The sequence below is a fragment of the Eptesicus fuscus genome, chromosome 7, assembly GCF_027574615.1.
Source record: "Eptesicus fuscus isolate TK198812 chromosome 7, DD_ASM_mEF_20220401, whole genome shotgun sequence".
NCBI classification, from domain to species: Eukaryota; Metazoa; Chordata; class Mammalia; order Chiroptera; family Vespertilionidae; genus Eptesicus; species Eptesicus fuscus.
The window spans coordinates 21889805-22033983 of NC_072479.1; the positions used below are offsets into that span (position 1 = coordinate 21889805).

Sequence of the window (144179 nt, forward strand, 5' to 3'; positions counted from 1 at the left end):
TTGATTAATGGCCCTATCTGATTTGGCTCAGTGGATAGAGTGACAGCCTGTGGACTGGAGGGTCCTGGGTTCAATTCTGGTCAAGGGTACATGCCTGATTTGCTGGTCGATCCCCAGTGGGGGGCATGCAAGAGGCAGCCGATCAATAATTCTCTTTCATAATTGATGTTTCTATCTCTCTCCCTCTCCCTTACTCTCTGAAATCAATAAAAAATATATTTTTTAAAAATCTTGATTAGTTCCACCCAAATCCATTCTTCCTGCAGTCTATCTCAATAAATGGGAACTCCATCCTTCTAGTTGCTCAGGTCAAAATTCTTGGCATTATCCTTGACTATTTCCTTCATACCCCACCTTTTAATTTGCCCTTTAAAATATATTCAGAACCGACAACTCTTAACACCTCCTCTCTTATCATCCTGGACAGCACTCATCACCTGGGTTATTACAGTAGCCTCTTATCAGGTCTCTCTGCTTTTATTCTTGACTTCCTATATTCTATCCTACACACAGCTGTCAGAACAATCCTATTAAAATGTAAGGCAGGTTGTATCTCTCTTCTGCTCTCTGCCTTCAATGGTTTCCAATCTTATTCAGAATAAAAATCAAAGTCTTTTCCATGGCCTACAAGGCCCTACAAAATCTTGCTCACAGCTGCTTCTCTGATCTCACTCCCCACTCATTCATTTTACTTATCACACTGGCCTCCTATCACTTCCTCCAATATACCAAAAATGCTCTGCCTCGGGCACTTTGCACTTGCTGTTCCCTCTACCTGAAATGTTTTCCCAACCCTGAATATCCACATAGATTGAACTCCTTTATTTTCATCTCTGCTTCTGTAACCTCATCAAAGTGGCCTTCCTTGATCACTCTACTTAAAATAGCATCCTCATCCCCTTACCGTGCATTGTTTTTCTTCATCCTAATTCCACATGGCATGTGTACTTTTGCTACTTATTTATTGTCTATTTGCTTCCACTAGAATCTAAATTCTATCACAGTAAAAAAATGATATCTGTTTTTTTAACTGTTGCAGCTCTAGATCCTAACATAATATCTGGCACATAATAGTCTTCTAATAAAAAATGAATTTTTATGAATTAATTTAGTTAAGCTGGGAGAAAAAGACAAAGGCTCCCAGGCAGAAGAGACCAATACCTACAAAGGAATATATTTGGTTTATCAAAAACAGGATTTGGCATACTACAGCCTATGGACCAAATCAATCCCATCAGTTTTATGTATATACTAGAGGCCCGGTGCACGAAATTCGTGCACGGATGGGGGTTGTCCCTCAGCCCAGCCTGTACCCTCTCCAATCTGGGATCCCTCTCACAATCCAGGACTGCTGGCTCCCAACTGCTTGCCTGCCTGCCTTCCTGATTGCCCCTAACCGCTTCTGCCTGCCAGCCTGATCACCCCCTAACCACTCTGCTGCCAGCCTGATTGATGCCTTACTGCTCCCCTGCCAGCCTGTTTGCCCCCAACTTCCCTCCTCTGCCGGCCTGGTTACCCCTAACTGCCCTCTCCTGCAGGGTTGATCACCTCCAACTGCCCTCCCTTGCAGGCCTGGTCCCTCCCAACTGCCCTTCCTTGCAGGCCTGGTCCCTCCCAACTGCCCTCTCCTGCTGGCCATCTTGTGGTGGCCATCTTGTGTCCACATGGGGGCAGGATCTTTGACCACATGGGGGCAGCTATATTGTGTGTTGCAGTGATGATCAGTCTGCATAGTACTCTTTTATTAGATAGGATAGAGGCCTGGTACAGGGGTGGTGGCCAGCTGGTTTGCCCTGAAGGGTGTCCCTGATCAGGGTGGGGTTCCCTTGGGGCGTGGGGCGGCCTGAGCGAGGGGTCTGTGGTGGTTTGCAGGCCGGACACGCCCCCTGGCAATGCAAGCGGAGGCCCTGGTATCTGGAATTTATTTTCCTTCTACAATTGAAACTTTGTAGCCTGGAGCAGAGCCAAGCCTGGGGCTCCCTCTGAGGCCCGAAGCCATTTGTGTTGGGGTTATAATTGAAACTTTGTTGCCTTAAGCAGGTGGGCCTGGCCAGGGTGTGTGGAAAGCTTTGCTTCCCCTGTTGTCGGCGGCAACCCTGGCCTGCTCTCTCAAGCTCCATTCTGCCACCATTTGTTTGAATTTGTTTACCTTCTATAATTGAAACTTTGTAGCTTGAGTGGAGGCTTAGGCCTGCAATGGCTGGCAGAAAGCTTGGCTTCCTCTGTTACCTAGGAAACCTTGCTCTCTGTGGCTGTAGCCATCTTGGTTTGGGTTAATTTGCATGCTCACTCTGATTGGATGGTGGGCGTGGCTTGTGGGCGTGGCTTGTGGGTGTGTCGGAGGTATGGTCAATTTGCATATTTGTCTATTATAAGGTAGACTATTATAAGGTAGAATATATACACACACACACACACACACACACACACACACACACACACTAAGGGCCCAGTGCAAGAATTCATGCACCTTGAAAGGAACTGTGGGCCACAAGGCTGTGGTGGGCACAGGGGTGGGTCTCGGCCCACCCTGCCTGCTGTGGCCCCAGGCCCCTGTCTTCCGGCAGCCCCGCTCCTGCCACCGCTGCTCCCACTTGCTGACCATGCAGAGTAATTGGGGCCAGCACCAGCAGCTGGTGCAAGCGTTGGCTGCTGCCCCAATTGCCCCCCCGGGAGCAGGGGGAGGTGAAGAAGCTCTCAGGGGCGATTGGGGCCGGCAGCTGCCGATTGTACCTGCTGATGGCACCAAGCAATCAGGACCGGCCCCTGGTGCCAGCAGAGGTGTAAGCGGCGGGCTTCGGTACTGGCTGCGGTTGAGAGTGGGACCAGCGCCGCCAGCAGCAGGTGCAAGTGCTGGGTGGGACTGCGGCACATGGGAGCAAAGAATTTTCAGTCACCACCAGAGGCTCACCCTGATGACAGCGACCAGCACCCCACCTTGGTCTGGCGCCCCCTGCTCACCTGCTCCACCATCCCACCTTGGCCGATGCCCACCATGTTCTGTGCTCTGCGCTCTGCCACCTGCTGTTGGCGCCCGCCAGGTTCCTCACGCGTCCCCTGGTGGTCAGTGCACATCATAGTGAAGGTTGTTCGGTTGTTCCGCCGTTTGGTCTATTTGCATATTATCCTTTTATTATATAGGAGATATATATGTATATATATGTAATATATATTTATTGATTTCACAGAGGAAGGGAGAGGGAGAGAGAAACAGAAACATCAGTGATGAGAAGGAATCATTAATCGGTTGCCTCCTGCGTGTCCCACACTGGGGATCGAGCCTGCAAACCTGGGCATGTGCCCTGACCTAGAATCATAGATCAACACTCAACCACTGAGCCATGCTGGCCGGGCCCACCAGTTTTTTTGTTTGTTTGTTCTTTTAGTAAAGTTTTATCGACATATAGCCATGCACATTCATTTGTGCTATTATTTATAACAGCCTTTGTTCTACAACAGCAGAGTTGAATAGTCGTGACAGAGATCCTATGGCCTAAAATATTTACTATATGGCTCTTTACAGAAAAGGTTTCTAGAGGGTAGAATGCACGGGAGAGATGGTGAGAACATGGAACAGTAGGTGGGGGCAAGCTGGAAGAAATTTATATAAGTTTGGATGTCATTTGAAAGCTGAGAGAATGAGAAAGGAAGTCCCTGAAAGGCAGAAACTATTTCTAATTTGTGCATAAAAGAGATAAAAGAGTGCTTGCTATTTAAACGAGTCACCCCAGTGGCAGCTGCTGCTGGGTCCCCAGCCTTAATGTCACTGCCATGTCTGGCATTAGTTTTTGATATAGGAATCGCACCCCCGCCCCCCCCCCCAAAGTGTTGAAAAGCCATTTGCCTCTCCCACCCTGCTCCATGCGATGTTGGTTTGGAAGTGACCTTTCTCTTGTGGTGAGTGGTGACACTGCTCCAACAGACTCCGTTAGAGCCTCTGGTGTCTGGCCTGGGCTCATCTCAAGAGTCCCTGAAACATGAGGCTGGTTCTAGGGTCACCCCGAGACTGTGTCTCCTCAGACTTGTTGGTCCTGCTTTAGGAAGCTTCTGGGATGTAAGAAACTTTGGAATCATTTTTACGCAGGATGAAAAGCAAAACTCCAACTTTCCAGTGATTTGACAGCTCACCAGGTCTTTTCCAAGTTCTCTACACCGTGTGGATCAGTTAGACTTCACCACCAGGTAAAGTTAAAGACGGCGGATCTGTGTGGCTTTGACTCAGGTTAGATTTCACAATAAAGCAGCCTTTCCTCTACTGTCTTTGGCTCTTAGGGTTTTCGTTCTAGCAAGACCTTAAGTAAGGGCAGGAGGAAATTTTGAAGGAGGGGATAGAAAAAGAAAAAAAAAGGAGAACAAATGTGTTCTGAATTTCACAGAACAAAGTGGAGCTCTGGCTTGTGGTTGAGCTTGGAAGGAAGGCCCCCGCCCCTCGGCCCTCTGAGAACGCAGTGGTGAGGTCTGGCCTGCTCCAGCGAGGCTGCGGCATTTGGGTTTAATTTGATAGATCCCACCGTGCCTACTTTGGTTTTGGGACTCAGCTCTGGCCTGACATATTTTGCCCCTTGTTCATGTGTGTATAAGCAAGGGAGGCCAAGTCCCCCCTTGTACATACTGAGTCATTCAACCAGCAGTCTGTTGCCCTTCCAACAGGTCATGCTGTTTACGGGCTCTGCCTTTAAAAATTCAAAGTATGGGTTAACTGAAAATTGATAGATTATCATTTGAAGAAAGAAGTGGAAAGTTCCAAACAGACAACAGTCTAGCCCTAAGCAAAAGAAGCAAAACTTTGATTTCTACTGTAGCCTCTGGGACCCACCCTTTCTCGTGGCTTTACAACAGATCAGAAGGACTTTTTCTTTTTTTTTTTTTTTTTTCATAATTTAATACTTCAGCTTTCAGGAAGGAGCCAGATCAAACTTTTTAGGCATTATCTGCCAGGGACGTGCTGAATTAATTGCAGGCTTCATTTTGTAGGCATCAGTATCAATGGATGGGGTGCTAGCTCAGCCCTTTTGAAAGTAACAGACGGAGGTGGCTCCAATAATTACATTAAGACCGTGGATACACACTTGCCTTGGGGATTTGGAGTTGGGCTTAATCAAATCTGGATTTGACATTTCACAGCCCACATCAAGGATTTCTACAAAGGAACCTCAGAGCATTGCCAGCTATGCTCTTGCTCTCAGTGCCTCCTCCTGAGCAACTGAACAGGCCTTGTGCTAATCTTGTTGATGCTTTGGCTGAGTTTCTGCTCTGCCGCACAGCCCTCGGAGCTTCTGTAAGCCATAGCGCCTTTCAGCCAGTGAAAAGGCACTTATTTAGGGTCTAGTGTGGCCCAGGGCCCTGGACTAGGATCAGTGATAGACACAGTGGTGAACAAGACTGAGTCCTGAGCTGCCTTCATAAGTGTTACCTATAGTAGGAGCTATAGAAGCCCAACCAGTGACTCAAAAACAATTAGTTGTTTTTATTAATTCATTATGAACCATGGACTAATAGATAATGCCTGTCCTTGAGGAGTTTAAAGTTCAGTGCCGTCGTTTTTAAACTTGAGTCACCTACACCTATTTAAAACTAGAGGCCCAGTGCACAAAATTCATGCACAGGTAGGGTCTCTAGTGGCTGCCGGCTGCCAGCCAGGGCCTCCCTTCCCTCAGCTGCCTGCTGCCGCCACCGGCTGGGGCCTTCCTTCGCACCCACCTTGGCCTGGCGCCACCCACTCATCTGCTCTACCATCCCGTCGTGGTCCCGCTTTTGTTGGGGCCCATCAGGGCTGGCAGCACCTCCACTGCCACCTGTTGCCAGTGCCACGTTGCCAACGCCCGCCATGTTCCGCGATGCCCCCTGGTGGTCAGCGCACATCTAACTCCTGGTTAGTTGAACTCCCACCCATAGGGACAATTTGCATATTAGCCTTTTATTATATAGGGTGGGATCAAGGCATCATCAACACTCTTCATGGGAAAATATTTTTGAAGCAATTGTTCTTTGGACCACATTTTAAGAAATACTGATAACAGTAGCAGTGATGTGAACAAACAGTTGCTAAAATAGCATAACAAATGCTGTACCTGTCACAGTGGAGGCTCGAAGTTGCAAGAGCTCAGCTCTGTTTGGGAGGCTAGAGAGGGCTTCCAAGATGAAGATGTAGTCCTACAAAAGATATAGGGTTTCACCAGGCAGACAATACCGAGGGTGGAATGGTTGAGGGGGAGAGAGGATTCCAGGCAGAGAGGAGAGTGGGTAAAGGACACCCAGTGGAGAGAGCACAGCAGTTTAGGTGCCCTATGAGTATAGAGCTGAGAGAGAGCAGGAGGGAATACAATGCTGGAAATTGAAAATGTAGGCTGGAGGAAGGTCACCTAGGATCTTGAAAGCTAATGTAGGACTGAGCAACCATGGGCGAAAAACCATTTTATAGCAGGGAAATAATGTGATCAAATTTGCATTTAAACAGACTATTCAGGTGTCTGTGTGTTGTTAAATAGAAAAAAACAATATAGAATGCAAGAGCAGTTGGGGGTTTCTCTGCTAGTGTTGTTAATCCTATATAATAAAAGCCTAATATGCTAAGTGTCTGGTCATCCAGTCATCCGTTCAACCTATCAAAGCGTAATATGCTAATGATATGCTAAGGCTGCTCAACTGCTCATTATGACATGCACTGACCACCAGGGGCAGACAGTAGACTGGTCAACCAGTCGCTATGACGCGTACTGACCACCAGAGGACAGACACTCCTACTGGTAGGTTAGCTTGCTGCTGGGGCCCGACTGATCAGGACTGAGTGAGATGGGCCAGACATGCCCTGGAGCCCTCCTGCGGTCCCTCCCCACGTCCCTCTCCCACGTCCCTCTCCGGTCCCGATCATGCACCAGTGGGGCCCCTGGGCTTGGCCTGCACCCTCTCGCAATCCGGGACCCCTCGGGGGATGTCAGAGAGCTGGTTTCGGCCCGATCTCGCAAACCAGGCCCAGGGACCCCACTGGTGCATGAATTCATGCACCAGGCATCTAGTACTAAAATAATAGGTTTGTTATCAGGATATATATGCATAGTATTTCTTGGTTGTAAAAACTATGTGTAAAGAAAGCTGAGCCACCACCCACACAGAGAACAGGAGTCCCAGAGGAGCCAGCTGCCAGAGCTTCACTTGGGAGCTCTCTCATTGCACCTGCTTCTCACCTTTCTCTTCATTCATTCATCTTCCTCATACATTCTTCCAAATCAAATTTTCTACTCCCTCAGGAATATTTAAAAGGAAAGGTGCAGCTTGAACACATGCAACATGACAGAGTAAGTATAGGAGGCATCTCCTCCAGCCTGCCCCTTCAGTGACAGGGTGGCTTGGACAGGCCTTTTGCACAATAGTGATCCATTCGTTAGTGAATCCTGAATTTATTTATTCAATGACAGTCATTGGCCATGTTTTTAAAAAATTATCTTCTGTTTCTAATGGAAAGGCCTCAAAGTGTTGAATGAGTGCCAAGGAATTGATTTTATGAGCCATAGCTAAAAGGAGTGTGAGGATGCATAAATGTAGGCTCTTTATGTCTCTAGCAAAATTTCATCAATTCAGGATGATTGGGAGAGAACAATTACCAGAATAAATATATGAATATTCTGAGTTATAGACAATTATAAAGCACTCAGTCTTGTTTTCAAGTATAAAAATTCAAACTTTATTCCTATGACAATTACATCCTTGAGGCCTGCTTAAATAAATTATTAAAGTGATGTGTAATGAACATATTAATTTCTTTTTATGTAAACAGTCATTCTGCATTCTTTAAAATGGCATATTATTCTACACAATATTAATGTTCTCCTTGCAAAAGGTTAATGCACTATTTATTTCTTTTGAAAACCCATTGTCCTGTGAAGTGAATAAGAAATTTAAAACTATGTAGCATCAACTGTCACGAATTAAAAAATCTGTCTCACGATCTTAAGTTGAGAAGAGCATATTTTGGAACCAAAATTCATAAAAGTCAGGACAAGTAAGGTTTTTCTGTGTAAGCCACAGCTTCTTTCCATGGGTCATTATCTTTGTCTCCAAGGGTCTAGGTCAGGCTTAGAATCGAGTTTCAAAAGCCTTTAGTTCTGCAAACATCCAAGAGTCATGAAAAAGTCTCATTAGCCCATTGGCAGCGTTCCTGGTAAACAGCAGCTTCCACTCCTTCCCACAACACTGGGCTGAGAGGGCTCAGGGAGCTTTCTGCAGAAGTATATCCGCAGCACACTCATTATACACACGTTTCCATGAAAAACAAGCAACAAAGGGCAGGCCGGAAAGGGTTGGATGTCTATCCATCATTCCTGGAGCTTCTTTGGCCCTTTTCTGATTTCTTAGATGCTAGTGCTGATTTGTAGGCATTGAAAGAAATTTGTTATGATGGTTTTTGTCAGTTAGCAGGAGGTCAAGCCTCCCTCTCCTGGCTGCTCTACATGGAGCTGGTTGCCCTGTGGTTCTGGGTGTTTTCTCCCTCGTAGCTTCTGAGATGGTGAGCCTAGTCTCTGTGCAGCTGATGTGGACGCAGAGGGAGGTGTAAGCAGGACAAGCTTCATGGGAGAATCCATTCCTGTGATGTGTATTAGTTTGAGTGAATAAATTCTTATCCTTCAGGACTTTATAAACTTTGATCATAGTTCCTCTTAATGTGAATCTCTTTTAAGACCTAAAAGTCTTGATTATTCTGTTCTGCGCTCACAGGGGTATCTCTTAATCCACTCCATCGATTTATCAGTCCTTTCCTAGACTTTACACCTCTGTCCTGTCTCTTTTGAGAATTCAATTGAGAGAGCAATACTGTATAATGGGTAACCTCGTGGTCTTTGGAGTTTGCAATTCCAGAAATCAAGCAAAGGCTCTGCTATGGAATTGCTCTGTGACCTGGGACAGGGTGCTTAACTTCACTGAGGCTATTTCCTCATTAGTAAAATCTGAAAAGCAACACCACACTCTTTTTTTTTTTTTCAATTACAGTTCATATACAATGTTATATTCGTTTCAGGTATACAACATAGTGATTAGACATTTATATATCCTACAAAGTGATTACCCCAATAATCTAGTACCCACCTGACACCATACATAGGTAATATAATACTATCAATTGCATTTCCTATACTATACTTTACATCCCTATAACTGTTTTTATAACTGGCAATTTGCATATCTTAATCCTTCCCCCTTTTCACCCATCCCCCCAACATTTCGCCCATCTGGCAATGATCAAAATGCTCTCTTTTTTAATGAGTTGGTTGCTGTTTCGTTTGTTTGTTTGTTTTTTAGATTCCACATGTAAGTGAAATCATATGGTATTTGTCTTTTGCTGCCTGACTTATTTCACACAGTATATTACCCTTTTACATCCATTCATGTATTGCAGAGGAAAGATTTCATGTCGCTGAATAATATTACATTGCATATATGTACCATCTCTTCTGCATCCATTTGTCTATTGATGGACACTTCATTTGCTTTCATAGTTTGGCTATTGTAAACAATGCTGCAATAACCATAGAGATGCATATGTCTTTTTGAATTAGTGTTTTGGTTTCCTTCAGAGAGATATATATATATCTCCAGAAGTGCAATTGCTGTATAATTCTTTTCTCTTGTTTTAAAGTCTACTTTGTCTAAAACATATATTGCTATTCCACCTTTTTTGGGTTTTCCTTTGCATGAAATAACTTTTTGCATATCTTTACTTTGAATGTGTGTGTGTCTTTCTATCTGAAGTGGGTCTCTTGTAGGCAGTGTACATATACATTTTATTTTCTTATCCATTCAGCTACCCTATGTCTTTTGATTGGAGCATTTAACTTATTTTTCTTTAAAGTAATTATTAATAGATATGTAGTTATTGCCATTTTCTTATACATATTTTTTTTTGCTTTTCTTATTCTTTTTAAAGAAGACTCTTCAACATTTCTTGTGATGTTAGTTTTGTTGATTAAGTTTTTTTAGTCTGGGAAGCTCTTTATCTGTATTTTGATTGTAAATAATAGCCTTACTGGATAGACTGATCTTGGTTGTAGGTCCTTGCTTTTCATCACTTTAAATATTTTATGCCATTTCCTTCTGGCTTGCAAAGTTTCTGTTGAGAAATCAGCTGACAATCTTATGGAAGCTTCCTTGTAGGTAACTAACAGCTTTTCTTTTACTGCTTTTGAGATTCTCTTTTTGTCTTTAACTTTCAGCATTTTAATTATGATGTGTCTTGGTTTGGACCTCTTTGGGTTAATCTTGTTTGGGATTCTCTGAACTTCCTGGAGTTATATGTCTATTTTCTTCACCAAGTTAAGGAAGTTTTCTATCATTATTTCTTAAATAGTTTTTCAATTCCTTGCTCTCTTTCTTCTCCTTCTGGCACCTCCATGATGCAAATATTGCTACACTTGAAGTTGTCCCAGAGGCCCCTTAAACTATCCTAAATTTTTTAATTCTTTTTTTCCTTTTGCTGTTCTCATTGGGTGTTTTCTATTACCTTGTTTTTCAAATCACTGATTTGATCTTCTGCTTCATCTATTCTACTATTGATTCCCTCTAATGTATTCTTCATTTTAGTTATTGTAGTTTTCATTTCTGACTTTTTAAATGTTTTCTATCTCCTTTTTTATGTTTTACATCTCTTTTCTTTGTTAAACCTCTCACTGAGTTCTTTGAGCATATTTATAACCAGTGTTTTGAACTCCACATCTGGTAGATTGCTTGTCTCCATTTTGCTTAGTTCTTTTTTCTAGAGTTTTGTCCTATTCTTTCATTTGAGACATGTTCCTTTATCTCCTCATTTTCGCTGCCCCCCTTTGTTTGTTTCTATGTATTATGTCAAGCTGCTATATTTCCTGGTTTTGGAAGAGTGGCCTTATGTAATAGGTGTCCTGTGGGGTCCAGTGACACAGTCTTCCTGGTAACCTGTGCTGGGTGCTCTAGGTATGTCCCGTGTGTGGATCTGGTGTGCCCTCCCACTGTAGTTGAGTCTTCATTGCTAGTGACATGTCAATGGAAGATATGGACCCAAAGGCTGATTGGCTTTGAGGACTGGCCATGATTACAGGTGAGGAGCTGTTATTCAGGGGCTGACCCTGGAACAGGATTCACTTTCGTAGGGCTCTAGTGCCTCCTGAGTCCACACTTTGGGTGTGTCATTTGTGAAGGTGGTTAAGTGGTGCTCTGATGTGGTCTGAAGCTGGCCACCAGGTGTGTTGATCTGGGGCTACTTCTGAGAGGTGCTGGTGTAGGCCAAGGTTAGCCATTGCCTTTGCTCTGCTTGTGGACACCTGGTATGAACTACAAAGTGATTTGCAGATGGTTTCCTCTTGAAGGTGCCTGGGAGAGGCTAAGCTGTGAACTGAGTCTGGCTGCCACTAGTGCCAGGAGTGGGGCTGCTTAGCAAGAGGTACAGGGTACATAGGGGCCAGATGTTGCTTTTTTGGGGATTTTTGAACCTTTGAGAGATTTTAGGAAAGTCAGCAGCATGAGGTCAGACAGGCCATTAGTATGGAAAAGTCACTGTAAAGGTGGGTGGGGTGGGGTCTCAAAGAATCACCAGGGCGGGGTGAACAGTGTTAACCAGGTTGATGAAAACTCACATGTGGTGCCTGTGTGGGCCTGCAAAAGGAGGGCTCAGCAAAGAAACAATGGCTCTGCCAGCACGTCTGTTTGGGAGAAAGCTGCCCCTCAAGCCCTCGCCCTGAGGCCAGACAATTCACCTCCTCCTCAGGTCCCTCACAGTTTTTCAGCTGCAATCTCCACTGTTTTGTTTTGGTTTTTAATGTTTTTATTGATTTTAGAGAGAGGAAGTGAGAGGGAGAGAGAAAGAGAGAGAGAGAGAGAGAGAAGTGAGAGAGAGAGACATCGATTGGCTGCCTCCTGCATTCCCCCTACTGGGGATCAAGCCCCCAATCGAGGCATGTGCCCTGACTGGGAATTGAACTGGTGACCTTTTGGTACATGGGACGATGCTCAATCCACTGACCCATATGGGTCGGGCTCCCCGCTGGTTTTCACAGTAAGAAGTTATGGGGAATTTTTTTTCCAGTACTGGAACCCTGGGCTGGGGAGCCCGGTGTGGGGCTGGGACCCCTCAATCCTCAGGGTGGGTCTCCCTGTTTTTAACTGCCACATAGGAGTGTGGGACCAGCCCGTTCCATGTCTCTGCTCCTCTTACATCTCCATGTAGCTTCTTCTGTATATTCTTAGTTACAGGAATTCTGTTCAGCTAGAGTTCAGGCAGTTCTCAATGTTGGTTGTTCTATAGTTTAGTTGCAATTTTGATGTGGTTGTGGAAGAAGGTGAGTACAGTGTTTACCTGCTCTCACAAGAGCCCACTCTTTATCAGGTTGTTATAAGGATTAAAAATATTAACATGTGTACCCATGAGAACAGCACCTGGCCATACAAACATAAGCAATATCATCTGGAAACACAAACATAACAAAGAAAAACATAATAGATGACTGAATTTTTCCCTGTTTGGCAAACTACAATCCATGCATTTGAAAGAAATATAATCCCAGAATTTTTTGACCCTAAATAAAGTGCAGTTGATCCCATCTAGCCTTAAAGTGGTAGCTGCTCTAACAGTGTTGACTTTGCACATACCACGTACAGGACCACACTATGCATCTTACTGAAAGCCACATTCATTGTTTTATCATTTGTTCAGTGCCGACTCTTATCCAGGCACTGTGTTAGGATAAGAATTTGTCCTTAGAAACCTTAGAATGCTGCTCACAGTATGTCCACAGTTGCTGAATGCCTTATCCCTCTGTATTAGTCAGTGTTTAAGAACTGTAAGAAATAGTCCCAATGTCTCGGTGTCTCAATAAAGGTTTATTCATTATTCACACTGTATTAGTTATCTATTGCTTTTAGCAAATGACCCCAAAACTTAGCAGTTTAAAACAAGCAACATTTAATATCTCACACAATTATTTTTTGAGACTCAAGAATCCAGGAGCAGCGTGGTTCTAGCTCAGTGTCTCTCACAAAGTTGTATTCAAAGTATTTGCTGGAGTTGCCGTCATTTGAAGGATCAACTGAGTCTGGGGAATTCTTTTCCAAGCTCACTCACCTGATGATCGGCAGGCCTCAACTCCTTGCTGGCTGTTTGAGGAAGGTCTCCATTCCTTACCATCTAGGCATCTCCACAGGCTGCCTAAGTAACCCCAAGATGAATTTCCCCAGAAAGGTTGGAGAGAGAGAGAGAGAAAGAGGTAGAGAGAGAAAATAAGTGAGAGAGCACCCAAGACAGAAGGTACAGTCTTTTATAACCTAATCTCAGAAGTGACATATGCCATTGGTCCCAGACCAACCTTGGTACCGTGGAGGAGGTGACACATGGGTATGAATGCCAGGGGATACACCCACTGGAGGCTGGCCACCACACAATAAACATGTGTCATAGTCTATTGTAAGCCATTGTTAGGGTAGATGGGCAGGTTTTATTCCAGGACCCAACCTCCTTCCATTTTGAGGCTCCTCCTTATGCCCTTGGCCTTCTCCACTTGACCCTCTGCATCTTGCCAGGAGGTCAGGAGCAAGGGAAAGGAGGTGGCCCAGTAGATGCTAGTGGCCAGACTTGGACATTGTGTAAATTACTTTGGCCCATATTCCACTAACCAGAAATCACCTAATTGCAGGGGAGGCTGGAAACTGTGTTTTGTCTGTGACCCTGGATTAAAAGGGAATGGGACTTGGTGAGTTCATAGCAGGAACTCTTCCACATGCTCTATTTGAAAAGAGATTGTACACTTAAACATCTTAATGTTTTTAAAAGCAGTCTGTTTGGTTTTAATACAACAAAAACATAGGATTGCCTGCCACTCAGCAACAAAGCAACTGATTGATTGCATATTTTCACCTTTTCAATGCATTGTAAATGCAGCCCCTGTATGCAGATGGTGGAGAGCAGTTCCTGAACCATTAAGTTTGCTGCTTTTTCAGGAATACTATTAGGATGCTGGCAGAAACAAGTCTTGCCTTGTTTCACAAGTGGGGGAAGAAGAAAGTCATTGTTCACAAGCAAATGAAAATACAAGTCACAGGACTAAAATTATGAATGCAAAACATTATATTAAAATGTGGCTTGTATGTTGTATTTGCATGCATTTTAATACGCATCTGTCATACCTTTTGTTAAATTTAGTAGGCACTGACAATTTTAAACAACTGAGTACAGTTAATAATTCAAGGAATTGTTTTGAAATATATTTTAACCCATTTATGTTCCTATTGCCCAATCTGTCTTTAAGGGGTCTGAGATGCCAACTCATATCATTTTATTGGTCAGATCTGGGATCTCTGTGACCTAAGAACAATTAACAGAAATATTTTTCATAAACCAATTTTAAAGCACTCAAATGATTGAAACATGACTAAAACCACTTATGGAATAAAAAAATACAATCCAAATTTTTAAACTGGAAAAGGCTTTAGGGATCCTTTGGATTAGATGTTCTTACCTCTCCTACTCATTCTGAAGTCTGGCCACATTTACAGCCAAAGCATCCATGAGAAATTCAAGACCACATTTTCTAAAACCCCAATTTGCTGAGCTTCTGCTCCTTTGAAACTGATGTTTTCAGAGTTGGCTTTTTCTTTTTCTAGGGTTTGTTTATGTGGTTTTCTATTTGAGCAAACCCCCAAAAGAGAAGTCCCTTTTAGGGCAGTAACAAAAATGAACCAAATTTCAACCACACTTAGAATCCTTGCTGTCTGCACATGGAGGCTTACTGACCAGAGAAGAAGAATATATTTCATGAGAACCCAGCTCTAAGTCATAAACTAGAAATACATCAAGCTCTTTGTTGTTAATTGGCACTTACCTCACCTGAAGGCTTTTGCCAAGAAGAGCAGAGGAGTTTAATGAGGAAGGAAGAAAGGAAAGGGCCTGGAGCTCTGGAAAACAGTCCCAGCCACATGTGATTTTTAGTTGGGGGGCGGGGGGATTCCCACCCCCCAATATGCTAGAGTAACAAAGTGGCCTATGTACATTCCCAAACCTCGGCTGTTTATTTGGGGGGTAAGGCTCAGACTGGGGCCTGAGTGATAACTGCTTCGTGTAATTACGAAGACAGCTTGAAAACTATGCCCCTCTTTGTTTCGGCCTCCAGATGACGGCTGTCTAACTGCTGTTTGTGCCAGTTTTATTTCAAAGCGCTTTTCTTTCCATATTTCAAAGGTCAGTGTGTTTACTGGTGGCCAAAAGGAGCCTGTGTGTAAGAGAAAGAAACACATGTGGTTGAGTGGCAGGAGGAGGAGGAGTCAGGAGAACTGGATTGAGTCCTAGATTGGCTTCTAGATGCGTGAGAGAATGGAGATTAGCTGACCTTTCCTTCATCACCATAGAAAGTAGAGGAAGAAAATGGTCTCTTTTATGTTAAAAAAATTTCTAGAAGTTTCTTTCCTTCAGGAAGAAGAAATGGAGGTATTTCCAGTAAGGGAACATTATCAAAAATGCAGCCAAGAAAACGTCCACTTCATCTCTCTCATAATAGAAATATTTTCCCCTTCACAGAAAGCAGACTGGATAGGCTCGCCATCCTTAGAAACCTCGAGATTGTTTTTAGTGAAGGGATATTAGCACAGGGAAATAAAGCAAACCTCAAACACTTTATCAGGAGTCTCGGTTGGCCTTCTGGCATCACTACTTAGAACATCAAGGCCAATCAGACTGCTTTACCTGTCCATATATAAAACATTAGTGTTTCTGTTATGAATATTTGAAAACAGCATCACATTTCAATTACATAAGCTCAATACCTATTTCAAATGTCCTTCATGATTTATTTTCTTCTAATCTGTGTTTTCCCATTTATCTTCCCTCGATTTTCCATATATTGAGCTCCTGGGGAAAGGAAATGAATAAACTGCTGAAATGCTAAAGAACATGTGGCATTCTGAAACTAGCTTTGCCCGGGTTTAAGTCTTAGTACTGCCACATGTTAGCTGTGTGACCGTGCATAATTTACTTAACCTTCCTGTGCCTCAGTTTCCTTTTCTACTAATATAACTACTCACTTCCTGGTGTTGTGAGGATAAATTAGATTGACATGTGTAATACTGACTAGGCAGAATAGTAGTGCTTGGCACAGAGCAAGCATTTCAATGTTAGCTAATCATGAAGCACACTCTCCCTTTCAAAATGAATTGTACACTTGGGAAAATCTCTTTTGCGCTACCACTATTTTTCTTTTGTAATCAATCCACATATATCCCTAGAAATTTTAAAAAGAAAATTTGTATTATATTAAACATTATATTAAAATGTGGCTTGTATGTCGTATTTGCATGCATTTTAATAAGCATCTGTCATTCCTTTTGCTAAATTCAGTAGGTACTGACAATACTAAACAACTGAGTACAGTTAATAATTCAAGAAATTGTTTTGAAATAAATTTTAACCCACTTATGTTCCTATTGACCTCCCTCGGGTGCTGGGCACCCATGCGTGCGCAGAACATCCCAGCCCACCTTGGTGGCAGCATACCCACTGGGTGAACTCCCTATTGTTGCACGGATGGCAATGTCCACACAATGCAGAGGAGAGTCTGTTTCACAGAGCGATGGCAGGCAGGTTAAGGGAATAGTGCCTGTATTGTAAAGTGGGGGGAGAAATTAAGAGGAAAAGAGACTAAATGAAATGTCTACAACTTAATCTTCCAGTTCCAGTGAATTTCAGCCACCTGTAAGTAAGGGTACTCTCTGCCTTGGGTTCGCATAAGACAAACAGAATTCTTACTACCTGACCAGGGACAGGCATGGCAGCTCTTGGCCATGACTCAAGAAGGAGAGGTAAGGGGGAGGGGAGCACAGGAAAGAGGAACTGGAGTGTATTGGAGGCCTCAGCTATGCCTTGCATTTTCATCACACTGAATCCATTATTTGGATATTATTACCTCCACTAGAGGCCTGGTGCATGAAAATTCATGCACTCTGGAGGGGAGGGGGTCCCTCAGCCCGGCCTGCACCCTCTCGCAGTCTGGGAGCCCTCGGGGGATGTCCGACTGATGGCTTAGGTGGGACATCCTTTGCCATCCTAAGCCATCAGTGGGACATCCTTTTCACTGCTGTGGAGGCGGGAGAGGTTCCCGGCTTATGGCTGAGTGGTGCTGCTCTATGGGAGCTCACTGACCGCCAGGGTGCAGCTCCAGCCCTGCCCCCCATTGCCCCACTGCGGGCGCCCATGGCCTCCCTCTGTGGGAGGCGACTGGTGGACCAATTGATTGGGGGATGGTACTGGCTGGCAAACAGCTGGCCCCGGCCCCCACTGCCACTCTGCCTCTGCTGGTTGCCACCCCCCAATCGCCATCCCCTCCCTCTGCCCACTGGCACCTTCCTTGGCTGGCCTGGCGCTGCCCGCTTGCCAGCTCCGCCCCCTGCCGACTGGTCATTCTGCCGTTTAGTCAATTTGCATATTAGGCTTTTATTATATAAAATTGTACAATCAAAGAAATACATATTCAGGGAAGTGAAGTGCCTTTTCAAAGTCTATTCAGCCAGTCATAGGGTGGCTGGGATTTAAACCCACTTCTTTTGGATGCCAAGACCCATACTTATATCTCCTTTACACATCAACTTTTCAGGGAGGTCCCAGCTAGGGTGGGGTTCTAAGTGGCTACCAGGAGAATAGGCTGAACCTAGACTCCAGATCATCCGTGACTACATGCACAATATTAGCGGAAGGCACTTGCATTTCTTCTAAGCCATTTCTACCCCTCTTCACGCGAAGTAGATTCATGGGGAGGGTGACTTTTTGCAAACCTTGCAATTTAGGCATCAAGAAAAGGGAAACTTTGGAAAGTAACTTTCTTTCACTGTTATAATCAGAACTTCCTCTTCTGTCGCAGCCCTTTCAGCAGTGGCCTGCTCTTCCTCTCAGTCTCTTCAGGGTCCCTGCAGAAGTAGAGACAGGCATGACCTCCCTCTGGTGCTCGGCACCCACGCATGCGCAGAACTTCCCAGCCTCGCGTGGATGGCGTCAGGCCCACTGGGTGAGCTCCCTATTGTTGCACAGGAGGGCAATGTGCACACAGTGCAGAGGGAGTCTGAGTTACACAGAGAGATGGCTGGCAGGTTAATGTAAGGCATCTTGAGAGGCTGGTGCTCAGAGTCTCAGCTCCCAGGAGGCTGCCTGGAACTGGTTTGTGAAGGTTCCAGGAGTGAGGCGTCAGCAGTGGGAGTGGCTCCAGTGGCAGCAGCAAACCTCAGCACAGCTCGCTGGCCCGTGTTCCTGGACGACATGGCATTGACATCAGTGTGGTTTTCAGGGGCAGCAATGGCAGGAGCTGGCGCAGAAGCTCCTCCCAGGTTTCTTCAGATTGATGATGTAGACGCCATCCCTCTTCCTGTTGCAGCTGTACTGCTCCATTTCCAAGTCAAGGTCGGTGCCACCTAAGAGTGCTCCTGCTGCAAGGAATTTGAGGACCGCCTCCTCCTTTATAGGACATCAAGGGCTCTGGGCATTGTGAAAGTGTCTATTTAAATTATAGATGCTGCATGGCCCCTCTTTGAGTTGCTCAGGAAGCCACACTTTCATAAAGATAAAGAGATCTTGAGCATATGAATTCCTTTTGGTCATGACCTTAAACCTCACCACCACACCTTTCATTGCTTTAACTGTAGAGGTGGGGACCTTTTTTTCTGCCAAGGGCCATTTGGGTATTTATAACATCATTTGAGGGCCATACGAAATTATCAACTTAAAAATTAGCCTGCTCTATTTGGTCAAACATTTCATTAACTCACCCCTAATGCCTTGGCAGGGCCAGACCAAATGATTTCGAGGGCCTTATACGGCCCTCGGGCCAGAGGTTCCCCACCCCTGCCTTAGAGCAAGTACAGACCACATTGGAAAGAATCTGGCAAGAAGACCAGGTTATTTTCTTCATACCTAATTATTGCATTGACTTCAGCAAGGTTTTTTAAACCTGTTTGTGTGTGTTTAGGCAAATGGTGTGAGTAATTTGTAAGCATTTACCTTATCCAAATTCCTTTTAAGAAAGATGTCAGGACCTCATTCTCAGTTCTGTTACTGAAGCTGTGATTTTCCCATTTATAGAGCTGAGATGCTATAACTAAATAGGAATATGGATTTCACTTTCAATAAAATCATTGGCTGGTAAAAAAAACAACAACACCAAATTAAAACAGAGCTTTGGAAATCAAGCTGTCTTTCTCTATTAGAACTAACAAGAGCTGTTTCATTTTCCACATCACAAGTTCTGGATACTGAAATTCTATTTGCAGAAAATGCTCGGGATTATTAAAAAAATCAGATAGTTGTCATAAGATGGCATGTTTTCTTGTGCTTGCCAGGATGCCTTAATGACAAAACTAAGGACAGGTGCACATCACATGTCAATATTTTAATCAAAGAATAAAGAACAGGGACAAGACATGAAATGCTCCAAAGCATCTGGGAAAGATAGTGCTTCCTCTTGAGACTCAGCAGTGACCTCATTGTTGGAAGAGAAGTTGCCTGTTTAACACATCTCTTTCCTAACCATCACTACTTCCCCACTGATGTTTCTCCTCTGTCTCTAGTTCTCCATTTCAAAATAACAACACACACTGACACCACCACCACCACCACCACCACCACCAACAACAACAACAACTTTGTTTGGCTTGGTGCCTCCTTTTGTCCCTATCTAAAAACGAGATTCTTAAACTGGGCTCCATACAAAACTTTATAGGTATGTACCTAATGGTATTTTTTTTCTGGGAATAAGGTCCATAACTTTCATAAACATGCAAAAAAACTTACAACCCTGCAAAAAAAAAATTAACCACTACAATAAACACAGGAGAAATGTATGGCACACTTTTAGTTCACTTTCTTATGCTGCCATTTTGTTTCAGCTGGGCTTCTAATAAAGCTAATGATGTCACTTAAAGGCTCAATGCTCTGGTCAGAGTGGATATGGTGTTGCCCATCACTTTGGATATTGTAAAGAGATGGACTCACTCAGATATGCTGCCATCCAATTCAGTTCAAACTCGTCTTCCCTCCAAAACCATTTGCCTCCCACTATGATGCCAAGACCTCCCCATTATCTCAGGCGCATTTGCTCGAGATCTAAGTTATTTTGGAGTCTTTCCTGACCTTTATCTCTCCTGTCTAATCAATTGGCAATCTTCTCAAGTCACTTTCAGAAGTGTCTTGCATACAACTCTTCCTTTTCATTGTTAAAAACCAGCATCGCCTGCCACTGGTGGTTCTCGCCACTGGCTGAATGTTACATTGGGAGTTTTTTTACATTATATTGAAGCTTCGAGCCAAACCCAGAACGTTCCATACACCTTTTTCCGGGACAGAATGTGGGTATCTGTGTTTCTGTAAAGCTCCTTAGAGTGCAGCCAGGGTTGAGAGTCACTTCCTACCCTGATCTTATTTGACTTTATATATTTCTTTCTATCAAAGCCTTCCTACCTTATTCCATATTACTTTCCTCTCACCCCCATTAGTCTTTTATATCTCAATTTCCTCTTGGCTTTCTTTAATCAGGAAACTCTGTTGCTTTAATCAGGACCTCTCCCTAATTTTGCAATAGGACCCTCCCAGATAAAGTGACTTGAGTTGTTTAAAGACAGCATCAGTTAGTAGTGGAGATGATTTAGAACTCAAATGCCCTTACCCTTGACCCCTTTTCCTAATTCAGAAGGCTTCCTATGCCAGGGCTACAGTAATTGGTGATGGACGTCAAAGCTGGGTCTCTGCCACTGTCTCATTTGCTAGCTCCATGCTGCAGCCTTGGCTTTCCTCTGTTTGGAACATCTTCAGCTGGTATCTCTGTGCCTTTAGGAAGATCAAATGTGACTGGGAACCTTGGCCTGTCCAATTTGTCATAACTCGTTGACAGCAGCCCTGGGAACTGTGGGACCAGGAACTGGGGTCTGGATGCCATGTTTGTCATCCTATAATGATGTGTTTAAGCACCTTGCATTCTACTTTAGCTTCAAAGTCATCTGTGATGCTTCATATTAAACAGTTAACTCTAGGACAAGCTCTGTGAATTACCAAAAGAGCAGCTTATCTGTGATTCAGGGAAAACCAAATGTTCCACCTGCCCCCTGATGTCATTACCCACCACTCACATTACCTGAAGTTCTCAGTTTTGGTCATTCCTCCTGGTAATAAGGCAATCTTCATTTTGTGAAATGCACATGTGATATCCCAAAAGCCTAACATTCACTTATCAGTATTCATTAATACCTTAAGCCAGATTTTATTTTATTAGTAGTATTAGTAGTAGTAGTAGTAGTAGTAGTAGTAGTATCAAAGGGCTCAGAGCAATGTCCTAAAGGCATGGAACTAATGTGGGTAAAGTTGACTGATGAAGGTGCAATGGAAAGGAGCAGAGAAAAATATCCAGAGCTTGGGTGCAGTGTTACAGAAGGGAGCTGGACACTAACAGGAAAAAGAACCTGGAGAGAAGGTGTAAAAGGATAAGTTTTGCCTAATTCCCCATTTTGCTGACTTTAGCATTTTCTCTAGAGTTCTCTTTGGTTAGCTCCATTTCTTTATTGATTTTTGCCTGGCATTTGGCTGAAAATTTGGAAAGAATCATAGCAATCACTGTCGCTAACATTTATTGAACATTTACTACGTGCCAGATATTGCTTGAAGAATTTTACATGCATCAACTTATTTTATCCTCCCCCAACATTTGGAGATTAGGTGCCATTAATATCCCCATTTCACAGATGATAAAACTGAGGCTCAGATGTTTGAAGAACTTCTCTAAGATCATCCAGAGAGTAAATGGTAGAATCATGTTTTCAACACAAGCAATCTGGCTCCAAAGACTGTATTTTATTTTTTTTAATCCTCACCCAAGGATGTTGTTTTTTACTGATTTTTATAGAGAGAGGAAGAGAGAGAGAGAGAGAGAGAGAGAGAGAGAGAGAGAGAGAGAGAGACACATTGATATGAGAGAGAAATACTGATTGGTTGCCTCCCATAAGTGCTCAAACTGGGGATCAATCCCAAAACCTAGGTGTGTGCCCTGACCGAGAATCAAACCCACACCTTTTGGTGTATGGGACGATGCTCCAACCAACAGAGCCACCTGACCAGGACCAAAGCCTGTATTCTTAACCACTGTGACCCACTGTCTCTCAAAATCACAGCATTTACAAACAAATTATACAGTTAATCTTCAAATCCAGGCAGTCTGGTTCCAGTTCATCCCACTATAAGGCTTCCTGGGCTAGAATGAATCGTTCAATTGCATCAGAGAGCCTGTAGCGGTCCAGAAAAGGTTTCTTGGTTTTGAATATTCCTAATGTTGTAGCAGTCTGGTGTTTTGTTTTGTTTTGTTTTAATCCTAACCCGAGGATATATTTAGAGAGGGGAAAGGAGAGACAGAGAAACATCAGTTGCCTCCCACATGTGTCCCAATCAGGTATTGAACCCAAAACCTAGGTATGTGTCCTGACTGGAATAGAACCTGCAACCTTTTGGTGTACAGACAACACTCCAACCAACTGCGCCACCCAGCCAGGGCTAGCACACTGGCGTCTTAATAACAGTGCTCTATTGATTTACTATAAAATGCCAATCTGACAAAAGGGGTTGAGCATAAACTCCACAACGTGCTGGGCAAAATCCCTGCCCAGCTGTTATTGTCCCGTACTGAAATGGAGAATTCAAACAAAATTACTTCTTGTCTCTGTAAAAGGTCAGCTGAAATAAAAATTGTTTAATATTTCTTCCTCCATATAACCGAACACTGCTAGTGTTCCGGGAACATCAAAGATAAATCTGAAGTCTGGGATGTAGGAAGTCACTGCCCCCTTTAGTTGTGTCTTGTGATGCCCTCTGAAGTGCTTTTGGAATGTTATCTAATGAATCCTCACAGACATTCAGCCAGGCTTTTACCTCTTGGAGTGCCACCTTCCTGCTAAGAATTTCCCTGGAATTAAAACAGATAGCAGGGGTTGGGTAATATAAAAATGTGGCTGCAGTTTGGAGAAAGGCTTGCTCATCTCCTCCCCCCTAATGATGGAACAAATTCTGGTAAGATGGTCCATTTGGGGCTGGAGGGAAGGATAAAATGTCTTCTATGCCATTGTTACCGGAACTCAGCTTCTTGATGACTTGCTGGGAGCAGAAAAGATGGAGAGGGAATTGCTGAAGGAGGGGGAATGGGAAAGGCCAGGGAAGGAGGGGCAGTACCACAGGAGGCGGAAACTACGGGGCCTCCATCTTCGAAATCTTCTTCTCTTTTCTTCTTCTTCTATGACTTGACTTTCATACCCCAATTAAATTTTGTCTTCCTATTGTTCCGTAAACAAATGTGAAACAATCCAAATAAAACAAACAAAAAGATACTCTTGTTTTGTCGGAAAAGGTTCTTTTCTGTTATTGCCCAGTGTGCAGGAGGAAAATGCCTCACCCATCCCTCAATAGAGTTTACCTAGCTTTGCTGTCGAACATCTTTTCTTCTCAAGAGCCTTAAGGAAACAAATACCTCGCAGCAGGGATTCCCAATCTTTTTGTCAAGAGAATCTGCTTTTCATTTCCCTGAAGCATTAAGGTCAAGGGGTTGGGGTGGGGAGATTCCAGCCCACGTTTCATTCCTCCTTGGGGAAGCTGTCAACTGCAGGCCACTGACCTGAGCACTATCAGACCAGATCTAGGTCCGGATCTGTCAGAAGAGCCTGCCAACTGGTTGATTATTCATGTGCAAGGATTCTTCTATTCATGAAAAAGGGGAAAACTCTTAAAAAAATAAGAGCAATTACTCCATGTTTCACTTCCCTCACAACCATTGTGAGCACCGAGCTAAACTCATTTGCCACCACAGTGGATCAAAACAGTGAAGGTAACATAGTGGAACCTCCGGAATTCTTTCTTTTTAGCATTACACCACCCTTGTATACATCCCAGACCAAGTTTCCCGTAAATGCCCTTGCTGTCCAGAGTAGTTTCCAGGCTTGCTGTCCTGAATGAATGGGACATTCCACCAGACTTTAAACCCAGGCCTCATTTTCTGTATCCTCTATATGCTGCTTGATATACTGGCCCCCGCCCAATCTATCTTAGACATTGGTGGGTGGTGATGAATTTTTATGGTGATAGTTACCATAATTACAAACTTCAAAGCTATATACAAATTGCCTTGGTCACCACTGTAATAAAGAGAGAGAGAAGAAAAAGGACAGATGGTTGGGGGTAGATTGTGGAGTTCCCATTTAGTGTCTGTCTTTGCAATAACCAAATAGTATCTGGAGTTCTAGATATAGAGTTGAGTTATAGATTCTGCATTTGAACTATGAATTTTGAATGACTGCAGACAGAGACCAAGAATGCTCTGCAATTGATATAAAAATACCCATTCCCACACAGACAAATGTGGGAAAAGGAGCCGTATGAAACCTGAGAAGGAATGGCCATATTTTAGAGAACCAAATGAATACAAGGGAAGGATACAAGTAGGACCAGATACAGATATATGTTTGTTAGCCTCAAGTAGCTAGTACTCTCTTAATGCTTTGTAGAAAGAAGTTGACGTCTGTTTCAGATGAACATTATCATCTAATACTATTGTAAATGTATGTCATTTAGTATTATTGTGATTTTGCTTTTATATAATTATACTGTATTCAAGATCTATTGCTGTGTAACAAATTACCTCAAGATTTAGAGCTTAAAACAACAAAACAACAAACATTTGTTGTCTCACTGTTTCTGAGAGTCAGAAATCCCAGAGTGACTTAGCTGGGTGGTTCTGGCTCAGGGTTCTTCATGAGGTTACAGTCAAGGGCTGGCTGCATCATCTGAAGACCTAGCTGGGCCTAGAGCATCTGCGTCCAAGATAGCTCAGTCAATGGCGTCATCCATTCCTCCTTAGCATTGTCCAGAAGTTTCAGTTCCTTACCTGGTATCAAATCCCCATAGAGCTTCCTGGGTGGCCTCAAGGCATGGTGGCTGGCTTCTCCCAGACACAGAGAGAGACAGCATTCAACATAGCTATTGCAGTCACTCTCTCTCTTTTTTTATGCATGCTTTATTTTTTAAAATATATTTTTATTGATTTCAGAGTGGAAGGGAGAGGGAGAGATAGAAACATCAATGATGAGAGAGAATCATTGATCGGCTGCCTCTTGCACTCCCTCCACTGGGGATCGAGCCTGCAACCCGGGCATGTGCCCGTGACTGGAATCGAACCTGGGACCCTTGAGTCCACAGGTTGACACTCTATCCTCTGAGCCAAACCAGCTAGGGCTGCAGTCTCGTTCATGGAGGTAATTCTTTTATATATATATATAATATCTTTTTAACACATTAAGTGCCCAGTCAGTTACTGGTGACTGACACTATACTTTCCGTCCGGAAGACAAAACAGACTGGGTGCTTAACGTGTTAACCATTTTAAGTGTACAATTAAGTGGCATTAAATACATTTACATTGTTGTGCAACTATTGCCACCATCCATTTCCAGACCTTTTCATCATCACAAACAGCTCTGTACTCGCTAATCAATAACTATCCTCCACCAACCTACTCCCAACTCTGATAAGCTCTATTCTACTTCCTGTCTCTAAGAATTTGCCTATCCTAGGTGCCTTCATATAAGTGGAATCACATAATATTTGTCCTTTTGTGTCTAGCTTATTTTACTAGACACAATGTTTACTTGGAACTATGTTTTCAAGATTCATCCATGTTATAGCATGTATCAGAATTTCATTTCTTTTTATGGCTGAATAATAGTCCATTGCATGTATAGACATACTTTGTTTATCCATTCATCTGTTGCTGGACATTTGGGTTATTTCTGCCTTTGCTGTGGTCTTTTTATTTATTTATTCTTTTATCCTCAGCTGAGGGTAGTTTTCTTATTGATATTTTTTAGAAAGAGAGGAAAGGAGAGAGATAGAAACATCAATGAAACACTGATTGGTTGCCTCCCCTGTGCACCCTGACTGGGGATCAAACCCAAAACTTAGGTACATGCCCTGACAAGGAATTCAACCTGCAATTTGTTGATGTATGAGATGATGCTCCAAAGAACTGAGCTTCCCTGCCAGGGCTTGCTGTTGTCTTTTTATAACCTAATCTGAAGTGACACACCATCACTTTGGCTGCAACCTCTTCACTAGAAGCAAGTCACTAAACCAAGCCCACAGTCAAGGGAAGGGGAAGGAAAAAAAATAGCCGAGTTTGTGGACATATTTCTAAAAAATATAAAAGTTACTTAAGTTAATGTTACTAAGTGCACATGATATTTTGCCATGGGACTTGGTCGTTGTCCTTATTTCTCCTGGGGACTGCACCCATAGTAGTCCCAACCACAGCATAGTGTTGAAAATGGGCAAACCAGGAAAATGATATGCCTTATCAATATTTCCCTAACAAGGCTTATTACAGTACACTAGAGGCCCAGTGCACGAAATCGCGTGAGACCCAGACCCGCCACACTGGCAGGACCCCAGACTCGCCTTGCGTGAGTAGCTTACCACCATGAGCCACTGCGTCGCACAAGCCGAAAGCCCCGCCTTGCTATGCGAGCTGCGAGCCGAAAGCCCCACCTCACCATGTAAGCCCCTCTGGGCCGCATAAGCCCCTCCGCACAGCCCCTTCACACGAGCAGGCTAAAGGGAGGGACCGAGAGCCTCCATGCACCTCCTGGTGACCGGTCTTTTGGGCATTACAGCATGACAGCATTACAGCCACTGGCCTTTTATAATATAGATGGGGCATCACAGTACAAACCCAGTTTCTATGCTGCTCTCAAGCTTGGATTTACCAGCAGGAGAAATGGAAGTAGGCCTGCCTGTTGTGGTGGGCGCCACTTCAGTGAGGTGGTGGCTACACATATGTGTTTAGAGCATATTGAGAGTCATTCCTATCAGAGTCTATCTTTGCATGTAGTTGAAAGAAGGCTTAGTCTGCAATGACAAAAAATAACAACAAAAATGCCCCACTATTAGCCTTTTCATTAATCTTATAAATGTTCTTATTTCCTTCTAAGACTGGGACCACAAAGCTGAGGTCTTTTGCCTTTTAATTTATTACACCACTTCAGTTTTCTATTTTGTGACGAATATAAGAAATTGGGAAGTAGTTTGCAAAGCTAAAGGCCGGGAGAATTAAAAAAAAAAAAAAAAAAAAAAAAGCAATTACCTCCTGCCAATTACACCAGGAAACAGTGGAGGAAGGATTCCTGCAGCATTTCTGTCCATTTTTCTTCATTACTGAAATGGTGGCCATTCTCCTCATTACCCGACACATTTCTCTTCATTACCAGCTGTGGTGATAAGGGTGATGATGAGTGCTATTTACAGCTGGAATTCTGTGAAAGGCCCAGCAGATGAATAATAATTACTCAAACAGATATGAGGAGACCAAGAAAGGCAAGTAGTTAAAGTGAGGCTATTGTGTCCCAGAAAAGCAGGAAGGTCATTTCTTTTGAAGTGAGGGGTAGAATTGGGGGGCGGGGGTTCCCATGTTCCTGAGTCAGGGACTTCCCAGCACTGTGGGTTGGAATGGCTTGTCTAAGGTACTCAGTGGGTTCTTATAAAAACTGGACAGATAATAATAATTTATTTAAACCATAAAACAAATACCTAGGCCCATTGTAACCCTAATTTCATCTGTGGAAGAAGACTGAGGACTTTCCTGAATTCTACACTCAAAAAATAACTCACCACAAACCCTTCATTCCCACACTTCCACCCCTGTATTCAGCTTTCCATTTACCTAGTTGGGGCAATCTTCTTATGGCAATGTTTATAAGGCATATTAACTATCATCTATCTATCTATCTATCTATCTATCTATCTATCTATCTAGTCAGTTCTCCAAAGACACAGACAACAGTACAAGTGTCTAGATCAAGAGCAGGAGAAAGAGATTTATTTTGAAAAATTGGCTCATGTGATTATGGAGGTTTGAAGTCTAAAATTTTATGAAGTAAGCCAGCAGACTAGAAACTCAGGGAAGAATTTCAATTCAAGTTCAAAGGAAGTCTGCTGCAAGAATTCCTCCTTGTTCAGGGGAGGTTAGTCTTTGTTCTATTAAGGTCTTCAACTGATTAGATGAGGCCCACACACATTATGGAAGGTAATCTGGTTTATTCAGTCTACAGATTGAAATGCTAATGTCATCCAAAAAAGAATACCTTCACAGAAACATCCAGAATGACGTTTGGCCGAATATCTGGTCACTGTGGCCAGCCAAGTTGACACATAAAATTAATTATTTCTCTCTCTCTTCACCCTTATCTGTAAATCTAGATCAACAGTTTACAAAGCATTTGTGACCCACAAATTAAGGTGCCAAGTTGGGTTTTTACCTAAGGACTCCAATCTTTGAATTAGGCTATTGAGATTCTTTTGGAGATATGGCCAGTAGTTGGAAAATCGAGAATCATTCCATTCAGCTTCCTTCCAGACACTTGATATGAGGGGGAAAAAATTGCTCCCAGGGCAGGAGGGGATCTTTAAATGAGTTTGGAGGAGAGGCACAGTATAAATATGACCGGGAACTGTGGTAAATAGTTTATTAAAGAACATCTTTCAGTTTAATCACCTAATTGCTACTCTTGCTTTGACTTTCTCACTAGCAATGGCCTTCACAGTTATGCCATAGCAACTTCGCCAAACTTAAAAAGGTGTTGAAACAGGCTGCAGAAGTTTCAAGCAGAGCAAGTAGGAGCAAGTCAGCTTCCCTGAAATGGGCTCACCAGCAGGACTCCAGTTAACCCCTGCTGGCCTGGAGCATTTGGGGAGGAGGCCCTGGGAAAAGATTTCCTCTAGAAGGATATTGCCATTTTCCCAACTCTGACGGTGTGTGCATCCTGTTAAGAATGATAGAAGCAGTGTTCCAGCACAGCAGGCTTTCAGTATGAGACAGAGAGATGAAAGGAGTACAATATGAAAACAGCAGGTGACAATGAATGTATCACACAGGGGAAAGATGTTAGAAGAATATTGAAGTATATTAATTCTCCCCAGGTCCCCTCAAATTCAGTAGCTTCAGTGAAAGCAAAGATATGTTCTTGAATTAGGCCCAGGCTCCTAACAAATGCCACAGTACCATCTGCTTAGTAGCAAAAGGCATACGAGGTAGGAAAGACAGATCTGCATGCTGACTGCTGATGTTTTCTTCAATATCCCCTATTTCCTCAGGGGCCCTCACAAGCTGTCATGTGTGGACAAACTCGGGAAATTTGATGTCTCCCAAGTGGCACTTCTCCATAGAGTTAGGCTACTTCTGAGGGCAAGATGCCATTTGTCCAGTGGCTTTTGGGATAATTTTTATTTTTCTAAGGTCTTGAAACAAGTAGCAGAAGCAACAACCCTTAACAACTGCAAAGTCCTTCCTAATGATCTGGGTCTGGGAAGTGTTTTCTACTGTCTATGGGCCAATTGTCAGACCCGTCCATGACCAAGTGTCCACCATTGAGAAAGAGCATACCTTCACACCTACATCATTCAAACTTCAATGAAACAGGACAAATGAGAGGTAAATACCCTGTAGGGATGAGAATCAGCTATATCCCTGAGAGACAGAGCTCAGGGATTTCCATAAAATAACTAGCTTCAGTCTTTTGGCTTAGATATTTTGATTTATTTACCTTAGTGTTTGAGCAACTTGTCATTTCCTGAGTCCCTGAGCAGGGAACATGTTGTGACAATTTTCCCTATCTAAACCCAACTAGCTGGAACCCATCATGACCTTGCCTTAACTTGCTACCAGCCATCATTTGGAAAATTTGGGTGAGCTAATTTCACCTTGCCTCTCCCCATTGTACTTGGGTAACCTTCTCCAGTCTCAATGAATTCAACTACCACCTATAGTCTAATGACCTCCAAATCCATCTCTTTTCTGAACCCCAAACTGTCTTCTGAGCTTCAGCCTGGACTTCTCCACCCGAGTGTAAGATGGACACCTCAAACAACACATCCCAAACTGAACTCAACCAAACTTGGTCTTTTCTCTTATTTCCTAGCTCTGTTAGTGCACTGCACTTCTACAACCAGTTACCTTTTACTTCTCTGTCTCCACCCACCTCACATACATCTGATTTTATATTCTGAAGAGATTTTTTAAATGTAAATTAAAAAAAAATTCTACTACTATTGTCATAATCCAATCTCTCAGAATCATCCTGATTTGTTTATAACTTGTTCAGTGTTTCCTGCCTTTACTCATTTAATACTGTACACAAGAGCTTGAATAATCTGTCTAAAATAGTTACAATCATTTAAAACTCCCATCATTCACAGAACTCAACACTGAACTACTGATCTAGGCCCTCTTTGACTTCCCTCTTACTGTTATATCCACTCTTGTAATAACCTTTTAATTCCCCATATGTGCCATGCTGCTTCCAGCTCCATACCTCTGTGGGAGTTATTTCTTCAATCCATAAAACCTATTCCACCCTTCTTCACAGGCTAATTATGTTCTGACTCATCTTTAATAGTCAACTAAAGCATTATTTCTTCCAGGAAACCTCTTGTGAACTAGAATAAAACAAACACTGTTCCTCTCTGTTACTGCCTGTAACATTCTGTAGATATCTCTGTTATTACCTCCTATGTCCATTTCTCTCACTAGATTTTTAAGACCTTTTCATAAAACTTTTACTCTCAAAGTTTCTAGAATAGAACCACAGTGGCACTAAAATTTTTTACATTGCACTGAATTCCTATATCTTTGTATTTTAAGACCCCCATCCATGAAATATTATTAATTCTACCAACAAATTTCTTTGATTCACTAAGACGTTTATAATAATAAAAGTATAATATGCAAATCGACCAAATGACCAAACAGCAGAATAACCATCCGGATGACCATGCTATGACACGCACTGGCACCAGGCCAGCCAAGGTGGGTGCGATGTGATTGGTTGGTGGGCCCCGCCATCACCCCATGATCGCCCCGCAGAGGGAGGCCCAGGCCATCGACTGGCAGGTGGGTGGGGCCTCCCTCTGTGGGGTGATGGATCATGGGGCTCCTGCACTGCGGGCGGGCACAAGCTGGGCTGAGGGACACCCCCCAAGTGCATGAATTTCATGCACCAGGCCTCTAGTCCTATATAATAAAAGGGTAATATGCAAATTGACCCTAACAGCAGAATGACCAGTCACTATGATACACACTGACCACCAGTGGGCTGACACTCAACACAGGAGTTGCCCCCTGGTGGTTAGTGCACTGGCCAGCACAGCGGTGGTGGCAGCAGCCTCTCCTGCCTCCATAGCAGTGCTAAGGATGTTCAACTAATGGACAGATATCCCCCGAGGGATCCCTGGCTGTCATAGGGATGTTTGACTGCCAGCTTAGGCCCGATCCCCAAGGGCTCCCAGACTGCGAGAGGGTGCAGGCTGGGCTGAGAGACACCCCTGCCCCCCCCCCCTGAGTGCATAAATTTTTATGCACTGGGCCTCTAGTTAAAATATAAACATCTATAGAATGTACAACATTAAGAGTGAATCCTAATGTAAACTGTGAATGTTGGGTGATAATAATGTGTCAATGTAGGTTCATCAATTCTAACAAATGTATCACTCTGATGGGCACTGTGGATAATGGGGGAGGTGCCCTAGCCAATTTGGCTCAGTGGGTAGAGCATTAGCCTGTGGATTGAAGGATCCTGGGTTCTATTCTGGTCAAGGGAATGTACCTCTATTGTAAGCATGATCCAGGGGTGCATGCAGGAGGCAAACCAATTGATGTGTCTCTCTCACATTGATGTTTCTCTCTCCCTGTTTCTCCCCCTCCCTTCCACTCTCTCTAAAGATTAATGGAAAATTATCCTTGGGTAAGGATTAACAACAACAAAAATTATAATGGGGGGTGGGGGTTGTGCATATGCAGGTCCAGTGGGTATATGGAAATTCTCTGTATTTTCTGCTTAAATTTTCTGTAAAACTAAAATTGCCTTAAATAATAAGGTCTGTTAATTACAAAAAATAGACATAGCTATCAATAGAGTCTGATTTCCTTGTCTAATCCTCAGACAGTCTGTGATATCAATTTCAGATGAAAAATTATATAAGGGTTCTCAACAGTGACAGCATCATCCTACCTAATAATAGATAAATATGCAAATTGACCATACCTCTGACATACCCACAAGCCACACCCACAAGACACACCCACTATCCAATCAGAGTGAGCCTGTAAATTAACCCAACCAAGATGGCTACAGCCACAGAGAGCAAGGTTTTCTAGGTAACAGTGGAAGCCAAGCTTTCCGCCTGCCCTGGCCAGGCCTAAGCCTCCACTCAAGCTACAAAGTTTCAATTATAGAAGGTAAACAAATTCAAACAGAAATGGCGGCAGAATGGAGCTTGAGAGAGCAAGCCAGGGTTGCCCCTGGCAACAGGGGAAGCAAAGCTTTCCACACACCCTGGCCAGGCCCACCTGCTTAAGGCAACAAAGTTTAAATCATAACCCCAACAGAAATGGCTGCCGGCCACAGAGGGAGCCCCAGGCTTGGCTCCGCTCCAGGCTACAAAGTTTCAATTGTAGAAGGAAAATAAATTCCAGATACCAGGGCCTCTGCTTGGGTTTCCAGGGGGCATGGCCGGCCTGAAAACCACCACAGGCCCCTCGCTCAGGCCGCCCCACACCCCAAGGGAACCCCCACCCTGATCCAGGACACCCTTCAGGACAAACCAGCTGACCCCCACTCCTGTACCAGGCCTCTATGCTATCTAATAAAAGAGTACTATGCAGATTGATCATCACTGCAACACACAATATAGCTGCCCCCGTGTGGTCAAAGATCCTGCCCCCATGTGGACACAAGATGGCCACCACAAGATGGCCAGCAGGAGAGGGCAGTTGGGAGGCACCCGGCCTGCAAGGGAGGGCAGTTGAGAAGGACCAGGCCTGCAAGGGAGGGCAGTTGGAGGTGATCAACCCTGCAGAAGAGGGCAGTTAAGGGTGACCAGGCCTGCAGAGGAGGGAAGTTGGGGGCAAACAGGCTGGCAGTGGAGTGGTTAGGGGTGATTAGGCTGGCAGGCAGAAGCGGTTAGGGGCAATCAGGAAGGCAGGCAGGCAAACAGTTGGGAGCCAGCAGTCCTGGATTGTGAGAGGGATGTCTGACTGCTCGTTTAGGCCCTAAACGAGCAGTCGGACATCCCTGGGATCGGGTCTAAACGAGCAGTCGGACATCCCTGGGATCGGGCCTAAACGAGCAGTCGGACATCCCTGGGATCGGGTCTAAACGAGCAGTCGGACATCCCTGGGATCGGGCCTAAACGAGCAGTCGGACATCCCTTGAGGGGTCCCAGATTGGAGAGGGTACAGGCTGGGCTGAGGGACAACCCCCCTCCATGCACGGATTTCGTGCACCGGGCCTCTAGTTTGTATAATAACAATAGGTAACATTTATTGAGCATTCCATATCTGTAGACACTTTTCAAAATGCTTCACATGTATTAACTCATTAATTTCTGGTGACAACTCTGTGGATAGGGACTATCATTACCCACATTTCACAGGTGAGGAAACAAAAGCTCAGAGTTTAATCACACTGCTAAAGATTGTAAAGTTAATAAGACATAGCACAAGTTTCACACCCTCGCAGTATAACCTAGATTTCAAGCATTTAATCACTATGCTATACTGATGCTTAATCCAAGTAACATTTCAAACCAAAGACTTTGAAAGACTAATGTAACTGACCTTATAATTGGATCATAAACTAGGATGTGTTTGGCTGCAAGTTATAGAATGCCAAACTTATGTTGGACAACAATATGCAGACATGCATTGTACCACCTAAAAAGAAGTCCAGAACAGGCAGTTCCGGATTTTTTTCAGTGGCCCTAGGTTGGCATCTCTGAGATCTTTGGCCTTCCTCTCATGGTTGCAGGATGGCTGAGCAATCCCAAGCACCACTTCTTACACACAGTGTACAAAGAATTGTTCTTCCTTTAATGATGGGCAGTATTTCCCAGAGGCTCAACTGTTTCACCCCGCCACCCAGAGCTACAAGAAGAGTCAGGAAAGCCAGTAGCTGGCAAAGGAGACCACCATCTGGAGCTGGCTGGGTAGCCTCTTTAATACATCAGGGTTAATAATAAAGATGAGGGATAGTGTTTGAGGTGGGCATCGTGTCAGCCACAATGTGCTTATGAAAATCAGTGCTACTTTACCTTAGTATTTTGTGTAAGAGCACAAGAATGGTTTCTTTGGATGCCTTATTTCTCCACTTTTTATTCACCCTAACATGTCAAGGGATATGACATACTCCCATTGATAACAGTGCCTCTGTCCAAATCCCCGAGTTGAGGACTTCAGAAGAGAGAAAAAAATATTGACCTATACAATAGGCCCCACTCTCAAAGATATACCTGGGATGGGGCCAGAAAATCATATAGCTGTGTATGTGTACATTTGTGTGTGTTTGCTTGCGCTTTATTTCTCAAGTGATTCTGGTACTCAAATGTAAGACTCATAGCTTTATGTGAAATATAGTCAATAATGTTATAATAACTATGGTACCAGATGGATACTAAACTTAGAGGGGTGATCACTTCATCTAATCTAATAATAGACAAATATGCAAATTGACTGCACCTTCGCTACACCTAAGCCACGCCCACCAGCCAATAAGGACGAGTATGCAAATTACCCCAACAAAGATGGCGGCTAATTTGCATATCAAGACAGCATCAAAAGAAGCCAAGAGCTGCAGAAGGGAGTAAAGCTTCGAAGAAGCAAGCAAGCCGGGGCGGGGAGAAGGGAGGAGCAAAGTCAGGGCCGGGGGCGGAGGGAAAAGCAGGCGGGGTGAAGGAGAAGGCGGGGTGGGTGACAAGGGCGGTGGGGAGGCGGGGTAGAGTGCAGCAGGAAATCCTATTGCAGGATTTTTCCTGCAACGGGAACGCTAGTAAGTTATATAAATGTCTAACCACTATACTGTACCCCTGAAACTAATCTAATATTGTGTGTCAAGTGTAATTTTTTTAAAAAGATTGCTTTAGTCTTTCCATGCAGCTTAAAACTCCATTAGAATTTTGAAAACCATTATATGTTGTCTCCAATTGGTCACAAAGTTAACTTACATCTACCTCTTTCCTATAAATTCAGCTAAACCAGATCTCTCTCAATCCATTCTGGACCTATGGGACTTTATAGTTTTAAGTTCAGAACTTGGTGTTTAAGGAAAATTTCCAGGGTGATGAGATGCCCTTGATTGGAGTTATGGTTACATGAATATAGTTATTAGTCAAAACTTATTGAACTAGGCATTAAAATAAGTGCAGTTTATGTTATATAAATTATGTTAATGAAGTTTAGATTGATTTATAAAAAAAACCAATTTGGTGTTTATATCCTTTTACATTTCATCTACTGATTTTAGAAGCTACCTCTAGACTGTTAGAACTTAGCTAATCTGTGTGTACAAATTTAGTATTAAAATCTCTTATCTCTGCAGAGTTCTCATCTAAATTTCTGATAAAAATTAATAGAACTGAATCAAGAACAGAGTTCTGCTTCTCCCCATTGTAAGACATTTCCCCATGTGACAATCTATGTGACCTTTGAAAATCATAAATCAGATGACATCATGCTCCAAATTAAAATGCCCACGTGCATTCTCTTACATTCTCTGTGGCCTTTAAGACTACTCTGGTCTGGCCTCATCTGCCTCTTCACTGTTCCTCCAGCATGACACACCCCATCCCAGGCCTTCCTGTACCATTTAGTCTCTTGGTCTAGAACGCTCTGACATCAGATCCCCTCATGGCTGCTTCCCTTTTAATAGTCAGATCTCAGGTCAAATGTCAACACCTTCTCCCTCCGGCTAATGTGCATGCTTTATTTCCATTTAACACCTCTAATGCTCTTTATTTGTTTAGTTTTATGAGAGCAGAGTATTGTTTTGTTCAGCAGTGTATCCCAAGCACCTAGAAGAACATTGGATTACAGCAGGTGTTCAATAAACACTTTTTGAATGAATGAAAGTATGGAACCTTGTTGCTTATTGACAATGATCCACTTATCAGCCCCCTTTGGACATAGTTGTTCAGCTAGCTGCCAATTCTACTTACATGTTCATGTTGTCCATAGGCATATCAAGAAAGACTTTACCAAAATTCATTCTTGATGCTGACATTCATGAGTAATATACCTGTGGTATTTTCCTGTGTGTACCTATGGGTAGATCCCAAAAAGAAATCATGTTAATTTGACAGAATGTTTTCTTAGTAAATCCATATGGTTCCTTGTGATTATCTTTTGGCTCTGTACTCTACAGTTTGCCAGGAATTTATGTCACTTACATTGATTTTTAGTCTCTTGAGTTCTCCTCCCTCAAACATTCTTTTTGAAAACCATGGTATTTATTCATCACCACTCTCCTTTTTACCTTCTCATACTTAATGATTCCTAAAAGGTAATACACAGGTTCCGGCATTTGTATTCCTTAGTCTTTATTAATAGAAGGTAGCAAAGGCCCATCTAGAGCAGTGCGCCTTAAACTGCACTGTGTATAAGAATGGCCTGGAGATCAAATTAAAATGCAGAGTCTGATGCCATAAGTCTCAGATTCCACTTTTCTAGCACACATGCACTGACTGGAAGGGTCTAGAGTCAGACTGTCTGGGCTCAAATCCCAGGGACAAGCTATTTAATCTTTCTGGGCCTCAGTTTTCCATCTGGAGAGTGGGGATAATGACAATACCTACCTTCTAGGTTTTTGTGAGCAAGGGGATATATATCAAGCACTCAGAACCGTACCCTGAATATAATGATCAGCATTTGCCATGATCATCACTACCTTAAAATGGAAATCATCCAGAATCAAGCTCATATAACTGTTACATGCTTTCTTATCATCCACTGACCTGTCTTGGGTTTTAATTCTCTCTTTTAAACTGAATTTATTTTTTCCATATTTTCCACTTCACTGCTTTTTTATGGTAAAGATGAAAACACAAAGCAATGGAGAACTTTTACTTATTTTTATCACAAATTAACCTTGTACTTTCTACTCCAAGTTGTCATCTTATCCTTTTCATGCTTTTCTTCCTATTCCAAGAATATTTTGAAATATTCTATTTAATGTTCTTGGCATTTTGGTAAACTTCAATTCATTCTCACACTATTAAATGTCAGGGGTCTAATAACAGTAACAGAATCATTGTACAATACACATTGCAAGTACCTAAGTAGTTTATTCAAATCAGTTTGTGTGGCCTAAATGAGCAAGAGCTTCTCACACTCAGGTTCCTGCTCCCCAGGGGAGAAGGCCAGAAAATTATAGGTAAGCCTTTAATCACTGCTGATGTGGGACAGATAAGAAGGGTTGTGTAGTGTATGATCATTTCCCCAAGAACTCACCACACCCTTGTTTAAAGACAATTTAGAAAATTGGGGTGGTAATGAATGGGATCATTGCTGGCACAAATTATAACAATTTTTACAAAGTTGTTGGCAAATCCCAGTTTATTTGGGTAAAAACCAACTTAGAGTTGTAATGTAGCTAACATGCCTGGTAAATAGTGGCTATGCTAAGCACTGTAAAAATTAAAGTGACAAGTCTGCAGTTCTCACCAGGAGGCAGTCATTAGATGAAGAGATAAATTAGAAAGCATCCACACCGAGGCCAGAGGCTGAGAGCAGGCAGAGCCCAGGGCAAACTATTGTGTGAATTCTAAATAATGACAACTTGATTTGCAGTCCACTCAAGAGATTATAAAATCTTTCCACATACATTATTTTATCTCAACCTCTGAATGGAATCTCAAGTAATTCCACAGAAACACTGTGTGTGTGTGTGTGTGTGTGTGTGTGTGTGTGTGTGTGTGTGTACACGCGCGCGCGAGCGCTTGCGCACCACTTACGGAGTGGTAGTCAATAGTTTGTGCTCTTAAATCAGGTTACCTCTTTGTGTTAGTTCGGGTCCTCCAGCAATGCCCAAATTGGATTAAACATGCAAGGATTTTCTTAAGGGAAATGCCTCTGTTGGAGAAAATGGGAGAGGGAGCTGGACTAGGCTGGGCAAACCATCTTGAATGCTGCTCCTCTAAGCCTCAGTGAAGGAGAGAGGGAAGGTGTGGAAGCATCCTAAACTGCTGTGAAGTCCAAGCGAGACTTGGCCAGGATCTTGAGAGGTTCTTAAGACAAAGTGAGGGGCAGGAGAACCTTATATCATTCAGGAATGGGCCTATCACAGCATACCTGCAATGATTTCAGTGAGTCACAGCTGGGCACGTTAGTTAGTAATGCACCCTGTATTTGGAGATCATAAGTGACCCATGGTTCAAATCCTAGCTCCACCATTAATCAGCTGTGTTATTTTAGCAAATTATTTTGCCTCTCTCAAAGCCCCATCTTACTCATTTATAAAACAGTAATAATGGTGGTGCCTCCTCTGTCCTGTGGGTTAAATGATATAATGAATATGTTATTATTTTTCTCTGAGGCTCTTGACCCCTCACTGTACCAACTGCTTCCATAAAATTGGGACTCTAAGCCCATCCTGCTGATTGGATTGTGATAAGGCTGAAATTCATATACATCCTGAACTAAAGGGTTTTCTAATTTCATTCATCAGGAAGCATTTGAAATATTTTACCTTTTGAATTTGAATATCCTTCTTTTTTAAAAATGAAAAAAATAAATACATAAAGAACAAATATATAAAGAACAAATAAATATATAAGGAACAAAATGAACAGAGCCTCAGGAACATTTAACACCAAAAGGTCTAATATTGGGTCTTTGAAGACCTTAAAGGGGAGGGAAAAGATATGGGGCTGAAGAAGTGCTCAAATGCAATGGCTGGAAACTTCTCAAGTTTTGCAAAAGACATAACCTATAAATTCAAGAAGCTGCGCTAACCCCAAACAGGATAAGCCTAAAGAAATAATACTATCTATTAATTATTAAAGACAAAGAAAAAATCTTGAGAGCAGTGAGAACACCTTACCTATAAGGGAAAAACAACTTGAACGACAATGGATTTCTCACCAGAAATCATGACAAAAGGGAGTAGTATAACAGTTTTCAAGTGCTGGAAGAAAAACTGTCAGTGCAGAATCCTATATCCAGTGAAAATATCTTTCAGAAATGAAAGGGAAACCAAGAAATTCTCCGATGAATTAAAACTAGGAGAATTTGTCATTAGTGGAACTTCCCTAAGAGAATGTTTAGTGGAAGTGATCTAAACAGAAAGGTAATGATAAAAAAATGGACCTTGGGATGTTAGAAAGGAAGAAAGACAATGATAAGAAAAAATAAGTTTAAATACAATGAATTTTACTTCTCTTGAGTTTTCTACATTATGTTTGATGTTTGAAGCAAAACTTGTACTCTCTCATGTGCTTTTAAATGCATATTGAGGAAATATTTAAGCTAATTACATTTTTAAATAGGTAATAAAGGACATGCAGATCAGAAATGAAGAAATGAAATCCCCTATTTCCAGATGACATGATTTTCTACAAAGAAAAACAACCCTCCTAGAACTACTGGGTGAGTTTAACAAGACTTCAGGATACAAAAAGCATACCAAAAAAATCAAGTGTATTTTTATATATTAGCAATGAACACATAAACACCAAGGTAAAAAAATATATACAATACTATTTATAATCAATAAAACAATAATGTACATAGATATAAATCTAACAAAGTGTCTGACAACTTATGTGCTAACAGCTATATTCATGCATTAACATAAGAAATATTTGACATAAGAAAGATGTCAATTCTCCCCAAATTGATATATAGGATAAATCCAATCCTTACTAATATTTCAGCAAGAGTTTTGTAGATATAGATATTTTTAAGTTTCTTTTTATATGAAACAGCACAGAAACTAAGATAGATAACCAAGAAGAAGAATAAAGTGGGAGGAACCATCTACATGATTTCAAGACTTACCATAAAGCTTCAATAATCAAGAGGGTAAGGTATTGGCAGAGAGATGGGCACATACATCAATGGAAAAAAGTAGAAAACAAACTCAGAAGTAAATCCACACACCATGCCCAACTGATGTTTTTAAAAAGTGCAAATGCAATTTCATAAAGAAAAGATAACATTTTTGCCCAGCCAGCATGGCTTAGTGCATGAGCGTTGACCTATGAACCAGGAGGTTATGGTTTGATTCCTGGTCAGAGCACACGCCTGGGTTGTGGGCTCGATCCCCAGTGTGGGGCATGCTGGAGGCAGTCAATCAATGATTCTCTCTCATCCTTGATGTTTCTATCTCTCTCTCCCTCTCCTCTCCTCTCTCTCTGAAATCAATAAAAAAAAAATAAAAAGAAAAAATAACATTTTTAACAAATGGTGCTGGAACAATTGGATATCTGTGGGCAAAAATTGAAACTTAAGTCTTACACATTATACAAAAAAATGAACCCAAAATGGATCATAGACTTAAATGTAAAACATAAAACTTAAAAACTTTTGAAAAACACCTAAGAAAATCTTCAAGATGTAGAGATAAGCAAATAATTCTTAGATTTTACATCAAAAGTAAAATAAAAAAAGAAACGAAAATAGATAAATTAAATTTAGACTTACATATCTTTTGCTCTGAAAAATCCTGGTAAAAGGACACAAAGACTGGCAGACTGGCAGAAAATATTTGCAAACCACCTATCCAAAGGACTAGTATCTACAATATATAAAAAACTTTCAAAACTCAATAGTAAAAAACAAACAATCTAGTTAGAAAATGGACAAACAACATAAAGGGACATTTCATAGAAAAAGTATATAGACAGCAAGCACATAAAAAAATGTTCAACATCATCAGCCTTTAAATGAAATTAAAACCACACTTATCTCCTCATGTGTCATATGTAAACTTTTAGCTTAATATAAAGACCAAAGCATAGAACATTTGTAAAATATATAGACTACTATAAAAGACAAGTGCATGGCCCATCCCTGGGCACCATAATACTTGCCAGATACTTTTATGTGCATTGTCATATTATACTCTTATAACCTTTTGCAGCAGTAATTTAAAATATATATATAATCAATATTTTCTGGTTAAATTATTAAATTGTTGGGTTATCGAATAATTGAGTGAATAAAAAATGAATGGATGGATGAATGGTGTAATAGACTGAATGCTTGTGTCCCCTCCCCATATTTATATGTTAAAAACTAATCCCCAGTGTGATGATATTTGGAGGTAAGCCTTTGGGAGAAGCTTAGGTCATGAGGATGGAGTCCTCATGAATGAGATTAGTGCCCATATAAAAGAGACCACAGAGAGCTCCCTCAAGCCTTCCACTATGTGAGGACACATCAAGAGAACAGTTGTCTATGAACCAGGAAATGGGCCCTTGATCTTAGACTCCCTAGCCTCCAGAACTGTGAAATAAATGTCTGCTATGGCATTCTATTATATACTACAGGCCCGGTGCACAAAATTCATGCACTCTGGGAGGGGGCGGGTACCTCAGCCCAGATTGCAAGAGGGCACAGGTCAGGCAGAGTGACCCCACCAGTGCAGGATCAGGGCCAGGGAGGGATGCAGGAGGTTGGCCAGCCAGAGAGGGACCACAGGAGGGCTCCAGGGTGTGTCCGGCCCGTCTTGCTTAGTCCCAATCTGTCGGACCCCAGAAGCAAGGTAACCTACCAGTTGGAGTGTCTGCCCCTTGGTGGTCAGTGCACATCATAGTGAGTGGTTGAGTGGCCTTAGCATATCATTAGCATATTACGCTTTGATTGGTTGAATGGCCAACTGGACGACCAGTCACTTATCATATTAGGTTTTATTATATGGGACTAGAGGCCCGATGCATGAAAATTCATGCAAGAGTAGACCTGCCTTCCCCCGGCTGCCAGCACTGGGTTCCCTCTGGCACCCGGGACCCAGGCTGCTTCCCTCCTCTGGCTGCCCGCAGACACCTGGGACCTGAGCTGGCTTCCCTTGGGCCGCCCACAGGCACCCAGGATCTGGGCTGGCTTCCCTCCAGCCCAGGCTTCGTCAGAAAGGACGTCTGGTCTAATTAGCATATTACCCTTTTATTATTATAGACTAGAGGCCCGTTTCAGGAAGATTCCGGCAAGGATAGGGCTTCCTGCGGCCTGAGTGAAGCAGAGAAGGGAGCGAAGCCCGCCAAGGCAGGCTTCCCTCCCATCACTGCCGCCCCGTGCTTTCCCTGCTGCCGCCACTGCTGCCCCGCGCTTTCCCTCCTGCCGCCGCCGCCACCCCGCTTTCTGCTTTCTCTCCCTCTTCCTTCTACACTGTCTTCAGTCTTCGCTCTGTGCCTGCGTATGCAAATTAACCACCATCTTTGTTGGGTTAGTTTACATACTCACTCTGATTGGCTGGTGGGTGTAGTGGAGTGATGGTCAATTTGCATGTTTCTCCTTTATTAGTATAGATTCTATTATCATGGTCCAAATGGACTAAGGTGGACACTTGGATGGATGTTTGAAATCAGTGAAGTGTGGAACAATGTAAAACATGGAAGGCATACAACATTTATAAGCATGAGGTTAAAGAGCTTCTTTTAAGTGAATTCTGGGCACTGTACCATTTTAAAGCCACAGAGCTATGAGCAAAAAGGTTCAGGAGCTCAAAGGAAATTAGAAAAATGAGTCACCTTTAATTTGTAAAGAACAGCTCCATAAGTGGTAGGCATTTTTGGAAATACCACATACCTTCTTGGGATATGTCCATGATAAGATGTCCTATTTATATGTTTTCCTATTAAGTGCCGCATAACCTGTTCATTTGCTGGGCTGAGTATCTTTGATCTCTCAGGCTTCTGGCTGCCCACACCTAGAATATCAGCTGTTTGTGTTCAGCGTGGCAGGAAACACAATGGCAAGCTTTCTCACCAGGAAGGCCTCTAATGGAGCAACATGTGTGCTGGATGATCACTTACTTGCCTGCCTTTGACCCTTGACAGGACTTGACCTCCAGTTTCTGAGTATTCTGTTTCCTAGCGTTGGATCAGAGGTCACCACACTTGACCTCTGGCCTCTGTGTGATCTCTGACTCCCAACTGCCAACCCCCAACTGGCTTTGATTATCCAGCACAGTCTGCAGCCCCCCAGGGTCCAGAGGGCTCTTCCACTGTTCGCACCAGCTGTTGCTGCCTTTGTTCCCTCTCCCTCCGGGTGCTGGCCAGCTGAAACCTACAGCCCTAACAACGGTGAGGCCCCTCCAAGTGGCCTCCTCCACTGACTTTGATTGAATGCTAACAATGATTATCAGGAGTGCCCATTTTTTGAAATGCTAACTGTGTTGCTACATCCGTCATCTCATTTAATTTCTATCATGAGGAGGATATCATTTATCCCTATCTTTTGAGGTCAGGAACTGAGGCTCAGCAAAATCGAATGCGATCGCCCAAGTTCACACTGCCAGAAAGTGTCAGATTTAGGACCTATTATTTTCACTCCAAAGCGATTTTCCATGCTTAGTATTTATTAAAGATTCTGCATAGAGCATCCCAGTGTTGGTCTGGGTGCTAAATGCACACAATGTGAAAAGGGTTTGTTTTAGTTTTCAAAGATGTTATACTAATATTTTTCACTATACCAGACCACTCTGGTGCAAAATTTAACTCCTTTCAATCCTACCTATTATCTAGCCACAGCTGCAATAGCTAGATCCATGAAGCACTGACCAGCTTAGCAGTTGCAAGCTGTCACTACCTCACCTCAACCCTCTGACTCAGCTTAGAACATTCATGGGAAATCATGCCACTCATGCTTGCACAATCCAGAAGCACTCGGGAGCTAAGGCCCATGAGTTCACCCTTGACAAACGTGGGGTAGGAGCCAATGAGCCACTTCCCCCTGACATCACCCAGCAAGAGCTCCCAAAGGCATCTGCTAAACCTCCTCCAAAGATCCTGTAGCAACAAGCACCAGTTAACCACAGCGATAGTGAGCTGGAAAAGCCATCTTTGTTTCAGGTTCCCGCCCTCCTTGTTTCACTACCCAACACACAAGACTGATTCTGGCTTTGCTTTTTGGGAAACCCACGCTGACTCTTCCTATCAGTGAGTCTGAATTAGTGAATCCTGATTTTTTAAAATAGGCAAATCATAGTTGTACATCTTACAGGTCTGCATGATTGTGGGAAATGATTAATCAAGTTCATTTGATTTCTTAATCAGTTGATGTTATAACAATGCAGGCAGACACCCCTCTGGAATGTATCACCAACATATATTTGTGAAGCTTATTTGTTTTGCATTCATAAGGGAACTTCCATTAACTGCTAAGCAAAATGACTCCAATTGGTTCAGAAGTTCCCGGAGTGGCTATGAATGGTTCTTATGTAAATGGTAAGTAAAACCTTTGTTTAATGATAAAGAATCTACCAAATTCACAGCTATTCCTCTACATTCCTGAACTTTCTTTCTGCCCCCTGCAAACACTATCCATGACAGGATGTGAATTGTTTATATCAGAATGGCTTGAGCCTATGCTGGCTTTAGAATATACTCACTGGTCCTTTGAGCTCATCTGACCACTGCTTCTCCAACTGATTGAGGTGAGGAGGAAGGTAAACAGGACAGACACTTTAGAAATGCTTTCTGTTGATTTTGATACTCACCTCTGACCTTTCTGTTTACCTTCTGCCCCCTCACACCTCACAGCACCTCACACCTGTGGTGCAGGGCAAGCCCAGATGCAAACAAAGCAAAGGTCCAATAAAATCGCTTCTGTAGAGCACTGCCTTTGCAATCTCTGTGGAGGGAAAGGAAAACCCGATGAATGAGGTTGATGGAGGGAACAAAACTGAAAATCTAATGCCTTCCTTTCATTTTATAGAGATCTTATAAGATCTCTTAAGCTAAGTTGCTTTCCATGAAATCTCCTTAGCAAGTAAATTTGGATAAAAGCAGATAAGCTTCGAAATCCTCACATCCTTCAGGGAATCAAATTCCAGGTAATTATAATCTGAGAAACTGGGGAAGCGATGGTTGTGTATTTTTCTGAATGTCAATCAATAAAAAATATAGGACTAGAGATCATATATAGGTTACACCACCTCGGCTGCATTTTTAATAGTTTTTCTTTACATTGACAAGCAGTCATCTAAGCTGTGTAAGTTAGCTATTACGGTCAGCACAGAGCTGCGTTCTTTGACCAAACATCAAGGTTAGTCACATCCAAACAGTATTTGAAAGAAAGATTCCATTAGCTGCTTTACTGTCTTTGGTGTTTGAAACAGAGCCTAACATCCGTGTTCAGGGGGGAGTCAAATCAGTGAGTGCCAAGCTTCAAGAGAGATTTTCTAATTTATCCAATGTAAAAAGTACATTAGAAAATGGGAAAATATAGACATAGACATAGACATAGACATAGACATAGACATAGACATAGACATAGACATAGACATAGACATAGACATAGACATACATGCAGGTGCACATACATGAAGGAATAGAAATCTGATTCGTGGTAGTGGAATCTACTTTTTTATCTTTACCAAAAGCATTAATAAACACTAGCAGCCCTGCACACGAATCTGTGCGCCAGTAGGTCGCTGCCTCCCTCCTGTAGCTCTCCGCCAGCTGCCCTGCCCTCCTGTAGCTCCCCTGCCCTTCCTTCATAGCTTGCTGTTCTGCCCCCTTCCGTAGCTCTCCACCACTCACTTGTAGTTCACTGCCCCAACCTCCTGCAGATCTGTGATCTGGTCATTATGTGGTTGGTCGTTACTCCTCTCGGCATAACGGATAATTAGCAGATTCCTCTCTTATATAGGATTAGCCTTTATGTGACACTTTTCAGTCTGAAGATTTCTTCTTCCCATACTTTGTTCCAGTCTCTGCTATAGCGTTGGTGACATTTTATTATATAGCTTGTTGCATATCCTCTATCTTCTCAACCAGACTGCAAGGGCAAGAGAAGACAGAGGCCCTCTCAGCCAGCTCCACTGTGCATGTGGCACACAATGGACAGTATTGAAATGTTTTATTTAGTGAATGATTAAAAATTATCCGAAAGCTGAATCTAAACTAGTGATATCCAAGCTTTCTCTTTGGTTTCTGGACACACCTTGGCTCTCCTCGGGAAGGCTGAGGTTCTGTGTATATTGTGGCATGTAAACTATTAGCTTCAAATATAGTCAAACTATGGAAAATGTTATCAAATACATAGCATACCATAAAAGACAAATATCTGGGCCATCCCTGGGCCCTGTATTGAGCGTATATTAGTCACCAGGCCCGTTTGCATCCATTTTCTTGTCCCCTCACAACACTTTGAGGCAATCCTGCCCTTTATTTTCAGATCGGGAAATGGAGATTCAGAAACCTCAAGTAATTTGCTCAGAGAGACAAGGCAAGGCACAGAACCCAGGTTTCCAGAATCCAAGGGAGGGCTTCTTTTAATGGAGTTTAGCTGCTTTCTCTCTTTAAAAGTATTTGTTCAGACAAATATTTTAAGGGGGGTGGGAATGTGCAAACTAACAGCCTGGTATTGTTCAATTTAACAGGAAACAACCTGTTGATGAGCTGAATTACTCACTCTTCACTTGATTATGTTGTCATCTTGTACACACAAGCATATTCTGCTTAAAAATGAAAAATGTCTTTCATAAGACAGTCGTTCAGCTCTGCCCCTGGCATGTTCTGTTCAGTACAGTGTTGTTGTTATTTTTCTTTTAAATCTTCAGGCTTCTTATTCCAAATGCAGAAGTAACCCAGGCTCCTTTGTGTTTTCATGCTGTAATTTAATCTCACAGTTAGTCCTCATGTTTTATTGACAATTTTTAGGTTTTGCTTTTAAAATACATTTGTGATGCATATATAAGTTTTAATATAATGGGATCTGTATTTTTCTCCTGAAAAACATACATTTAACTGTATAGATGTCAATAAAACTACTATACTTTGCTATATAGAAATTCACCTTATAGTCAACTTTTTAAAAACATAGCTGTTCTACAAAATGCAACCCTTGTTCAGACTGAGAGACATAAAGGAACAAAGACATAAGAATTCATTTTGTAGCACCATGAATTCTTTGATCGGCTGTCTCTCTTCTTATAGCTATTTTTCTCCATTACTACATTTCTAAAACTCCAAATGGGGAATTATAATTCGGTAAGGCGATGGAATGAGCTGAGCCTCGCAGATGCTGAGGCAGCTAGTTTACTATTAGATTTCAAAGGCAACAATCCCAAAGTGATGCCTGAGGAGATTTGTTTTTATTTGGAAAACAGAGAAGTCTAGATGAATACAATGGCAGCTTTACAAATGCTATTCAGAGCAGCTATGTAAATAAGTAGCTTCCACAGCCAGAAGTATAGATGAGCAAAGGAACACGCCAAGTGACATTCAGATTTTCTTGCATTAATGTAATCTTCCTGAGTATGGGGCAAAATAATTTATATAAATGTGTACAAAGGCATAGAAAAACAAACCACCAAATACACATTTTGGACAATTGATCATGCAACAATATAATCCTTGATTATAAATGCGAACAATACCTGATTCTTTCTGCAATGTTTCACTCGTTTCTTTTATTTGAGCAACTAGAGATCTCTAATGACCTCCTCACTGCATCAGACGTGGTGGGACTAACCTCATTCAACACAAACAATTGTTCATAATAGGGTTTTGTGAACTGTGCTTAGTATCAGGAGCTTTCTGTTGAAAGTGTCTTCTGCATGATTCTCCGCCAGTCCCATCTATTTCAGTTTTTCATTTCTTCTGGTAATGTGGTCATGCTCCTTGCTTCACAATCACTACAATGTGAAAAACAGAGTGTTGCCATTATTATATATAAGTACGTGTCTCAATTCTGGTCTGTACTGAGATGCAGAGATTAAAATGGCCTCCCTAGCTAAGAATTAGTGTTTGTGCATTTAAATGACATCAAAGAGTCCAGTTATTATTTAAAGCAGTTGATCCCAAGTACTGGTCCCTCACTGATTCCACTCTGTGATCAAATTCTTACCCATTATGAAGATTAAGGTCAGAAGGTTTTAATAAAGCTATTTTGTTTTAATTTTGAAATTCTACTTTTTCAAAAGTAGAATTAGTATGTCATTAGTATGAAATGATGAAGGTAATTGATGGTAATATTTGGTTTTTAAGTCCCTACTTGGATAAACTAAAGGTTGACAACTATATGTCAGTAACACAATTATTTAGACTTTTCTGGTCTGTAAAATCTAAATTTTACTATCAAAAATTTTATTCAAAAATATATTGAAGTTAGCCCTGATCGGTTTGGCTCAGTGGATAGAGCGTTGGCCTGCGGACTGAAGGGTCCCAGGTTCGATTCCAGTCAAGGGCATGTACCTTGGTTGCGGGCACATCCCCAGTAGGGGGTGTGCAAGAGGCAGCTGGTCAATGTTTCTCTCTCATCAATGTTTCTAACTCTCTCTCCCTCTCCCTTCCTCTCTGTAAAAAATCAATAAAATATATATTTTTAAAAAATATATTGAAGTTATTTATTTATTTATTTATTTTTTTTTTTGCATAAAAAGAAGAAAGTCGCCGAAACCGGTTTGGCTCAGTGGATAGAGCGTCGGCCTGCAGGCTCAAGGGTCCCAGGTTCGATTCCGGTCAAGGGCATGTACCTTGGTTGCGGGCACATCCCCAGTAGGGGGTGTGCAAGAGGCAACTGATAGATGTTTCTCTCTCATTGATGTTTCTAACTCTCTATCCCTCTCTCTTCCTCTCTGTAAAAAATCAATAAAATATATTTTTAAAAAAATAAAAATAAAAAGTAGTAGTAATAATAGAATTGGGCAAAATGGAAGGGGTTAACAAGAAAAAACATTTAAAAAGAAGAAAGCCATCTAACAAAGTTTCAGGGATATTTTTCAGATAAATCTTAGATTGAGTAAATATCTAATTTTAAAAGGCAAAAGAATAATAACAATTGTAAAAAAATAAATAGGAAAATATTACCATCAGTCTGGGGAAAACTAAGCAAGACAGGGAATCCAGAAGCCATAATAAGGAAACGTTATAAAGATTTGACCTTAAGGGTCCCAGTTCCCAGAGTATTCATTTTCCAAGTCCCTTAAGTCATCGAAGCCTAAATGGTCATAATACAAAAATTAACCAGTAATAAATACTAACACCTCTATTCCTTCCATGATTAATACTATACATATTTCTACCCATTGTGTCAATGAATTAATGATTATCTAATGTTTCAAATAGTAAGTAAACAATTCAAATTCAATATTAATTAATTGCTAACTGAAATTACAAACCTATAAACATTTCAGGATTTTGTGAAGTTGATTACAGAATTGTTTGAATCATAAGCAAAGTCACTGACAAATGAGGATCCAGAAGAGCTGGACTAATTAAGAACTACTATAGTTGTTCTGAGGCAAAAGAAAAAAAGACCTCTAATATTTTTGCAAAATAGGTCCTGTTTATGATCAACCACACTAGGAAAGCACCAATATTCTGAAAGGCTTCTTAAAATACTAGAATACAAATTTGACTTGCATCTTACCCACTATCAAAATAAAATAAGTGTGTTTGCATGTTTTAAAAATTGCCTAATTTTTAAAATTAAACTTAATATAACATAAAATCAACTTATTTATTTACTTTCATTTTATTTAAAAAATAAAAACTAAATCAATCTAAAAATATTTACTGTAACATTTTGTTGTGTTAGGTGGAATCACTTAAAGTAGACTTTTTATGTCAGCTTTCTTTGGATAATTGAGACCACCTGTCCATAAACATAGATGATAGATAGATAGATGATAGGTAGGTAGATAGATAGATATATAGATGGATCTAGAGCTAGATAGATAAGCAAAAACTGAAAAAGTTATTTGCAGCACCAGTACCACTTTATAAAAAAAAAACAAAAACTTTTAATAAAAGGCATCTTTTATATTTTTAATATAAAACATTTATAAAATTAGTATGTAAAATATAAGCCCAGAATGAAATTCTAGTGAAGATTATGAATTTAGAGCTAAGATTATAGACAGGTTATGACTTCAGAGGAAATATAGGTGGACAATAAAGCTATGAAGAGATGCCTAACTTCACTAGTATTTAAGGAACAGTGAACAAGCTAAAGCAGTAAGCTAACAGTTTCACCCATCAAATTGGCAAAAATTAAATATAAATATATAGTTATTAAAATTAGAATTTAAAAATTAGCATATTCCTTGATCAGACAATTTGACATCTAGGACCCATTTTATACAAACTAGCAAGGACATATAGAAATATGTATACAGGGTATTCATTGTAGTATTATTTGTAATGACAAATAAAAGAGCTTACTAGAAAAATGTCAAGAAATGTGGGGCATTCATACAATGAAATATCAGTTATTTAAAAATGAAATGTGATCTAAAAAAAGCCCAAAATCTAGTATTATGTGAAAAAAAAAGCTAGGAAAAAAATCAAACAAATTTGTTCAATATAATTTCATTCCTGTAAGTATATATGTTTGGCACACACACACACACAACACACACACACACACACACACATTAAAAAAGCAGGCATGATATTCACCAAATTCTTAAGTGATTATCTTTGGGAGGTAGAATTGATAGGAAAGGCAGTGATTCTTACTTCTTGCTTTATAGATGAAATAATGAGTGAACTTTGTTCTTTGTGATTTTCAATATTTTTAAATACAAAAAGAAAAGAAAGAAAAAGAGAAGAAAATCAGCAGCTAATAAAAGGCCTGGGATCTTATTTGAGGCTACAGATGCTCTCCAAGGTGAGTACCATGGACAAGAAGGAACTTAGAGCCAAGATTCATTCATTCCTAACACATGGTCTCTCTTGGAGCCTGGTTCAGGCCCTTTCACCTGGGCCCCAGAGACCCACAAATATCTGTGTATAGATTTCAGGGGTTCTGTAAGTTTGAAAGGGCAACAAATTACATCTGCATTTTTATTAACCTCAAATTAAAATTTAGCAGTTTCTAAAATTAAGAATATAGACAACAATCCCCAGAAGTGTTAGGAGTAACTGTGACTTTGTCACCAACAGAAACCAGATATTTTTATACCTCATTACAATTGTTACAGACATATCAAAATATTGCTATGACCTTCTCTGCCCTGAAAAGAAGTCATTTTAGACCTTCCAATAGCTCAACATAGTAATAAAGAAACATGTCTATTACTATATCACAGATTTAGGAATATATTTAAAGTTTCTAAGCATTTTGATAACCGTATATTAGAATCACTGGCTTCCTTTGTAATTCTTTTTTTAAATTTTGTGAATTTAAACGTTATTTGGAAAAGGAGTCCATCAGATTCACTGCTCCTCCCCACCCCCCTGCCAGAGGTGTTGTGGCACAAACATAACAAGGTTAAGAAAACAACATTAAAAATCCTTTTAAATACATTGGGCTCTTTAAGAGAGACATTGGGATGTAGTAAACATGGTACTAGATTGTACAGTAGGTCCTTGAGTTACGTCAGAGATCCATTCCTATGGCGCAACGTAACTCGATTTTCTCCATAAGTCAGAACCCACCTACATAAGCACTTATATCACTCACATGGAGCACATACACAACAGTAATGAAGTGAAACAGTAAAAAAAATTTTAAAAGAAATATAACAATTTCTGACCTTTACTTGTGGTAAATAAATAATAAAAACATAAAGCACATATGTACATACGTCAAAATGATGGAACTGTTTTTTATAAACTAGAGGCCTGGTGCACGAAATTTGTGCAGAGAATTGGGTCCCCTCAGCCCAGCCTGCACCCTCTCCAATTTAGGACCCCTTGGGGGATGTCCGACTGCCGGTTTAGGCCCCGGGATCGGGCCTAAACTGGCAATCAGACATCCCTCTCACAATCCAGGACCGCTGGCTCCTAACTACTTAACTGCCTGCCTGCCTGATTGCCCCTAACTGCCCGCCCTGCCAGCCTGATCACCCCTAACTGCCTCTGCCTGCCGGCCTGATCACCCCTAACTGCCCCCCCTGCTGGCTTGGTAGCCCCCAACTGCCCCTCCTCCCAGCCTGGTCACCCCACGCAGCCTGCTGTTCAGGTCATTTGGTCATCCCTCACTAACCCCCCTGCCAGCCTTGTCGCCCCACACAGCCTGCCAGCCTGCTGTTCAGTCGTTACTGTTATGTGATGGCATCCCAGACAATTTTCATATTCCTCTATTATTAGTATAAATGGGAGATGGTGATGTAACCACGAAACGACGTAAGTTGAGTTTGACATAACCCGAGGACTGCCTGTAATTTAACAGTTTGCAACCTACTCTTTACATATAGCCCAAAGATGGCCTTGAAGCCTTTTGAAACCTCTAATCCGTATGAGGCATGTTTCCAGGTGCTGAGAAGACCATGTTCAATGAGCAATTCTAGAGAAATAGGGTGGGGAGAGGGCAGATAGAAAATAAACAGGGGATCAAATAATTACTGTATTTTCTGGTGTATAAAACAACTGGGCGTATAGAAGATTTTCCTGGGTTAAAAAGTCATCTTATATGCTGGAAAATATGGTAATTACAGATAGAATTAAATTCTATGAAGATAATAAAAGGCCATGAATAGGCATTTGGATTATTTTCTAAGTGCATCTGAAGCTATTGGCTATCTTAAGCAGGGTAGAAAATTGATTGCAGGAGGAAAATAGATAATGGCAGTTTGGAATACAGAGATGGAGAAGTGAAAATGGAGAAAAGTAGAAGGAAATGGACTATGTGTGGTTGCTGATCAATAGTTTGCATCATTCCACTTAAAGAATAGAAAATCCATTCTAGAAATTATAAAACCAATCCTCCCAAATCACTAGTGAGTTATGTAGATTAGACTACATAATACCTGAACAATTCCATTAAAACATGAATCAAACTAGTTTTTGACATGATATAGAGGCAATAGTATGGCTGGATATAAGCGTAGGCTGATAATAAGAAGTCCTACAGAAGACTGAGCTCTATCTTGTTTACAGATTCAAGGAAAGCAAAGTCAGATTCTGTGAAAACAGCATGTTGACAAAGCATGCCATTCCAACTCACCAGAAAAAAAAAAAAAAAAAAATGAGTCTTATCATATCCAGAAGATTAAGGACAAAATGTTCTATGATAGTGTTTTCAACATGAGATAGCCACGCTTGCAAGATAGAAGCTGCTAGCCAGTTCCTAGCAACCCTGAGGATCTTTCATAACAAGGAGCCTCTCTACTCAATGACATGCAGATCTCATCAGCAACAGCTGTGTGATCATTGTTAAGGCCTGGCAGCATCAACAGCTGTGGCAAAGAGCCTTGGTAATAATATCGCCAGAAGTGTCCATCAGGGATATGATACAACACAATTATGTCGCCGCTTCTGATGTTGCTGTTGTCATTAGTACAGTCACCATTTGCTGAGTGCCTACTCTGTGCCTTGCCATTTATTTACTAGGACTTTACGTTTATATCTTATTAAATCCTCAGACAAGCCCATGGGTTACGTGCTACTTCCTATGACGAGTTTAATGTATTTATTGTATGTCAGGTATGCATTGTATAATGAGTAATTATGTCAGGTATGCATTGTATGATGAGTAAAAATCTGTTAGACATCTTCATTACTGTAGAAAGTTCTGTTTGACAGCACTGGGCTAAATGCTTGAGCAGATGTTCTGGTCAATCCATTCAGTAACCACTAGCCACATTAGTTATTGAACTCCTGAAATGTGGCAATAGCAAATGAAGAATTAAACTTTAAATTTTACTTATTCAAATTTTATTTAAATTTTTTAAAAATATTTTTTCATTGATTTTAGAGGGGAAGGGAGAGGGAGAGAGAGAAACATCAATGATGAGAGAGAATTATTTTTTAATGTATTTTATTGATTTTTTACAGAGAGGAAGGGAGAGGGATAGAGAGTTAGAAACATCGATGAGAGAGAAACATTCATCAGCTGCCTCCTGCACACCCCCTACTGGGGATGTTCCCACAACCAAGGTACATGCCCTTGACCAGAATCGAACCTGGGACCTTTCAGTCCACAGGCTGACGCTCTATCCACTGAGCCAAACCTGTTAGGGCATGACGAGAGAGAATTATTGATTAGCTGCCTCCTCTAGTTGGCTACCATATTGGACAGTACAGATCTAAGACCAAGTTTAATGGCTAGCAAGTACCAGAAGTGGGGATTCAATCCTGAGATTATCTGACTCCAAAGTCATGCTTTAAAAACTTAGTACTAGTTGGGACACCATAAAGGATGCTGACATATCTGTACATTAGAGCTTTTTAGTTACTGCTTACAGCTACTTTCTTGTCTGTGACCTAGAAGAGCCCAAAATGCCGGCTCCCCGAGCAATCTGCCACTGAAAATCCTACGGCAGGGCCATCTACTATGGGCACTTTGGTGTTACGACTCCCTGATTATGTTTAGCAAGCTCAATGTGGATGCTAAAGTAAGAGAGAAATCATTGGTGCCAGATATTTTTTACTTGTCCCCAGAGATCTGCTATTCACTGTTCCCCACGCTGCTGTGGTCTCAGGAACCTGACAATCTATGGCCCTCTTAGCAGGGCTTCCTTGTTCTCAGCTTCTGGTTGGCTCCAGACAATGGAAGTCCCTGGTTGGAACTTGAAAGATAGGAGGAGAGTGAGGTCAGGTTTTCATTCCTCCCAGCTCTCTCTGCCAGGCTATCATTTAGCAGTGGTTACATAATTCTGTTTGAGAACACAGTCCTGGTGAGTGGCCCTCTTCTCAGCTGAACGTCTCACCAGGCTCCAATAACTGTTTCTTCCCTTTCCCCTTCAGCCAGGACTGATAACAGCTCCCCACTCGGGCCAGTCCTGGGTGCTTCATTGCCTCTTGTTGGTTTCCCTTAAACCTGCCCACACTTTCCTTCTGCCATCCTTTTTGAATGTCTCATTTGTTTCTTTCTGGGGACTCTGATGGAAGCACTATTTCATGAAGTAAAGAATAAGAATTTTTATCTTACTTATGAATAATAAATATTATTTCAGAAAGTGGTTATCACATATTCTTAGCCACAAAAATACAGCTTTATCAGAAAAGCAATGTCTGATGGCCTGAATTTTATTTTGATACCAAAAGGATCCAATATATATATATATATATATATATATATATATATATATATATGCAATACCATTCACTGCACTATTTTTTCTTTATTAAAAAGAACAAAATCACATATCCATAAGGAGAGGAATGATTACATTTTAATGTTTGGTCCATAATAAAAACTATGTAGTCATTAAAAAGGATAAGGAATATCTTTAAATATCAAAATAGAAATATATCTGTGACATGTTTTAGTGGGGAAAAGGTTGTACAACTGTACATATAATCGATTATAATATTTCTAAAAATAAATGTGAATTCATTTATTCAACAATATATATTGAGTACCTATTATGTGTCAGGCATTGTTCTATGCTCTAGGGATTCAGCAGGAATAAAAACAGACAAAAATGCCTGCCCCATGGAGCTTGCATTTCTTTGGAGGTAGGCAGGAAATAAAATTATTCAAATCTATAGTATGTTAATAGGTGAAATATGCAGGAAGAAGGGTAGAGAATATTGGACATGAGGCACAGTGTTGGATAGAATTATCAGAGAAAGTCTCACTGAGAAAGTGATATTTTTAGTAAAGTCCTGAAGGAGGTGAGGGGGCAAGCTATGAGTATAACTAGGAAAATAAAATTTTAGGCAGAGACAGTAAGATGTGCAAAGGCTGAAATGTGCCTGACGTGTGGAAGAACGGGGAAAGAGCAGCGTGGCAGGAACATAGTGAGTGAGGAGGAGAGTCCTGGGAGAAGAGCTTGGAGAGGTATTTAATTGCACATGCTTGTATGTGGATTTTAAATAGTCTAGAAAAATACCCATCACACTCCTAATAGTGATGCTCCTGAGAAATGGAAAACATTCCTTCTTTTTAAATAAATAGTTTTAATTTTATGCACTGATATATTGTTTGAATTAGGTGGATATGGCTTTTAACATTTTAAACTGTTAAAAGCATGAGGACCTTGTATTTCAGAGAAAAATCAGAAAACAAAAGACCTCATAGAAGTCTCCAAAAATAAATCTCCAAAATCACCAGTATTTTCATAGAAAGTGACTCAAGAAACGTTTGATCAAAATTGCATATTGATGTGACCTGATTGTTCTGAGTGTTAAAACTAATCATGAGGACCTTGGTGTAATGAGTTCCATTTAAATGCTTGTTCTAACAATGACAGCCCCACACTGATTATTTATGTCATGTCTTGCTAGATTCTAGAGCCTCTGACAGTGGATTTGCCTTTACTTCTATTACATTTAGGGAATTTGTATATGAGAATATTATGAGATGTCACCATTGTGATTCATTAAGCAAACTATCAGCCTTAATAGAAGCTAAGGATGGCCCGAAGCAAATTGTTAGAAGAAATTGGCTAATACAACTTGTTAGATTCTTCAATCAGTGTGTAATTGCATATTCAACAAAAATCCTGGGCTGCCACTGAGACACACTCAAAGATGACTTCAACTGACATCTGTGAGATTTCTTTCTGTCTATCACACTCTTTGCTTATTTTTATTAGAATAGTTATTCTTTTCAAAAACTATGGGACCTCTTTCTTTCCCCCTCTGCCACATGAGTTGTACACTTAGAGCTTATATTTCATTGGAGGGAGACAGGAAATATGAAATAATTTAAATCCATGCAGAAAGGGGGATAGAGAGTGTTGGACAGGGCATAATGTTGAATAGGATTGTCTGAGAAAGCCTCTGCCACATAAAGTTTTATATGTCTCTTCTCTCTTCCAATTCCATTTCTCTCACCTTTGGTTTCTCTTTTGGTGCCCTGTTTTCTTTTTCCCATGTACACTAGTTCCCCTTAACAGCAAGGGATGCCTTCCCAAACAACGCGGATTCGTGGAACCATGGATAGTACTGAACCCTATACAGCTAACCCTTGAACAACACAGGTTTGAACTATGTAGATCCACTTACACACAGATTTTTTTTCGATAAATGCAAATGCTGTTTTAGATCCATGGTTGGTTGAATTCATGGATGTGAAGGGTTGACTACAAAGTCAAAACTTATATGCAGATTTCTTATTTCTTGGTGTTAGTGCCCCTTACACCTTCCCCATTGTTTAAGGATCGACTGTATATATTATGTTTTTTCATATATATATATATATATATATATATACATATATATATATGTATATATATATATGTGTATTAATGATAAAGTTTAATTTATAAATTCAGCCAGTAAGAGATTAATAATAACTACTAATAAAATAAAAGAATTATAGCAATATACTATAATAAAATTATGTGAATGTGATCTCTCAAAATATTTTATTGCACTATACTTTTCACTTAAAGGAAGCACTTTATGGCTTCTCCTTGGCATAGTTAATTACCAGGATCACTACTCTTGTGCTTTGGGGCCATTATTAAGTAAACTAAGGGTTACTTGAACACAAGCACTGTGATACCTGGACAGCGGATCTGATAACAGAGACAGCTAAGTGATTAACGGGTAGGGAGTGTACGCAGCATGGAGACGCTGGACAAAGGGATGATTCACGTCAGGGCGGGATGGAGTGGGATGACAGGAGATTTCATCACATTAGTCAGAACTGTGCACAATTTGAAACTTATGAATTGTTTATTCTGGAATTTTCCATTTAGTATTTTTGAACCACGGGTAACTGAAACCATGGAAAGCAAAACTGCAGCTAAGGGAGTGACTACTCAAGCTCCTTTTCTAATTGATATCAAGCGTTCATAACATGAAGTTGAAATATATTTTAATAGGCTTAACTTTTTTACCTTCTTTCTTTACAAAGAAAAATATTGGGAAAACACTGTAAACATATAAATAAATTAAAATGCTTTTCACTTATTTCTTAAAGAAAAACAACAACACAATTGGCAAGGTGTGCACCATACAGTCCTGGTGACCAACAGGAGGCATGAATTAAAGGAAAACTAGGAGAAGAAGAATGATATGTCTGTCTGTAATGCCAGTCTCCACTCTTGGGCCCAAAACAGACATCGACAACCAATCACAACCCAGCCCCCCGCATTCTGTTGCCACTTCAGGATCCTTCTCAACACAGGCCGCCACTCCATTGGCATTCAGGGTGACACTTCTATTAACCACCCTGCCTTGAAAGCATCTGTCATGGAGGCTGGGCTAGACCATTCTCCAGGAGGACAAGGTAAAAACAGAAATAGTAGGTCTCCTTAGGCTTAAGACAGTCCCTCAGAGCTATAACTTGGATGAAGTGGTCAAGGCTTTTCCCTAAGGCACCAAAATTTAAGGACCAAAATTGTAATAATTTCTGACAGTTCTGTAACTTTTCCACAGGCATCACTTTCTCTCCAGAGACAGGGGACAGATTCCTCAGGCCAGATGGAGACCCTTCTGTAGCTGATGCACTTTATGGAAGTATCCCCGAAGCAGAGGTCAAGAGCAGATGCCCATGGTCCAGGCCCATGTCTCCCCTTCTGCTTCTCTCGCCCACCCCACTGTCTGCCTTGTCACACTCCTACTAACTCAAGACTGCATTTTGTGTGTGTTGCCCCAGATCCCAATTATTGCTCAGTGTAACTTCAGAGTTATTTAATCCTTTTATGCTGGATAATGGGACCAGTCTCACTACATTGTGCCTTCTTTTCAGGGTGAACCGGGTAAGTCTTAGAGCTAAAGCACAATTTAAAAATATGGGTCGGAAGCCTTAAAAATACCGTCTCCTTTAAAATACACTAACCGTTTTTGTTCATTTTAATGGGAATTTCCTTTCCATTGGTGATTATAGGGAGTGGGGAAGAGTGCTGAGAGTGTTTAAAGCATTACGGTGCAAGATTAATGCTTCCGTTTTATCTTTTGAGTTTTTGTAGTTCTTACCACGGTGATCTTGGAAGGAAGAGAGCGCTGGCATTGAACTAGAGTTGCCCCATGTTATTAAAGGGCTATTAATTTCAACTCTATTTGTCCTGTGGTTTACTAATGGAGTGGGGATGTTTTTGTTTATTCTTATTGCTACCAAATATAACAAAATTGCAACATGTATTGAACAGGTGCTTGTGAGGAACAAATGGACCCAAAATGAGAAAGCACCGTTTGGGCCCTGCAGCTCTGTACAAACCCACAGTGTCACTGAGGTTCTGTTGGAGAGGCCAACATCCTCACTGGTTGGATTTTTAAACCGGTCCCTTTGTCGTCATGGAGACACACCTTACATCTGAGTAAAGAATAGAATGACCACATCAGAACCTCATTGCTGACCATTTTTTGAGCCCCATGTCCCCTTGGGAACTTAAATTAGCATGTTGTTCCATTGACTTCCTTCGTGTTGTAGAAGAGGCCTCAAAACTTTACTTCTTCCGAGTAGAAACAGCACAAGATCAAAACCGCCAGGATAAAGAGCGGAGCACGAAGGAATCCTAGGAGATCAGTAAATGTGGAGCAGCAGTTTCCACGTGTACCTCCTGCCGGCGGCAGCAGCAGCGCCCAGGGCCACAGCCTGGCTTCCATGGGCCAGGGGCACTTCTGCATTCATGCACCTCTTCCTTCATTAACAAAAGAAGCAAAAGAAACTAGAATCAATGTTTTTTTAAGTCTGCATTGATATAGAGATGAATATAATCCAGGTTAGATTCGTTATCATATAGTCACTATTATTATGTTAATTATTTTCTTCTGATTTATCTAAGAGAGATTAAAAGCACACCATGTTCCTGGGCCACTAGAAGTGAAATGAACTGCAGCACTATGCCTGCTGTGCCTAACGAAGGAGTTGGTCCTGGCCTCACCTGGCAACTTGGGGATGCAAATTCCTGGGCCCTGCCCTAGACTTAACCAGAGACTCAGCAAGGTGTGTGGTGACGAGTCCTCCAGGCGATGTCAAATCACATTCAAGTCTGAGAACTCTGAGAACAACAGACCCAGACAACCCAAAGCTACACAGGTGAACCTTTCTCTGCAGAAGCTAAAAATTCTCATCAACTCGATTTCACTGACAGTGTAGGCGCATGACCTCCACTGTTTGGGGTCTGTTTTTAGAGGTCAGAATGGGCAGTCATCCTCCTGACTAGCTGTCAAATTTGGCTTTCTCATATAGAAGATGTTTAACGCCTTGAAAAGCAACATTACACAATGGACCCAAGCACACAGCCTTTAAATAGTTATATGTTTGTGAATTATTTTGAGAGATAAAAAGTTATATGCATTCTAGTTACAGTCTACATACATCTATATAAAGCGATATATGTGTTTTAAAAATCACTGCGCTAAGACACATAATAAAAAACCCAGGCCTTAGGAGGTTGGCACGCACATATCATTATTAGTGATACATTAAAGAAAAGAGAGATAGGAACCTAATCAAAACAGTAATCCAGTTTCCCCCATCTTAAATGGCTAATAAATACACAAATAAAACAAAGATTATGGCATTTTATCTTGAAAGAGACTTGAAGTTCACTTGCAGAGGTGAGCATCAGGCCTATTGTAGCTTGTGAGTTACTGTGAAATGGCAGAGCGGTATCTGAAACGTGACAGAAAGCTGTAACACTAGGTGTGGATGAATGTAGCTTAGGCCATATGTGGTAAAGTCACGTAGCTGGTAGATGTTTGAGGTGTGTGCATGTGTGCATTTTGTGTATTCATAATCAGCTTGGTTCATCTGGGTGCAATTTTCTGTAGTCACATAGTATTGCTCTCACATGAAATCATGCATAAGGAAATGCAAAATTTGCAATATGCTCAATTTGTTCTCTAATGGAACAGATTCATATTCTCAAACAAGCATTATAGCAGAGCTGACTCTGTGTGTATATAATGTTATAGTTCCACATATGAATTACATATATGTGTGTATTCCTACAGCTGAAAGCTTATCCTATGAGCCCAATGTCGTTATACATACAACATTAAGCAAAATGGACAAACAAGACACTGTGTTTGTGTCTATTGATATTCATGTACAATAAATCTGATTAGCATTATTCTAATATGATCCTGGGAAAACTAGTTTGTATGCCAATACATAACATTTCAGTTGTGAATTTGAACAATATCCATATTTACTAATTCTAAGGAGTAACTGGCAATTAAATTAGATTTTTTATTCATCTTCCACATTAGAAAAAAAATTTTATTTGTGATTTTAAATTGTGACATAAGCTTTGTGGATAACAAACATAAATGCTTTTTGGTTCTCATGTTTTACTCATGGCCGATTTACTCTTGCCCTAACAATTATTTTAAGGAATCTAATACAGACAGTCCTGTCTTTTCACAGTTCTAACACAAATTTCAGTGACCATGGCTTAAACACCAGTCCCCCTACCACTTGGCTCAAGTTTCAGTGACCCTGGCGTATTAGCGGCGAGAAACTCCGTAAAGCCCAAAGCCCAAACTTCACTGCTAGCTCTTCAGTCTGAAAATCACTAGGTAAATAACAGATTTGCATGATGACCAGTGATTAATCACGTCACTTTTTTCAAAATTTGTCACTTTATTGGTCATCCTGCGTCTGCTATTCAGTTCATGTCTAGACAGCAAAGCACAGAGTTGTGTTGCCTCCTTGGCCCCCAGTGATAAACCCATGTAGACATTTTACAAAACTAAATAATTGAAAGGGACTTCACCAAGAAAGGTGAACATGAAGCAAAGAAACAAAAAACGCTGAAAGAGAATTTTGACCTTCATGTAAATCTATATATATAAAAACCTAATATGCAAAATGTCCCCCTCAGGAGTTCCACCTACCAGGAGGTCAATCACTCGCTATGATGTGCGCTGACCCACCAGGGGGCAGCGCGGAAGGAAGGAAGGCCCTGGCCAGCAGCTGGCAGCCAGGAAAGGGAGGCCCTGGCCAGTAGCCTGCAGCCACTAGGGACCCTATCCATGCACAAATTTCGTGCACTGGGCCTCTAGTGGAGTTATAACAGAATTAGCTGCCTACAGGAAGGTTGACACAGCTGCAGTTGGAGAGACTATGAAAATCCAGAGAGAAGAACTTAGTGAAAGCCGCTTATCTACCAAAAGGAGGACAGTAGTTGTGACCAAAAGGATGAGGATTCCCAGGGGAAGAAACACCAGCAAAAATCTTCATGGTAAAGAAACTGTCATGATGTTAAAAGTGCAAAATGTTGAAAGCTCTGTGACGAGGCTTGCTCCATATCATAAGCTACATGACAGGCAGTGTTCAAACTCTGCTTGATGAGTTGTTGGAAAAGATATAAAACACTTTACTTCTCAGTGTTTCTAATGTTTTAGATTATAGAATACTGATTAAGCATTAGTTTTACTGCTTTTTAAATTTTCTTATACATGTATAACCAACAGTAAGGTTAATGTTACATTAACTGTAAAATTAATGGTAATGGTAATGTTTTGATGAAAGGTTTTGAAAGTCACAGAACAATTGTAATTTCTCCATTGACTAAAATAACTTTGCACATTTCAGCCTGCATGGCTATTTTTAACATCCTGTACTATGCAAAGTGAGGAGTGCCTGTATAACCCATGGAAAATGTGAATTTACAGTTATTTCTGGACTATCAACAGTAAGAAAAAAATGTGCTAAGATGTGTGTGTTTTTAGAAAACTAGGATTATTTTGTGTTGCCTATTACCAAAAATCCTTGCAAAATCACTGGTCTCATTTTTGTATAATTATTTGTTTAGACATTATCTTTGATAATCATTACACATGAATCCTGACCCCATTTGAACTCCTCTAAAGCAATCAATTATTTTGGTAGAACAGAGAAGGGAAGAGCAGGGGATGTGAGAAAAACTGTCCAGTTTTTTAAAAGAATTCTGTCCCGTTGGCTGTGTGAAGTCTTAAAGCCAAGCCAGTCAATGCTCATTGAATATTTTAGTTAAAAATATTTAGTTCAGAAGATGATTTGACCTTGAGTGGTGGTCACACAATGCGATATACAGATCATGTATCATAGAAATGTATATAACCTTATTAATCAATGTCACCCCAATAAATTTAATTGAAAAAATAAAAAAATATTTAATTCAAATACATATATTAATAATGTGTGTGGTATAATTTGTTGACAGTTCTTATCACTTACGGAGAATAATGTCTGATGTAAATAAGATACAGTGTTAACATTTCCTTAGCAATAGGATAATATGTCATAATTACAAAAGGGAAAAATTAAGCAAAATTAAAAGCCTTGTGATAACAATTTTTTATGGATGTTTTATAAATCATTGCTAATATACTTTGGGCTGAGCTTGTTTTCAAAAACTGTGCTACCAATTGGGGGCTTTTAATGTGTTTTTTATTGATTTTAGATAGAGGAAGGAGAAGGGATAGAGAGAAATATCAATTGGCTGCCTCCTGCATGCCATCCACTGGGGACTGAGCCTGCAGTTAGAGCATGTGCCCTGACTAAGAATTGAACCAGAGACCTTGGGGCTCATGGGTCAATGCTCAACCACTGAGCCATGCTGGCCAGGCCCAATTAGGGCTTTAAGCATCATCTTTATATTAGTGACCTCCTCTGCCTATAGGTGTAATTCAGAGATTTAGTAGTTCCCTTTAATCAGTGTGTGAGTAGAATTTTCAGGTAGGTTGTTAATTAGATTTACACACAACTGCCATCCTCTGTATTTCACATTGAAGGCTAGGAGCTGGCTTTTAATTGGAAGTCAAGTTCAATTGGAAAATAATAAACCTTTGGAGTATAGGCCATATTCTTCCCACCAAACATTTACTGCTAGTATGTGATTCAACACATTTTACTACATTGAGATTGTAATAATTTCTCTTTTTTAATGTTGTTGACTAGAAGCAAATGTGTTCTCTATGATTGTGCCTACATTTATACAACACATACATAATTTGGAGAAAAGTGAAATATTTCATTAATAAATCAGTTATTTACTCTGTACAAAACTCAAATATCAGTTTGAATTTCTCCCCCTTTTCTCTCTTACAAAATGACAGCATTTTTACTGAAATGATTGCATTACCACATGTTTTGACATTGTGTAGACATCACTCTAGGCAACATTAGGCAAAATGTTATAAGAAACCTAAAACTCCAGTAAATTATTCAAAGATTTCTAAACTAACAGATTTTATAGTGGGAATGATTGATTGAAATTTGTTTCAGTTCCCGAAAAACTAAAACCATCTCAATGAAAGCAATGCATGATTTGAATATTTATAAGGTAATTGGCAATTCTGCGAGATGTTTGATTTAGCAGAAGCAATTAAATATAAAATAACAAAAATAGAGAATTGTACACCAGAGTGTGAAAAGAATAGATTGAGGAAAAATAGAAGTGGAGTACATTAAATTACACTTCTGTTTGTTTATGTTTCCATAATATCTTCATTGGGGATGATTAACACAGATTTTCAGAGGGATCCATGTGTAAAATGCACTTGTATGGCAGTTATATTTTCCATATCCAGAAAACTAGCTCTGATTTTGAAGATCCAGAAGGAATTTAAGACTATAATGACATAAAGCAGCACACTAGGGCTGGGTGCTCTCAGGAAACATTGGGTGCAAATGCTTCTCCTCAGCCTGCCTGTCCTGTGCGAGGCCATTTGGATACCAATGGGGGTGGTTAGTAGTGGCAGATTGGAATGCGAACATTGCAGCTGAGCAAGCCCAGCAGCTGCTTCCCGAGTCGTCAGATGTAAAACACTGTTCCATGAGAAACAAAAAGGGAACGGCATTCTCCTAAGTGTCTACAATGTGCCCAACACTCACAGCCTCTATGCTATTTTACTTAAGTTCTTCACACCAACCTTATGCAATATATTACTGTGCTCATTTGATGGATGACGAAATTAAGACTCAAAGAGATTATATGATTAAGACATCTTCCAAACAGAAAGTTAAATGAAAACATCAAGTTACAGCCCAGCTGGCATGGCTCAGTGGGTGAGTGTTGACCTATGAACCAGGCGGTCACAGTTCGATTCCTGGTCAGGGCACATGCCCGGGTTGTGGGCTTGATCCCCAGGGTTGAGGCGTCAGGAAGCAGCCAATCAATGATTCTCCCTCATCATTGATGTTTCTGTCTCTCTCTCCCTCCCCTCTCCTCTCTGAAATCAATAAAAATACATTTTAAAACAATCAAGTTACAGAGGATATCCACAGGATAATATATTTTATGTATTTTTTTTCAAAACATGGCAAACAATAGTGCCTATTTCCTAGACATAAATACATATCTAGGGAGTGTTTAAGGATATAGGCAGGAATGATAAACACCAAATTCAAAAATGATCTTTTCTGGTGGAAAGAAATGGAGTCAAACATAGGTAAACACCTAAACTGCTGCCTCGCACAACAGTTTCAAAACTACAACTAAAAGACAAAAAGGACATCATCCAGAACCACAGGAAGGCTGGCTGAGTGGAAATTCTACAACTAGAAGGAAAGAGAAAAGCACACTGAGACTCAAAGGAGCTGCAGGGGGCAGAGGTACTGAGGCATGCGCGGGAAGGACTGGCAACTGAGTGTGAGGCTGTCTTTCCCAAGCGGGAGGGAGACAAAAGCTCCCGACTGCGCTGAACTCCAGTTCTGGGAGAGATTCTGGGGACACAGACTCATTCGGGGAGAAACTGGACTGTCTGGCAAGGGGCAGAATTCAAGGGCAGCTTTCTCTCAGACGTGCTTGCAGTGATTACCACGGGACACTGAGACACAGGGACCTATTAGGGCAGGGCTGATGGGAAACCAATGTTGCCTGCTCTGCCCTGAGACTCCACCCCATTCAAGCTGAGCACAGAGGCTTTTGCAAATCTTGTCCCATAAGGGTGTCTCCAGCACAGTTCTCCCAGCGTAGACACAGCTGATCCTCACAGCCAATTGGCCTGGAGGTCAATTCCTCCCAGTGATACCAACAACAATCAAGGCTTAACTACAACAAGGCTGTGCACACAGCCCACAAAGGGGTGCACCCTGAGTGTCCACCTCAGGTAACTGGGGAGGCTGAGCCACTGGGCCCTATAGGACACCTAGCACACAAAGCCACTCTATCAACTCAGAGAAGCAGCCAAAATGCGGAGACAAAGAAAAAGATAACAAATGAAAGAAATGGAGGAAAGCAAACGACTGGATATAGCGTTCAAAACCACAGTTATAAGTGTTTCAAGAATTTTCTAGAAAAGGCCGATAAATTTAGCAAGACCCTCAAGGATATGAAAAAGGACCAACTAGAAATTAAGCATACACTGACTGAAATAAATAATATTATACAGAGATCTAACAGCAGACTAGAGGATCGAAAGAATCAAGTCAAAGATTTGAAATACAAAGAAGCAAAAAACACCCAACTGGAAAAGCAAAAAGCAAAAAGAATCCAAAAATATGAAGATAGTGTAAGGAGCCTCTGGGACAACTTCAAGTGTACCAACATCCGAATTATGGGGGTGCCAGAAGAAGAGAGAGAGCAAGATACTGAAAACCTATTTGAAGAAATAATGACCAAAAACTTCCCCCACCTGGTGAAAGAAATAGACTTACAAGTCCAGGAAGCACAGAGTACCCCAAACAAAAGGAATCCAAAGAGGACCACACCAAGACACATCATAATTAAAATGCAAAGAGCAAAAGACTAAGAGAGAATATTAAAAGCAGCAAGAGAAAAACAGTTAGTTACCTACAAGGGAGCACCCATACGACTGTCAGCGGATTTCTCAACAGAAACTATGCAGGCCAGATGGGAGTGGCAAGAAATATTCAAAGTGATGAATAGCAAGAACCTACAACCAAGATTACTCTACCCAGCAAAGCTATCATTCAGAATTGAAAGACAGATAAAGAGCTTCACAGATAAGAAAAAGCTAAAGGAGTTCATTACCACCAAACCAGTATTATATGAAATGCTGAAGGGTATTCTTTAAGAAGAGGAAGAAGAAGAAGAAAAAGGTAAAGATGAAAATTATGAACAACAAATATATATCTATCAAAAAGTGAATCTAAAAATCAAGTGAATAAAACATCTGAGGAACAGAATAAACTGGTGAATATAATAGAATCAGGGGCAGAGAAAGGGAGTGGACTGACAATTCTCTGGGGGAAAGGGGTGTGGGGGGTGCGGGAAGAGACCGGACAAAAATCGTACATCTATGGATGAGGACAGTGGGGGGGCGGGGGTTAAGGGCAGAGGGTGGGGTGGGAAATGGGTGGAGGGGAGCTATGGAGGGAAAAAGAGGAACAATTGTAATAATCTGAATAAAGATTTATTAAATTAAAAAAAAGAAGAAATGGAGTCAAACAGAGTGAACGAGGACTTGCCCTCCGTTTCTCTTCTGTTGTTAAGCTGAGAAGTGAGCCCATGGGGAGTCATTGTATCATTCCTTAGACATTTTTTGCTTTGCTGAAATATTTTGTAAGGAGTTAAAGGTCAGCATCTTGCTGAGAGCCACACAGCTATGAAAGAGGAGGCAGAGCGGATTCAACCCCAAGTCCACAGACACTAGAGGCTGCACACTCTGCTCCTCCTTCGGCATTGCGTCAGCTGGACACTGCTGCAGGCTGCTGGGGGAACACGCTTTATCTAGGAATGAAGGCTTTCATCAGAATCTCCCTGTGAGGACCCATCACTCAATAGGGGTGGGGTGGAGAGGAAAACCCTAGTGAGCCTGTATTTTATAATGAAGGAACCCGTGCCACTTGGTCAAAGCAGCTCAGATGAGTCGCTTTCCTTGTATATGTTGCTACTGTTGCTACACGGTGAAATGAGATGTTATAAAAAAAAATAGCTAGCATATTAACCACTTTAATATTGTAATGAAGCTAAGCAAAGAAGCTGTAAAATTCCATCATAAACACAATTCTCCTTAGGAATAATGTCTAAGAATAACTGGATGCTGGCTGCAAAATGAATTTGTGATATACTTTTAAAAAAATACATTTTTATTAATTTCAGAGAAGAAGGGAGAGGAAGAGAGAGAGAGATAGAAACATCAATGATGTTTGCCCCCTACTGAGGATTGAGCCTGCAACTCTGGCATGTGCCCTTGACTGGAATAGAACCCAGGACCCTTCAGTCCCCAGGCCGATGCTCTATCCACTGAGCCAAACGAGCTAGGGCTTGTGATATACTTTTAAAGTGCTGATACTAGTATATTAAAGTTCGTAAAATTGACCTCACAGAAAGCTTCTCCTCTCCCCATTCCTCCCTCCCAATCACTTGCATCGTTCACAGATAACTATGATTGGAACTGAGCCTGGGAAACATATATCTCTTTACGTGTTTCACTGTTTACCCCTAGATGTATTATCTCTGACTCAACGAATCAGTATATTCCTAGTACCTAGCACAGACCCTGGCAGGCAATTAACAAATACCTATTGACTTGAATGTGAGATATAGTATCTGTTGTTTGTTTTGTTTTTAAGGGAGGCAGCAGAGCACAGTGCTTGGGAGGAAGGCAGGTGGAGTCATTTCACCTCCTGGGCTTCCTAGCTCACTACTTATGGCACTTTGAGCAAACTATTTAACCCTCTAAATCTCAGTCTCACCTTCAGGAAAATTGGGATAATATTAATGTCTTTTGCTTATTTTTTTTTGGCAGAGTTAAATGAGAATATTTCTAAAGTGCTTAGAATAGTGCGAGGAACATAGTAAGCTAATGTTGAGGGTTTTTTTGTTTGTTTGTTTCTGATATATAACCTTTGTTTTTACAAGAGAGGTAGACAGTGTTTATGTCTCCTTGCTTGCTTGACTGAATAGGTTTTAAAGAAAAACAAAAACAAAAAAACAGCTATGAAGATACCCATCTTTTTTTTTTTCTTATCAAAATTTATCTTTCTTAACAGCAAAGTCACCATTCACCTACTATTGCAGAAGAAAAATGGCTTTAATCTCAAAGGCAACATTAAAAATAGGGAAAAAAGAAAACAAATCAATAAAGGCAAAGGTCATCGAAACATATGATTCTAACATACAATAATGCTCTTGAACGTTGGGGTGATGTACACATGTTTAAAGAGAAATACACAAATAAACGAGACATCTGGAAGAAAAATTACATGATTTGGATTCCAATATTCAAACAATTTTACATGTCAAACTTTTTAAAGAAACCATGTAACTGAAAAGCCTTGAAGTAAAAATCTGTGTCCAAATATTTTATTTTCTAGCAATGTGTTTTATTCTCATAGGAGCCATGCACACACGCTCACACACACACACACACACACACACATAAACACACATACACACACACACACATTATGGCCCAAATCAATTCTGCCAAGTGAATTTAAGGTTGTTTTGAGAAAAAAATAGTGAGACAGCAATGCTCAGTTTAGGTTAAGTATATTATTATTATTGTCCCTGTTCATTATCAGATATGGCCAATGTCAGTCATTATTCAATATTTGTTTCATTCATCTTCAGGATTTTTTAAATGATTGTTATATATATAGAAAGAACTCACAGAAATGTATCACTCAGGGCAGCAGCTTTGAAACATTTTTTCCATCATCCTCAATAAGGAATATATTTTATTGCAACCAATGTGTTCTTTTTATTTCGTTTTTTAAATGTTAGTCGTGAGTCACTAAATTTATTTTCACAATCTACTAATGGGTCATGACCCACTGTTTGGAAAATGCTGTCTTAGGATGTTTAAACTTTCCCACTGAAGTGCCCAGAGCTGCAGGGGAGAGGGAAAGTTTTGGCAGGGTTGGAGGAGAAAGTTGAGAGGAATATGCCTTGCCCAAGGGCTAAATTTCTTCAAAGTTTCTTTATTTCACCTTTAAGATTTATCCAATGTTGGCATTAGACACCATATAAAATCATTTGTTTCTTATAAAAAGGTTTTAAATCTCCCAGTATCATAAAACAGATGCTCCGTGGGCAGATGCTAAGCTACCTCTCCTGCTAAGGATATGCATGCTGCAGTCTGCAGAGCAGGCTGTCTTGGATGATAAATTTGCCCCGAGATAGTACGTGAATTTCCCACAGGCTCAGGGCCTTTTGACTGTCTGACAATCACTCAGCACAGATCACGTGGATGATCTCACGGTGATGAACACATTCCCTTCAGCCAGTGGACGCCGGTCTGAGCGTGGGCCCTTTGCCTATCTCCAGCACCGCCCTGCCTGGTGGCTGGAAAGGTGAGAGCCTACCATGACTCCGACCCTCATTAGCCCACACTGCACACTGAGCCCCAGGCAGCCGCCAGGCAGGAAGGGCCAGGCAGTGCTAACGAGGTCACCCTGCAGTGGGCTAAGGAGAGCTGGTCATGATGAACCAGATGATGAATGTGGAGCCACGGAATCAATCATTTTGAAAGGGGAACACGTTAATTCTTCTTTTTCCATGCAGTTGGCTTGACAGCAGCTTGACATCATCCTTTCCCTGCATCCCTCATCACCAAGGTCACAGCGGGCCAGTAGGAAAATAAAGAAAAGAAGTAAATAAACCAAAGCAGGGGGAACCTTTGTCATTTTTCAAGCACTTCTTTTCTTTTGTTTGTTTGTTTGTTTGTTTGTTTGGTATCAAAGGATCCCAGTAGCTCTTTGGGATCCAAAAATGAGATGAATTTATGTTCGTGGTGTGTATTCTCAATGAGAAGCTCTCTGAAAGTTCCCATTGTTCCTTTGTGAAATGACTCTCAGGAATCTGGTTTTAGGTATATGCATGTTAAAGACAAGCCCCACTCAACAGAAACTCAAGAAAGCTCTCCTTGATTAAACTATCCCTATAGATAGTTACAGATACAGATAAATAGAGAAATATAAGGAGTGGGACTTAAGTAAAAAGCTTTGTTTCATAAACCCAAAGTGGAAGATTGCTGCAATAAATGATCTAAATGTGAGTATAAACTTTATCACTCTTTTTTCTTCTACTATGCTGGCTGTTAGCCCCAACCATAAACCAGGTCCTATAACCAAGGTAGATTTCAGCCCAGTGCCTTAATGCAGTCATAAAAAGGGCCCTGCAATTTGAAAAGCTGGGCTCCTTCTGTTTAAAAGTACAAAGGGTTTTATTTCTTTCATCATTAAAATAATAAAGCACACGTGTGGAAATCTGGACTTTGAGGAACTTGCACACTGTGTTTCTCTCGCTGAGGGCCTAGCAACGAATTCCAAGTTGAAGAAATTATTTCAGGCAGAAGTAGCCACTGTAATAATATTTAATTACCCTCAAAAATACTTAGATTGGCCACAGAATTTGAACATGAAGTTATAAAATAGAGGGACATGAATCTTGTTGCCTTCTGTCTGCCAGATATGCTAAAATCCTGAATTCAAAAATGTATAATCAAAATTATACTCATCAGGGAGTGTTTTTTAAAAAATATATAAAATATATAAAATTTAACAGTTAAATCAGATAGAAAAACTATTTGGTTAAAAGATTACAAAGATTATTGGATAACCTATAAGTATGTTATTGGATGACTTATGAAATACAATTAGATGACATAAAAATACTGAAGCTTATAAAATGCTAGGTGGTGTGTGTGTGTGTGTGTGTGTGTGTGTGTGTGTTTTCCAGGCAACATGCATATAGGTATTGAGAGTGAAAAGTAAACATCTTTGCCTGTTAATCCCAACTCGCTTCCTATACGGGGCCTCCCACTGGCCAAAAAAGCCTTACAGCCATTTCTAGTCACTTACTAAGATTTTTACTGTTCAAAAAAGTAACTAAACCTGTACAAATCACCGATGTGTGGCAGTCAGATGAAAAGCAGGTTATCATGGGCATTAGCAGGTCTTAGAAATCACCATGCTTATTTTTATTTATTTTTAAAATTGATTTTAGAGAGGAAAAGAGAGAGAGAGAGAAAGAGAGAGAGAGAGAGAAACATCAATATGAGAGAGATACATAGATCGGTTGCCTCACATATGCTTCCTGACTGGAAACCGAAACTGCCACCTAGCTATGTGCCCAGTCTGGGAATCAAACCCACAGCCTTTGGGTGCATGGGATAACACTCCAACCAGCTGAGCCACACCAGCCAGGGCACCATGCTAATTTTTTAAATGTATGTATTTTTAACTTTTATGTAGTATTTTCTGATCTTTTCACTCATTTTCTCCCCATAACAATTATGTGAAGCAAGAGATATCATTCTCATATTTTGTTTTGTTTTTTAAATCTTTACCCAAGGATATATTTTTATTGATTTGAGAGAGAGAGAGAGAGAGGGAAAGAGGTGAGAGAGAAACATCAATGTGAAAGAGAAACATTAATCAGCTGCCTCCTGTAAGCACCCAGACCAGGGATTGAACCTGTAATCCAGGTATATGCACTGACCAGGAATTGAACCCACAACATTTTGATGTACTAGTTAGTAGATGATGCTCCAACCAACTGAACTACCCAGGGCTCATTCTCATGTTTTAAATAAAGAAATTGAGATACAGTGCTGGTTATAGAGAGATACAATATGGTGGCAGATTAAGTGGATGTAATACTCACCTCCTCTCAGGACCAAACTAAAATTACAACTAAAATATAGAATAATCAACCAGAATAACCAACTGAAGATTAGCTGAATAGAAATCTTATAACCAAGGATTTATAGAAGAAGTCACATTGAGACTGAGAGGGAGGGCAGAGACGTGTAAAGGGCGTGCCCTATCCCCTTGGGTGGCAACTAAGATACTAGAGGAATATCTCAGCTGCAAAGATTCCCCCTGAGGAGCTGGGGTCTCAACCCCACACCGGGCTCCCTGGCCCAGAGCAGCAGAGCCAGGAAGAGGAGCCCACATAACATCTGGCTGTGGGAAACAGCAGGGATTCTGTCCACCAGGGAGAGACGGGAGTCTGCTAGAGATGCAGGCACCCTCTTAACGGGCCAAAGCACCAAATCTCATTCACAGCCACTTTCCCTGGGCTCCAGTGGATGGAGGGCGGAGCGGACTAGAGTTGTGTGAGGAGAGTGGGGTTTGTGGCTCTGGGGAGAGAGCTGAGGGGACAATCACCAGGCTCCCTGTGTTGAGTCATTCTCCCACACCAAGATTCCATCTTTTCGGGTGGAGCACTCTGCTTCTTACTGCATCAGCCTTGGGGGAACGCAATAATCCGACCCTTTGGACTTCTTGTCATCCCACCTTGCAGAACTCATGCCCTACTGAGCATCAGCTGCCTGGACTGAGGTGTAGAAGTTTGGGCAGACTTAGGGGGTGTCAGTGACTGAGTTGTGTGGCCTTGGCACAGGGCCATTCCTCCCACCTTTCCTCAAACCTGACTGGCACCTGCCCCTCACAGGAGTTCCACTGGCCCCATCCTCCTGACTCCTGAAGGCCCCCACACTGTTAAACTCGGGATCCTGGCAGAATCTTGGACAGACTGAGCTGTGTGGCTGTAGGCTGGGGGGAGTTTTTCCCTCACATGCCCGACTGATGCAAAGCCCTCATTTCATGCAGCCAAATCGTGGTCTGCTTGGTCCTAATAAACTCTGCTGGCCTCACCTTTATGATTCTCTGAGACCCATGGCACAGGTGTGTGGGTACCTGGTGGGTGGCAGCCATACTAGGTATACACCCTGGAACATTTGCTGAGTTGCCTCGGATCCAGCACTGGCACAGAGTTTGAACCTGTATCAATCTGGGGAATACCACTGGCCCCTACCTGGTGACTCACTGGGAACCTACCTCAGGCAACTCAAGTACCGCCAGAGGCTCTTTCAGTGACCGAGCCTAACAGGCAGCTGGCAGGTGGAGGCAGGCAGAGGCGGATCTCAAGGAGTCTTGGGACTTTTTGCTGACCTGTCTCTGGGCCTGTTGCTGATAAAAGCCCACCTTGGTGAGCAACTTGGTCCTTCCCACTTGCAATCAGACCCAGCAGAGGCAGCCACAAACTGTAGCTCCAAAGAGGTTGCCCAGGGCTAGGCACAGGCAACATCTGACATTGGCCTATACCGGCATCCCTCCCAAGAACCAAGACACCCAGTGGCCAGCTTCAGACGACGTCAGAATAGGGTCCAATTAGCCTCACAAGTGGCATATGCAGAGAGAGATCTTCTCAGGCACCAGATCCTACGCAGTCACCTTTGCAGCAGCTGCTACACTATGTTCAAGATTGATTCACACCTGAACAGGCCAATAGCAATCAAGACTCAATTACAATAAGGGGGCCCACATGATCCACACAGGGACATTCCTGGAGCACCTAGATCAGGGAACCAAGGAGACTGTACCACTGGGTCCCACAGGAAACTTAATACATAAGGCCACCCCATGAAGTCTGGGAGTCAGAGCAGATCTACCTACTCCATAGATACAAACACAAATAGGCAGCCAAAATGAAGAGACAAAGAAATATGCATATTTCACAGTACTAGAACAAATATTCCAAAAATTTATATGAAACTATAAAAGACCTTGAATAGCCACAGCAATCTTGAGGAAGAACAAAGTTGGAGGAATCATGCTACCTGATATCAATCATGCTACCTGCTATCCTACAAGGCCATAGAAGTCAAAACAACATTGTACTGGCATAAAATCAAACATATGGCCCTGGCTGAGATGTGAGAGTAACACATTGATTAGTTGCCTCCCACACGTGCCCTGACCAGGACTGGGGATCAAGCCTGCAACCGAGGTATATGCCCTTGACCAGAATTGAACCAGGGACCCTTCAGTCTGAGGGCTAACACTCTATCCACTGAGCCAAACCGGCTAGTATTAAAAATATTTTCTTAAAAAACATATATAAAGAAATTAAAAAATTTAAAAAGCAACAACATATAGATCAATGGAACAGAATAGAAAGCCCAGAAATAAACCCATATCTTCATGGTCCATTAATTTGACAAAGAAGGGAAGAACATAAAATGGGCTATAAAGATAGTGTATTCAATAAATGATGTTAGGAAAATTGGACAGACACATGCAAAAAAATAAAATTAGACCACCTTCTTACACCATAAACAAGAATAAACTCAAAATTGATTAAAGACTTAAATGTAAGACTCCAAACCATAAAAGTCTAGAAGAAAACAGGCAGTAAAATCTCAGACATTTCTCATGGCAATATATTTTCTGATATATCTCCTTGGGCAAGGGAAACAAGAGAAAAAAATGAACAAATGAAAGTACATGAAACTAAAAATTTTTTTGCACAGGAAAGGAAACCAACAACAAAATGAAAAGACAACCCAGTGAATGGGAGAGCATATTCAGCAATGATACATCTGATAAGGGGTTAATATTCAAAATTTATAAAGAACTTATATAAATATACACAAAAAATACAATAATCCAATTAAAAAATGGGCAAAGGACTTGAATAGACACTTCTCCAAAAAGGACATGCAGATGGCCAATAAACATATGAAAAGATGCTTACTAATCATCAGAGAAATGTAAAATAAAACCACAATGAGGTATCATCTCACACCTGTCAGAATGGCTACCATCAATAAATCAACAAACAAGTGCTGGCAAGGGTGTGGAGGAAAGGGAACCCTTGTGCACCATTGGTGAGAATGCAGCTTGGTGCAGCCACTGTGGAAAAAAGTATAGTGCTTCCTCAAAAAATTAAAAATGAATCTGCCTTATCACCCAGCGATTCCACTCCAGGGATTTATCCAAAGGAACTCAAAACACTGATGTGGAAGAATAGATGCACCCCTATGTTAATTGCAGTGCTATTTACAATAGCCAAGATTTGGAAATATCCCAAGTGCCCATCAGTAGATGAGTGGATAAAAAAGCTGTGGTACATTTACACAATGGAATACTACTTGGCCGTAAAAAAAAAAACAAAAAAAAAAAAACACAAAAAAAAAACCTTGCCTTTTGTAACAGCATGGATGAACCTGGAGAGTATTATGCTAAGTGAAATTAGCCATTCTGGAAAAGACAAATACCATATGATTTCAATTATACGTGGAATCTAATGAACAAACAAAACTGAAACAGACTCATAGATACAGAAAACAGACTGACAGCTGTTAGAGGGGAAGGGGGTTGCAGCCTGGGTGAAAAAGTTAAAGGTATTAAGCAAAACACAACCACCACCACCACCGTCACAAAAAATCCTCATAGACACGGACAACAGTATGGTGATTACCAGAGGGAAAGGGGCTTGGGAGCAGGTAGAAGAGGGTAAAGGTCAGGTAACTGGTGATGAAAGGAGACTGGACTTTGGGTGGTGAACACAAGTCAATACACAGACGATGTACTATAAAATTGTACACCTGAAACCTATTAACCAATGTCATCCCAATCGAGTCAATAAAAAAATTCTTTAAATGCAAAGTTGTGCTGTTCTCCAGGTTAGTCATATCCCCTTTTATAGATTTGAGAAGTACCTTAACCTTTCCTTACAGCACTTACCACAGTCATAATTAATTTAAAATGTTTGTCTCTCTGCCTGGACCGTGGAGTTCCTGAGAGTAGGGACTCCTTGTTTATCATAAAGTTCAGAACCAAAGGGGCGCTCAGAACAGGTTTCATGATTGAATGAGCCCATGAGGAGCTTTTTTTTAAGTCCCTGAAGAGGTATGGACAGAAGCATGACGTGAAGCCCCACCTGCTGTTGGGAACCCCTTCTTCCTCCCCCTCTGTCGATGTGGGGCAGGCAGAGTTTCTTCAGGACAGCCTTTGAAGGCTAGGAAGCCGGAGCTCTGGATACTTACATGGAAGCCAGACTGTGTGGAAAGACAGTTCAAGAGAATGTTCTGACGCTAGGGCACCTGAGATTCCAAATGATCCTTGCAGGGTTTGGGAACTCACCATCCTCTGCACATGTAAACCCTTAGCAAAAGTGTTTTCTTCGCTCTCGGTGTATGAAAGTAAGGATTTTAAACTTTATCAAATGTGTCCTGAGGGTCATCTGTTTTAGACACATGTTTGTATTTCTTAAATATAAGGCCTTCTGAGCCATCCCAAACTGACTGAGAAAGACCAGGAATCTGCATTTTTAACTACTGCCACCACCACCACCACTACTACTGCTGCCACTACCACTACTATTACTATTATTAAAGTGACTCTTTCAACTGTTGTTAAAACACAGTTTGGTCTGGGGTAAACCTTGCTATTAAAAGAGAAATATTAAATGATCAATGTTTGTCAAACTACCTTTCTGAATATTCAGTTTCTTTTTGGTTTAGATAACAGATTTTATTTGTATTTAGCAGACAAACTTTTTTATTCTATTTTTCAATTACAATTTACACTTAATATTATTTTATATTAGTTTCAGGTGTACAGTATAGGTTAGACAATGCTATTCTTTACAAAGTATTCCCCTCTCCCCCCCGCCATATTTCAAGTACCCACCTGAGACCATACATAGTTGTTACAATATTATTGACTATATTTCCTATGCTTTACTTTACATCCCCATGACTATTTTGTGACTACTGTTTGTACTTCTTAATCACTATACCTTTTTCACCCAGCTCTCCAAACCTTCTCCCTTCTGGCAACCATCAGTCTGGTCTCCGTAAGTGTGAGTCTGTCAATTTTGTTTATTCACTTATTTTGCTCTTTAGATCCCACTTATAAGCAAAATCATTCGATATTTATTTTTCTCGGCCTGACTTATTTCACTTAGCATAATACCATGTAGGTCCATCCATGCAGTAACAAATGCTAAGATTTATTATTGATTTATTTTGCGGCCGAGTAACATTCCATTGCATACATGTGCCACCACTTTTTAATCCACTCATCTATTGATGGGCACTTGGGTTGCTTCCACATCTTTGCTATTTATTTATTTTGTTTTTTTAATTTATCTGTATTCTTGAAAATATTACAGATGTCTCCCCTTTCCCCCTTTGACCTCCTCCCCCCCACTCTCATCCCTGCTCCAGGCCTTCACCCCACTATTGTCTGTGTCCATGGGTTATGCATGTAAGTTTATCTCTTTCCTCCCTGAACCCCACCCCTTCCCTCTGAGAATCCTCAGTCTATTGCATGCTTCCATGTCTCTGGATCTATTTTGTTTGTCAGATTATTTCGTTCATTAGATTCCACATGTAAGTGAGATTGTGTGATACTTGTCTTTCTCTGACTGGCTTACTTCACTTAGCATAATACTCTCAAAGGTTAAGAGATTCTTCTTTTTTATAGCTGCAAAGTATTCCATTGTGTAAATGTGCCACCATTTTTTAATCTACTCATCTACTGATGAACACTTTGGCTGTTTCCAGATCTTCGCTATTGTAAATTACACTGCTATGAACATAGGGATGCATATATTCTTTTTTTGATATATTCCTAGAAGTGGGATCACTGGGTCAAATGGCAGTTCCATTTTTAACTTTTTGAGGAGATCCCACACTGTTTTCCATAATGACTGTACCAGTCTGCATTCCTACCAGCAGTGTACCAAGGTTCCTTCTTCTCCACAACCTCGATAGCACTTGTCATTTATTGATCCATATCTTTGCTATTTAAAGAATGATATCATGAACATGGGAGTGCATATATATTTTTGAATTAATGTTTTTTGTTTCTTTGGATATAAACGCAGAAGTGGAATCACTGGGTCATAAGGCACTTTAATTTTTAACTTTTTGAGAAAACTCCCACTGTCTTCCACAGTGGCTGCACCAGTCTGCATCCCCACTAGCAGTGCACGAGGGTTCCCTTTTCTCCACATCCTCGCCAGCACTTGTTTGTTGATTTATTGATGGTAGCCATTCTGACATGTGTGAGGTGAACTCTCATTGTGGTTTTCATTTGCATCTCTGTGATGATTAATGACTTTGAGCATCTTTTCATATGTCTATGGGCCATCTGTAGGTCCTCTTTGGAGAAGTGTCTTGAATATTCAGTTTCTTGACTCCAGAGAGCCAGGCAGTGCTTTCAGAACTACATCTGTGTTGCTTCATTAATTCCAAGAGTCACAGAGGTGGGAGAAGAGCTGACAACAAGTATACTTGTAACCAAGCTGCAAACTGAACACTCCGGATTCTAACTCATCTCTTACCCCACCTAAGTGGAACTCACTTGGCCCTCCTGGCGCTAACTTGCTTCCTGAGACTTGGCAAAGAACGGTCCTTGCCAGTCCCCCTGACCATGTGCATTTTGCAGTTTCCGTCTTCATTGGATCACAGGACAGGAATGAAGCAGGGAGAGGCAGCACCTGCAGAAGGAAGACAGGAGGGGCGCCCATCTCAAAGAGCAGATCCCTGGGTTGAAATTCTGACTCCTCTTTAATCTTAAGTGAATCCCTGACCCTTTCTAAAACTCAGTTTCCTTATTTAGAAAACTGTTTGATTTAACATGTACCTCCTGGAATTATTGCAAAATTTGATTAATTAAGCTATTTGAGAGCTCATTGAAAAATGTCTGACCTTCAACAAACATAGCTGAATTTGAATTTAATCCAAATCCTTTGCTGGCCAGCTTTGAATAGACTCCTCATTGGGCCTCTGGCAGCACCTCTAGAAGAGGAAGGTTGTATGTTGCCCACAAACACCCACATCTGCCAGGGTGGATTTGGATATGTATTTGCATTTTCATCCTGTTTAATCCTTTCTCCAAAGCGACCTACCCACTCCATACTCCTCCTCCACCTACCTCCTTTCTTCTACATTTACAGTTTCCTCTTGCCCTGCTGTGCACATCTGTATGGTTAGCCGAGCCCTCTACCCTTTCCCATCCCACCCCTCACCAGCCCTCTAATTGTTCCTTTCTCACTTGGCCCCTGTAGGATAACCTTGTTCTATTGTAAACAAACTCCATTATCTAGGCACCGTGGGAAATGTCAGAGTAAAACACACAGCTGCTGCCCTACTGCAGTCGTCTAAGCCTTTTTATTCTCATCAACCCCTGATCTCACAATTCCCAGTCTTGGCACATAACCATATCACTTAGTCTGCGGTGTGATATATGACTCTGTCTGGGTAATTTTCCACAAACACATTTTAGCTGTTCCAAAGGTAAAACAAAATATAAAATTTTTTTTCCCTTACCCTTAGAACTGTACCTTGAAATCATTACACAGTGCTTCTAACTATATTTTTTTCTGTTAAAAAGCTGGTGGTAAGAAACAGTTGAAGGTTTATAGTTAAATCTGTGAAAACTTAGCATGCAGGTGAAAGATGAAATAGCAAGCAGTCTTTGGCATTGGGAAGTCTTGGCTAGGATTCAGAATAAAAATGCACTTTTCCTCAGATGAAAGCCAATTTATTTTCTTTTATTAACTATGAAAGTAGTGGCTTTCTTTAGCTAGGTAAATACCTTTAGAGAAAAACCTAAGCACCTGATGACCTGTCTTTGCCTTTCCAGTTTCCTCTCCTACCACTGCCCTGCTTTGAATGTGATGTCCCAGCCCAACCAAACTATTTCTGACTCCCTAAACACTTTGGTTTCCATGCCTTCCCATCATGGTTCAGAAAGGATCCCTCCTTGATCATACACTCAGCACCATCCACTTCCTTCTGATCCATATTCGACTGTCCTTCAATTAAGCAACAGCTTCTACTTTTAAGAGAAGGCACCTGTCTTCTGAATCCTTTTTTGATTCTTCAATCTTTGAGTAGATAATATCCTTCCCTTCCCTCTCTTCTTCATGCTACCTAGTGCTTTGGGGCTCTGTAAGTACCTCTATTACACATTGTACTTTAATTTTAGTAAGCCCACTCCTTGCCTTGTCTATTCATCATTGTTTCCCCAGTGAGAGACCAACAAGCCCTGAGTGGTCATTCAAAAACTATTTGGTGAATTAATGGTTTTTATTTTTATTTTTACCCTCAAGGCTAAGAAATTAGGAGCATTTTTACAAAACTGAAGTTAGAGCAAACTGACATAAAACATCAAATGAACAAAAATGAATGCTCTAAGGACAACCAACTTCTTCAACTATTGAAAGAAGGCTGTGAATTATTCATTTTCTCTAAGAGTTATAGCAAGCTTTATGAATATTTAAAAACAATAACAATTTTTTCTAGATTCAAATTAATTTTGTATTTAGTAGGACTTCAAGAACACTATATGCCATCTTACCTAATAATAGAGAAACATGTAAATTGACCGTACCTCCGCTACGCCCACAGCCAATCAAAGTGAGTATGCAAATTAACCCAACAAATATGGCAGTTGATTTGCATACATACCTGGGTCCCGGGAACCTCCTCGGAACCCAGGTCACTCCCAGCCAGCCATCTAAGGGGCCGAGCTGGTGATGGGAGAGGCAGGGCCCCCTGCCCGAGCCTAAAACCTGGGTGGCCTGAGCTGGCGATCAGAGGGGCGGGGGGGGGGGGGGCGGGGGGGAGAGCCTTGCCCAAGCCTAAAGCCTCAGGCGGAGGCTTTAGGCTTGGGCAGGGGCCAAGCCTGGGATTGGAGGGAAGGGGAAAAATCAATGGAAACATATCCTTGGGCGAGGATAAAAAGAAAAATAAAGAAAGAAATGTCATATCCTATGAAAGACACATCTTGAAAATGCCTAAAGAAAGTTGTCATTTTTTCATGGTGAAGGGACTGGAGTCTGTGTTGATAAAAATACCTTGGCGGCTATGGTGACTGGCAGTGGCTGCAGCAGCGGGGTGATGGGGCTGGTGCCTTCTCCTGATCAGCCTGGTCACCTCCCGCAAAGGGAGCGGGCCTAAGCCATCAGTAGGACATCCCCTGAGGGCTCCCAGTATGTGAGAGGGGGCAGGCTGGGCTAAGGGACCCCTCCCTAGTGCACAAATTTCGTGCACCGAGCCCCTAGTATCTCAATAAAGTTAAAAAGCAAAGGCTTTAAGAACAGAAACAGAATTCATTATAAGCCTGTCGTTATGTCATGTACTATATGTAAATGTGCTATAAACTTTATTTTTATCCTTACCTGAGGATATGTTTTTATTTATTCCAGAGAAAAGAAGGGAGAGAGAGAGAGATATATATTGGTTACCTCCCATATGTTCTACAGACCAGGGATGGAACCTGCAACATAGGTATGTGCCCTGACTGGGAATTGAACCCACAATCTTTTGGTATATGAGAGGGCACTCCTACTATTGAAGCAACCTGGCTAGAGCAACGTGCTATAAATTTTAACAAGAGGAATTAATGTGTTCCATTTGTGAAAGCTTAGAATTGACCTCCAACAAGAAATAAGAAAAAGTCAGAAAAAAATTATTTCAAGGTAGGTAGACCAGTTGTTTTTTAGTTATTATTGTTGTTTTGTTAAGTGTAGAGCCAAGTGCTTTCATGTATAGGAGTCACTGTGATATTAAATCTATGATCTTAGACTCTGGAAGTCAGCTTGCCTGGGTTCAAAATCAGCTCTGTCACTTTCTATAGGTTTAAAACCTTGGATAAGGTAAGCAACCATCCATGTCTCAATTTCCTCATCAGTAAAATAGAGCTAAAAATGGTACCTATTTCATGGGGTTAATGTGAGAATTAAATTGGAAAACCCACCTAAAGAACTTAGCAAGCAGTCAATTTTCAGTAAACACCAGCTGTTATTATAATTTGCATAGTTATTAAAAAAAAAAAAAGATGAGTTTGCTTAAGCAAAGGAAGATGTAGAGTGGCTAAATGCCCCAAAATATATTATAGTCCAATTGAGCCAGCACACCTAAACTATGGGTTCTCAGAACCTGGTTAAAAATCTTAGTCCTTAAAGAAGAGGTGGGTGGAAAGAAATAGGATTCTTCTACAATTCCAGAGTGACCTAGCTGATTGCCCCCGTACAGTAAAGAAGGAACCACAATGAGCAGCTGTATAGTGGGTGTAGGATGGCAGCCTGACCCTGCATTATCTCCAGGGTTAATTGTTGCTCCTTGGGTGCTGTCCTCCTGCTATACAGAAAGAGGAGGGAAATGGCAGAGGTAGAGGGTGGACAAAATGGGTGAAGATGGTCAAAATGTACAAACTTCCAGTTATAAAATAAATAAATCCTGAGAATGTAATGTACAGCATGGTGACTATAGCTAAATAATACTGCATTATATATTTGAAAGTTGCTAAGAGAGTAAATCTTAAAAGTTCTTATCACAAAATAAAATTTGTAATTGTGGTGACAGATATTAAGTAGACTTACTATGGTGATTATTTCACAATACATACAAATATCAAATTGTGTCGTATGCTTGAAACTAATATAATGTCATATGCTAATTATATTCCAATTAAAAATTGGAAGATAAGCACTAGAAAGTTATATTTTTAACAACATTAACAGTAACAATCACAAAACAGTTTTTGGTGTTTATTTTTTGCAGATATCATATAAGTGGGATTCTTCCTAAATATTAGAAAATTCAGGAGTCTTTGGCATATTTCCACTTCCAAGGTAGAAGGTTTTTTGGGTTTTGGTTATAACATATACTTGAGAATTTATCATATTTTTTTTCTACTTTTGCATATATTTGACAATTTTTATATTTTCAAGTCAGTGTCAAATGTAAACAGTACCACAATAGAATTTTTATTTATTACAAAAATGTTTCTATTTCTGGACTTTGTTTAAAGCCAGATAAATAGCTGGAATTTAATTTTTCTTATGTAAAAATCAACCTTTCTGTTTTTCTGCTTAGCTGATAGTTTTTTTTCATTTTTATTTTACCTTGAAAGCTAGTTCTTGCATTTAGGTCAGTTTTCCTTTATTTATGTGTCTCTCTTGTCAGCTTTATTTTTGTGGTTGCTGCTACTCCTGTGAAAATGGCACCCCTAGGGTTTAACCACCACCATCATGAAATGTGGAGCTCTTCCCCACGGCAGCTGGTTCTGGAATGGCCTCGCCATCACTGCAGACCAGTTCTAGAGGTTTGGAGGCTAACAGTGTAGGACAGGTTACTGCTCACTCTGTTCTTCCAGAGAAAGCAAAGATAGCCCTAAAGCGCTCTCTTCACTAAAAACAGAAGGAGATGAGACTGAAACCCTACCAAGTGGTAATGGCAGATCCAAAAAATAAGGCCCACTAGCACACAGAAAATTGAAAGTCCCTGGCAGGGCTCCAGGAGCAAAAACAAGAAAATCCAGAAAGGGAAGAGTCTGAGCAACTATAATTAGGGACGAGCGAGTGGAGAGGGGCAGAAGATATAAAACACACAATGATTAATGGTCTTTCCTTTCTATATTTTCCTCATGAGAGTGTTTGAATTTCTTGATTTTACTAGCTTGCTAATAGAGGATTAGTTGTGAACCCTAAGCGTTTCTTGATTCCCTGACTCTCTAAGTTAAAATGAAACAAAATAAAAACAACAACAAAAAAAAAAAAACAATCAAAAAAGTAATTCAAATTTCCAGTGACAATGGACAAGAGCAGAGAACTATCTCTATTTACACACTTGTCTTGACAGACAGGAAAGAGCACAATCTGAATAAAAACTCAATGGTGGAATGGGCCATACATTTACCATGCATCGAGAACTAAATGGGGGAGAGGGGAACAAAACTTATTTGCTCTATAACTGCTCAAATCTTCCTCCTGAACCTTAACCCCACTGGGAGATGAAATGTCAGATTTAGATGTAACAAATAATGGTGTCCCAATGTTTCCATGTAAATAACCTCTTCTGAATGACTCACTATTTTCAGAAAATGTCTGTCTTTCAGGTTTCTCTTTCTTCCTCCTTGCTCCTCCTTGAGATGTTATCTATGTAAAGGGAGTGACAAGTCACTTGGATCGACTTCAGTGGAGGACCTCGAGTCTGCAGATTGTCCAAGGTCTTCACTGGTTCCTGCCATGAAGTTGTGAATCTGACCTCGTTTCTGGACTAGCATCAGCTGAGATATGCCTGGTCTCTCCGGCCTTATAATTTAGAACATACTGTATATCTAAGTTCTGGATTTGCCGTATCGAGAAGAAAAGTCCCTGCACTCTGCAGCCTCTTTGTCCCAACTTCAGGACTCAGCTGACCCACCAGGCTTTTAGCACCTCATCTCACCACATTAGGAGGATATTTTAAATGCCTGCACAACTGCTTAGGCTACCAGCAAACAGGAGAAAATTTTCAGGCTCATGTATGGAGTTGCCTCCCTCTATCACTATGGCATTATTGCTCCCTCATTATGGACAGACGCAGCCTCATAACACAAGCTGGACTCTCTAAAAAATGGCAACCAACCTCCCTCAGGTTAGTCCACAAATATAGATGCTTTTAAAAATGCCTTACACATTAAAATGAATTTACCATGTTCTCCCCTGGGCAAGATTCTAGCCCAAGAGGATGATGCTAGGAAACAGATAAATAAGTAAGATTGCTTTACTTTCTATGTTCACTATCCTCCCATGCACCATTGGAGTAGAAGGAGAAACCTTTCTCCTCAGCCAAGTCTCTGGCATTGACTTTTCCCAAGTCATCGTATCCTTCCTTCTTCCCAAGGGTGCTAAGCCTGATGGTCTAATTGGTTGAAGAGGCATCCTCACCATGCTCCAGAAGAATCCTCATGATCTAATAGCTAGGCCTGCCTTTTAATATTAATGGTGGTTAAGAGAGTTTAGAAATAAATCCTTTGCTCATTGCAAAGTCCTGCTTTTAAACCTCTGTCTTGCCAAAGACGTTAAAATACTCTACTCCGCATCTTAAGCACAGAATGCTTACTCCAACTTGTTCTTTGCATTCCTGTAGAAACAATCCTAATTCTCCTCAAGACAAATGGATGCCCCTTTCAGAATAAGAAGGAAGACTTCATAGCAGATAAGGCAAAAGAAAAGTGCACGTCCATTCTTCTTTTCTAAACTACGGTAATATTTCCTATCATTTTACTTTCCTCCCTCTCCTCTTTCTTTTCTCTCCCTTTCCCTTTTTTTACTTTAAATTAGCTAAATTAGAGAGTACTTACCCCCCCACCCCCGTATTGCATGGCTTTTTAATTTGCTAAGAGTATTTAAAGTATTTGGGAACATTTGCTCTCCTGATACATTCTAGAAAGGGACAGTTTGCAGAGTGGTTAAGAGCTCACCCAAAGAGCTGAATCACAGAGAACTGGATTCAAAGTCCTGTCCTAACACATCCTCTTGAGCAAGTCATTTGCCTACCAAGCCTCTATTTTCTCATCCTAAAAATAGAGATGACAATATTTATATGATAAGATAGTTATGAAGATACATCAGGCATCTCAATTTCAACATGTCCAAAAGTATACTCTTGGATTTTCCACCCTACAAAACTCCTCCTCCTCCAATCTTCTCATCCCAATAAATGACCATTCCTTCCTCCAAATGTTTATAAAGCAAAAACATTCAAACCACCTTTGGCTCTACTCTTACTTCCATATGACATCCAAGTCCTCAGGAAATCCTGTTACTCCGCAAAGTATATGTAGAATCTGACTATTCCTTGTCATCTTCACATCTACAACCTTGGTCCAAAGAAAAACGGCCCATCACTTCATAGGTTAGGTAATAGTAGATGCTGCATCAGAATATCTTAGTGTTTTAACACCAAAAAAAAATTGTTTTACAGTCTTGACCAATAGGCAGCTGTCATCTAAGCAGTGATTCTGGGATGTAGTTTCTTTCATCCTTGTGGCTCTGCACCTTCACCATTGGCATCAAAGCTGCAAAGCTGCATGGAGGGTGGCACATGGGGGATTCGGTGAACCAGGCCTGGAAGTGGCCTACATCACTTTTACTCACATAACATTAGTCAGAAGTCATACTTAACCACAAGGGATGCTGGGAAATATAGTCTAGCTGTGTGCCTAGGAGGAAGAATGGGTATGGTAAATAGCCAGGCTATCTGCATCACTCACAACCCAGACATCAATTGCAAACATTTTTTAATGGGTCTTCCTATTTTCACCTTTATGCTCTCACAATTTTTATATCAACACACCAACCTGATGATCCCTTTAAAACTTAATTTAGATCATGTCCCTCCTTTGCTCAAAGCCTCCAACAGCTTTCTCTCTTGTTTAATCCAAAGTCCTCATGATACTTTGAGACTTTAGATGATCTACCTCTTACCCACATCCTTTTTCTTTTAAAAAAAATATTTTTATTTATTTCAGAGAGGAAGGGAGAGGGAGAAAAAGACAGAAACATCAATGATGAGAGAGAATCATTGATCGGCTGCCTCCTGCATGCCCCAAACTGAGGATCAAGCCCCACTCAACCACTGAATCACACTGGCTGGGCCCCACCTACTTCCTTGATTCATTCCTTAGCATTCTCCCCATTTGCTCACTCCAATACAGCCAAACTGTCTGTCATCCTTTCCATTGAATATCTCTTTTCCTCAGATATTCTCAGGGCTCACTCTTGTACTGCCTTCAGATCCATGTTCAAACCAGCTTATTAAATAGCTTTTGTTGAATAGCCTATCTAAGACAACACTCTCACCCTCCTCTCTCTCCATTCCCTTTTATATTGCACTTAACATATTCTATATATATTTGTTTTTACGCTTAGTGTTTCTCTTCCAAGATAGAATGTATTCTTTCATGGGAGGAGGAACTTTATTTCATCCCCAGCCCCTTGGGACAGTATATGGAGCAAAGGCTCAAGAAACATTTTTAAAATTATTATTGAAAAAGAGAATAAATTGTTTAGCACACAGTCTGGCAAAGAAAGTAATGAATGTATAATAGCATTGCTGTGATACTAAGTTTTTCTCTTAGGTTATAAAAGAATACTATTTTTTATGCATATTTGGGTTTTGTGATTTTAAAAAAAGATTTGCAAATAGGGGATTAATTTTTCCCTCATGCTCTCCCCATCCTTAACATGACTCTCTATTCTTTCAACTTTCATCTTTACACCTTTGCTTCAACACATTAATATATCCTTCACCTCTAGAATGAGGCAAAAAAGATGAGAGATAAGGAAAAAATGAAAAGAATTTATAATTCAACATGATGCTAAAAGTAAAAAAGAAAGTTAAATTACCATATCTTGTACTAAAAAGAAATAGTAAGATATAAAAATCCTAACCAAATGTAACCATTTCTGCTTGATTAAATAAATTTCAGTCAAAATCATTTGTATGTATAGTCAGGGCCTCAATTTCTTCAACTAAAGCAATGACAGTCTCTATGATTGGAAATAAGATGAGATAAATATGACTTATTTTTATTTTACCTTATATAGAAAAAACTCAAAGCATTTTCAAAATATCTCAGACTTTCATTAAGCAGCATTCCACCAAATATCGCTTGTATGGAGCAGGGGAGTGAAGTGGGGGGAGCACATCCTGAGGATAGTCTAATCAGGGGCCAAAGGTAGCTTTCAGGAGCAATTCTGAACTGTAAAAAAAGATATTAAAATGTGACTTTCAATGAGCTCAGAAATGAGCTCTAACACTCTCTATGTCTTCAGAAATTACACCTTTTATTTCTCCAGTAATTGGGATGTCAGAGGGTAATTTGAGGCTACTTCAAAAGATTCAGTGTCTGATTTGGTTAACTGCTAAACCAATTACTGATACATAATGAAAAATTACTAGATACTACTGAATTCTTGACAGTTAAAAAACATTCTTAAGAAACTGTGACATTAAGGCTTTTAATATTCACCTTACAGATTTCTTTCTTCAGGAATACTGAAATCTGTTCAAATCGGGGTATTTTTCTTAGTGTGCCGTAGATGTGTGCATGGGGGTGAAGTGGCAGTTGAGAAATCTTTTGCAAAGTCTACTGTTATATTAGTGAGTATATATTGTGGCGTAAGACATGAATAACATTGATTTTCAAAACCCTTTGAACCTGCTACTTCTAGGGCAGAGTACTTTCAAAGGAAAAGGCCATCTGTTGAGAAACCACAAGTAACCTTCTTAGACCACCTGTGGACCAGATATTCAGCTGCTCCATCAACTGTCCTCAGGCAGTGGCAATAGGAATTACTTACCCACACTCAATGGTTCTCTCCAGTTCCTCCAACTAAAGAATGGTCAAGACCCACTTGTGAGGAGAGTCTAGGCCCCACCCAGGTGGACATTGCAGAGCCCCATCTTAAGATGAAGTCATGAGAGGGCAATAACGGCCATGCAAAGGAGGAGAAGTCATACTAATTCTAAAGGAGTTCTGAGCATGAAGTGAGTGAAAGGCCCATGACAGAGAGTTATTGATACGTTAGGAACAAATGTCTAAAGCTGAGTCGTGGGGACACGTTGGACAGAAAAATTGCATACGGTTGATTTGGAGCTTTCCCTCTTGTTTATTCTAAAGTCCTCATCTGGAGTCAGGGAGGATGCAGGGCAGCAAGAAAGAGCTTCCTGTATCTGGGGATGATAAAGATAAGGAGGAGAGGGAGAAGGGAAGGGGGGGCATGGGGGAAGTGGGCATGAACATATGGTGAACACAAGATCTTGCTAAATGTTTGCCTTCAAGTGTGGCCTTATGAGTCGCTTGAATCAGAGTCCTCTGGGAAGCATGTTCCACACAGATTCCCAGGCCCCACCCCAGACCTCCTGAATCAAACCTCTGCAAGTGGAGCCCAGGGATTTAGGCTTTTACCATGCTCCCCAGGTGTCTTCTGCACACTCACATTGGAGTGCTAAGTTTTTTCGACTGTATTGTTTTGCTTAAATCTCCAACAGCTACATGAAATGTGTATTATTTTCATCCCCTCCGTAAACAAGAAACTGATTCAGGGAAGCTGACCGCAAAAAGTGTAGACATAGCAAAGCAGGAATGCCAACTCAGACATTCTGATTCCAGAGTCTGTAATTTTGATTCACTGCATCATCCTTAAACTTTTTCTATAAAATGGCCAGATAATAATCATTTAAGGTGTTGTGGGCTATTTGGTCTCTGTTGCAACTATGCAACGCTGCTATACACAATATGTAAATACATGAGCATGGCTAAATATTCTAATAGAACATTACAAAAACTGCCTGCTCCAGATTCAGGATCGCTTTTCAACGTGTAGTGTTCAGAGCAGCAATGTGATGAGAGCTTGCTGGGACTTCAGCCTGCTTCAGACTTGCTGAATCAGAATCAGCATTTCACAAGGTCCCCAGGAGATTTCTATGCACATTAAAGTATGAGACCCCTACTCTGGGATCTTTTCAAAGAATTTCCCCCAAAGCATCTTTACTGCATTTGCTGTCCCTCCTTTCAAGTGCATGAATCCAGCTTCTGACAGTGAGTATGCTGACTACCTCCCAAAAAATGTTTAAAAGTAAACAAAAAAAGTTAGCCAGGGGAAAAGTCTTTCAACTAAACTAATAAATTACTCATATTACCTCTAAAAAGTGGGGAAAGAATTGAAATGAGATTATTTAACATGTTATTTGGCATAAACAGAGAAAACTGGCAAAAATAATATAAAGTACTCCCCTAAGCCTAGATTAATCAATTTTTATATTTTGTTATCATTTGCTTAATTATTATAGATAAAATGATAGGTGGGTAAATAGATAACTTTTTTTTCCTCAAAACCATTTGAGAGTAGATTGCAGAAATTATGTCCCTTTACCCCTAAATACTTCAGTATGGATTTCATAAGAATAAGACAATTTCTTCAACAAGACAAGTAATAACAAGTGTTGGAGAGTTTATGGAGAAAAAGGAACCCTCATTCATTGCTGGTAGGAATGTAAACTGGTACAGCCACTATGGAAAACAGTATGGAGGCTTCTCAAAAAATTAAGAATGGAGTTACCATATGACCCAGCAAACCCTTTTCTGGGTATCTACCAAAAAAAATTTGAAATCATTCATTCGCAAAGATATATGCACCACTATGTTCATTATGGCATTATTCACAGTGCCAAAACATGGAAACAGCCAAAGTACATTTCAACAGATGATTGGGTAAAGAAGATATATATAATGGAATACCACTCAGACATAAAAGATAAAATACTACCATTTGAGACAACGTACCAGGTAGATGGATCTTGGGAATATCATGCTAAAAGAAGTAAGTCAGACAGAAAAAGTCAAGATCCATATGATTTCACTCATATGTGGGATATAAAACTAAAAGCAACACATAAACAAATAACAAAAATAAACGAACAAAAACTCATAAACACAGACAAAAGTATGGTAATTACCAGAGGGAAGGGAGGTCGGGTGAGTGGTAATGGGTAAAGGAGGTCAAATACATGGTGATGAAAGAAGATTTGACCTTGGGTGATGGGCACCCAATGCGATATATAGATAATGTATCATATAAATGTACACTTGAAACCTATGTAATTTTATTAACTAATGTTGCCACAATAATTCAATTAAAAAATAAGACAATTCTTTTATATAACTACTAGAGGCCCAGTGCACGAAATTCATGCACGGAGGGGGGTTGTCCCTTAGCCCAGCCTGTACCCTCTCCAATATGGGATGCCTCAAGGGATGTCCGACTGCCCGTTTAGGCCGGGATCGGGCCTAAACGGACAGTCGGACATCGCTCTCACAATCCAGGACTGCTGGCTCCCAACTGCTTGCCTGCCTGCCTTCCTGATTGCTCCTAACCGCTTCTGCCTACCAGCCTGATCACCCCCTAACCACTCTGTTGCCAGCCTGTTTGCCCCCAACTTCCCTCCTCTGCTGGCCTGGTCACCCCTAACTGCCCTCTCCTGCAGGGTTGATCACCTCCAACTGCCCTCCCTTGCAGGCTTGGTCCCTCTCAACTGCCCTCCCTTGCAGGCCTGGTCCCTCCCAACTGCCCTCCCTTGCAGGCCGGGTGCCTCCCAACTGCCCTCTCCTGCTGGCCATCTTGTGGTGGCCATCTTGTGTCCACATGGGGGCAGGATCTTTGACCACATGGGGGCAGCTATATTGTGTGTTGCAGTGATGATCAATCTGCATAGTACTCTTTTATTAGATAGGATAGAGGCCTGGTACAGGGGTGGGGGCCAGCTGGTTTGCCCTGAAGGGCGTCCCGGATCAGGTGCGGGTTCCCTTGGGGTGTGGGGCGGCCTGAGCGAGGGGCCTGTGGTGGTTTGCAGGCCGGCCACGCCCCCTGGCAACCCAAGCAGAGGCCCTGGCATCTGGAATTTATTTACCTTCTACAATTGAAACTTTGTAGCCTGGAGCGGAGCCAAGCCTGGGGATCCCTCCGAGGCCGGCAGCCATTTGTGTTGGGGTTATAATTGAAACTTTGTTGCCTTAAGCAGGTGGGCCTGGCCAGGGTGTGCAGAAAGCTTTGCTTCCCCTGTTGCCGGCAGCAACCCTGGCCTGCTCTCTCAAGCTCCATTCTGCCGCCATTTGTTTGAATTTGTTTACCTTCTATAATTGAAACTTTGTAGCTTGAGTGGAGGCTTAGGCCTGGCCAGGGCAGGCGGAAAGCTTGGCTTCCTCTGTTACCTAGGAAACCTTGCTCTCTGTGGCTGTCGCCATCTTGGTTTGGGTTAATTTGCATGCTCACTCTGATTGGATGGTGGGCGTGGCTTGTGGGTGTGGCTTGTGGGTGTGTCAGAGGTATGGTCAATTTGCATATTTATCTATTATTAGATAGGATGGTCCAGTTATCAAAATCAGAAAATTTAATATTAACATATTACTATTATCTAATTCACAGTACATATTCATATTTTATAACTTGTCCTATCTAGGGTCATTCATTGTATTTAGTTGTCATGTCTCTTAATCTTTTTTAATTTGGAAGAGTTCCTTAGTCTTTCTTTAGTGTTGTTTGACCTTGAAATATTTGAGGAATATGTGCCAGTTATTTTGTAGAAAGCCCTTCAACTTGGGTTTGTCTAATGCTTCCTCATAATTAAATGTAGGCTATGCATTTTTGACAGAAATGTCACTAAAGTAGTATTGTGTTCTTCCTGGTACATCATATCAGAGGCACAGGATGCCACTTTTTCCCAATGTTGATGATGTTACCTTTGGCCAAGTGTATTTATTGTAGAGTTACTATTTTTCACTTTGTAATTAATAAGTAATTTATGCAGATATACTATGAAAGTATATACATATCCTGTTTTTCTCCTCAAAATTTTTTACCACTAGTTTTAGTATTTACTGATGCTTTTCTAACTCTACCATTCCTACTATATGTAGTAATTGGCATTCTACTGTAAGAAAGAGCTGTCCCTTCTTTTCCATTTATTTATTCATCTATTAGCTTATGTCATATGGACTCATGGGTTCTCAGAGATAATATTTGTGTCAGGCAAGGTCCTAATGCACACTGAAGTTTGAGAACCACCACTTGAATAAAAAAAGTGATGTCCAAAGAGGTACTTTAGCTAACCCAAGGTCAGAGAATTAGTGGAGAACTAAAACCTTCTCTCTAAACCTAGTATTTTCTTCATATCAGTAATCTCCAAGTTTGGGGAGTGACCATCTACTAGATCATCTAGAGGTGAATCACCTGGAAAATGAGTTAAAGTGCTGCTTTCAGGTCTCATCTGCAGATATTCTGATTCATATGTCTTGCATAAGGCCTTGCAAGCTGAACTGGGGAAAAAACACCTTAAAGAGCCTTATGTCAGTGCTTTTTAGAAAAAAAAAAAGTATATATTATCATATTATGTCTTTGATTCTAAGATAACATACCATCAATTTAATAGTAGTTTTAAGGGGGAAAAAAGAGCCAATGTCACACTGAGTGTACACATTAAATGTATACATTATATACATTTCAGGTTTCAGAAATATTAAAATATTCATCTCCATTTTAAGCTTGTAGAAATAAGAACATGAGATCTTTGGGGACAATACGACTTCACATGTGTACAATAATTAGATAACTATTCTGCTTTATATCGCTTATATTAATTGCAACTGGTTATTTATTAAATTATGTAGTCATAACTTCCCTCAGTGATAGACAGCCAATTCTATGACATCACTTTCAGAATTTAGTTAGCACTTACATTAATTGTCCAGGTCAGCATCAGCCAGATTGATATATTACCACAAAGGTCATGTGTCTAAAGCAGGGTTTCTCAACCACTGGTGACGTTAGGGACCAGATCATTTTTTGTTGTACAGGATTGCTCTGTGCATTTTTGGATATTGAGCAGCATCCCTGGCCTCTATCCCCTACCTGTCAGTACCACCACCCACCCAATTAGTGATAATCAAAAATATTTCCTAGGAGAATGACCCTGCACGGTAAAATCACCCTTGTTTGAAAACCAATTATAGTTTGTTGAATAGTGATCTCTCAAAAGATGACTTCACCAGGTCAGTACTTGTAAATGTGACCTTCTTTGGAAAAAGGGTCTTTAGAGGTATAATTAAGGATCTCAAGGTAAGGAAATCCTGGATTTATGTGGACCTTAAACCAATGACTGGTGTCCTTATAAAAGAGAGGCAGAGGAGATTTGGAAGATACAGAGATGCAGAAAGATAAAGTCAGAGGAAGAAATTGGTATATATACTGCCACAAGCCAAGGAACACCTTCAGACCCCAGAAGTAGTAAAAGGCAAGGAAGGATTCTCCTTTCGAGTCTGGAGAGAGTGTGGCTCGACCAATGACTTGATTTTGGACTTCTGAGCTCCAGAACTATTGGAGAATACATTTTTGGCTTTGCGTCACCAAATTTGTGGTTATTTTGTTGTTGTTGTTGTTGTTGTTGTTGCAGCCCTAAGAAACTAATATAGCACTAGTCTAAGGGAAAGGGAGGCTTTAATTCCTGCTATGTGCATGTTTATTTAGCTGTAACTATTATGTAATTACAGACGATAGAAATACAGTTTATACTAGCTGCAATGGGTATTCATGGAAGGAAGTTGATGTATTTGAAATGATCACATAAGAGCTGGCCAGTCAAACTTTGCAAAGGTTAGGGATTTATTTAAGCTTTAGGAAAAAATGGAAATAAGTACTTAGACATTGTCTACTCTCTCTTTCTCCATCTATTATTTTTCTATTCTTCTCTCTGAAAAATGGCAGGACCAAGGCCAACTATAATTTTCAAGGGTTACATTTGGATGGTCCCACTGGCAATGAGAGTCTGACTTCTCTGCCCTCAATCCAGTTTTTAAATTCTGTGTTGGTCAGATGCTCACTTCTAGAACAATCAGCTCTGTCAGGGGCAGGACATAACTGTAAAAACTTTGTATTCCTTAACTGTTAAGGTTTAACACAACCATATGGATGGGATAAGAAGGCCAATAGTTTCCAGGATAAAGAAAAATTCTGGGCATCTGAACCCACAGATATCTACCATGATACATAAATCAACATGATTAGTTTAAATGCATTATTTTCCTATCAATACTTTTTTTTTTTTTGGAAAGCACAAGTCAAACAACTTATTATTTTCTCCCCCACTCTGAACTTAGTCACTTGACGAGATGTTTAGATAGACACAGTGACCACAAGAAAAAAATTTTTAAAAGATTGCAAAGCATAAATAGAACTAGTGACTTTAAGTGTCATGGGAGCCCAATAAGTGAAAGAAATAATTGAGTCTTCAGCAAAGTCCTGAGTGTGGAAATCCCATAGGAAAACTGTTTATGGGCAAATGTTGCCCCACCCTCAGGTTTGGAACCCAAACAAAGCCTGTAATGAATCATTCAGATGTCCTCAAAAGAGAACTATTTCCAACTTCATTTCAATGAGCCAGTATATTGTCATCCTATTTTGAATGAGATTTAAAGTAAGGTAAGGCAAAATTTTAAATCCCCCTCTATTTAGTTCTCTCTTTTCCATTAACCCATTACATCCAGTCCTTAAAGGTCTTGGATTTCATGCCTCTACAGTTTTGGTGCGTTGGGTCCTTGCCCAGCCTATGCTGACAATGCAGGTCCTTTGTGTGGGTGCCCTATTGGAGTTACAGAGATTGCTGAATACAGTACGTAGGATCAGCCCACCTAGGGATTTAAAAGGCACCATCCTAAAACAGAGATGGTCCTCAACACATGGAATTTAGCCCCTTATTTAGACAGCAGAACTGAGACTATAATTGGTAACATCTTACTATCTATCACTTTCTGCCACATGGAATATTTCCTTGTGACTGAAGAATAGTTTTCCCAAATCATAGAAGTCAGCTGATACTCAGAGATTCAGGGAGCAAAGAGCTATGCTTTAAGGATATGTTCTTAAGATGTTTCATGATTGACTCCTCTACTGCATAGATCCCTTTGCTCAATATTGTTATTATAATGATAGATTGAAAGACACTCCCGAATCAGAGCAGTGGGCGCTGTGATGCGTCAACCAAATGCTGTGATGTACTGGCCAGATACCCCCTTCAGGACCAGGGACTCATTCTTCAGCTGCTGAGAGAGCTGGCTACAGACTGCTCACAATTGAGTCCCTCTTCAAGACTGCACTTTAAAGGGAATTGCCTCACCCCAGGACCTTCCCTAGGCATAGCCTGCAACCGGGATTCATCCTGGATGCAGGTGCAAAGGCCCAGCCACCTTGCCTCTAATTTGGGATAACTCTGAAGGGCTATCCCAGCTCTAGAGCTGAGTAGGGGGGTGGACGGGGGCCCCCGCAGCATGGGCATCACAGGGCAGCCTCTCCCTCTGTTCTATCCTGTTGCTCACTCACCCACACAGGTGTTGTTCCTACCACTCTCCCCAGTTAAACACTGGTATGTACATTGCTGCCTCTGAATGCTTTAGGACCCCACCCTAAGACAGAGGGCCATATTGGAAACGTTGAGTCAATTAGCAGTGGATCTGGGACAATTGAGAAAATTGTTCTGGCATGAGTGTGTTCTGGCAAGGAATTTTACACGAACCCTCTAGCTACTTCCTAGCAACCAGCCGAGTGAATACTTGAGTTCCTGCACAATCTCTGCTTCTTTAAAAGGGGAATAAAATGAAAGGAAGGAGAAAAGGGAGGAAAGGAAGTAAAAGGGAGGACAACAAAGAAAAAAAAAAAGGGAGCTGGATAAACCCTGAATCTGCTTGGCAGTTTTACACTTTTGAGGGAGTTCCTTTTAAGTAATACAAGTCATTTTAAGAGTACAATTACCATGCTTTGGATACCTTTCATACCCTGGCTACTTTGCATGTGCTATTTCTAAACTTAAAAACAATACTGCAAGGAAGATAATATTATCAGGGAGTGATTTACTCAAGGGCACAGAGCCAGTAGAAGACAAGACAGGAATTTTAAACTGTCTTTGCCACTAAGTGCTGCTTTCCTTGTCCAAAGTCAGGTACTGCCTCTCCTCACAGTGAGGAACACAGACTCACACCAGGAGCAAAGCTTGGCTTTCTCCTGAGAGCGAGCTGCTGTATTACTTGGCACTCTTGTCCCAGCAAGGGACAGAGACTCAATTCAAGCTAACTTAAACATAGAAGACAATTTATTATGAATGAAGATACTGAGATGTTTCATGGAAACTAAAAATAGAATATTACTTAATCTCAGAAAAAAATTGCAACCAAGGACAACAAAACTATTAGGATTCCCTTTCTCTCTGCCACGTGTGGAAAACATTATAGTTAACATCTCTGGAACTTTACAGCTTTGAATAGAAAGATTGGTCTATTTTCTTTGTCCCAAGGGAAAAAAAAATCCCACTTCATTAGCCATCCCTGAACCGATCACCCCTGACCTGGTATCAGAGTTACAATGTAATATGTTTGCCTATACTATACCCTGTGGTTAGGAGCAGCAAGGAGAGGGTGATAGTCCAGAAAGAGGAAGGAGGGGTAGAAATGCTAATAAATGTCACATATAGATTCATCATACATACTCATAACGTATGAGCTAAATACATTTGTACACTGAACAGTTTTCTTATTTTCTATGGATAGCTTTGTACTGTATCTGCATATAATTTGGCAATTCAATGAAAGATAAGAGGGAGGTTTAGCTTGGAGAGCAGTTCAAAAATTGTACCCTTATCATTACAGATTGTTTTTGTAAGGTCCAAAAGAAAAAGGGTTAAAAAGATAGAGCCGAAGTAAAGTCTGGTCCATCTAGGAAGCTCAAAATTTCCTTGCCAAAGCAGGAAATTAATTTATTCCTGATTATGATGGCTGAAGGAGATTTACTAGTAATAGAAAGAGTAAGTGATGAAAAGGCTTAAGATACATTTTCTAATAGTATTGTGTATAAAATCCTAAGAGAAATTAAGCACAGAATATGTGCTTTCCATGGAAGTGAATTAATAATCAAATACAGCCCCACCAGTGTGGCTCAGTGGTTGAGCATTGACCTATGAACCAGGAGGTCATGGTTCAATTCCTGGTCAGGGCACATGCCCAGTTTGCTGGCTCATTCCCCAGTGTGGGACATGCAGTAGGCAGCCAATCAATAATTCTCTCTCATCATCAATGTTTCTATCTCTCTATTCCTCTTCCTCTCTAAAAATCAATAAAAACATATTTTTAAAAAATCAAATACATACTTTATTAACACATGCTTCAAAATGTTTCTCCTCCAGACTGCTCAAAGAGGGGCTCCCCAGTGGAGCCAGGGCTTTTCTCCAGGCCCTACTTGCAGACCTAGTTGCAGACCCACCTTCAAAGTACACAAAAGGACAAAAGGGCCTTTCATTCTGCCCTCCCTAAAAGGACTTGTGGTTGAAAATGGCTATTTGTTCCCTCTGAGACATATATGTCAGATAATATGCATGGGCATGCATAATTGACTGCCTGCATTATGTATGAATTAGACCCCACTCTTGCTCAGCAACAGCTGGAGGGATTTTTCTCCTCCAGATGCCCAGCTGCAGAATGGCCTCCCCCCTCCTAACACACGCCTGTGCCACACACACACACACACACACCCCAACCCCCCCACACACACACACACACAGACAGGGGCGCAGGGGACAATTGCTCTAATCTACCAGAACCTGTAGCAGTGCAATGTGTTTTTGTCTGAGTCGCTTTTCTTTTATTAAAATTTGTTGTCTGCTTTTTTTCCATATTTCATTGCTGCCATTTTACTAATGGAACAAAGACTCTGGCCAAACAAGCACCCTAGCAATCACCTCAATTCATCCTCACAACCAAAAGCCTCTAAAAGCACTGGTTTTTCAAGCTGTTGGTCGGATGATCTCCCCAGGGAAATGCTTGCCCCTTTTAAAGATGTTTTGAGCCAAGAGAAACTAGGATAAAGGCACCATTGGGTAGTTTTTCTTGTTGCTGTTTCTTTGTTTCATGATCCATTATCACCAAGTTCCTGGTCTCTTTTACTGAAAACAAGGCATTGCAGAAAAAAACAAAAAGAGTTATAAATATGATACGGTGTATGCAAGCCTAAGTTGAAGCCCCATCTAAATGGCATTGCTTTTATGATAAAAGCTACAAAACCTAGATAATTATCTGGCCATTTGCAAAGTATTTTAATAAAACATATATGAAAACATTTGGAGATTCGAGGATGTCCGTAATTTCCTGAATTTGGCAATGCCTTCTGGATGTTTGCCATCCTACAAAATAGCTTGTATGTCAAAGAAAGAAACATTGTATGTTAGAAAATGTTATGGGGAGTGATGTAAGTTTGTCTCACTCTATTTAACAGGAGGGAATGTGTTGGCGGACCCATAAACAACCTCATCTATGGGCTGAAAATATCCTGCCAAAATTGACCCCTGGCTACCTTGCTCACAAGGAAAGCCTCCTAAAATAAGCTTCTCCTGAAATGTTTCCCAAAGAGAGGCGCCTTTATACAGTGGCCTCCTGACGATTCAGAGGGAAACATAATGATCTTTGATAAACTCAGCTGCCTAGTTGAGAAAGCTATATGAAGAGTCTAATGACTGTCTTCTTGCTGCAATGTCCTCTCTAGCAGAGGTCAATCATCCATCCACTTTCTCCATCAGACAGCTCCAAAGAATAAGGACAAATAGGTAATCTCCCTGTATATCCTACCAAATATCTGAGGTCAAAGCATTTATGCAGTGAGGTCTTTCAGTGCCATTAACCGTGAAAATATCCAATATCGAAATAATTCTGAATTTCAAAACCAATTTGAGTTTTAATCTAAGTATACAGGGTATTCGCTCTTGATACTGCTGCATCCAACCATCAGTTTGCCTTAAATTGGTCAAATTGATGAGGTCAGTGACATTTAATAAAGGACCACAATGTACTGTCACCATTGTTTGAATGACTGTTTTTTTGCTTTTCTCATTACTCCCTCAGTACAGACAGTGGATTGGTATAGAATATATTAGAATATTTGGAGGCTTTTGGCTTTTCTTGCTCACCGCCTCCCTTCCTCTCAACCACGGTGTGGGTGTGGGTGAGACTGTGAGGATGTTGGAGAGAGAAATGGGAACAGAGGGGTATCTAGCATAAGGTGGAGCATGAAATAACTCTCTTCAATATGGTGTTGGGCCAGACCATCCTGAGTTAAAAAAAAACATGAGATTTATTTTCTAGCTTCACTAACTTTTAAGAGTTTTCTCTCTATGCTTCATTCTTACAACAGAGGTAATACTATCCTCTCTAAATATTAAATAGACTGTTAAAAATTGGAGTGCCTAGCGTGGGATTTGGTGCAGACTAAGTGCTTAATAAATCTAAGTTATTTTTTTCTACTCTTCAACTCCCTGTTGACACTGTCCTGAACCCTAGCCTATTCGTCTAAGGCCCTACACCTAGCTTTTGGATCTGTTCCGTGTTCTTGCACTTCTAGCTCCTAAGGAAATATTATTTTAGATTGATCAATTCCAGACAACCATGATGCCATTTTAAGAATCAACCTGGCAGATATTGTCAGATGCCTCCCAATAGCCACAGCTCCTGTCTTTCTTTCCAGTACAATTATCAACTCTATTTTTGTTCAGATATCAGATAATGACATATTCAAGAAAGACAGTCCTCCCCAGAGTTCCAGGGAATTAGCTCAATTGGACTATGGTTAATCCACTCCCTTTTGCTGGTGCATGGTTGAAGGATAATCATGGAATCCATTCCTAATCAATGAAACGTAAGATGAAATCTGGTAAGTGGTATCTGGAAAATATTTCCTTCCCAAATAAAAAGAGAGAGATGAAGGAAACAAGGCCACCACTCCTCTTCCTCTTCCCTGATTTTCTTCTCTGCCCTTAGATGTTGCCATGTAAGGATTTGGTGTTTGGATATGGGCAACATAATATATTGCGATCACTGTGAGGGAAACACTCAGAGAAAAAAACAGGAAGCAGGCCCACCACACTTGACATGACTAAGCTATTAAATTAAGCAACCCTGCAACCACCAAACTCAAGAATTCTTATTTTATGATATAATAAATCTCAATTAACTCTGTTTTCTGTTTCTTGATGCTGGAAGTATCACCACTGACACAAGCCCCATGTCCTGTGCATATTCTGTGATGTTTGCTGACCAGCAGGGCCTCTCCAGAGTTGATGGTGGTGTAGCATGCCCAGCTTTATCTAACCCCGCTATATTTCCTTACTACATCAAGATGCCTATGAGGACAGATGGCCAATAGGCAGAGGAAAAGATGTTTAACGTCACTAATCATCAGAGAAATGCAAATGAAAACCACACCTATCAGAATGGCTATCATTAATAAATCAACAAACAAGTGTTGGTGAGGGTGTGGAAAAAAGGGAATGCTTGTGCAGCACTGATGGGAATGCAGATTGGTGTAGTCACTATGGAAAGCAGTAGGGAGTTACCTCAAAAAATTAAAAATGGGAGGATTCCAAAATGGCAGCAGAGTAAGTGAAAGCTACACTAACATTCTCCCAGGATCAAACTGGAAATACAACTAAAATACAAAAAACAAAAAAAACCATAAAAAACACCCTGAAAAATCAGCTGAAGAGCTAGGGAGAACCCTGATAACCAAGGATGGAAAGTGGAGACCACATAGAGACTGGTAAGAAGTGCCCAGGCGTGAAGGGGCTGGCTGGCCTCCCACAGACATCAGCTGAAGCTCCAGAGAGATATCTCAGCTGTGGGGACTCCCATCTAGAGCTCTGGCATCTAATCCTCAAGCTGGGTCCCCGAGCCCAGAGCACCAGAACTGAGAAAGGTGCCCATATAACATCTGGCTGTGAAAAGCAGCAGGGTTGCTATCTGCCAGCAAGATAGTTGGAAATTCAGGCACCCTTTTAAAGGGCCAATGCACAAAATTTTGTGTGTAGTCACTCACTTTGGACTCTGATGGAGGGAGGGAAAAGTGATCTGGAGCTGTGTGGGTAGAGTTGAGGGTTGGGGGTTCTGGCGTTGGAGCTCAGTTTCCTGTGGTGAATCATTCCCTCATGCTGTGGAGGACATCTTTCTCTTGTGGAACTTTGCTAATCAAGGCAGGTTTTGTCTGTCGGGAAGGTGGTTGCCCCAATCTGTTAGAAGACCTCTTGCTCTCGCTCTACCCTGCATACTATCAAGGCTAATCAAGCCTATATTCAGCAAAGCTATCATTCAAAATAGATGTTGAAATAAAAATCTTCCCAGAAAAAAAAAAAGGCTAATGGCATTTATCACCACCAAACCAGCACTGCAAGAAGTGCTAAAGGGACTGTTGTAATGAGAAGAAATATATAGAGAGAGAAATATAAGCATACAGAATTAAAATGGCAATGAATAAATATCAATAACTTCAAATGTAAATGGATTAAATGCTCCAATCAAAAGACATAGGGTAGCAGAATGGATACAAAAACATGACTCAATTTTATGCTGTCTACAAGAGACCCACCTCAGAACAAAAGACTCACACAAGATGAGAGTGAAGGGATGAGAAAAATTTTTATGCAAATGGAAATGAAAAAAAATGCTGGGGTAGCAATTATCATATCTGACAAAATAGACTTCAAAATGAAGGACCTCATAAGAGAATAAATGTCACTACATAATTCTAAAGGGATCAATCCAACAAGAGGATATAACCATGGTAGACTTATATGCACCCAATATTGGAGCACCTAAATATATAAAAAAAACTTCGACAGGACTTTAAAGGAGAGATCAACAGCAATACAGTCAGAGTAGGGGACTTTAACATCTCGCTGACTTCACTGGATATAAATTCCAGACAAAAAGTTAACAAGGAAACAGTTACTCTAAATAACACACTGGATCAGATGGATTTAATTGACATTTATAGAATATTTCACCCCAAAGCTACAGAATATACATTCTTCTCAAATGCACATGGGTCATTCTCAAAGATAGACCACATGTTAGGACACAAAACAAGTCTCTACAATTTCAAGAAGATTGAAATCATATCAAGCATCTTCTCAGATCACAATGGAGTGAAACCAGAAATCAGCTATAGTAAAGCACTCAATAACATTCAAACACATTGAGGTTAAATAGCATGTTATTAAACAACTAGAGGCCCAGTGCACAAATTCATGCATAGGTTGGGTCCCTAGGCCTGGCTGGCAATCAGGGCTGATCGGGGCCAGGCAGATCAGGTCCTGCTGACCGGGGGAGGGACAGGGGGAGGGACCATGGGAGGTTGGCCGGCCAGGGGGAGGGACCAGGGGAGGTTGGCCACCAGCCCTGAGGAAGGAGCCAGCCCTTGGCCCCCCTGTGAAAGGGACCACGTCTGCCACCACCCACCCCAGGTTCCCTGTCCCAGCATGGAGCCTGAAGGCCCCAGCAGGGTCGGGAAAGGAGGCAATAGTCTCCGGGCCGAGTGTGGAAAGAAAGGACACTGGACGCTGCCACCACCACTGGCACCCCGCCACCATGCAGTTCTCTGCCTCCCCCTGTCCTCCTTCCCTCACCAGTGTGCTGCCACCGTGGAGTGCAGTTGGCTCCTGGGGAAGGGAGAGGATGGGAGCAGGACAAACCCTTGTGTCAACGGCTGACTTTCAATAGATTGCAGCAAAGGAGCTGCTCTGCTATGTACAATACACTGACCCAGAAGCAGGTCGTCCATGCATGGTTTAGAACCAGAGGCCAATGGGGGGGACCAGCCAGCCTGTGGGAGGAACCATGGGTGGTTGGCCAGCCTGGGGGAAGGACCACAGCCAGTTGGCCGGCTGAGGTGAGGTTGGCTGTGGGAGTACACTGACCACCAGGAGGAAGCTCTTGCATTGAGCATTTGCCCCCTGGTGGTCAGTGTGCACCATAGCAACTAGTCAACTGGTCATTGTGGTCATTCCAGTCATTCAGTCTTAATGGTCACTTAGGCTTTTATATATATAGATGAATGGGTTACTAATGAGATCAAGAAAGAAATCAAAAACTTCCTAGAAATGAATGAAAATGAACACACAACCATTCAAAATCTCTATGACACAGCAAAAGCAGTCCTGAGAGGGAAGTTCATAGCACCGCCGGCCTACCTCAAAAAATAAGAAAAATTAATAACAAACTATTTAACCCTACAACCTAAAGAATTAGAAAGAGAACAACAAGAAAAGCCTAGAATAGGTAGAAAAGAGGAAACAATAAACATTAGAGCATAAATAAATGACATAAAGAAAAAAAATACAAAAGATCAATTAAACCAAGAGCTGGTTCTTTGAAAAGATACACAAGATTGATGAATCCTTAGCCAGACTCATCGAGAAACAAAGAGAGAGGACAAAAATAAATAAAATCAGAAACAAGAGTGGAGAAGTAACAAGTGGCACCACAGAAATACAAAGGATTATAAGAAAATACTATGAACAACAATATGCCAACAAGCTGGACAATGTGGATGAAATGGACAAGTTTCTAGAAAAATACAATATCCCAAAACTGAATCAGGAAGAGTAAGAAATCCTGAATAGCCTGATAATAACTGATGAAATATAAGTAGTTATCAAAGACTCGCAGCAAGCAAAAGCCCAGGTCTGGACAACTTCAGAGGAGAGTTTTACCAAACATTCAAAGAAGAACTAACACCTATACTCCTCAAACTATTCCAAAAAATCCAAGAGGAAGGAAGACTTCCAAGCTCTTTGTATGAGGCCAGCATTATCCTAATTTTAAAACCAGATAAAGACACTACACAGAAAGAGAATTGCAGTCCAATATCCCTGATGACCATAGATGCTAAAATACTCAATTAAATATTAGCAAATTGAATCCAGCAATACATTAAAAAGATCACACATCATATCAAGTGGGATTTATTTCAGGGATACAAGGCTGGTACAATACTAGCAAATCAATAAATGTAATACATCATATAAACAAATTGAAAAATTATACCACATGATCATATCAATAGATGCAGAAAAAGCATTTGACAAAATCCAACACCTACAGCCAACATAATACTCAATGGGCAAAAATGAAATCCATTTCCCCTAAGAACAGGAACAAGAAAGGGATGTCTACTTTCACCACTTTTATTCAACACTAGAGGCCCAGTGCATAAATTTGTACATGGGTGGATTTTGGCTGGCCCACCCCGATGGAGGTCGATCAGGGCTGGGCCAGCAGGGGGAAGGGGATGCAGGAGGTTGACCACCAGCTCCACCCCCATTCAGGACCCAATCAGGGCTGGGACCGCTGGTGGGGAGAGCAGAGGGAGGTTGGGCCAACCCCACCCCCAATGGGGGAAGCCTATCTGGGGTGGGGTGGGGGGGCTGTGGGTGGTTGGCCAGCTTGTCCCACCTCCAATCAGGGTAGGGAGGCCGATTGGTGGTGGGGATGGCCAGGGGAGGGGTCACAGGTGATTGGCTGGCCACCCCCACCACCAATTGGGGTGGGGGGCCAATCAGGGGCCAGGCCCATGGGAGGTTGCGGGGGCCAATCAGGGCCCTGATTGGGTCAGTTGGCTGCCACAGTACCTGTCATAGTGACCAGTCTTTCTGGTCGTTCTCGTCTTTCTGGTTGCTTGGCTTTTATATATATAGATAGTACTGAAAGTACTAACCACAGTGATCAGACAAGAAGAAAAAAGAAAGGCATCCAAATTGGAAAAAAAGAAGTAAAACTCTCATTACTCATAGATGACATTATATTGTACATAGAAAACCCTAAAGACTCGACCAAAAGTCTACTAAATTTAATACATGAATTTGGCAATGTAATAGGATACAATATTAACACCCAGAAATTGATGGCATTTTTATACACCAATAATGAATTCTCAGAAAGTGAAACTAAAAAACAATCCTATTTAACATTGCAACAAACAAATTAAGATACTAGGAATAAATCAAGGAGGTAAAAGGCTTGTACTTGGAAAACTACAGGACATAGAAAAAAGAGAAAGAATAAGATATAAACAAGTAAAAGAATATACTGTATTTATGGATTGTTAGAAATATCATCATTAAAATATCTATACTACCCAAAGCAATCTACAGATTCAATGAAATCCCTATTAAATTATCATTGGCATATTTCATAGATCTAGAACAAATACTCCAAAAATATATATGAAACCAAAAAAGACCCTGAATAGCTACAGCAATCTTAAAACAGAAGAACAAAGTTTAAGGGATTGCAATACCAGATATCAAATTATACTACAAAGCTACTGTAATCAAAATAGCCTGGTACTGGCACAAGAATAGTCATATAGATCAATGCAACAGAACAGAGACCCAGGAAATAGACCCAAGCCATTATGGTTGATTAATATTTGACAAAGGAGGCAAGAGCATACAAAGGAGTCAACACAGTCTCTTCAATAAATGGTATTAGAAAAATTGGACAGATACATGCAAAAAAAAATGAAACTAGACCACCAACTTACACCATACAGAAGAATAAACTCAAAGTGGATAAAAAATTTAAATGAAAGTCATGAAAACATAAAAATTCTAAAAGAAGCCAGCCATAGGCAGCAAAATTTTAGACATCTCTTATAGCAGTATGTTTAAGGATACATCTCTTAGGGCAAAAGAAACTAAGGAGAAAACAAATGGGACTACATCAAAATAAAAAGCTTCTGCACAGCAAAAGAAACCATCAACAAAATGAAAAGGGAGCCCACTGTATGGGAGAACATATTTGGCAATGAACCATCTGATAATGGGTCAATCTCCAAAATATATAAGGAACTCATACAACTTAACAAAGGAAGACATATAATCCAATTAAAAAATGGACAAAGGACATAAATAGACACTTCTCCAAATGGAACATACAGATGGCCAAGAGATATATTAAAAAATGCTCAAAGTCACTGGTCATCAGAGAGATGCAAATTAAAACAACAATGAAGTATCATCTTACACCTGTCAGAATAGCTACCATCAACAAATCAATAAATGACAAGAGCTGGTGAGTATGTGGAGAAAAGGGAACCCTAATACACTGCTGGTGGGAATGCAAACTGATGCAGCCATTATAGAAAACAGTATGGAGTCTTCTCAAAAAGTTAAATGTGGAACTGCCATTTAACCCAGTGATTCCCCTTCTAGAAATATATCCTAAGACACATGAAACAACAATTAGAAAAAAAATGTATGCAACCCTATGTTCATTGCAGCATTATTTACAACTAGGGGCCCAGTGCATGAATTCGTGCACCTTGAAAGGAACTGTGGGCCGAGAGGCTGCAGTAGGCATAGGGGCAGGTCTCAGCCCATCCTTCACTTCCCCGCCCGGCCCCTCCCGCCATGGCCCCCAGTCCCCTCTCTGCCAGCAGCCCTGCTCCCACCACCGCTGCTCCCAAATGCTGATGGCGCCAGCCCTGCTCACACCGCTGAAGGTGTGGAGCAATTCAGGCCAGTGCCAGCAGTGGGTGCAAGCGGGGCCAGCGCTGTCAGCAGGTGCGAGTGGCAGCAGCTGACCTGATTGCCCCTCAGGAGCAGGGGGAGGTGGAGAAGACCTCAGGGGTGATCAGGGCTGGCAGCTGCAGCTCATACTCGCTGATGGTGCCAAGCGATCGGGACTGGCGCTGGGCACCTGCTGCGGGTGCAGTGGGTGTGAACAGTGGCTCCCAGCCCCAATTGCCCCTCAGGAGCAGGGGAGGTGGAAAAGCCCTGAGGGTGATTGCACCAAGCAATTGGGGCCAGTGCCAGGCACCGGCAGTGGGTGTGAGCGGCGGGCAGGACTGCTGCATGCGGGAGCAAAGAATTTTCAGTAAACACCAGGGGCTCGCCCCAATGACAGCAACTAGTGCCCCAACTTGGTCTGGCGCCCCGCTCACCTGTTCCTCCATCCCATCACAGCCGACGCCCGCCATGTTCTGCTCATGCCTCCTGGTGGTCAGCGCACATCATAGCGACTGATTGTTCGGTTGTTTGGTTGTTCTGGTTGTTCCGCTGTTCGGTTTATTTGCATATTAGCCTTTTATTATACAGGAAAGCTAAGATCTGGAAACAGCCAAGTGCCTATACGTAGATGAGTGGATAAAAAAGCTGTGGTACATTTACACCATGGAATACTATGCAGCAGTAAAAAAGAAGGATCTCTTACCCTTTGAGACAGCATGGAGGGACCTGGGGAGTATTATGTTAAAAGAAATAAGCCAGTTGGAGAAAGACAGGTATCATATAAACTCACGCATATTTGGAACCTAATGAACAAAGTAAACTGATGAACAAAATAGATCCAGAGACATAGAAGCATAGAACAGACTTCAGAATCTCAGAGGGAAAGTGGAGAAGGGTGGGTGGTAAAAGATCAACCAAAGAACTTGTGTGCATATATGCATCACCCATGGACACAGACAATAGTATGGTGAAGGCCTGGGGAGTAGGGCAGCCTAGATGAGGTCAATGGAGGAAGAAAGGGGACATATGTAATACTTTCAACAATAAAGATTTTTTTAAAGGTTAAAAATAATTTTAAATGGGATTGCCTTATGACTCAGTGATTCCACTTCTGGGAATATTCCCAAAGAAACCTGAAACACTAATTTGAAAAAAGTATACGTACCCTCTATGTTTATTTACAATAAACAAGTTATGGAATCAACCCAAGTGCCCATCAGTAGATGAGTTCAGAAAGAAGCTGTGGCACATTTACATAATGTAATACCAGTGGGCCATTAAAAAAGAAGGAAATCTTATACATTGCAACAGCATGTATGGACCTAGACAGCATTATGCTAAGTGGAATAAGCCAGTCAAAGAAAGACAAGTACCATATGATTTCACTTATATGTGAAATCTAATAAACAAAATAAATTAACAAACAAAATAGAAACAGACTCATAGATTCAGAGAACAGACTGATAACTGTCAGAGGGATGGGGGTGTTGGATGGATGGGTTAAAATAGTGAAGGGATTAAGCAAAAACAAAAATCATAGAAAAAGAAAGATACCTATGAGACTGCCTTTTGTAACCTTGTGAACTTGGTCACATAACCGCTCAAACAACTCATAATTAGGTTTATCATTAACTTCCTTTTATTTCTTAAAATAATTAACTCAACCTTTTAAGAATCCATTGTGTTTCAGATAATATGTAGAATTTATTTAAAATTTTTATTTTCAGTAAGTCTTCAATATTCTCATATATTTGGCCATCAGCATAAGTAAAATATCAAGACTAAAGGGGACTTGAGGCCTGGCAAAATATGTAACATAAAGCAATAAAACATATTTTCAGTTAAAGAAGTTAGGGGAGAGGATAGTTAAAAATATTTGCATCTAACTTAATAGAATGTGTGTTACATGCTGTTGAGTCCTGGCGACTCTCTGAATGAGTGATGTCCTCAATGTCCTCTTCACAGTACTTAGTGAGTACTATGGGTTTATACGGATATCATCATATCTGTGATAAACCAAACATGGTAGCAGGTTCTTTCCCAGTTATTTATTTATTTATTTATTTATTTATTTATTTATTTCCTCACCCAAGGATATGTTTAGTGATTTTATCTATTTTTTATTTTTTAAGTGTATTTTTATCATTTCAGAGCAGAAGGGAAAGGGAGAGAGTGATAGAAACATCAATGATGAGAGAGAATCATTGATTAGCTGCCTCCTGCCAGTTGGGGGTTGAGCCAGCAACCCAAGCATGTGACTTGATAGGGAATTAAACCATGACCTCCTGATTCATAGGTCGACTGTCAACCACTGAACCACACTAGCCAGGACTATGTTTAGTCATTTTAGAGAGAGAGGAAAGGAGAGAAAGAGAGAAATATCAATCAGTTGCCTCCCATAGGCTCCCTGACCTGGGATGGAATCCACAACCCAGATATGTGTGCTGACTGGGAATGAAACCCTGCAATCTTTTTGGTGTACAGAATGATGCCATCGAGCCATCGAGCCAGGGCACCAATGATTCATTTTGATCAATAAAATGTGGTGGAAGTAATACTGTATTACTACCAAGACTGGCCATTAAAAAATCTACATCTTCTACATTTGCATTTGGAATGCTCTCACTTGGAAACCAGCTTTAATACTGTAAAAGTCCCAAGTCATATGAGGAACCATGTGAAATAGAACCTCGGTGCTCCTAAAAATAGACCCAGGTGAGCTCCTAGCCAATAATCAGTAGCCATTGCTAACCCAGGAATAAGCTATCTTGGATATTCCTGTTCAGTGAAGCCTCTGGATGACTGTGCCCTCACTGACACCACATAGAGCAGCAGAACCAACCAGCTGAAGCCAATCACTGCACAGAATATAACAAATAGTAGCTGTCACAATATAATGAACTAGAGGCCCAGTGCAAGAAATTTGTGCACTCGGGGGGGGGGGGGGGTTCCTCAGCCCAGCCTGCCCCTTCTCGTAGTCCGGGAGCCTTGCAATTGATCACACCAAAGAGGTAGGCCCTGCCCACCCAGCCAGAGCTCTGCTATTGATTGCTCCAGAAAGGTAGGCCCTGCCCACCCAGCCAGGGCTCCACGATGGATCACCCCCATAGAGGAAGGCCCCACCCACCCACCGCAGCCTGCTGGTTGGTGGCATGGGCCTCCCTCTTTGGGGTGATCATGGAGCCCCCTGATTGATCACCCCATCGGCCAGTGGCCTGGGCCTCCCTTTGTGGGTGATCATGGGGCAATGGCTGGGCCACCAACCAATCACATTGCACCCCACCTTGGCTGGCCTGACACCAGTGGGTGTCATAATGTGGTCGTCCAGATGGTTGTTCTGCTGTTCGGCCATTCGGTCGATTTGCATATTATGCTTTTATTTTTATAGACTAGAGGCCCAGTGCATGAAATTCATGCATGGGGTGTGTGTCCCTCAGTCCAGCTTGCACCCTCTCCAGTATGGGACCCCTCGACAGATGTCCGACTGCCCGTTTAGGCCTGATCCAGGTAGGAACAGGTCTAAATGGGCAGTCAGACATCCCTCTCACAATCCAGGACTGCTGGCTCCCAACTGCTCGTCTGCCTACCTGCCTGATTGCCCCTAACCGCTTCTGCCTGCCAGCCTGATCACCCCCTAACCATTCCCCTGCCAGCCTGTTCGACACCTAACTGCCCTCCCCTGCTGCCTGATTGCCCTTAACTGCCCTCCCCTGCCTGCCTGGTCACCCGTAACTGCCTTCCCCTGTCGGCCTGGTCACCCCCAACTGCCCTCCATTGCCAGCCTGATCGCCCCAACTGCCCTCCCCTGCAGACCTGGTTCCCCCCAACTGCCCTCCCCAGCTGGCTAGGTCACCCCTAATTGTCCTTCCCTACAGGCCTGATCACCCCCAAATGTCCTCCTTTGTAGGCCTGGTCCCTCCCAACTGCCCTCCCCTGCCAGCTATCTTGTGGCAGCCATCTTGTGTCCACATGGGGGTGGCCATCTTTGACCACATGGGGGTGGCCATCTTATGTGTTGGAGTGACAATCAATTTGCATATTACCTCCTTATTATATAGGATGGTAGCTATTGCATACAATTGCTAAACATTGGAATGGTTTTATTACATAGCAATAGACAGCTGAAAATATACCTATGCCTACAGAATGACTTCCCCACGATGTACTGGTAAACTAGGTCTCTGGAGAGAGAGGGAGGGAGAAGGGAACAAAACCTGGTTGTAACTCATATAACTTAACAAAAGGCAGATAAACAACCCAATCAAAAAATGGGCAAAGGACCTAAATAGACACTTTTTGAAAGAGGGCATTCGGAAAGCCAAGAGCCATCTGAAAACATGCTCAAAGTCACTAATCATCTGAGAGATGAAAATCAAAATGACAGTGAGGTACCATCTCATACCTGTCAGAATGGCTATCATTAACAAATCAACAAATGACAAGTGCTGGCGAGGATGTGGAGAAAAAGGAACCCTCGTGAACTGCTGGTGGGAATACAGACTGGTACAGCCACTGTGGAGAACAGTATGGAATTTCCTCAAAAAATTAAAAATGGAACTGCCATTTGACCCAGTAATACCACTTCTAGGAATATATCCCAAGAAAACAGAAACACCAATCAGAAAGGATATATGCACCCCTATGTTCATAGCAGCACAATTTACAATAGCTAAGATTTGGAAACAGCCTTAATGCCCATCAGCAAATGAGTGGATTAGAAAACTGTGGTACATCTACACAATGGAATACTATGCTGCTTTAAAAAAGAAGGAATTCTTACCATTTGCAAAGCATGGATGGAACTGGAGAGCATTATGCTAAGTGAAATAAGCCAGCCAGTGAAAGAAAAATACCACATGATCTCACTCATTTATGGATAATAAAAAACATAAACTGATGAACAAAAATAGATACAGAGGCAGAGAAGCATCGAACAGACTGTCAAACTACAGTGGGAAGGCTTGGAAGGATTGCGGGGGGGTGGGGGGGAAGGGTAAGAGATCAACCAAAGGACTTGTATGCATGCATATAAGCATAACCAGTGGACTCAAGACACTGGGAAGGGGGTGAGGGCATGTGCCAGAGGGTAGGGGAGGCTGGGGAAAGGTCAATTGGGGAAAAAAGGAGATATATGTACTACTATTTGTAATACTTTAAACAATAATTTAAAAAATTAAATTAAAAGAAAAACACAAAAAACCTGGTTGTAGTACTTGCCCATTTCCATGGTGTGATACCTGCACCATGGCTGACTTTAAGCTACCATCATGATATCAAATGGCTCACATAATTCCTGAAAATTTAACAATCAGCTCTCATGAGCCAGTGTAAATCAATATGAGCAAGTTCTGGCTAAATCATTGAAATAATCTTTATATAAATAATACCTATTTTACCATATATATATTGATATCCTGGACTTTTCCTGTCATGTAATTTAAATAATATCATGTAGCTCATTTATACTATGCTTTGTTTTATAAATCACCTTTTCTGAATATTACCTATTTTAATTCTCACCACAACTGAAATAGTTATTATATCACTATCTATATATATATAAAAGTCAAGCGACCAGAATGACAGAATGACCAGAACAACCAGAATGACCAGAACTAGCGGTCACAATGACGCACACTGTGGCGGCCAACTGGCCCAATTGGAGCCCCGATCGCCACCCCTCAACCTCCCGCGGCCCCTTCCCCTGGCTGGTTCGGTCCCTGATTGGCCCCCCACACCCCAATCAGAGGCAGGGCCAGCTGGCCAACCACCCTTGACCCCTCCCCCAACCCCTCCCCTCCATCCCTATTGGGGGCAGGGATGGCTGATCCCCCATGGCCTCCCCCGCCCCTCCTCCCACTGGCCTGGCCCTGATTGGGGCTGGCCGGCTCAACCCCACCTGTACATGAATTCATACACCGGGCCTCTAGTATTAGAAATAAGGATATTAAAACTAAATAATAATTGGCAAACATGAACCCAGACATTTTTTCTTCAGAGTCAGGATTTTTTGGTACTACATATATTTTACATGATAGAGTCCCCCCACTTCTACTGGCCATTGTAAGCATTTCACTCCATGTTTTCTAATATTGAGTGATGATGCCTTTGAATACAATGGAATAAAAGGCTAAATTCATTGTATCTATATAGAGTATATAATAGCCTAATATGCAAATTGTCCCCTCAGGAGTTCGACCGGGAGACCAGGAGTTTGATTGCTCACTATGACTTGTGCTGACCACCAGGGGGCAGCACTGAACATGGAGGGTGTTGGCTACATGGCACTGGCAGCGGGCAGCAGTGGAGGCGCTGCTGGCCCCAATGGGCCCTGACCATAGCGGGACTGTGGCGGGATAGTGGAGCAGGTGAGCAGGCAGCACCAGGCCAAGGCGGGGTGCAAGGTGGGACTGTGGGGCTGCAAGGCTGGGGGCTGAGCTTGGGCTGCGAGGCTGGGGATGCCAGCTGGGGCTGCCAGGGCCGGACATGCCCTGAGGCCCTCCTGCAGTCCCTTCCAGGCAGGTCAATCTCCTGCGGTCCCTCCCTGGCCAGCCAGCCCCAATTGTACCTTGCAGCCGAAAGAAGCCGGCATTGTCAACAGAATATGTCTGAAGACCAACTATTGGCACAACATACCTCTGCGGTCGAAAGAAAGCGGTGTCACCGACAAAATATGTCTGAAAAACTGTCATCGACAAGTACTACCAATACTGGTAGGAACTGCCTTCACAGTGAAAATGAAGTAAATTAGGATGCAATTATCAAACATAGTTGTGGTGGAATGACTGTTACATGTCAATTTTGCCTATCACTAAATTTATCTGATGAAAAACCATCTGATGGAAATTTACTCAATGTTGCAGCAAAGGTAAAGTTTGTCCAAATGATATACATTTTCCAGAATACCTGGCATATTTTTAAAAATTAATGATAAACAAAGATTCTGACAGTAAAAATTTCATGGAAAATATTTGTTGTTATATCATGTTGTTATTGTTTATTTGTTAATCAATTTATATATTATTTTCATGTACATTTTACTAATTTTCTTTATCTCTGACACTTCTATTATAGAGAAAGGGTGAATAGTGATATTAAAATATTTCTTCTAATTAATTTCCTTTCAATGTGCATGAATTCATGCATCAGGCCACTAGTATATTGTACAAAGGTCTTTCTGGATAATCATCCAAGGGACCATTAAAATTCATTTACTAGTTTACTGGGGGCTGGCTTCTTATCCATTCTCAAGCTCAAAACACATAGTATTCTGAGCCCATGCTTTGAAGAAATCTAGTAATAAAGAGAGTTGTCTGTGGGAGGTCTGTTCCTTATTTCCAAATAGTCATTAAGTGGACATATGGTGAATTGAATTCTTACCAACATTTCTGAACCTATTCAATTTTTTAAGGGAACTAAAGGGTAACATCAATTTGTAGGTGTTTTCAGAACTCTTTTTTGAAATTATATTTTAATTTTTCTATTGCTCATTATATGAATTAAGAGTTGAGTATAAAAAAAATGGATTTTTGCAAAAAGTCAGTCAAGTCAAACATACCAGGCAGAGTTTGGGGTTAGATGTGTTGCAATGAATTAAATGCTTTCAATGGTGATATGTCATTAAAAATCAGTTTAGCGTTGCTTTTTGAGCATTTATTTGCAAATCACAAACAAGAGTTGTAGAAAGCAGTTTACTTCAGTGACTGTGTTCTCCAACTGCCTGGCATCTGATTATAAATTTGTGTAGCAAAGGGTATGTGCTGAGAAAGGAGGGTTAGCAGGGAAGGAGGCAGGGACTATAAGACATCTTTCCTGAGTAACTGAGTCATGAAGATAAGCATTATCTATTTACATTTACTTCTTCAGCATTGCAAAGCCTATATATATATCAGGGGTGAATTTTTGCCATCTTGATAACATTAGTCTCAGTTAATACTATTCCCTCTGTGCCCCAGAGGAAAAGATCAAATTACCCCCATAAACTTAGACAGTTGAGAGATTTTAGTAATTTTCCCATCTCCTTTCTCTTTCTCTCTTTATCTCTCTAGCCCTCTCTCTCTCTCTCACACATAAACAGTATAAGACTATAAATTGATCTTAAGAAAAGTTATAATGTGATGAAATTAGGTTATTCTCCAATAAAAAGTATTCAAACATATTAGAGACATATTATTCTAGTGTACACAATAGTAGAATCTTCTCCTTTGTCTTTTCGGAGAAAGGCAAAAGGCTTCTAAGAAAGCTATGGATTCCAATCTTAATGGCTTTGAAAAATACTAGACTTGAGGGTAGTAAGTTAACGCCATTAGGAAAAAGAAATAATATTCTTATTCTCCTATTATCATAGGAGGATCTGCTGCTTGGGGAAAAATAATGACATGAAGGTTTATTTTCTACACATCAGAGACATTCCGAGATCTCTGGTAAACTGTTTCTGCAGCAAAAAACAAGCGCACTGCTCCAGTCGAGGACAGATTGTGCCCTGTGTGAGCAGACACCCCGACCTCTGCCTGCCTAATCTGTAAGTGGAAAGTCGACACGTGGCTCTCTGACACAAGGTCTGACCTGACAAAGAAATATAATCTCCTCCAATAAGGTCAGAATGGCTAGGAAATCTCAGCTGTTTGCGATGGAGCTGATCTCCAGAGTTGAAGGGCCTGTTTATATCAACACACTCCCTCAGCCTTCCTTTCATTCTGGAAAGTGGAAAAATAAAGAAACTTGGAGAATCTCTGAAATTTTTCAAAATTGTGAACATCTTTCTGACTTTGTTTGCTAATTTGTTGGATACAATATAAATTATAAATACTTATTTTTTTAAATATATAATCTCAACCTAACAAGAATTAACTGTTTTCAATTACAATTTCCAATTCATCTCTTTTTCTGGGGACCCAGCTTTAAGAAACAGAATAAATTAATGGCAGATACCAGCCAAAATGCAGCATCCCCTCAGGATCCCCGTTTTCATAAACTCTTCCTGGTAAAAGAACTGAACACATATCCACATCACTAAGGTGAAGGAGACCTTTCAGTAAAAATCCTGGCTAAGGGCATTTCTTTTAATATATTTGGAATTGTAATGGGGAGAGGATTTTCTCGTGGAGTTCTGGCCTCACATACCTTGGAGCTGCTGAATTCTGCACATCCCCGGGATTTGCTGGAGGTTACAGAACAAGATTACGCACCCTGATGATATATTTACTGCAAGGACAACCCGGACACAGCTGCAGCTTGAAACCAGAAATGTGTGCAGAGTCTAACCATGAAATACTTAAGGCTATTACTTCAATGAAGCATCCTTGTGTACTTGGGAAATGAAGCCAATAAATTTTCCTTTCATTTTCATTGTTGTTGGTGGTTTAATGTAATTTCATCTGAGAAGATGAAACTGGTACCTGACTTCATTATTTACTCATGTAAAATCAGGGCCAGAAAAAATAAATGGGTCCAGTGATAGGGATTGTATGTAGTTACCTGATTTGCAGAGAAATATAAGATAGAAAGCTCTAAGTTGGTGCAGAAAAAAAAAAGGGGGGGGGTGAGGGTTGTTGGGGATTTCCTCTCCTTTTTGGGTTAAAATGCAAAATTAAATGGCTTTAAAAATAATAGCACACTGAATTTCTCAAGTGGCTTCACAAGCCTTTATTTCTCTCCTAGTTCCTAAAAAATTATGCTGAGGGCATTGTGGACAGAGCCCAGAGCAATGTGTTATTTCAAATAATTATTTTAAACTTCTGTGTGTTTTTTTAAATCAGTCTTTTCCCAGAGACCTGCACAGTGCATGGCACATGGTAGACAATAATTTTTGTTACTTATGTTTGCTGAGTAAAATTACAGCGGCCAGAATTACTCATGTAATCCTTCTAAAACCACATGAGCTAAATTTGACAGGTATTAATGTTCTCATTTTACTGAGAGGAAAAATGAATTGGTCTGCTCAAACTCTCTCAGCTAATGAGACAATCCTGAAACAGGTCTTTGAACTCTGAAACCAGTGTGTTTTTTCACCAAACAACACTACCTCCAGAGAAAAATAGATAATATAAAGGAGAGAAATAATACTAATGGAAGTAACAAACTATATGTGCTTTTTTGCCTGTCAGTAAAAGGGGGAAAAACCAAGAAGGAAACTTTGGAGTTATACATAAATTTAAATGAATCCAATTCATCCTCAGATGAAAACGCTACAAGATAAAAGCCCCAAACTTTTTTTTTTTTTTTTTTTTTTTTTTTTTTTGGCTCTCCAGCAACCTATATGTAAGTTAATGTAATTCTTTTTAAAGAACTCTCTATTCAAACTTTTGAAAGGGAAGACTTACCTTTTAATGGGAAATCTTCATTCTACTAGTATCATGGAAATAAAATACAACTTCACAAGTTTGGTTATTTATTCTTAATTTTAGCAGACTTTTCCCCAAAACTACTATATTTAGCACATAAAAAAAGACAGACTCTGAAGGCATTCGGCCAGCCAGACTGGAAACATCCACTGGAGGCGTTTTAATCTGCCTGGGCTTGCCATGACAAAGTGCCATCGTCTAGGTGACTTAAACATCAGAAATGTATTTCTCACAGCTCTGGAGTCTGGAGGTCCAAGGTTAAGGTGTGGCTGGTGAGAGTTCTCTTCCTTGTTTGCAAACAGCTCCTCTTCTTGCTGTGTCCTTACATGGCAAAGCGTAAGCTATCACTCTCGTTCTTCCTCTTTTTCTAAAGCCACTAATCTCATCACAAGGTTTTCACCCCTCATGATCTGCTCTAACACCAATACCTCTCAAAGGTACATCTCCAAATATTATCACCCTCGGGGTTAGGACTTCAACACATGGATTTGGGGAGCACACACATATTCAGTTCATAACAGGAGGTATAACTAAAAGAAATAAAACTGATTCCATGAGATACAACACACTTTGGACCTTTGACAAGAGGATTATGGGTGAGGTTTTGTCCAATTTTGAGCCACTCAATCGGAATAATAGAAATTAGAATAACATTTTACAACAGAAGAACAAGTAAAGCTAAACAGAAGTGGCTCATGCATTTGACATTATTGGTAAAAACATCAGAGATATATAGTTCTAAACAAGTCAGCAGGAAAGTCAAACACTGATAATCAGGCCAGAAAAGACTTTTGACTTTAACTTGAGCATCTTGGAACTGTAAGGGCAGAAAAATCTTCATTTTAAAAGAGCACAATATTAAATAAATGCATTTATTTTAAAGTTAAAATTATTCTATTGACAATGGCTTCAGATTTATTACCAAAGTGGAAGAAAATTAGCACATTTTAAATTTTGCCATGTTCTGCTGATTCAGCAAAAAAAGAAAACATGTATTGTAATGCTGTTCTGTTTCAGTCTCTGTGAAGAGAGGGTTGATGAGTAAAATAACCACCAGGTAACCAAATACTTGATTAATTGTGGTATTAAGGATAAAATCCTATACATGGTGGTATGCATTCATTTTGATTTGTCCTGACGACTTTCAAATAGTATTTATAGTGGCAAAAAATAAATCACTATATTTGTCAACCCACATTGAATTGCAAGGTCCAGAAAACCCCAACTAAGTGGCTTAAGCAGAAAGAGACTATAAGCCCATTTAGTTGAAGTCTTGAGGTAGAGGCCACATCTAACACAACTAGATCCAAGGATTCAGAAAGGTCAACAGGCCTCGGTCTCCCTATCCTCAAATCTCAGATCTGCTTCTCGTGTGTGTGTTGGCTCCATTCTTAGGCACTCTCTGCTGTGGAGCAAGATGGCAGCCAGAAGCTGTAGTTTTTCATCCCATCTTCCTGGTCACTGTAGTGGAAAATTAACAGCCCCCTCCCAGTCATGCTAGGAAAAGCATTTGAGCATGCTTTGATAGGACTGACTTGTGTCATGTCATGGGCTCACTCTTGACCCAATTCCTGTGGTCAGGGTGACAGAGCACACTGATTGGCCTGGCCTGGGTCATGTCTCCATCCTTGGCCCTAAAAGACAAGGATTAAGCCCCTCTAAGTCACATGGACTTAGGATGGGAAAAAGAAAGTAACCAAGAAGTATTGAGTTTCAGTTAATTAAAAAAGGGGGAAATATTTTTCAAATATTCTTCAGGTAATTGAATGCTACTGATGTCTATCAGAATCACATTACAATAAGATGGAATCATTGACAAATATTGGAAACCAAAAGTCATGTATAAAGATGGTGGTCTTGGAGGACTGGGGTGGGAGGAAGGTGGCAGGGACACATGTCATAGATACCTGGACTGAGAAAAGCTAGAATGATCAACTGTAAAACTTTGCCCTGAGTTTCCTAGAAGTCAAGGCAAGGAGAGACACTCAATGGATCATGTAACTCCCCTAATCTAAGAAAAGGAAGGTCCCAGCTTGTCAGGTGATATCGATACTTCCCTGGCTCTGAATTCTAAGAATAATTTGCCTCCAAAGCCTTTAAATAAGAAATTCTGAGCAACACAATGAAGTACTATATTTTCAAAAACAAGTTTTCAAATACAAGTGTTTCAAATTTTGCTCAATAAAAGCCAGTGAAATAACATTACACTGTAACTCTGTAAAGTCAATTATTCAAAAGGCTATAGTGACACAGTCCAAGTATGTAACCTAATGAAGGACTCAAAGGTAGAAAACCTGCAATGAAATACTAGCCCTTCCACTTTTTAGCTGAGCCATCTTTTTTAAGCTTATGTTTTTTAACTGTAAACAAAGGGTAATAATATCTATATTGCTTGACTATATGAGAGAATCAAATTAAGTAACATATGAAGGCACCTTAGCTCTTTAATATACATTATATACAAAGTATTTTCATCAAATGATACTCTAGGATTTTCTAGACAAAGGATAAAATCAGATCAAATTATATATCTACACTAATAAAAGAGAAACATGCAAATTGACCATACCTCCACTACGCCCACCAGCCCATCAGAGCGAGTATACAAATTAACCCAACAAAGATGGTGTCGGCCACGGAGCTGGAGCTAGCAGGAGGCTTGGGTTGCCCCTGGTGATGAAGAAAGCCAAGCTACCCACCCACCCTGGCCAGCCCTGGCCTCTGTTCAAGGCTACAAAGTTTCAATTATAGAAGAAAAATAAATCCCAGATACCTGCTTCCAGCTGGCCCTGGTATCCGCTCAAGGAGGTGCTGGTAAAAAAAGAAAAAGAAAAAAATGAGGGGCCCTGGCTGGTTTGGCTCAGTGGATAGAGCATTGGCCTGTGGACTGAAAGGTCCTGGGTTCGATTCCTGTCAAGGGCACATGCCTGGGTTGTGGGCTCGATCCCCAGTAGGGGGTGTGCAGGAGGCAGCCTATCAATGATTCTCTCTCATCATTGATGTTTCTATCTCTCTCTCACTCTCCATTCCTCTCTGAAATAAATAAAAATATATTTAAAAAATATATTTAAAAAAATAATAATAGAACATTTAAAAAAGAAAAAAAGGAGGGGCTGAGAGCTTGGGTCACCAGGGTTGTGGCCAGCCTGCAAACAGCCCTCAGCCCCTCACCCAGGCTGGCCACACTCCTATGGCCCGATCCCTGTAAACGGGCAGTTGAACATCCCTCGAGGGGTCCCAGATTGGAGAGGGTGCAGGCTGGGCTAAGGAACACACACACACACACACACACACACACACACACACACACACACACATTCCGTGCATGAATTTCATGCACTGGGCCTCTAGTATATTATAATTAATTACATAAAATATTCAAATGATGTTTCATTAAATAGTAAAAGACTATTCTAGGTCTTCTTTAAATATATTTTTATTGATTTTTTTACAGAGAGGAAGGGAGCAGGATAGAGAGCTAGAAACATCAATCAGCTGCCTCCTGCACACCTCCTACTGGGGATGTGCCCGCACTTGGCCGGAATTGAACCTGGGACCTTTCAGTCCGCAGGCTGATACCCTAGCCACTGAGCCAATCCAGTTAGGGCTACTCTAAGTCTTTATTGCAGCTCTAATAGAAGCCTTTTTTATTATTTTGTTCTGAAATTTGCCAAGTTTCAAATAAGTGAGTGTCAATAAAATAGTCGTTTTTATTGGTGAGGTATTTTAAGACAATGATAACACTGAATAAAACTTTGTAGACATTATTAATACCAATACAATCATTACTTCCACATTACTTCTACCAATCACTACAATAGATTGAGCATTTAGTATTGGCCAGACAACAAAATGAAACACTTTTGCATACATTAAAAATACAACTCTTGCCAAACCGGTTTGGCTCAGTCGATAGAGCGTCGGCCTGTGGACTGAAGGGTCCCAGGTTCGATTCCAGTCAAGGGCATGTACCTTGGCTGCGGGCACATCCCCAGCAGGGGGGTGTGCAGGAGGCAGCTGATCAATGTTTCTCTCTCATTGATGTTTCTAACTTTCTATCCCTCTCCCTTCCTCTCTGTAAAAAATCAATAAAATATATTTTAAAAAAAATACAACTCTGGACTAGAAGTGAGAAGAAAGGTGGTTTTTATAATGTCCTTTGGGAATGATATAGCATTAGACTGATCCCTTACCTCTGATTCTGAGTTTCTCCAGGCATAGATTTATATGACTGCACATCTTAAAGCATTCCTTCCAGACTTCAACACTCTATTACTACTTTGTCAGGGTCAACTGAATGGTGAAAAGGAGGCTTCTCACATTATAGGCATTTTTACCCTACTTATGAATTGATACTGTTCTTATAATGTTTTTGGTAGTTATCAAAATCAGCATTTTTTTCTTCTTTTTTTTTGCCTCAAATGAACCTGATGGGATACCTCCATAAGAGAGAAGAGTGTGTGTTCTGTAATTTGGGAAATTTGGTAGAATATGTTTCCTTAAGGACAATAATAAAGACCCAATAAATTTGTATTATTGCCTTAAATTAATTGGTAGTCACTGTGTTTCCAAGGTAAAATTCATTTCTTTTTCTTTTCTTTAAAAAACATTTTTTCCCATCACCATTTATCCCCTCTAGGTCCTCTTCCACCTCCACCCACTCCCAATCACCACCCCATTTCTTTTTCTTTTAACTTTTATTTTAAAATCCTCACCTGATGATACGCGTTCATTGATTGAGAGAGAGAGAGAGGAAAGGAAGAGAGAGAAAGAGAAACATTGATGTGAGAGAAAAGCACCAATTGATCACCCAGACAAGGGATTAAACCCACAACCAAAGTACTGTATGTGCCTTGACAGGAAATTGAATCCACCATCCCGTTGGTATATGGGACGACACTCCAACCAACTGAACCACCCATCCAGGGCTCTTTTAACTGTTTATTTCTTTTTAACTTGAATTTTTTTTATTGTGGCATAATTGACATAACATTATTTCTTGATTAATTACTTTAGTATTTATTTATGAATATATATTATTTCCATTACCATTTATCTCCTCTCTGCCCTCTTCCACCTCTGCCCTCCCTGCCTTCATAATCACTACACCATAACATTATTTCTTAATCAAATCTCATAGCAGTTCAGCAGCTTTCAGCAGTTAAGATCATAGTTAATATACCAAAATGGCATCTAGCAATGGTTTTCAGCTTGGACTACACATTGTAGTCACTGGGGAGCTTTAAATACGTAATCAGTGCCCAAATCTCACCAGTAGAGATGCTGGTACCGTTGGTCCAGGGGGCAGCCTGGAAATGAGTTGGTTTGTTTGTTTCTTCCCCTAATGCTTCCCCAGATGATTCTAATATATAGTCAAGATTGATATTTACTGGCCCATCTGGTGTTATCAGGCATCACATACTTGAAAGATGAGACACGCCAAGCAGGATCAGATAGTGGATGCCTTCTTGGAAACATCAGCAGGATTGGGCAGTTGGGCCCTCACAACACATGTGAAACCAGCACTGTAGAAATGGCTGGTGGTAAGATGGATTTTTTTATTCATGTCTGTTATTTGGGGGACTTGTCAACTGAAGAGAAATAGAAAAGAAATGTATGTCGTAGTCAATGGGAAAAATCTGTGAGAGTCATTTTTCTTTTCCTTGTTTTTTAATGGCCAAAATCCAGAGGAGGCACCTGAAAAAAGTGATCTATTTGCCATGTTCTCCTTCCCTTCCCCCCCATCTCTTGTGTGGCACCAAATTTTTTTTTCTAATTTGGAGGTCTTTGGGACATGGTGTATAACCCCATTGGATCCTGTGGGGTCTATTTTAATTGACAGAACCAATTGGCACACCAAAATCCTTTTCACCAAAATGAGAAACCGACTTGAGGTAATACTTTGGGGATTTCTTTGTTTTCTTAAATCAAATCCAACGCATGGTCCTGTCCTGACACGTTTGGGAAATCATGCCCATTATGGCTTTTTGTCTGCTTTTAAGCCTGTTATTTTAAATTTCTTGCAAATGTTTTTGTCCAACACTAAATTGATTCTGCACAGCAAAGATAACTGCAACCCAGAAACTAAAAAGAAAATGTTTATGTGGTTGAGGTGCATATTTATAGAATTCCTGGCAGGGCAGGGAGACCCGGAGGAGCGCAGTCCTGCCTCTGGTATATACAATGGCCCCTTTTGACTTGTATGAAATGGAGAGGTTTTCATCTCCACCATGAAGCCTGTCAGGTCTGGGCCACAGATGGCTGGTATTTGTGCTCTCTCTCATATCTGCTTGCTACTACTTAGACAAAATTTTGAGGTTAAATGTGTAAACAATATGGAAGGAAGTAAATGCTTGAGGTTAATGTTTGCAGGAAAAAGCAGGGAGGGGACTTTTTGCTAAAGGTTTTTTGAAAAGCTACTCCACTTCCTACAGATTGATATAGTAACCCAAGATAAGGGATTTTCACTAAGTTGTTTTTTTATAGTGACAACTAAAATGTATCTCATAATCTGAAGCAGAGAGAAATATTCAAGCTGTCGGAGTGTCACACAATTTTACAATATGATAACAGAAAATGAAGATGTTTGAAAAACAAAAAGCATAGAAAACTAAAGCATTTAGGGTTTAAGGAAAGAAAGGCACTTGCAAGTGTTTGTAAAGTGGATCATCGTATATTTACTGACTATCCGGAGATTTTAGGAATTTTTATTTCTTATACTATTTTTCCTATTGGTAAGGGTCCTTATGACTTACTATGTTTTCTCATGTCTCAGTCTTTACCACTATTAAATAGTCTGTGAGGGTGTGTGTGTGTGTGTGTGTGTGTGTGTGGTGTGAAGGGAGTTTAGAAATGTAGCAATACATTTTCTCATAATGAAATTATCTCTTGATGCTTAATGTGGATTTTATTAAATTATAGGATACATATTAGAAGTTTTGACTGTTAAGAATAAAAACCAATTTCGGCTAGTTTAAGCAAAAATTAAGATTCATTGCAGGGATATTCAGGTTATTTCACAATACCTAAGGGCTTAGCTATGTCAGTATATTAGGCTGCTTTTAAAATTGCTCTGAGTGAAACCTGATTTCTGGTATAGATACCTTGATAATCCCCTCCCCATGCGTGTAAAGTGGATGGAGTGACTTCTAACCAATTGAATACAGCAAATATGTTGGAATGTCACTTCCAAGACTAAGTTATAAAAGACTGTGGCTTCCATCTTGTTCTTTCTCTTTTTTCTCTGATGAAGGTAGATGCAATGTGGTAAGCTGCATTATGAGGAAGCTGATATGGCAAAGAACAGAGGGCAGCCTCAGGTCAACAGGTAATGAGGAATTGAGGCTCTTAAATGTAACAGCCTGCAAGGAACTGAACCTTGGCAACCATCATGTGAGAGCTTGAAAAAAGATCCTTTCCCAGTTGAGATTTCAGATGAAACCGCAGCCTGGGTCAGCACCTTGACTGTAATCTTGTGAGAGACCCTGGGACCATGGATCTCTTCAGTTAAGACATTTCTGTTGTTTTAAGTCATTTGGTTTTGAATGAATTTGCTATGCAACAATCGATAACTAATATAGTCAGCAATAGGCTAGAGGAGCACTGGGAGAATGCAGAGCAATTTTTTTTCTACTCCTTCAATCTCTTTTTTTCCAGGTATCTGTCTCATTCATCACATTCATTAACAAGATACTTTGCCTGCTCCTCACTAGCAAGTACATCAATAGCTCTCATATTTATCCACTTTCTGTCATACAGAGGGAAATTAACATCTTTTTAGGTACATTTCCAAAATGAGCAGGAATCAGATTGGTTGATCTTGGATCAGAGGCCTACCTCTCAACCAATCATCTATACCCAGGAGTGAAACACGCAAGGAAATGTGATTGATCTTGCTTGGATCAGTGGACTAACATAGCAGTATTTGCAGTAATTATGAAAACTGGAGAAGAAAGTTAGATTTGCAATTTGTTTCAATGATTTGTTCACTTTGGCCTATCATTTATGTTATTTGAATTACTAATATGTATTACTAAAATATTGAATTACTAATATTTACTAACATTTGAATTACTAAAGTAATATATACCATTACTCTAAAAAGTAAATATAAAAAAATTTAAGAGCTCTAAAAAAACTTTCCACCTAGAAAATCCGTCATATGAAACATGAGAATTGTGCAAGGTATATGCCAACAGTAGAAAGTAATAGGAACTGACATTTTTGTTTATTCAGGAGGGATATGGCTTGACATTCAAGGCAACTGAAGCTTCTCGCCCTAATATCACAAGCTCCTTCAGGCCTCTCCACTCCATGCCTATTGTCCTACATGTGTGGAAAAACTGATACAATTCCAGCCAAGGGGGAAAACAACCACGAAAAGCTAAGGTCAATTGTACCAAGATGGTGAGCATTTATCATGCTATAACATTTATCCGCTACAGTTATATAATTGTGACAAATGAAAAATCCCTTCAGAACTGCCTATATGTGTAAAAACAGAACATCTACTGTGATCAACATAGACAAAATAGAGTGGCTTTGCTGCTCTCTCACTCAGATCCAAACAGAACAAATGGTGGGAAATTACATTACATTTTGACCATCAGACTTGCTTCATATATCAGAAGCATTTCGTAAAAATTAGCTCTGAAATCAGAGAACATGAGCATAGTTTGCTGCTGTTTTGGTATACTAGGAGTATTAGTGAAAATTTAAGAAATCCATCTGATGGAAATGTCGGAGGTAATATAACCATGTGTTCAGATGCTAATTGGCAGTGAGTAGGTGGCATGAGTTGCCTTTGGAATCAGAGGCAGGGATGGTGGGGGGGGTGATGAACACACCATATCCTCATACAACATTCCATATTTCTTAGGCATTCAGGCTTTAGAATCACACTACTTGGTTTCAAGTCCTGCTTTTGCCAGGTACCAAAGACTTTGGGCACCTAATTTATACTCTGTGTCTCAGTTTCCTCAGTATTGAAATAGGGAAAACTTTGAGTCCCTACCTTTATAGTCTTATAAGGATGAGATAATTATATAAAGAGTCTTGCACAGTGCCTAAAACATAATAAGCATTCATATGTTAGCTGTTATTATTACATACATTTTGACATCAGTTTGTTAAACTCTCTCAAACTCAAAGTCCTCATTTGTCAAATAAGGAAATGATTTTAGTCATGACACATATAAAGTCATGTGTATGAACCAACATACAGTATTACACACTCACTCAATCGAATATGTTTTTTCTCATCTCCTTGAGAATGATAAGCGGAAATGAGTTGGTAGTCCTACAATCATCTAGGATCAAACTGCAGTCAAAAGAGGGTATATTAGTTTCCCAGGGCTACTGTAGCAGATTGCCACAAACTACATGGCTTAAAACCACAGAAATGTATTCTTTCTCTGTTTTGGAGGCCTGAAGTCCAAAGTCAAGTTATCAACAAGGTCATGTTCCCTCTGAAAGCCCTAGGGGAGCATAATTTCTTGACTCTTCCAGTTTCTGGTGGTTCCTGATGTTCCTTACTCTATGGCATTAAAACTCCAATCTCTGGTTCTGTGTTCACGTGGCCATCTTCCCTATGTAGGTCTGTCTCTAATCTCTCTCTCCTTTCTCTTAGAAAGACACCAGTCATTGGATTTAGGGTTCACCCTAAATCCAGGATGATATCATCTGGTGAACCTAAGCTAATTACATCTGTAAAGACCCTATTTTCAAATAAAGTCACATTCTGAGGTTCTGGGTGGGCATGGATTTGAAGAGACATTAGTCAACTTCCTGAAAGTGGTGTTATTTTCAATTGTCTCCAACTCTTTTCTTGCATTTACCTTATTTTTATGTCAACCTATTGACTCCACCCACATTTTTGGAGCACATACTGTGTGTAAAATCCTGGAACTCAAAGGTGATTTCTTGAAAGAGTTCATAATATTTTGAAACAGATGCACACAAAGCAGTTTCTCTGGAACTATAGTAACAGAAAGAGAAAAAATGGTTGTTTTATCCCCAAGTGGTTGGAGAGGGCTCCCTGGAGGAAGTAAAACCTGCAGCTGTCACAAGTTCTTTACTCATCTACTCAAAGGACAGATGCCAAATGAAGGGGAGAAAGACAGAAATAGGGGCAAGGAGGAAATGGCCACATAGGCCATTCTTGCCTTCTGTATTAAACAGAACTAAGCAACTTTCTTTGGTGCCAACCAACTTGCTTCCAATGGGAGTGCATCCAGTATTCCAGGCAAATGGGTATCAATGTGTAACACATTAGAACCCTGGATTGTAACATTTAATTTAAAATCGAGCATTTACCTTGAGTCTCTATGAAAAGAACATGTTCATTTAAAAATGGGCACTGTGTAATAAAAATGTATATATTTCCGATTTTAATTCACTGGAACAAAAAAGTCATTGATTTGTGAGTTATTTGTTTAATTGATTACAGATTGTCATGATACATAGTGATATGTAATCTCTCTTTATATATTTCTTTTAAGGGAATTTGAAAATATAAATCTAATTTCATAAATATAATAGTTTGAAATACTCCCCTGAAACTGAGCGGTAACTGAAACCTAAATGTTAACTTGTCATTGCACCTTGTTTTGTGAGAATAACCTCAGAGGTGCAGGAACACCTATTTTCGGCACTTGGAATGTGACAAATGTGTTACCTCTACACTTCGTGAAGTTCGCCTCCACCTCCCCCGTCCCACCTCGATTCCTGGTGAGTAGAGGTGTTATGTTTTCTATCACAGAGGCTTTGTCCTCAGACGGAAAATCACACGTGCAAGGTGTGTCGCAAGGCTTCTGTTATGTTTCTATAACTACTGCTGGCAGGTGCTGGCTTAAGCCCCCTCACCCTCAAACCAGGCTCTGAAGCTACATTGAAGATACCTTTGCTCCCAGAAAGCCCTGGTATCTACTAAAGAATAATCATTTATCGGAGTTTGTTACAGGGAAGGGACTGACCTTGCAAAATTGTGAAGTAGATAAACTTTTTCCATTGTCCTCCTACTTCCCTTCACTATACAAAGATTTTCAAAGTGGTTCGATAAACATTGATATACTTAAATCTTAAGTTAACATTTTATTGTCTTATGAATTAGAAAATAGCAAGGAATCAATGTAGCTGCCATAAAAAAATGCAACAATGACATCTTATTGTTTCCAAGAGCAAGTAGAGTTTTTTACGACTATTTTTCAAAGCCCACTTTTACCTATCCAACCTTCAGTCATAGCCATCTTTAAGATCCCTTTAAAATATAATCGAAGATATGGACCTTCTCATATAAAGGATACATAAATACAATTACAAATATTTTCAGTTTAGATTTTTATCTTCTTTTCCTAGGGACCAAGCCCATTCTTACACTATCTTTAGACTCAGATTCATTCTCTCTTGGGTGGAAATGAGGCGGGGGCTGGGGTGCCAGTCACACACTTCTCTCCTTCCATGCCAGGTTAGCTTCTGAATGCCTTCTTCCATACTGTCATTCTACAGACAGACCCACTGACCCTTCTTATTTTAGGGGTTTGTCTGTCAGTCACTATGGGAAAACGATATGGGGAAATAATAACAGGATTCCAAAAACAACAACAGAGCAATTACAAAGCTTAATTCTTAAAAGGCCCTCACTTCCTTGCCCATAATGTTATGGGAAGGCTGTCCACATTCAATGGATGCGCTCAATTTATTTTTTTTCAAGGTGGATCTCTTCTGATTAAATTGTTAACTGAACTCTTTCTCCTTTCTAGGAAAATCTCAAGAGTGTTTTGAAAGTTATATAGGGAATAGCTTTATCTCAAGTAGATAATTTGCATCCTTGAGCTCCTGTGGACCTGGGTGACCTCTATTTAATGTCTCTGTTTCACCCAAACTTTACTACATTCTCACTACATAGATTCTCTGATCTTGTCCCTAAGAAATAGATAAGTACCATGAATTTCTTACAAACCAAAGCCAATACTTTTTAAGAAGGTCATACTGGCCCTGGAAAGGGGGGTATCTTTAAAGAAAGGGTTTATTCATTCAAAGGAAACAATGCTAACCTACTAAAAGTGAAAGATTGCAGACTGAGAATACGAAGATAATTTAAAAAGAAAACGGCCCCCCTCCCCGAACACCCCACCAAGAGTTCACAACCATTTTTTATTGTTTTCCTATCTTTTTATCCTACATTCTTCCCTCACTTAACTTCATTGTGCTGCAGTCTGAATACGTCTTCAGCTTCATGGGATGATTTTGAGTTGTATAAATTACATACCTTTTTAATCACAGTTTAAAGTCTTTTTCTTCCATGACTCCCTTACTCAGGGTTGCTGATTTAGCAATAAAAAACACAGGACACCTAGTTAAATTTTAACTTCAGATAAACGAAAGATCATTTTAGTATAATAATGTCCCAAACATTGCATGAAATATACTTACACTAAAAAAAAAAAAAAGAAGAAGAAGAAGAAGTTGTTGTTGTTTACCTGATTCTAATTTAACTGGGCATCCTGTATTTTATCTGGCAACCCTACAACCTATCCTAACCCATTTCTACAAAATAGGTTAGCCCTCCAGAGTTTAGTGGCATCCAAGGATTTAAAGAACATCTTCTTTACTCTGTACTCACGGAGGGAAATGCTACAGGCTCAGGAGGAAACCGCTCCCTGCCAGGCAGCACTTTCTTGCTCCCCTTGGACAGGGACCCTTTCAGCTGAACGGGACACGTCAGCCATCGCTAACACCACATAACACTTGAGTGTCTGGAGAATGTTTGTTTTCTTCCCCTTTTCTCACAGATTTGAATTTTTATTTTGTCTTTCAATAAAATAAGCCCTATGGGTCTAGTTTGTCTGTCGCCTGCCTCTGGGTGTAGATTTGTCTTTTATTCTGCCGCAGAACTAAATAAAGACAATGTTGAACACTAGTCAGAGAGATTCTCCGGGACCTAGGGCAACAGTGCAGGAAAGACTAACATCGACAAATAATTTACACCTTACTTTTAACCTTCTCCTCAAAAGAATAAAGAAACGCCCAAACAGAAACTGATTTGAATGCCATTTTCCACTGGCTTACAACCTGGTTATATTTCGAATGTATAAGGCGTAGCCTGGAGAAACAGATTTCAGATGAGCGCTGCTCTGAGAGTTGGCTGTTCTGAGCTCCTCAGATACCATAGTTATGGAGAGAGGTGCACACCAAATGTGTACTTTACTTAATGCTACATTTTTGTGGGTATACTGTCATGCCAACTGATACCATTTTTAAATCTAAACATAACTGTAATCAAATTGTTATCACTAATATATGAAATCAGCAATTTTTAAGTAGCTTAATATGCAGCTGCTTTAACATGTGCTAGTTGATGAGCAAAATGTCAGCACCTACTTTCAAAGAAAGCTATCTTGCTCTGCAGTAGACTGGCTTTCACAACATTCTAAAGCGAAGCTATCCACAGAAAAAGCTGTAATGTTTTCAGTCAGGATGGTCATCTCTGAGATAGGCAACAGACACTGAAAATTCCAGGACAGCTGCCTCCTGTGCCCATTGTTAAATTAAACAAAGTGGTCATTAGAATGAGGTAATTCTAACAACTTAGCAGCCTACTAAGCAAACCAAAACCTAAGCTGATAAATGCCTGGGGTAAAAAAAAAAAAAAAAAAAATCAAAATGTTAGCACAACGAATCACAAACAGCCACCCAGGTTTTTCCCAACCAATGCATGAGCTATAGTCAACCAATCTGTTAAAATTACTTTCTTCCTTGTTTCCTTTTCTCCTTTCCTCTATAAGTCTTTTCCCTAGCTCTTGTCAGTAGAGCACTTCTAGCCACTTCCTGTTTATTGCCGCCCAATTCAAATCAATTTTTGCTCAAATAAAACCAAATGTTTTGTATACCTCAGTTTGTCTTTTAGCACCATAAAGAAATTATTTATAGATCTGGCATTTGGATGCACAGAAAAATGGAGTAGACCAGATGATTATTTCCCAAGAGCAGAATCTAAAATAGGAGGGCTGTTTGTATCGTTGGTGTGTAAACCCCTTTTGAGGAGAACACACAAGGGCTCGACAGTTCTGAAATTTGCATGTGACTTCTTAGAGGTTGAGGGAGAGTACAGAGAACCTGCAAACAGCTTTGAGCCGGTTCAGACCCACGAGTAAAATAAGCCTTTAGGGGAGACAAAGAGAGTTCTCAGGCCTGAGACTTGAGGCCTTAAGGACCTTGCCTTGTAACCTGGTTAAGAAATGCGCCTGCCTGCATGTGGTATGTGCTACTCAGGACAAGTCACGTTGCCTTCAGTTATTTCTGATTTAGACCTGGATCTGTGCTCTTTTTATTCTTTTTGCTGGTTCTGATGACCTCATTACTTGGTTAATTAAAATTTTAGCTTATTTTAATCTCCCTTTAATAGTTCTCTTTTAACAGTGGGGAAGAGGAAGCAGCACCCCAGAGAATAGTGTCTGCCCCAAAGGTAGCTCAACAGTCTTCCTTCCTGTGCTTCAAATTATATCCTCTTGCCTGGCCTGAAAGAGGACTCCAAAGACACAGGTTAAAAATACTCTTCCAGGTAATTTAGGAAGACCATGAGCTAAATTACTCTTCTGGGGGAAAATGCAAATAGTCTGAAAGCCTCTGGTAATTGCCAACAAAGAGAGCCACAGAGGCTATTCATAGACCAAAGGGGAGGTGTTTACCGAGTGCCATTGCCTCTACTGTTCTTCCCTTTCTGCCTCTCCCACCTTAACTTATCATTTAATGTTATTTAGGAATTATCTCTTCATACCCTTTGGCCATTTTTTTATTCAGCAGTTCATGGATGCGCATGTGTGTTGTGCATGTGTTACATTGGTTTTTCCCATGTTGTTTGTCATGTGGGATAAAACACTTGCTCCCTGTTTGCTCTCTTCAGGCAGAAGACAGACTCTTAAAAGAATCTTTTTAGGTGTGATCATGTACTAGCAACCTATTCTTGGTACTTTGTCTATGTGATGCCAATACAGGATACGTTTCCTTGCCCACTGACTCTTTTAGTGAATAGGAAACTCAAAAGATGCCAGCTCTTTGTTCATTCTATCTAGGCCAACCAATTAAGAATATGAACTCTGTTAAAATTTTAAAATATGTTTGCCTACTTATCATTAATCTTTTTATTTTATTCATTATGGTGACCAGAGTTTTAAGTTTCCATGCAGCCAAACCTATATTCCTTATTAGCCTGTATTTCCACATCAGAATTTTTTGTAATTTCTGTCTTAAAAACAATCCATTATGAATATAAATTTAAAATATACAACTAAGAATAAAAACAGCTTAAATAACTATAATAGCCAGACCAGTGCATCATTTTGTGGTGTTTAATTGTATGGTAATGAAGTAGCAGAATCGGTAACATGCTTGTCTGATCTTTACCATATGCCAGCTATGCATACTTGATGCTCTAAGGGTAAGAAACTCTAAGAATGTTCCTTTTTCTCTTCCCCCTCATTCCCCAAAAGTCAGTCTTAAAGAAATTAAGTAGAACCCTGGCCAGGTAGCTCAGTTGTAAAGTTAGAGCATAGTCCCAATATGCCAAGGTTGCAGGTTCGATCTCCAGTCAGGGCACATACAAGAATCAACCAATGAATGCATAAATAAATAGAATAACAAGTTGATGTTTCTCTCTCTTCTCCCTCTCCCTCTTGCTCTAAAATAAATAAAAATTTAAAAAGATGTTAAGTAGAGATGAGCAAAGCAGGCATGCACTCAGGGCTGAGTTGAGAAGGGTGGGGGTACTAGACTACTCCAAAGGGTATGTCAGAGCCTGAGTGGAGTGAGGAGGACACATGTATCTACCTTCACATAATACCTGTAATTGTTAGCTCAAGATCCATGAATGGGGAATAATATTTCCCTTTCTTATCAAGAAGTTAACTATTTAATAAGAAATCTTTATTATTTAGGATCCTATTGGTTGCAAAGGTTAGTAAGTTGAAGAAGAAGAAGAAGAAGAAGAAGAGGAAGAAGAAGAGGAAGAAGAAGGAGGAGGAGGAGGAGGAGGAGGAGGAAGGAGGAAGAAGGAGGAGAAGAAAGGGGAGGGGGAGAGGAGGGATTTGGGGGAGGAGGGGGAGGAGAAGGAATTTATTGGAAAGCTTTGGGAGTAGCCCACAGAATCTAGTGAATAATTAAGTCACAAGAAGAGTCAGAATGCAGCAGAGCCCTCTGGAAAAGCCCAGATAGGCAGCTTCAGTGTCACTAGGATGTTCCTATACCTTTCATCTCTGTTTTCCTTTGTTCTCTCTCTCTCTCTCTCTCTCTCTCTCTCTCTCTCTCTCTCTCTCTCTTTTCTTTACATAGTAAGAAAAATAATGTCTGCCAATGATTTTAAGATTTTACTTGCAATACATACGTACACATACACATACATATAACATTGTACATACAATGAATACAATACATACAGGAGACAGGACCATCTGGATTTTTAGTGTTTCCAGGTCCAAAAATCCCAGTGAATGGACTCATCGGCCAAGCTGAGGCACCTGGTGATAGCTGCTGCTGCAGCCATGGATAAAAGAGGGAGACTAGGAAAATGAAGGAGTCTTTGACAAATTTCCCAAATTGGAAATTCTGTGTAGATTATACCTAAGTGTCTATTATGTAGACCTTCTTACTTATCTCCATCTCTTAGGGGTATAGGTGATCAGTTATGCTTCAAACTTATTCTGACTTAACACTATTCTCTACAAATGACTCTATACTCAACTCTGATTCTGAACTCAGGAAAATAACAACTTTTAGTACTTTATAAGAAGTGAGAATTTCACAGTTAGTATGCTGCCTTCTGTGTTACACAGAGTCTATAAGAGATTGTCAGAAGTGGGATGTCAAAGTGTAAGGATTTTTTTTATGAATAAATTCTACCAGTTGCCGAAACCGGTTTGGCTCAGTGGATAGAGCGTCGGCCTGCGGACTGAAGGGTCCCAGGTTCGATTCCGGTCAAAGGCATGTACCTTGGTTGCAGGCACATCCCCAGTAGGGGGTGTGCAGGAGGCAGCTGATCCATGTTTCTCTCTCATTGATGTTTCTAACTCTCTATCTCTCTCCCTTCCTCTCTGTAAAAAAATCAATAAAATATATATATATATTAAAAAAATTCTACCAGTTATTGTCCAAAAAGAATGTAGTTAATTGTACTTCCATAAACAAAGTAAGAGTATTGTCATTTCCCTATAACATGAACATTGTATATTCTTAATCTCTTTAATATCTGTCAGTCTGAGAAATAATGAATGGCATATTGTTTTGTTTTACATTTTCCTGACTACTAGTAAGATTGCATACCTTCTACTTTATTATCCACTTTCCTTGTTCTCTAATAAATTGCCTATTCCTATATTTTGCTTATTTTTCTTTTTTCAATTTTTCAACTCTAGTTCTTTGTGTGAAATAAAAATTTTAATTTTATGTACTATATATGTACTATTAATATTAATATCTTGTTTGCTACACATCTCATCTTTTTTTTACCTATCATTTGTATCAGCTTTGTTAATGATATTTTTTATATAGAAATATTTTTTTTTGCACATGTGTGAATCTTTTCTTTTATAATTCTTATCTTCACTGACTTAAAGTTTTTCCACCCATCTCTACTCTTGTGGATCTATACACAACTTTACTTTTTTTTCTATTCGTTTTTATTTTAGCAATGTAGTCCAAGTGGATTTTATTTTGTATGCAATATAACAGTTTAACTTATTTCAGCTGAAAAGCCAGTATTCAAGACTATATGAAATAAATAAATTTCCACCTCTCCAAACATATCCCTCAGAGGAGTGCACATTGATGTTCACCTTAGACATTTCCCTATGCATCTATAATCCTTTGATATTTGTCTGTGTGTATCTGTTTATATGTACACACACATATACACTGAATGGCCAGATTATTATGATCTCTGAATGTATAATAATCTGGCCACTCAGTGTATATCCTATATAATAAAAGGCTAATATGCAAATTGTCCCCTCAACCAGGAGTTCGACCAGCAGGCAGGCCAGCCAACTGCCCATGTCCCCTCCCCCTGGCCAGGCTGGCCGGACCCCACCCATGCATGAATTCATGCACCGGGACTCTAATACATACACACACACACACACACACACACACACACACACACACTGAGTGGCCAGATAGTTATGTGTTCAGAGATCATAATAATCTGGCTACTCAGTGTATATACAAATAAACACTATATGTATAGTATGATGTTTTTATTTTATTCATCTTTAATTTGTTTTCTTTGCTTAAAATGTGGGGAAAGAATCCCAAACCAGTAGTTTATAGTTCTACTTCATTTTTGTAAAAGACATAAACCATGGACATAGACAATAGGGTGGTGAAGGCCTGGGGTGGGGAGCAGGGGTGGGCTGGGAGAGGTCAATGGGGGGAAAAAGGGGCATATGTAATACTTTCAACAATAAATATTTAAAATAAATAAATAAAATAAAATAAAATAAAAGGCATAATCGCAGGCTATCTTAAGAAATGACAAACCAGCCAAGACCGGTTTGGCTCAGTGGATAGAGCGTCGGCCTTCGGACTCAAGGGTCCCAGGTTCGATTCCGGTCAAGGGCATGTACCTTGGTTGCGGGCACATCCCCAGTAGGGGGTGTGCAAGAGGCAGCTGATCGATGTTTCTCTCATCGATGTTTCTAACTCTCTATCCCTCTCTCTTCCTCTCTGTAAAAAATCAATAAAATATATTAAAAAAAAAATGACAAACCAGACTCATAAAGCATAACCAATTAACTGCTCCCAGCTGAGGAAATCCCCAGGGTAAACTCTCCAAGTTCTGCTCTGAATGGTGAACCCAAATCTCTACAAAGTTCCTTACTCAACTCCCCTAGGAGAGTGTCACAGTATCTATCTGCTTCTACCTTCAAAAAGGGCAACCTTCTACTGTGCCTCCTTCAATTACTCCTCTCCATAGTCTCACATTCTCAGCTGGCTTTCTTCTTAATGAGTTGCAGGACTGGCTTCTCCATTTAATATTCTGTATGAAAAAGAGGAGCATTTAAAATACCACTATTCTACTGCTGACCTTTTAGTACTTTTTAATCTATGGTGGGTATGGGGATAGATGTCGTTAAAAATAACTGAAGACGTTTGCAATATTTATTGATCTCTCATCAATCTTTGATTCCATAGACAGGTTCCACTTAGCTAAGTCATATGATTTTGATATTGATTCAAGGTTTTTAATCTTCCCTCAGAGCTTTTACTGACACAGAATTTCAATCAGGGTTCATTTATTCCTCAAATATGCGTTGATACCACTATTTACCAAGTTCTGTGTTAAGTGCTGTGAATATACTGAGGAACAGGAGTCACAATCCTGGGTGGTTACAAATTTCATTAAGAAAATTTACTTGTAGATATGATTAAAAGCATTATTTGTCCTCAATTCTCCTTTGAAGTATTTATCCAAATATCTGATGCAAATTTAGTCTTCCTTATGTCCTCCTTCCATAAGAAACAAGCTCAATATCTTTCCTATCTAGAAGAGAATGTATTTTCTATCTAGACAGAAATATCTATCTCTATCTAGGATATCTAGAAACATTTTCTCTATCTAAAACAAAAGGTATTTTATGCCATAGGAACCACTATAACACTTTTCACACAATTTTTGTGCTTACCAATATTTAATGAGCTCTATTGTATATTAGACCCACTGATCTAGGATGCAGACCAGAAGTCCTTCTTTTTGTTCCATGGACACATTTAGCAGTCTAAAGTCTATGAATTCCTTCTCAGAACAATATTTTTATAAGTCCATAAATCAAAACACATTAGATTACAAAGAAAAGAAATTGCCATATACTTTGGTTAACAATGTTAATTCATTTCTACAAGCCGTGCTGTTAAGTGATGTTAAGTGAAATCTTTAAAAAAAATTTAAATCTCCATTAATTTTAATAGGACATTTTATTAAGTATTACATCTTAACCTAAGACACCCCAAATTTTTTCAAGATTTAAATGAATAAATGTGTGTGTGGTGTAAACCGCAATACATTTGAGACTGCCACGAAGAATGAAAAGCATTCACTTGAGCAAACAGCGCCAGCCAGGAGACATAGATTTAGGTAGCAACTTCAATTGTGTTCCACAGAGACAAAGGAGAGGACACCTTTTATAGTGAAAGTTCCCGTCCAAGTTCTCAATTAGGTCCTTTTGTGTAAATGAGGCATCCAAATTGTGAAGTTTTGATTGGTCCATATAGATGTAAGCAAGGGTACAAGTTTTGTAATTATGACTGAAGGGGCCGAGTCTCAGTTCATTGGTAGAAAGGTGAAAGCAGGGCTTCCCTGCAGTGGTTGACTCAGATCTTGTAAACAAGTGGGGCGTAGTGTGGAAGCTGCGAGCACAGTGTGAGTTTCTTCCCTGTGTACAGAGCACGGAGGAGCCCTGTCAGCAGATTCTTATTTATAAAATTTGAGCCCTCAGTTGACCATGGAGTGTCCATCTCAGCAGATAAATTCCTTTTCAGGGTCCACAGTGTACGTATATAAGAATATTTATCTGTATATAACGATACATAGTTATATATTTGCACACGCAATAAGAATAAGTTTTTATAAGCAGTAATAAAGAATTTGAAAGTAAGCAAACATTATAATCCAATGAAGGTTTATAGTACCCATCAAAAGAGGAAAAGATGACTTGATAGTGAGTAATGCACATACAGAGAAGGAATGAGGGAGTTTGGCATTGGAAAGGTTATTATTTTTTCTTCACTATTATTTCCACATATTTTTCAGTCTTTTAGTGGAGCTCCTTATTACTGAGGTCAAATTGTGCTTAGAATAAGATTCAGAATTTATCTCTAGAGCAAAAATGAAAACAAAATGCAAACAATTCAATCTACATGGACACAGCACACACACACAACAAACCCAAGGGTTGTAAGAAATGAAAATGCTAGGTCTTCACTTCTTGCTTGGGGTCCACAAGCAAAGCAAATGTGTTTGGGTTCATTTTAACAGGCCTTCAGATTGAAATTTGTTCCCTATGATAATTTGACTACAAAATGCTATTGAGTGAATTGCTGAGTGTATCTTTGCCTAAAATCATAATATTGATATAATTTCTCATGGTATGTATATTTAATGAGTTTGGAGTAAAATTTTTCTTTATACTGGCAATAAAATGTTTTTCCAAGAGTGATGTAACTTTTTAAAAAATATATTGCTAAAAATTCATTAACTGAACATTCATTTTGTGAGGTACATCTACTATTAGCTTATTATTCTATAGACAAGACTTGAGGATCTATGAATTCAGCTGGAGGTGAAAACAAACAAAAACAGACACAAATTTCTGTGCTTGTATAGCTCATATTCTTACAATCTATACGAATGGTAATTCTGTTTCCTGGATCAACTTGGTCATCTCACAGAAGGTGCATTTTGTCTCTGATTTATATTCCCATCACAACACAGTTTTCATTTTATCATGATCAGCTTTTTATTTTTATTTACTTATTTTTAAGTATATTTTTTATTGATTTCAGAGAGGAAGGAGAAGGAGATAGAAACATCAGTCTATACTAATAAAAGGGTAATATGCTAATTAGACCACATAGACCGGACGTCTTCCGGACGACCTTCCATAACGACCAGGGGGCAGGGGGCAGGGCCAGCGAGCCTGTGCCACCAGGACAGCCATGGCGGTCCCTGCGACCCCCCTTCCACAGAGGCGGTGCAGGAGAGGCTGTGGCACGGGAGAGGCTGCAGCACGGGCTGGTCCAGTGCCACGGTCCCTTCCACAGTCAGTGGAAGGGGGGACTGTGTGGTCCCGGTCCCAGTGCTGCCCCTTCCGCAGAGGCAGCCACACAGAGGCAGCGGCACAGGCCTGGTCCCAGGGCCACGCCTCCGCAGAGGTGGGGGACAAGAGGCAGTGCGGTTCTGGAGACTTCGCAGAGGCTGGACAGTGTGCAACCTGTGGTGCCTCAACCTCCCCCAGCCCCTCCCCCAGCCAACCTGGCCCCATATCGCCCCCCGCGCACCAGTGGGCAGGGGACGGGGCCAGCACTAAGAAGCAGTGAGCCCGGCTGAACCACTGAACCCTGGCTGGGTGATTCAGTTGGTTAGAGCAGTGGTTGCCAACCGGTGGTCCGCAGACCACTGGTGATCCGTGAGGTCTGAAAGATTTGTGACAGCTGGGTTAGAGCATGCTCCTGTACACCAGAAAAGTTGTAGATTTGATCCCAGTTAGGGCATATACATAGGTTGTGGGTTTGATGCCCAGTCAGAGTGTGTATAGGAGTTGATGCCCAGTCAGAGTGTGTATAGGAGGCAATATGTTCCTTTATCACATCAGTGAATCCCTCTCTCTCTCTCTCTCTCTCTCTCTCTCTCTCTCTCTCTCTCTATCTCATCAATAAAAACATATCCTTGGTTTAGGATTTAAAAAAAGGTGAAAGATTGAGAAGTAGAGATTGTTAGTTACAAAACAGTCATGGGGAAGTAAAGTACAGCATAGGGAATATAGTCAGTAATCCTATCTAATAAAAGAGTAATATGCAAATTGACCATCACTCCAAGACACAAGATGGCCGCCCCTATGTGGTCAAAGATGGCTGTCCCCATGTAGACACAAGATGGCCACCACAAGATGGCTGGCAGGGGAGGGCAGTTGTGGGCAGTTGTGGGTGACCAGGCTGGCAAGGGAGGGCAGTTGGGGGAGACCAGGCCAGCAAGGGAGGGCAGTTGGGGGGTGGGGACCCAGGCCTGCAGGGAAGGGCAGTTGGGGGGGGGGTCAGCCTATAGGGGAGGGCAGTTTTGGGGGACCAGGCCTGCAGGGGAGGGCAGTTGCGGGCAGCCAGGCCTGCAGAGGAGAGCAGTTGTGGGGGACCAGGCCAGCAGGGGAGGGCAGTTGTGGGGGACCAGGCTTGCAGGGGAGGGCAGTTAGGGGCAATCGGGCCAGCCGGGGAGCAGTTAGGCGTCGATCAGGCTGGCAGGGGAGTGGTTAGGGGGTGATCAGGCTGGCAGGCAGCAGCAGTTAGGGGCAATCAGGCAGAGGCAGGTGAGTGGTTGGGAGCCAGAAGTCCTGGATTGTGAGAGGGATTGGGATCGGGCCTAAACGGGCAGTTGGACATCCCTCGAGGTGTCCCAGATTGGAGAGGGTGCAGGCTGGGCTGAGGGATACTCCCCTGTGCATGAATTTCATGCACCGGGCCTCTAGTCTATACTAATAAAAGTGTACTATGCTAATTAGACTGGACAGCCAAATGACATTCCAGACGTCATTCCGGACATCCTTCTGGACAAAGCCGCGGTGGCAGAGGCCGAGGCAGAGGCGATTAGGGGTGATCAGGCAGGCAGTGGAGCAGTTAAGGGCGATCAGGCCAGCAGGGGAGTAGTTAGGGTCGATCAGGCAGGCAGGCTGAGGGGTTAGGGGAGATCAGGCAGGTAGGCAGGCGAGCGGTTAGGAGCCAGCAGTCCTGGATTGCGAGAGGGATATCTGACTGCTGGTTTAAGCCCAATCCCACAGGGGTCCCAGATTGGAGAGGGTGCAGGCCAGGCTGAGGGACCCCCCTGTTCCGTGCACGAATTTCATGCACCGGGCCTCTAGTAATGAGAGAAAATCATTGATTGGCTGCCTCCTGCACCACCCCCACTGGGGATCAAGCCCACAACCTGGGCATGTGCTCTTGACTGGAATCAAACCTGGGACCCTTTAGTCCACAAGCTGATGCTCTATCCACTGAGCCAAACTAGCTAGGGCATGATCGTCTTTTAAAAAATTTCATTAGGGTGATATTGCTTACTAAAGTTATAAAGGTTTCAGGTGTACAAATCCATCATACTTCCATCACTATTTATTCCCCATACTGTCTTTTACCTCCCCCCAACCCCCTGTCCCTTTGATCATCACCATATTGTTGTCTGTATCTATGAGTTTTTTTATTTGTTTGATTTTCTTTAATCCCTCCACCTTTTCACGCAACCCCATAATCTCCCTCTCCTCTGACAGCTGTCAGTCTGTTTTCTATCCATGAGTCTGTTTCTATTTCATTTGTTAGCTTATTTTGTTCATTAGATTCCACATGAGTGAAATCATATGGTACTTGTCTTTTCTGACTGGCTGATTTCACTTAGCATAATGCTCTCTAGGTCTCTTCATGCTGTCACAAAGCATAAGAGTTTCTTTTTTATGGTTGTGTAGTATTTCATTGTGTAAATATACCACTGCTTTTTATCCACTCATCTACTGATCCATATTTCAGCTGCTTCCAAATCTTGGCTATTGTAAATACTGCTGCAATGAACATAGGGGTGCATCTATTCTTTCAAATTAGTGTTTTGGGTTTCTTTGGATATAGTCCCAGAAGTGGAATCGCTGGGTCATAAAGCAGTTTGACTTTAAATTTTTTGGAAAACTCTATACTTTTTTCCACAGTGCCTGCATCAATCTGCATTCCTACCAACAGTGCACAAGGGTTTTCTTTTCTCCACACCCTTACCAACACTTGCTATTTGTTGATTTATTGATCATAGCCATTCTGACAAGTGTGAGGTGATATCTCATTGTGGTTTTAGTTTGCATTTCTCTGGTGATTAGTGACAATGAGCATCTTTTCATGTATATTGGCCATCTGCATGTCCTCTTTAGAGAACTGTCTATTCAGGTCCTTTGTCCATTTTTTTAATTGGATGTTTGTTTTTTGTTTGTTTGTTTGTTTTTTTGGTGTTGAGTTTTTTAAGTTCTTTATACATTTTGGATCTTAACCCCTTATCAGATGTATCATTGTTGAAAATGTTACCCCATTCAGTGGGTTGTCTTTTCATTTTGTTGATGGCTTGCTTTGCTATGCAAAAACCTTTTAGTTTGATGTAGTTCCATTTGTTTATTTTTTCTTTTGTTTCCTTTGCCTGAGGCAATATATCAGAAACAATATTGCCACAAGAAATGTCTGAGATTTCATTACCTATGTTTTTTTCTAGGATTTTTATGGTTTGGAATCTAACATTTAAGTATCATGATCATCTTTTCTTTTTTATTTAATTTGTTGTTTTTGACACTATTTCAGATATCTTCCAACCCCCCCCCCCGCTCTTTTGCCCACCTCCACCTCATGATCATCTTTGATACCACTTGATTTAGCTCAATGATAAGCAGAGTATTGCCGAAGAGCTAAATCCATTACCTCCTGTTTTTATAAATAAAGTTTTATTGGAACACAATCATGCTCATGTTGTCTATGACTGCTTCTGCACTACAACAGCAGAGTTGAGTAATGTGACAAAGATCCTCTAGCCTGCAAAGTAAAAAAAAAAAATATGTACTATGTTGCTCTTTATAAAAAAACAAAAGTTTGCCCATTCCTGATTTAGAGAGACTACAGGTATAATATTATTGAATATTTGAGCAGATCAAAGAAGCTTCTTAAAAGATGTGGCCTTGGTTACAGATATTCTTATAGCTCTCCTACAAAGCAAGTGAGGGATAGAACTTCATAGGAATGGATCTTCACTTCTAATTTTTCTAAAATATCAGAATACCCATTGCTCTGGGGCTTAATGTGTGCGATTCTTAGTATGCAAATCTGTCATGTCACTCCTTGGCTTAAACCTCTTGAGTGATTTCCCCTTATTCTTTGAATAACATTAATATATTGAATGCAGTTTACAAGGTACTTACACTCTGGCCTCACATAATTTTTCCGTCTCATCTTTGGTCTCTTCTTATCCTCCCTGATAGAACGACGGAGTTCTGCTTCGGATAATTCTATGCTGCCTTTGTAAATTGTTTTTCAGTCTGGAGAGCAACTCATCTTTCAGGCCTTATCCAGGTTAGCTCCTCTGTGCTGTGAATGCAGGGCACAGCCCTACATGTGTGTGTCCAGTTGGAAAACGAAGGTCTCCTGAGTCACTCCCTGCTTCCCTGGCAGGTTGGTCTTCAAGTTATGCTGCCTGCATCCAAAGTGTAGCTATTATGGGAGAGGAGCTCATTTGAATGACTTAAAGAGCTCATTCGTTTAGGAGGTGAGGGGACTTAATCATAACTTTGGACTTTCTTTAGATGGTTAAACAATGAGTGTTTATGAAAACAAGAAAGATGTTTTTCCCCCAGAGTTTTCTTTTCAAAGGCTTCTCTGTGTACTCTGGCTAATTTAAAAAGAGCCCCATAGGGTGCTTATTTTTTTCACACATATATTGCCAGAGTAGTTCCTGTTTTGGTTCAAATGTGCTTCTTTTTTAAGTCAAATGAAAGAGAACTTTCTTTTAGAGGATTTATCTGCTGATCTTGTTTGTTAGCATGAACCTAAATAAAGCTTCTGTTAAGAGTTTAACTTTTTTGCTAAATCCTCTCGGCTAAATTATCTGGTAGATTCTTAGATGATGTCACTAGAGTGCTCTTAGTACCTTCTTTCCCACCTGAAATTTCTGTGTCCCAAGAGGACTCCTCTGAAGTAAATGTTTTGAGGATGGATATTTTTTTTCCCAAACCAGTTGACCTTATTCCTTGTGCAGTTTGAGGTTGGGGTATGGATGTGTGAAATATGGTAGGCACCAAAAGTGAGCAAATGATTAATTCTATAGCAGGCAATGGCCTTGGAGAGCAGTATCTAGGTCAGGCTATCGAGAAAGGCTATCTCATAGGCTT

At 40.8% G+C, this 144179-nt stretch overlaps 1 pseudogene; it reads right to left on the reverse strand.

The window, feature by feature from the left end:
- Positions 1-17787: 17787 nt before the first annotated feature.
- LOC129149627 (40S ribosomal protein SA-like) lies at positions 17788-107658 on the reverse strand (annotated as a pseudogene).
- Between the last annotated feature and the right edge of the window lie 36521 nt (positions 107659-144179).